Below are 144,179 nucleotides of genomic sequence, written 5' to 3' on the forward strand. Positions count from 1 at the left end.
AAAACCAACCCCTGATGGTGTTTATCGACCTGACTAAGGCTTTCGACACTGTAAATCATATTGCCCTGTGGACTGTGCTTCTGAAAATTGGCTGCCCAGATACCAAATTTGTAAACATAATTTGGCTCCTCCATGATACTATGACAGCAACAATCACAGGTAACAATGGCTCTCAAAGTGAAAACACTACAGTGGGCTAGATGGACAAACAGCAAGATATAGGGCATCTTCCAATGTTGCTAACACTCCAAACCAATGAACAAAAGGAAGCCAATCATCTTTGGCAACACAGAAATCCAAAGGCCATATCAGGGAGTCAAGTAACCTGAGGGAGATAATCAGGCAGGCATCTACCAACTGATTTGCAGTACAGAAGAATATGTGAGGGACGTGGGTGGGTGAGGGACACGGGTGGCACTGTGGTCTAAACCACTGAACCACTTGGGTTTGCCAATTGGAAGGTTGGTGGTTTGAATCCCTGCGATGGAGTGAGCTCCCGTTGCTCTATCCCAGCTCCTGCCAACCTAGCAGTTCCAAAGCATACCTGTTCAAGTAGATAAATAGGTAGTGCTGTGGTGGGAAGGTAAACGGTGTTTTCATGCGCTTTGGCTTACGTCATGCCGCCCACATGACCCAGAAAGCTGTCTGTGGACAAACGGCGGCACCCTCGGCCTGAAAGCGTGGTGAGTGCCGCAACCCCATAGTCGCCTTTGAATGCTACTTAGCCGTCCAGTGGTCCTTTAGATTTTTTTACTTGGAAGAAGCCCCTTTGCACTCAATGGGGCTTATTTCTTTGTAGGAGCAAGGGGTGCAGGGAGGGAGGAACACATTTACCTGGGATGAAATCCCTTTGCATTCATTGGGGATTACTTCTGAGTAATGGTATGGAGAGCTATGATGCAAAAAATGGATTTGGAAAATGTAGATTTGAGGGAGTAATGTTGAAGAGCCCCCCAGTTCCTCATCTCTCTAGTCTTAAGTTCAGTTCTTTACATTTCCACAGTTTGCGATTTGGGGATCCTCACAAAAATGCATCAAGGTTTCCCCACAAATTTCTCCCAGTAGACCCTATATGACCACTAAGGTTCTTTCCATGCCTCACATTAGATGAAGCATTCCTGTCCCACCCACCCACCCAGCATCACATATAACGTGAGCTCTAAGCTACTTACAATTGGAACACCTGACCTCCTCATTTCTATCACAGGGCAGACAATGTGGTGCCGACCATTTGTCGAGGACTGCAACGTCCATTGACCCCAACCAGCCTAGCCAATAGCCAGGGGGTGGTGGGACTTGTATTCCAAAACTTTTGGAGGGCACCATGTTGGCTATTCCTGTTGCATCATATCAATGAGGTGTTTTTGTTTTTTTAAACACACACACACACACACCCATAAGGGATTTAAATCGAGAAGTTTGCCGATACATCTTTTGATCTTTATTGCACTACCTGGGATGTGAAGAGGACTGATTTAATGGGGCTTAGCCAACACTGGCTAAACTCCTGAGATTTGGAGGCCACCTAGTAATGCTTGCCTTTGCTTGGATAAGGGATATGGTTTTCATCGTATCTGCAGGGGTGAAAATTTTAACTTTGATCATGGACTTTCAGTAAGTCTTTTGATGGTCCTATAAGCTTGATCACTGGGCTGGCATTCTTACCATCTCTGGAACACTGAGGGAATTGCATCATAGCTTTGTCTGGAGGATGCTGAATTGCTCATCTGTGCCTTTGTTATCTCACAGTTGGATTCCCAGAACTTTCTCTTCAGAGATCTCCTACTGGAGCTTTACACCAGCTCTTGGGAGTTGTTTTTTTTTTTAAGAAAAAGTTTCCACAAAGATCCTAATCCATATGAAAACATCCCCTCATGCAGAAGAAATGACAGTAGCTAATTCTCAATTCTCTGTGTTGGAAGGAATTATGAATCCAGCTTCCTTTAAAATGTTTTAATAGATGTATCACTTTATATCTAAGACATACACACAGGCTGTGTGTAGGTCTTACATAGGCTTTCCATTAGCTCCTGCCCCATCATCTGACAATTCATATTGCTTGGCTCACAAATTTGTCACCTAATTGTATGGTGAAAACCAGCTGCCATTCCCTCATAGAAACTGGCTATACAAATTGAATCCCCTGGCAGGCATTATTTATACATTGATGTCTCTAATCAAGAAGGGCTTCTCTCTCTCTCTCTCTCTCTCTCTCTCTCTCTCTCTCTCTCTCTCTCTCTCTCTCTGTGTGTGTGTGTGTGTGTGTAGGGAAAGAACAGTGCTTATGGGAAGCTGAAGTGGAAAGCCGTTTGACACACCTCATTTTCACTCTGATATCAGCCAGTTTCACACCATCCGAAAGCAAGTTCTCAGTCAAGGCAAAAAAGCTACCGCAGACTTCCGATGGGCACATTTTAAGTCGAATGTTGTTTTCCATTAGGATAACCTTCATGACAGTGGCATTATAACATGAGGCCCATTGCTATTAGGGCATCCTTGGGGAGAGAATCACGCAAAAACCATGCTTCAATCTGGTCCCCCAATAACATAGGAGCCAACCCCAGCAGGCTGTTGGAAAAGGGTGCCTCACTGGCTAAGGAGAAACCACCACTGCCAACCCACCGCAACCCACTATGTGCAGGTGTGTGTGGCATCACACAACCATATTGCGGCGGCGGGCACCCACAATCCTCAGGGCGAGTGGGTCCCCTGCCCAATAAGTACTGATAAACTTGCTAGATGTAATGGGGTCAACATGAACATACACATCTCACATGCACAGACACACACCACTCTTTAGTTCTCAAAAGCCCTCTGGTCGTTCCAGACAGGTAGACTGACTTCTTCTCACCAATTCAAGCACTATGTCAACCGAACAGAATTCCAGCTGCACAACATCCCATCTCTTGCTGTGTGCTTGTTGTACCCCTTTAATGTTGACTCCCTTTCAGGGAACAGCTCAATGAAAGCCAATGCAATTCTGGGCTGCATCAATAGGAGTATAGCATCTAGATAAAGGGAAGTAATAGTACCACTGTGTCCAGTTCTGGGCACCACAGTTCAAGAAGGATACAGACAAGCTGGAACGTGTCCAGAAGAGGGCAACCAAAATGGTCAAAGGCCTGGAAACGATGCCTTATGAGGAACGGCTTAGGGAGCTGGGTATGTTTAGCCTAGAGAAGAGAAGGTTAAGGGGTGATATGATAGCCATGTTCAAATATATAAAAGGATGTCATATAGAAAAGGGTGAAAGGTTGTTTTCTGCTGCTCCAGAGAAGCGGACACGGAGCAATGGATTCAAACTACAAGAAAGAAGATTCTACCTAAACATTAGGAAGAACTTCCTGGCAGTAAGAGCTGTTCGGCAGTGGAATTTGCTGCCAAGGAGTGTGGTGGAGTCTCCTTCTTTGGAGGTCTTTAAGCAGAGGCTTGACAGCCATCTGTCAGGAATGCTTTGATGGTGTTTCCTGCTTGGCAGGGGGTTGGACTGGATGGCCCTTGTGGTCTCTTCCAACTCTATGATTCTATGGTGTGATGTATAGTTTGTAGTGGAAAAGCAATGATGTCATCTGGTGGATTTTTATTTGCCAGGCTTTTAAGCTTTGATGACTTATCAGATATGTAGACCCTGGTCTCGCAGTGGGGTGCCTATGGGGGCAGTCAGTAATTTTTCAAAATTAAGAAATTATTATTTAAAATACATTTTCAACGGCCAGGGGGGTTGGAGGACAACAAAACACCTTTTAATGGGGATGAACTGCTACAGGAAACGTAGGAAAACATTTTTTAAAAAGAAATCCCAAATATTCCCAGCCATATGTCCAGACTGGATTTCAAAGGCGGAATTGTCGTCGGTGGGATTTCCGAAACGCGGCGCAAAAAATTGCTCAACTCAACAACTTTGGGGTTTGTCTAAAAAAGGTCAACAACTTTCAGGGTGTCCTGGTTTTTATATCTTTTGAAATATGGCAATTCATGCTGGCAAAAAAAAAAAACCTGCACTGAATTTCCGCTGGAGTAAAACTGAGTCGGCAGTCAGTTGGAAAATCCCTGCCATTTGCCCTAATGGGGCTGTTTGGAGGATAAAATTACATGGCCATACACAGAATTAGTTATGTAACTATTGGGTGCTGACTCTGCACCTCTATATTCTGGCCTCTGACAGCTGAGATGCATATTTCAGGACCCATCCTATTCTTGCGCAAGGAGTTTATTTTAAACTGTTGTTAATGCTGCATTTTAAATTATGAGCTGCCCCAGGACCTTGGGATGAATGGTGGACAGATGCAACTACTACTACTACTACCACCACCACCAAAAGCAAAGCCTGTCAGGGAAAAAGAAGTTGCAATGCCAGTGGCATTTGATGGGAGTTCTGGCCCAGTGGCCTTATTTGCACGTGGTAGCTCAGTGTCCAAACACAACAGTTCTATATACTACACTGTGCTAACATAACCACAATTACTGGGCTGCGATCATTGAGACCTTCCAACGTCAATCCGAGAATATGAAAAAGGCCAAGTTTGCTGTACTTTACTGTGCAAGTTATAATACAGAATTAAATGTGGATTTTATTTTAAATCTGACTTTGATCCGAATCCAGTTTGGGGCATACACAGCAAATGTGATTCAATATATAAGGGGTGGCAGGGAGAAGGGAACGTATATATCTGCTAATACTGTATACTGCAGATTATAAAATAAAATTTACCTCAAGTGGTTTAGGAGTTGCCTAGCTGCGGCTCTGAAATAGGAACTCCCTTCTGAAGTGACCGGAAATGATTTTGCTGCAGCCAAAGGGCAGAGGCCTTCAGCAGCCACCTAGTGGTGAATTCATACCACTGCATACACAAACAATTCCTTCCTATAGGTTTGTAGTAGCAGCATGTAGTAGCCCTTTGCTGTGTGTGGCCCAGACCTACAACTATTGGCTTATAGTTCTACAGCTGCAGGAAATAAGCACGTAAATCTCCTAAGAGCTGTGGATTAATTTTGTCAGCGACATTTTTTTTTTTGGGGGGGGGGGGTTATTTTAGACTTTGTTGAACCCACTTGACTTAATCCGAGTAAATGCATACAGATGAGGGGGCTGAGCACATCCTGTCGCATTTGTGCACTGAAGTGCTCTCACCGTGCCAATCACGGATGGCAGGTCTATTTTGTGTGCCAAAAGGGTTTCTACACACAGAATCTTATGACAGAACAGGTAGCAGCAATCCTGCCGCCGCATGGGTACATGGAGTGTTACTGATTTGCTGTTCAATGTTTTGAAATGTTGTATTATTGCTCTTCTCCTCTTTTTTGGTCGCAAGCCGCCTTGGACCAGCATTTGCCCAAAAATATGTGGCTGAAAAAATATTTTAAATACAGTGGTACCTCTACTTACGAGTAACTCTACTTACGAATGTTTCTACTTACGAACGGAGCTCTGTCCGCCATCTTGGATGCGGTTTAGATAGGATTTTTTCTACTTACGAATTTTTAGATAGGGTTGCTTCGACTTACGGATTTTTTCTCCCAATGCATTCCTATGGGATTCGACTTACAATGTTTTTCGACTTACGAATGTGCATTCGGAACGCATTAAATTCTTAAGTAGAGGTACCACTGTAAATAAATGGGGTCAAAATATTTTTCTGCCACATTGAAAGGTCAAAACTCATGGGTTGTTTCATCATTTATTTGCCAAGGGAAAATGGTTGTCATTGGAGTAAGCAACATTCAAGCTCAGGGTAGCAGTGGAGGAGGGAATGGAAATTCCTGTATCTGTATGTATTTGTGTCGTGGCTGCCACTGGTGAATTTATGTTGGTCCATTTGGAATGCTCCAAAATGATGAAACGTCGTGAAGGGCTACCCAGTCAGATGGGCAGGGTACAAATGTCCACAGAGGCCAGCTCCTCTGCCACCAGAAGCAAGCAAGCCCCCTCCCCACAGTGATTTAAATGGGTATCCACTTATCCTCCATGCATTAATTTCAGAAGCAATGGAAAGTGAACCAAATAGGTCGCCCATTTGATTTAAGCTTTCATTCATTCTGGAACGAAAATGCACCCCTTGAGGGATATGCAAATTGATTTAGAACTCAAGGCACTTCCAGCTGCTGCGATTTAGCCAGAGGGTGGTCTAGCCATCAACGAACCACTCAGAAAGCTTATACCGTTTTCCAGGTGTATTGGGAAGGCACACTGAAACTCAGGGCTGACCCATGACATTTTGTCACTTCAGGCAACACAGGAAATGCCGCCCTCCCGCCTCCATCTCCTATGTGTCCGTTCTCCTCCTCCACACCCAGCTGCCTCCTCTGCCGCTGCCTCTGCCTCCACAGACGGGTGCAGAGGCGGCAGCTGTGGCAGGCAGCAGCCAAAGGGGAGACTGGGTGCAGCGGAGGGAGGGCAACAGCAGAGGAGGTGGTGGTGAGCGGTGGCAGCAGAAGCCAGATCTGCTACCTAAGGCAACTACCCTACCTTACTTCATGGGAGGACCAGCCCTGCTGAAACTGTCATTCCTCTCCAAACAAAAGCAACTATTAAAAGTGTTTTCCTGTAGTGCCTTGAGCACTTACTCCATCATAGCTATGACATCATAACTATGCGACCCAGAAATAGTTCCCTCCTTCGCCTGCCACCTCTGTTTTAAAGCCCCAATTTCAACTACTTTCACACTTCCCTCCACTAACCCCAGTTTTGTTTTTTTTGTTTTGTTTTAACACTGTGCATTCACCCTGACTAGAAATCAAGTGTGTGACTCCAACAATTCCTTTGTTTGTTTTTAAAAATTCTGTGGGAATCGAACTCTTGCTGGATTTGGCTAGTGCTGGTGAAGAGCAGGCAGCCAACAGCATTTACCCACTGGGAAAGGGAGGGGCTTTTGTCTGGAAAGTCCCTCAGTGGTTTGTAGAAATTTGCAACTTTGAAGCTACTTGCCCATTTTGAATGTTGGCACAATACAGCACCTTGATTTGGAGGAAAGCTTTTTCAGAACATTAACTTGACAGCTGATGGATGGGAAATGACTATTGGGAAAGTGTTTACAATTATATTCCACCAAACTTTCTCTTAATTTGTGGTGTTTTAATTCTTCTTATAGGCTGGCGCCTGTGCACACAATCTGGCAGCGATCTCCTGTACTTAAGCTGTTAGCTTGGGAACTTTGTGGAAGACTGCACACATAAAAGCAGGCAACTTAATTGGGAGCTGATCTGTTACTATTTTAGAGTAATATCAGATGAAGCTTTTGGTAACAGGATGCTGACATTAAATTTGCCATATCAATAGAGAACGCTTTCAAATGTGCATGATATAAGCAACAGGGCAGACTCAGTTACAAATGCTTGCCGCCACATCACACACTGTCTTTGCACATGCACTGGGATAACCAGTACTCGGGTGGCGTAGCCTACAAAAATATGGATTTTCACATTAGAAGCACTACACTGCACTCAACAGAATGTGCCACAAAGCTTAGGGCTCAAGTGGCAAAGTGGATTGAATCTAATAAGAATGTCCTATGCTGCATCAGATGCTTTTGTCCAACCAGCATTCTGTTTCAGCCATGGCTAACCAAAGACCTCGGAGGAGTGCAAAGTGCAAGGGAGATCTCAGCCGTTGTTTATACCAAACCACCACTGAAAATATCTCTTAAAATAATCTTACTAGGGTCGTTCTCCAAAATCCAAAGCTGTTTTTGGACCAAGAAAAATGTCACAAAAGTGTAGCAAACTTTTGAGCTCTCCAGAACTCTTGGTAAGATGCATAAGATGTGCAGGGGGTGAGGAACACAAGGGTTGGGGAGATACAAAAGTTAGGATAATGTTGCTATGAGGTCAGCTTAACACATTCAGTTCCAAGATGGAGGTTGCAGGCTAAATAAGTCCCTCCCAGGTGCTAGAGATGATTGTGTTTCACTCCTAGGATTCTGGGGTAAAAGAGGAATGGCTAGTGATGTTAAATTCTTGAGAATAATCTTTTGGAGAATAGTTTCAGGTAGGTAGCCGTGTTGGTCTGGCATAGTCGAAACAAAATAATTTTTTTCCTCCAGTAGCAACTTAGAGACCTACTAGGTTTCATTGGTTGGATGAATATTAAAAGGGACAGTGAGGATATAGGTATACATATGAGTAAAGGAAGAGTAAAAAGGCGCAATACAGTATAAGATTGGAAAACACAATAGGGTGGGTGGTGGGGGTGGTTGATGGCGTCTTTTAATGTTGTGACTGCTGTCACCATCTGCAGTGATCATGGAACCCAAGAAAGTAAAATCTATCACTGCCTCCATTTCTTCCCCTTCTATTTGCCAGGAGGTGATGGGCATAGCTGCCAAGTTTTCCCTTTTCTCGCGAGGAAGCCTATTCAGCATAAGGGAAAATCCCTTTAAAAAAGGGATAACTTGGCAGCTATGGTGATGGGACCAGTGGCTATGATCTTAGTTTTTCGATGTTGAGCTTCAGACCATATTTTACATTATTTCCCATTATTCATTACTTACACTGGTACTATCACAGCTTGATTTATTATTTACTAGATTTTTAAAATGTGGGTTTTAAAACTGGTTCTTACATTAGAATTTACAGTTTGTGGAGAATGTTCTCCAAAGAATTTTATAGCAGAGAATATTCTCATTCTCGAGAATATTCTCCGGAGAATATTCTCACCTCACATTACTAGGAATGGCTGCTTGCTGGTTCTGAGAAATTAAAGGTAATCCTGTCTACTTTTAATGGGTGTTGCATTAGTTTACCTGGATGGAATGGGCATGGCAGGGCATTGCAACAGTTGTGTGGATACACTGGTGGGAGTGCTAAATAAGACACATGTCAGCAGTCTGGTTAGTCCTTGGCCTGACTCACTGTGTGGCCCAATCACAAATGTGTGACAGAATCCTGGTTATTATTTGGCCCTGGTGGGGGCATCAGGTATACTGTCTGTGAGGAAAACTTGCCAGGTTTCTGAAACTTGGTAAACTTAACTACCTCCACCATTTATAAAACCCAAGAGCTCTCTGCTTCCAATCCCAAGCACCCTGCAAGTGTGTCCATTCTATTTCCTGTGAAGAGGTCCCACTTAGAAAGGTAAGTCACTAGTCAGACGTGGTTCTCAAACGCATGCAGGGCATCCTGCATTTGTGTCAGATCTGAGAACCTTATTTGTTTATGATTGGCTAATTTTCCTGTCCTTTGTATAAGCCCTTTTACACACAGAGAAAAGAGGCAGGGATTCCTATCGATAGCGAGACCATTTTGAAATGGCTTATTTTAGATGTCTGGAAAATGTATCAGCCCAGACAAAACACCTTGCCTTTTCCCTACTTTTTACAATTTTGCCATTTTCTCTTACAGCTTAAAAAGTGAACTATTAGCACAGTAGGGAGAAAAAGAAGGAGGGAACAGTCCTTCCTGTCCAGTGTGCTGCTGTTTTCCAGGGAAGTGAACAGGGAAAGATTTTGAAGATGGAAATATGACACTTCCCCCCCCCCCCCAAAGCAGTCTGAGTGTTTTTGTGTTGATCCTGGAAGAACTCAGATAATTTCTGAATTAATCCAAGGTGAGCTTTGCAGAGCCTCCCTTTCTCTATTTCCCTACCCCCAATAAACATGATCTGGTTCAAATGAAAATGTTCTAACTGGGTTATTGATAAACTAAAAAAAAAAATTAATATGGTGAGGGGTTTTTTGTAACATTTTGGAACAACAAGTTCAATTATAATGTCCAACCTTACACTGTGCTCAATGTGCTGTGACGGTATTTCTTTATGCCCTTTATCTTTGGTTTATTTTGTTTACTAAAAAAATTATTTTAAAAACCTTGAAAGAGCTGGGGATTGATATGATTCAAAATAAATGGGAATGTAGAATTGTCCAAATAGCTCTTATACCCCCCCCCCCATCAGAGGGATGGTGTTGTGAAGTCCATTGCAATGTTGGTAACTCTCACATTTTAATTATAGGCCTTATCATGTCCGAAGTTCCAAAATGCCTGATTTTAATACGTATGATTCTCGAGTTCCTGTTAAAATAACAATAGGCATTTCTTTAGAAAATCTCGTGAAGCTGGTGCGGTGTAGCCCATGCTTTGTTGCAAAAATCCCCAAAGGTCGTTTCTAAAAAAAACCTGACTTTCTAACAGTACAGTATTATACTGAAAATTCTTGGCCAGCTGCATCACCTTTCGGAGCCCAAGCTCCTCGCTGGTGATGGCTGAAAACGTAGAGGAGCCTGCTGCACTTTGCTTTCAAGAATGCCTTTTATTCCAGAAGAACAGGGAAGCTTCCCGATGGGTGCAATTTCTCCTGGTGCGAAAAGCTTCCTCACCGAAGTCTATTTGAATATGCTAATTCATACAAATGTTTGTAAAATGCAAGCACTGAATTTTCTAGCAGCAGCAGCCACACATACACCGCCCCAGTGAAATCAATGGAATGTGGGCTGGGTGGCAACCCTATTAAAAGATGTGATTACCAGCAGAGCCCCATTAAAACTGAAAGAAATTCATTTCCAGAAGTAGCTCTATAAATAGAAATGAAGGTGGGTTTGTGTGATTGCAACTGCCATCAGCTGCCTCGCTAATGCCTCCTCTGCAGCTGAACTGCATTAAAAAGGAAGATTCCCTTTTTGTTGATGCTCATTGTTTTAATTTTAACCCTATTAAGATGCATCAACTTCTTTCTAAGTTTTGGCTTCAAAAGGAAGAGCAACATAACCCTGACTGCAAGCTGTTAAAACACACACACACACTTCTTGGCTGTCTGCTTTCATTCTCTCCCCACATTGAGAGCAAGAATCCTAGATATTATTCACTTGAGATTATAAAGCCCTTTAAATAAGAAACAGAAGACAGTTTAGGTCTCTTTAAAGCTGCCTTAAGCAAGATATTAACTGTGTGAAACACTGGATAACGGTGGTGGATATTCTCCCATGATCCGAGCAGCTTTCAGTGAGCTTTGTAAGCAATTGGTTTCCCACCCTCTGCTCTGCTGCTCTCCTTTCAAGACTCTTGCTCTGCCCGCAACCTCCAGCTCTTGCCATGGCTGCTGTGGCACCGTGGAGTTATGTCAAGTGGATTAGCCACAGTTCAGCTGTGAGTTAATCCCGGCAGCGATAGGCAGGCTGCCTCCAAAGCATCTCTAACCTCTTTCTGACAGCTCTAGTTGCAGGTAGGTAGACGTGTTGGTTTGCCATAGTCAAAACAAAATAAAAAAATTCCTTCCAGTAGCACCTTAGAGACCAACTAAGTTTGTTATTGGTATGAGCTTTCGTGTGCGTGGTATCTGAAGAAGTGTGCATGCACACGAAAGCTCATACCAATAACAAACTTAGTTGGTCTCTAAGGTGCTACTGGGAGGAATCTTTTATTCTCTTTCTGACAAGCTCTTAAGGGAATGTGCATCGCCTACAAATGGTGTTGTTCAGAAAGGCCTTTCAAATGTGGACTTTCTTTTAACCAACCAGTATCAATGAATATGTTTATGTTATTATTACCATTATAACTTTTGTATGTTGAAGAATTGATGCTTTTGAGTTATGGTGCTAGAGGAAACTCTTGATAGTCCCATGGACTGCAAGAAGATCAAACCTATCAATTCTTAAGGAAATCAGCCCTGAGTGTTCACTGGAAGGACAGATCCTGAAGCTGAGGCTCCAATACTTTGGCCATCTCATACCAAAATAAAAACTTAGTTGGTCTTTAAGGTGCTACTGAAGGAATGTTTTTATTTTGCTTCGACTCAGACCAACACTGCTACCTACCTGTAACTAAAAAAGGGAAGTTTATGTATTCAGGAACTCAACAGTTTATATGTCCCTGGACCCCAAAATAAACATTGGGATACCCCATATCATACACCTGAACAAGCACAACAATCATGGTTTTTCAAAGTTATCATGCTTCCAAAATACTCATGAATGCATGAGAACATAGTCCACCCCCCCCAATATAAAAGGTAAAGCTAAAGGGACCCCTGACCATTAGGTCCAGTCGTGACTACGTCCCGCCCCTGCCCCCAATATAATTAGTTATATTTATTGTTTTGGGCTTTTCTTTTCCCCTTCAGACTCCCCTAAAGGCAATATATAAATTCAAAGACTTTTGTGCTTAAAATACTGCCATTTTATGTGTTTCCTCTAATAACTTTTGTACTTAACCTGGAGAAAATGTTCAAGCAGGCATGCTGGTGTAGAACAGAATATTTCTATTCTCATCTAAGGGCTGTTAGAGGGTACGTGCCACTTTTTGAGAACCTTATATTGAGGAGATGTCAAGCATACAGGGGAAGTCCTAAAAGGTAGGGGAGAAAATACACGGAGGCCCATATTTTTGTTAGACTTCTACAAAGATTAATTCCTATTCTGGCTCCGATGGAAAGGAAAATGGTCCACACAGAGAGTGCTCCATTGTCTCTTTTGCAACACCTATCTGATTGTTTGCAGAAAACATTTGCATATATATATATATATATATATATATATATATATATATATATATGCATGCTCAGGGATTAAAATGCAGGGATGTTTGTTGAGTGCAAATGTAGCTTATTGGCAACACAGTTAACAAATTAAAAACATGTCATTTCTTAACTCTGCCTGCACTGGCAGGTGCAGAGGCAAAGAAGCAGGAACCAGAGACTTTGTGGAAGCACGGACAATCTGGCCAATTATCTATTCCAAGGATTGCAATCCAGTAACAGTGTTTTAATTGGGTAACATGACATTAAGATGACAGATGGTAACTTTAATTGAACAGATTCAAGCAGACAGATAACATTCTGCCACGATTCCTCTGCAAAATCTTGGAGATAAAGAGCTACCGATATGGGATTTGCATTCATATTGTTTCCTTCAAGGCTCCCCTAACCTACATGCAGCGCAATGGTGCCTCAAACCAAGCGATGTGGGAGAGCCCCTAGGATACATCCACCCTGGAACATTTGCTTCCGTGAAGGCTTTGCCTGCTTCATTTTCTGTAGGCGGTTTTCTAGGATTATTTATATAGCTAAAATATTCCTAGACTACCCCTTCATCCAGTTGGACTACAGGAAGGCAATGAATGGGCATGAATAAAACTACCTACTGATTACACTTAGAAGATCTGTGTACCCATACTTTGTGTGTAGGGACACGGGTGGCGCTGTGGTCTAAAGCACTGAGCATCTTTTGGCTTGCCTTGCCGATCGGAAGGTCGGCGGTTCGAATCCCCATGACAGGGTGAGCTCCCATTGCTCTGCCCCAGCTCCTGCCAACCTAGCAGTTCGAAAGCATGCCAGTGCAAGTAAATAAATAGGTACCGCTACGGCAGGAAGGTAAACGGCGTTTCCGTGTGCTCTGGTTTCTGTCTGGTGGACAAACGCCAGCTCCCTCAGCCTGAAAAGCAAGATGAATGCCGCAACCCCATAGTCACCTTTGACTGGACTTAACCAAGGGGTCCTTTACCTTTATTCCCCCCCCCCCTGTGTGTGTGTGTGTGTACAGAGGGAACAAGCTTCTTTTCTCCTGCTCTGGAGGGTAGGACTCAAACCAATGGCTTCAAGTTACAAGAAAGGAGATTCTGACTAAACATCAGTAAGAATTTTCTGATGTACTAGTTACAGGTACCGTCTTTCCCACATTTTAAGACACCGTCTTATCACTTTTTTTCCTCAAAAAAACACTGGGTGGCTTATTTTCAGGGAATGTCTTACCGGTATTTTTATTACATCAGGAGCAGTGTCCCTCTTTCTCCCTGTCTCCCTGCGGGGCAGGACTCTTGACTGAAAGAAAATGACGGGCAACAGCCACCACCAAGCTCCATGAGAGGGAGTCTGAGGGAAGGGAGGTGTGTGCATCGCTGGCCCAGCCCTCTCTCCCCGGCCCTGGGATGTTCGTGAGGGAGGGAAGGAGCTCCTCCGAAGGGCTGCTCTCTCTCTCTCCCCTCCCAGGTGGGGACTCACTTAATAGCAATCTGCTACACTGGAGCTTCTTAAATTTAAACCAGTACTGTATAATGGAATCTATCTGTGTGATGCAGTCGTAGCAGTAGCCTATACTAAAGCAAATAAGGATCTCTACCAGCCAGCCAACTGCCCAAGACTTAAGAGCGAAAGTTCCAACAATGTAGCACTTTGTAGCACTGATAGCAAAGAGGCTACCGGCTGAGATACTGTACAAAACAAAGAAGCCAGCTGAGCAGCAATTAAGATGGTAAATGGTAGCAATTAAGTAGCAATTGAGCCAGCAGAAAGCGGGGTGAGATAATCTGCTGGTCCTAACAACCCGTCCGTGTTTCTCTTACCCACAAAATGTTAACTTTTGTGTAGGGTGTAGGGCAGTGTTTAGCAGCTCCTAAACATCGAGAAGGGGAAAGTCCTTAATCCCCAAGGCAAGGACTGCGCCACCGGCAGCGATCCCGGTACCGGTACAAATCCTTAAAGGGGAAGCTCTACAGACAAGCAATGGAAAGAAAAAAGAATCCTCACTTTTTAAAAGGCTATTAAAAGGGGGAAAGGTGGGGGGAAGCGAGAGGTGGGCTGTGTGTGTGTGTGAGAGAGAGAGGGGGGGGGAGAGAGAGACGCGCACACAGAGTCTCTCCCTAAAGGGGAAGGCAGCGTCTTCAATCGCCCCTCTTTTTTCCCTCGTGCTTTCATCTTCTCCCCACCGCAAATGCCACTTTTCTCCTCTTCACCAAGCAAGCAGAGCTCACACAGCCTAGCTAAAAAAAAAATATTTTGGAATCCTTTTACAGGTATTTTAAAAAATGCTTACAGAAACAGGAGGGGGAATCACGAGGCTGCAGGAACGGCTCTACGGTGCATTTTTACAAGCTTTTAAAAGAAATACGTGTCTTTGGAGCGACAGTAAAATGGGGAGAGATTTTTATGGGGGAGAGTTGGCTGGCGGGAGGGGGGAAGGGTCTATCACTATGTCTTATTTTCGGGTTATGGCTTATATCGCGCAACTGCTTAGAAATCCTGCTATGTCTTATATTATGGCTACGTCTTAAAAAGGGGGAAACACGGTAGGTAGCCGTGTTGAAACAAACAAACAAAAAATTCCTTCCAGTAGCACCTTAGAGACCAACTAAGTTTGTCATTGGTATGAGCTTTTTGTGTGCATGCACACTTCTTCAGATACGAGAGCTCATACCAATGACAAACTTAGTTGGTCTCTAAGGTATCTGAAGAAGTGTGCATGCACACGAAAAGCTCATACCAATGACAAACTTAGTTGGTCTCTAAGGTGCTATGGAAGGAATTTTATTTAATTTTCTGATGGTAAGAGCTGTTCAACAGTGGAACAGACTCCTATGAGAGGTAGTGGCCTCTCCTTCCTTGGAGGTCTCTGAACAGAGGTTGGATGCTTTAGCTGAGATTCCTGCATTGCAGGGCATCCCTTTCAACTCTACAATTCTATGATTCTAAGGGTCACATCTGCTGCTCCACCCACTTTTTCTTCTAGCTCCCTCCCACCATTTTACACATGGACCAAACCACCAATGGCATGGAGCCTGCGGAAGGTTACCCGTGAGGTCATGCAGCTCTCGAACCAGAAAAGGCTTCCCCATCCTTGCTTTAGAGAACCATCTCCTTGTACCTGTATTCCCTACTACTTGGAAAAGCGCTAGTTTGCCGAGCTCTTCTCTTTAACCTGCCACAGTTTCCTGCACCAGAAGACAACAAAGACATCTCCCCTGGGGGGCCCAGCTCCCCTATGGTTGCATTCATATCTCTCTTGAAAAGAAGGAAGTCGTGTCTGATAGCATAAGGATGTCACTGTTGGGAATGAAGCGTGTGACAGAAGGTGGATGGTAAATATAGACGAATGCTCAGAGCAGCTCTCACATCCTCTTTTTGTGCTTCTTCCAGTGTAGCAGCTGGAGGCATGACTAATATGCCTCTCCCATAGGAAGATGCAGGAGACCAAGAGATATCTCACGTGGGGGGGAAGATGCGGACCCTGTGCCAAAAGCATGAAAGAGAATGTGGAACCAACTTGCATAGCGTGGGAAATGCCAGTCATGTTCATAACCCCATTCATTTTCTCAGGTGGGAGTAGGTTTGGGGGAGAAAATCAACCCAGGTCACATTTTTAAAGGCACATGTACCCAGTCCACACTTTCCTAAACTGAACTGAAACCCAGCTCTCTGCCTTCGAAAATCTCACTTATTAGAAATTTCCACTGCAGTTCTCCAGCCATGCAATGTGTACAAAAATGCATATACTGGGTTAAAGTCTGCATAGAAATGCATGTATTTGTGAAAAGGACATGCAAAAATTGACTTACAAAAGTGTGTATTTTAGGCAACCATTGCATCAAAGATATGTTTATGAGTAGAACTTCACACTAAAATGCTGATGAATTTTCATGAGGACATAAATTAATAATACACAAGCTGATTTAATGTGGAGAACTGAATTTAAGAATTTAAAAAAAAAAAAGAAACAGAGGAAAAATCAATATTGACATATTCGCCTTTCCCTTGATGGGACCCAACTTAAGTAGCACTCAGCTATGGATTTTGACAGACATTTTTAAAATTATTATTTTAAAAACAGAATTGCTTGACCTCATCACTGTGTCTGTCTTCAGTTTGTCTGTTCTTATTGTTTGTGGCTTTCAGGAAGTCTGGAGAGACCCAGCATCCTGGGAATTTCTTGTCCTTTCTTGCTAGCTGCTCTGATCAATGCAGCAACATTGGGAGGGCAGGGCATAAATATCCTAATAAATCAAACAATATCTAATCTAAGAATATTGGAACAAAATGTTTATACAGGTACAAAGACCCCGAGCAATTACATCATAAGAAATTAGAAACAAGTACTGTACTTTAAATGAAATAGTCATTCAAGACAGACCTATATGTCACCCTAACTTTTGGACATCAAATCTCATTCATTTCTATAAGGAATGAAAGTGTGTGCACCTTGGCACAAAATCATGATTGTTGCCTCACCTTATTTCAAAACGCCACAGAAACAAGATGGTCAGTCCTTGAACAAACATCCTCAGGCACATCAGCTACACAGTGTGGTAATCCTTAGGATGTGGTGCCATCCTGTGGCCATATTATAAATTTCACAGGATTTGGGATACTGTACAAGAATTTCCACCTAAAATAAAATCTAAAAGGCCAACAAATTATTTCATAACAAAAAAAATCCTTCCAGTATAGAAGATCTCAAAGTAGCTGTTTTATTGCAGAAAAATTTCAGAAACAGATTGGAAAGAGAAGTTGCTGAATTGCAGCTCATTACAAAGCTTAAAACCATGGAGACACCTGGTCTGAATAGGGACACTGGATTCTTATCTCATTATAAATGATAAAGCTTTCTTTAGCACCTCAGCCCTTGCTTTTCCCTGCAAGACCAATTATAGTCGTTAACAGTCATCAACAGGTTTACCACTCGTATCAGTCAATCACCCATTCCCACCACCCTTCTGAGTAATACCCCTTCCCACCCTCTGACTATACATAAGGGTCTGGTGACTTCTGTTTCAGTGTATCTGAAGAAGTGTGCATGCACACGAAAGCTCATACCTTTGACAAACTTAGTTGGTCTCCAAGGTGCTACTGGAAGGATTTTTTTATTTTGTTTTGACTGCGTCAGACCAACACGGCTACCTACCTGCAACTAAATTATTTCATGGACTAGCTCGGTCCATGAAAGAGTCGTGATATATATATATATATATATATATATATATATATATATATATATATATAATTTTTAAGTTTACCAGAGGACTCTTGTTTCTATTCCTCTGGAAAGTTATCTCCTAAATGCCAACAGATAGTATTTTCCATGATGGTTGACTCATTTAATAGGGCTTGATGCCCTCTAACTACCTGTGCCTCTAAGTTGAATACTTGAATCTTAAGCATATTTACTTGGAAGAAGGTCTTGATTTAGGCTTACTCCATGCAAAAAGCATTGGGTGGGATTATAAAACTGTTCCTGCCTTTCCAAAAGCAGAGGCAGAGTGAGACAGTTTAATGCTTCCCTAAGAAACCGCTTGCTGGCACATACAACTAGCCTATTAGAAAGACAACTAAAGTAGAAATAATTTCCTTCTAGGATGGCCAGGGAAAAGCAGGACAGGATTCCTGCACAGAAGAGGGGATTTCAGCAGGTGGGACTCCTGTACAGTGGTACCTCGGTTTAAGAACAGCCCTGCTTACGAACTATTTGGTATATGAATTCCGCAAAACTGGAAGTAGTGTTAGTGAAGATTACCTCAGTCTACGAACGGAAGCTGAACGGTGGAAGGGCACTGGCGGCAGGAGGCCTCATTAGGGAAAGCGCCTCTCGGTTTAAGAACGGCTTTGGTTTAAGAACGGACTTCCGGAACGGATTAAGTTCATAAACTGAGGTGCCACTGTAGTATGGAATCTGCTACCACAAAATGTGGGCATGGATAGCAGCCAAGGTGGCTTTAAAGGGGATTAAACAAATTTATGGAGAATGAAGCCAGAACATAGCACCAGCAACTCTCTTTGCTGCCTATGGAAGCCATTTTGTGCGGGTACCTATGGCACTTTTTATCATATATGAGTAGTACCTTATTTATAGCACTGAGGGTATAAATGGCTACTAGTCATCATGGATATATGCTTTCTCCATGATGAGACAAAATACCAGTTGCTGGGAACAAGACCAATAGCTTTCTTTTCAGACACTGATTATTTCATTTATTAATTTAACACACCAGTGTTAAAATAAAATGAAATCATCTAGGCACACACACACACACACACACACACACACACACACACACACACGAGTACTAAACAGTGCTGCATAAGAGCCAACTCCTAGGGGCTGAGGTCCCTTCCCCGCTCCCCAATAAAATATTTGAGGGGGCTGCCCTCCCCCAAGTTGATGGGCATTTCCATCCAAATGGGGTGTGTGTGTGTGTGTCTTGTGATTGACTATGTGGGACAGGGCTTACCTGCTTCCCCCCCCCCCCCAAATATTTTATTCAAGTTGGCAGGCCTGCAGCCCAGAGTGGCTGGGGAAACCAAGCCAGATGGGAGGGGTATAAATAATAAAATTATTACTACTACTACTACTACTACTACTACTACTACTACTACTACTGCTACTACATTTGCTTAGTGAAAGTAGATACAAAAATGCAATCCTCTTAGAGGAAATTACTTGCAAAAATGTGTATATTTGACAAATATATAACGAGGAGAACTCCACACTAAAATACAAATTTCCTTGGGGATTTTATAATCTGCAAATTGCTGCAGAAAAGAAGAAGTGAATTTAAGATTTGAAAAAAAAGAGAAGCAAAGAGAACTGAAATGGACAGATTCAACCATCCTTAACCTGAAGGAACACAAAGCCAGATGAGTTAAGTCTGATCAGTGGGTGGGTGCGGGTATGCACATGAGACATCTGGGTATAGGGTGGCATATAAATTCAATAAAAATAAATAATAATAGGTGTTTGTCACAGGGAATGAAGGAAGCTGCCTTCTCCCGAATCAGACCATTGGTCTGTCTAGCTCAGTATTGTTGACCCTGACTGATAGCAGCTCTGTTTCTCAGTCTTTCCCAGATTACCTGGAGATGCCAGGGATCAAATCTGGGGGTACCTACATGCAAATCAGATGCTCAACTACAGAGCTACAGTCTTTCTGCAATATCCTTTCCCTTATGCTTTAGGAAATCATGCCCCCCCCCCCAGCTAGGTTTCCCTTCTCGAATGTGAATTATAGCTGCATTTTCAGCCTGAGATAAGAGAAAACACGGAACGGAGAGCAGAGCGTTCTCTCTCTCCTCTCTCTCTCTTGGCTTCAGCCCTCCTCCTTATCTCACCTAATGACAGGGTGACTGCCAATGTTTATTTGGCCATTCTCGTTCACCAGCTGCTCCAGCACCATGTTGTTTTTCTTCCCAGATGGTTGCATGATGTTCCACGATAAAGCTGACACAGGAAAACAATGCAAAATTTGTCTGAGGTTCGGCAACCATGTGAAAAACATCTGATATATCTCAGAGCTAGCCAAGTTGCCGGATCTCAATGCCAGAGTAATTATGAGGTGGTTTGAACAGAGGGTAGGAAAGGGAGAGCTGCTGCCAAATTTATCAGGTATGATTCTAAAGGAGCACCATTTTTAAAATAAATAAATAAATGAATAAGTAAAACTAAAATAGAAAAGTAGCACTACGGTACTCACATCTTGGCTCAGTGACAAAAGAAGTTGCTACAACCTAGAAGGCACCATGTAATTCAGTGTTTTTCTTCTGTCTTGCAAACTACTGCATGTTGACTAATCCCTGTACAACCATAAAATTATAAAATAAATGGAGAGTTCTCAGCTGGGAGAGGTAAAATCCAGTGATACTTTGTCTAATTTTTCATAATGTGAACCGCCCTAAGATCTATGGATGAAGCATGATATACAAATTTAATGAATAACAAAATAATAACAAATTATTATTGTTTATTTGGCCCTATAACAAAGGGCTAAGCAGGGCGGCAAAAGCAACATTGACTTAAATTGACCATTGGGCCACCTTCCTTAGTATTGTAGTATAGTAGTGCTGGTGCTGACCTTTAAAGCCCTAAATGGCCTCGGCCCAGTATACCTGAAGGAACGTCTCCTCCCCCATCGTTCAGCCCTGACACTGAGGTCCAGCTCCAGGGGCCTTCTGGCAGTTCCCTCACTGCGGGAAGTGAGGTTTCAGGGAACCAGGCAGAGGGCCTTCTCGGTAGTGGCGCCCTCCCATCAGATGTCAAGGAAATAAACAACTAGCTGACTTTTAGATGACATCTGAAGGCAACCCTCTTTAGGGAAGTTTTAAATGTTTGATATGTTATTGTGCTTTTAATATTCTGTTGGGGAAAACCCAGCCAGACGGGTGGGGTATAAATAATAACTTTATCAATTATTATTATTATTAATCCACACTGACTGGTTTGAGGCAGGGGTTTCCTCCAGCCTTACCCGGAGATGCAGGGATTTAAATCTGGACCTTCTTCATGCAAAGCAGATGCTCTACCACTGAGCAGCAGCCTTTTCCTACGCAAACCTTCCGAGAGAGATGCCGCCTTGATTCAGACATAACAGCAATCCCTGATTGTTATGTTGTGATGATAAACAGGCAAGTGTTTAGCTCCCAAGCTCCTCACACCTGCGAAACTTCTGATTGGAGATCTACTTGACATAAAGGCAGATACAGGAACAATTGTATTTATCAAGGGGAGGGGGGACTTCTGTGTTACAGAAAACAGCTCTTCCACAGTCTTAGAATAGGGTGGATTATCAGACCATTTAAAAAAAAACCTGCTATAATATAAGTCAACAGACCTGTATGGCATATATTCCAATGCCTTAAATGTGTGCAGAGGTGCTTGGGTGGCTGAGGAGAGTCACAGAAATTTTGGGCATGAAAACAATCAAGCTGGAGAAAGTGACTGATCATACCAGAGGCATCTGAGAGGCCCCAAAGATGAGAGACCCTGGTATTTACCTGTGTTGACACATAGGTCAGGATACTAATTATAAGGTGATTCCTAATAACTTTTATTTTGTAGAAACTTTGGAAACTGCTATCTTTATATGTCATTTTATTTTCTCTTCTCTTAAATGTATTGCGACTTTAGATCAGGGGATTGGGAGCCTCAGTTTCAGAAGTGAAAGGCAGCCCTCCAAGCCCGTGGGACTCTGGCCAGGCCAGGCCCCTTCTCAAGGCACACGGGGCACAGCTTCCTTGAGTGCTTCTGCCTGCCTGGCACCTGTCCTTGTAGTGTGACGTGCCTCTGGCTTGCCTAGAAAGAGCACAGAGAGGCGTCCCTCCCTCTGTGTGTGCATAAACCTCTGGTCCCTATGTAATCTATGGTAGAGAGGGAAGAGTTACACCCACTGCTCTGGCTTCTGACTCCGGTGTAACCTACGGTACAGAGGCAAAAGTTACATACACACAGAACTGAGCAGAGGAACACAGCTTCCCCCGTGCCATTTACACCCATTGCTCTGCATACCCCACCCACCACTGGTAGGCAGTCCTTGGGAGGTTGCCAATGGAGGAATGCTGCCCTCATGCTGAAAATAAAGCCCTTGCTTTATTTTATTTAAATAATTTCCTATACCACTTAGTACCATCATTCAAGGCACCCCATTTGCCAAATAACTTCCTAGTCTTGGGAGTCAGGTGACACCAGAGATCCAATGTGATGCCACCGTCTGATATAAAGGCTCCAGATCTGTGCCCCTCACTCAGAGAGCCAGTGTGGTGTAGTGGTTAAGAGCGGTAGACTCGTAATCTGTGGAACTGGGTTCGCGTCTCCGCTCCTCCACATGCAGCTGCTGGGTGACCTTGGGCTAGTCACACTTCTCTGAAGTCTCTCAGCCCCACCCACCTCACAGGGTGTCTGTTGTGGGGGGGGGGAAGGGAAAGGAGATTGTTAGCCGCTTTGAGACTCCTTCGGGTAGTGATAAAGCGGGATATCAAATCCAAATTCTTCTTCTTCTTCAGTGGGGTCAATGCTGCTGAGGGAGTCCATACGGATTGCCCACCTACCTGTCTGCCTGTTTACCTAGGCAAGCTAACCACTTCCTCAAGATCCATTTCGGTTCTTTGTTAACTGCATAAAGATAGTTAACATGGGAGAATAAGGGTCTAAAGGAGATATTCTCTGTACTGGAGGAAGTGAGGGGTTTTTTTGGGGGGGAGGATGAAGTACCACATTGTATTCTTTTCGATAAATTGAAATTTTTGCTTCAATACAAAAGTCAACACAGAAGTCTTAACATTCGGCTTAGCAAGTAAAAAAAAAATGATCTGAATGTATGTAAAAAATGTACAGGTTTCTTAAGACCAAGTTGATTAAAAGTCTGTTTGCATTATTCAGGTTATATGCAGCAAGACTGACTTGCTGTGATGGCAGAAGTCCAATAAAACAACACAAAGACCCTCCTTAAAAAAAAGTTGTAGTTGTAGTTCTGGCATTGTGTCAATAGAGGGCACCTGAAGCTTTCCAAATAGATTAGAGTTAACTACTCCCCACTGCCCCCCCCCCAAGTTTCCAGCCAAGCTTCAGAAATGTTGTATCTACCAGTATAGTGATATGGAACCTGTCCCTAGACAATGGGCTTTGCAGACAAACAAGTGAATACAGTATATACTTGGGAAAATTACATTTCGAAATGACAGTCTCCTAAAGGAAAATGCCTTACAGAACGTATCGAGTTTCAGAACACCATGGGGAGAGCTAGCTTTGAAAAGATATGGACCATTTGCCATGATAGCATTTCCCTTCTCGATGGATAAATTTTCACTTGGATCTCATGGCAATAGGCTGCTCTACCCAGATATTAGGCCTGATTGGGTTTGCCAACTTCACACCTGCCCTCTTTACAGCAGCTTGATCTGCAGCAATTAGAAGGTGATGGTGCTGATTTCTATACCACAAAGACTTCACTTGTTGATCTTTGGCTGCTGTTAAAGCTTCAAGCACATTCTCCAACTTCCTCTGCCCAGAAGACAAGCCAGGGCTAGATTTTGGTTCCAAACGCTTGAAATGGAGGCACAGTGTGTAAACAGAAATTTTGGCAACATGTTTCTACTCTAGGGATAACCTGGCTTGATGCAGTAATGCAATCGCTCGGATACTTAGAGACTTTGCACACATTCAACCTCTATGCAAAAGGGATGAGTGACTGGATGACAGAAGGCAAGACTACTAAAATGAGACTATGGGGGTAAGTGGAGTTGGTGGGAAGGGAAGTACCCATCAAACTATATCATTATTGTTGTTGTTTAGTCGTTTAGTCGTGTCTGACTCTTCGTGACCCCATGGACCATAGCACGCCAGGCACTCCTGTCTTCCACTGCCTCCCGCAGTTTGGTCAAACTCATGTTCGTAGCTTTGAGAACACTGTCCAACCATCTCGTCCTCTGTCATCCCCTTCTCCTAGTGCCCTCAATCTTTCCCAACATCAGGGTCTTTTCCAGGGAGTCTTCTCTTCTCATGAGGTGGCCAAAGTATATCATTATAGAAGTAGGAAAATCCCAAAAAGTTATCAAAAAGTTAATTAAAAAGTGCACAGAGTTTATTTTCAGTAGTGCTGCCACCTCCTCGTCACAAAGGGTGCCTTGCTTGATTCTTTTAAGAGTTCTTTTAAAAGTTCTATGACAGACAAGTTTGTGACAGACAGCTGTAAATGTGGCTTGGTGTTGTTGTTTAACTAGTTTTGATGGGGGTGGGAAATAAAGGGGACTACTGGCGCACAGGAACTGGCAGCCTTACTTCTGATGCAGTTTACTTCTGATACGTTTCATAATATCTGTATAGCCTGAGTACATTAAGCCCCCACAAATCCTCCTGATATTTGTTTCAGAGCCTGAAAATTAAGACTCTGAAAGTTAAGAATCCAGCAATATTCTAAAGTAACATGCTGTTTGCCTTGATAATTCAAGTGCTGAATAGTTTGGATGGTGCAGAGGTTTTCAAAATGTTAATGATGCATTCCTCCCTCCTCCCTTCTCCCTGCACGGAAAGAAAGGAGGGAGGAAAGCCCCGTGAGTCCCTTCTCCCTGCACGGCTGCCGTTTACATGGGCTGCGGAGGCGGCAAGGCCCGTCAGGTCCTCCTGCACGCCCGGAGCGCCATAGAGCAGCTGTAACTCGTAGTACTCGGCGTATAAGACGACTCCCGACTTTTGAAACAATTCTCAGGGGTTAAAAAGTCGTCTTATACGCTGGTATATACGGTAGGACATATGGGCACCCTAACCCAAAGTGAGGCCACTGCCAAACCTTGGAGTTCCCTCGGCCTGCTCCTCCTCTTCCTTGTTGTTAGTTGCTTCTTCACCTGCTTATTCTGAGCAGCCGAGTCATGAGAGAAGTTAGCAGATAGAACAGACAACGTGGAACTTCTTTTGTCCGGGCGAAAATTGCTAAAATGTCTGGGAAATTGTGATTTCCCTTAAAAATAGCTCAAAACCTTCATTTCCTTTTTTTTTTTTTGCGATTTTGCCAAGAAAGCTCAACAACTTTGCCAGAAAAAGCTCAACAACTTTTGTGTCCAGATTTCAACTTTTTGAAATATGGCAACCTTAACCAATGGGACTTTAATATGTGCTCCTCTGGTTGGATGGATTTTGCCGGTGGTAAGGTTATTTTGGGGTTTGTTGTCAAGGCCGGTCCTGCCTTTAGGCAGAGTGAGGTAACTGCCGCAGGCAGCTGATTCTGAGTGTCATGAAACAGCAGCAATTCTTTATTTTTCAAAGTTTTACTCCCACAGAAAGTCATATGTGGGATTTTCTGTCTCAGGCCAAATAACTTGGCCAGCTGTGGGTACTATGCCCTCTTGACTTGGAGGACACTGTTTGCCATTCTGCCTCAGGCAGCAAACTGTGTTGGTGCAGTCCTACCTCTAGTATATTTAAGAAGAGAAGCTGTGGTCCACCATCTCAAGCTATTAGATCAACTTAGTCCCATGTTCTCCTTTGGTAGACAAAAATAAGTTTCCAGTTAACACAAGTATCTCTCACCATTAAAACTCAGACACTGGGATGTTTTGGGGTGCAATCCCCATGGAAACCTCCCCCCCCCCGTGGAAGCTCGCGGAAATGAATGGAAACTGCACATATCAGAGCATGGCAGTGCTTTTGTATAGCTTACAGTTCATCATGGTGGCGCTTTCGCAGAACCTCCTCCTGGATCCTGCTTCTGGCAGCTAAATTCTATTATAGACATTGCACATAACTAAAAAAGTTCTGAAACTTTATGCAACACTTATAATCCTCACCCCCCAAGTTCATTAGGAAGTCTGCATTCTGCAATGTTCAATAGTTATTAGGGTTTTTGCTAGGAATGTTGATTCCCCCTTCCCCATAAAAGAAAATATCCTTTTAAAAAAACCCCACCTCACAAAGTAAGATCTCGTTGCTGCAAGAGACCCTCAAGTTTAATATAAGAGACGAAGTTTGGTGACAGCCCCTTGAAGCATTAATGCGATTTCATTTTGTGACAGATGTAAATGGATCCCTCTAATCCTATCCTTTCAGGTCTTTGTCTGCCGGTGAGTGTTAATAATTAGTGGTTGTGTCCCCCTTTCCCTCGTTATAAAACTATATTCTTCACACATACCCATACTCCCTGCTCCCCCCCTTTTTTGTTTTCTCAGAGTACCAGCCTCCCTGACAGCCAGCCTTTGTTCTCATGTTTATAAATAATTTATAACACAGAAATACATCTTCTTAGTCCTAAAAAATAAACTAATGGGTGAACATAAAATACTGCCAGGAGCAGATCTATCTTGAAGCATTCAGGAAAAGAACTTCAGACTTAGCAAACCAAGAAGGGAGGAATGAAAGCCAGCTTGGAAAAACCAGGTAGGAAAGCGAGGAGGGCTTTTGGGGGGTGAGGGCAAGATTAAGGATTGCCTTAGTGGTGGGAAGCCTGTGGTCCTCCAGATGTTGCTGGACTCCAGCTCCCATCATTCTTGACCATTGGTCACACTGGCTGCTGCTGAGGGGAGTTAAGAGTCTATTGACATCTTGAGGAATACAGATTCTCCATCCTGATTAGACACAGGATTCAAGATTCAACTGAAGAGGCCCAGATTCAACTAAAAACTATTGTATGGCATACCATTATGGATTGGCGCAGTTGGTCACTTATTGGAATGCACACAATCAAAATTTATTTATAAAATCTTGGTTTTGCCAAACTGTATCCCGTATGCGTTTTGAATTATGGTGCTGGAGGAGACTCTTGAGAGTCCCATGGACTGCAAGAAGATCAAACCTATCCATTCTGAAGGAAATCAGCCCTGAGTGCTCACTGGAAGGACAGATCGTGAAGCTGAGGCTCCAATACTTTGGCCACCTCATGAGAAGAGAAGAATCCTTGGAAAAGACCCTGATGTTGGGAAAGATTGAGGGCACTAGGAGACGGCAGAGGACGAGATGGTTGGACAGTGTTCTCGAAGCTACGAACATGAGTTTGACCGAACTGTGGGAGGCAGTGCAAGACAGGAGTGCCTGGCGTGCTATGGTCCATGGGGTCATGAAGAGTCGGACACGACTAAACGACTAAACAACAACAACATCCCGTATGCGGCTGGAAACTGGACAAGGGCTTATGGAAACCAGTCTCCTTAGCACTACATTGAATTCCTCCCTAAGTAAAAGAGTGGGGATTTTGCAACAGCATAAACTAATAATCCCAAGGCTTCTCAAGTTGAAGATTGAGCCCATCTCTTGCCACAGGAAGGGAGTTTAGGACATGTACTCTGCCCTTCGCATATCGAAACTCACCGGAAAAGACCAAGGCCACAAAGGCTTACGTGGCCTATCTAGGAGTAAACCTAGAGGTGGCATTGTTAGGACTCATAATTATTTCACCATCTTATGTGGTCTCTCCTGGGAGCGAGTGAATGAGTGGGCAGGGTAACCCTGTGACTTCAGTATTAAATTTTATTTAGGTGAAGCTACCCTTGAACCGTATTTTTAAAATCCAGAATCAGCAGTCCAGATTTTATTTCCCCATAGGTCAGTGCATGCCAGGAAAAAGTTGGCTTGAATATCCTCATTTAAAGTCTTGGAAATATATTCAGGCCTTAGATAAATAACCCTTCTAACAATGTTAATGCTGCCTGGCATGTAATTTAGATAGCAATCTTGGCACTTCCTTACTTAGGCTGTTAGGATTTTGCACTGGAGCAGAAATAACCTCTTATCTCCCAGGTGGAAATGGGACAACGCAGGGTGACATGAGTTATTTACTGACTTAACACAAAACAGGTATGTGATAATGCCAGTGAAAATCAACATACAGGCAAGCATTCTTCATCAGGCCTTCTTTGTACCTTGCGATAAGTGAGTACATTTTGTAGAGCCTTTATTTTGTAATGCCACTTTTATTTATATGAAGAACGCATGCATCTTTAAGCTCTTCACAAAGTATACTGAATAAACACATGCAAATGATCAATCCAATGCTACAGCATGAATTTCATCACCACTGAATAATAATAATATACTCCCGACAAAAAAGACATAGGAATACAATTCATGACAAATATATCAATTAATAGGCCACACCCACAATAATTGCAGAGATGCCTGGGGGGGGGGACCTTTCCACACACAATGCTAGGATAAAAAATCAAAACTGTTCCCAAAGCCTCGGATTTAAATTTTTTATTTCAAAGAAGAAATCATGAAATTCCCGTTAGCCCAAACAGGTGATATCTCTTCTTTAAATAAAAAATAAATAATTGTTAATCTTTTGCTTTGAACAGTCATGGAATAGTTATTTGGGGAAGAAAACCTTTGTAAGAGCTTGTATATGTCAAGATTTTACTTCCAGCATGTTATGTACTGCTGATTGGTCCGCAGGAGCCACCCAATCCAGCTCCAGGTGGATGTGAATCAGCAACCTGATTGGCCTGCAGGAGCCACCCAATCCAGCTCCAGGTGGAAGTGAATCAGCAACCTGATTGGCCTGCAGGAGCAGCCAATCATGCTGCTGGCAGAAGACAATCCACAACCTGATTGGCCCACAGGTGCAGCCCTGAAGTAGCCAATCATGCAAAGCCCATTGTGTAAATAATGTATATAAGCACACGTTTTGGTGAAAGAGCCATTCTCCTCTTCTTCTTCTATTGCTACTACAAGCCGAATAAAGAGCATGAAATTCACTCTCGACTCTGAGTATATTTCACAGTGTTTTCAACATTATTTTATCAGCCCACTTGTTCTGTGGTGCCAATATGGATACAAGTGGTGGCTTGCGGAGGGTATATTCATGGCTGTCGCTGGGGAAGGTCGTTCAGTTCAGGCAAAGGCCTCCCGAATGATTGAGTGATTATTGGTTCAGACTGGTGCTAGGCACTTCACAGGGGTCCTGGGATGGACTTGGTATATGAACAGCAGCTGAGAGGTACATGCGTGGATTCTCCCAGGATCTGGTTGAACGTTGGCAGCTTGGCTGCACAATCTCTCCCCTGCCTCCACCCTGCAGAGGTTACAACTGAGATATACTGACTTTAGAATATGATTAAACACTATTAACATTTTAATTTCTCTGCTAGAGGAGTATGCCAAATATTAACAGCAGGGGCACAGAGTGTTGAGTCTACTGGCTGGGTTTTCCCAGCCACTCTGGGCAGCTAGCCACTCCGGACGGTGTGATAAGAGCTGAGTGAGCCCATTTCTTTGTGACAATGTGCAAAACCAAACACCAACATTTAAAATTCTCCTTGGGAAAAGCCCCTTCATACTATTCACATCACCCTGAGCTTCCATCTCAGTGGAAGTTGCCATCCTTTAGCGCTCTTGTCGTGTTGTCAAACCTCATTGTCCATGTAGGACAGGCATCCCCAAACTGCGCCCTCCAGATGTTTTGGCCTACAACTCCCATGATCCCTAGCTAACAGGACCAAAGGAGGGCCGAAGTTTGGGGGTGCCTGATGTAGGACCATGATGCCATTCCATTCACGATACGATTCTTCATTGGCTTGGATCCCTCATGTGACTGATCCAGGCAGGAGAAGGAACTGACAGCTGAGGCAGTGGTACCCTGATGCAGAAGTCATAATGAAGGAAACAATGACAACAGATGAAAATCCTCACAATCAAAATTTCCAGGAAACATTTCCATCCTGGAGAAAATATTGTGTTCAGCATGAAAAATCAAGAATATTCAGTGCAGTTCTAACTGGAGCTAAAATGCAAATGTTGTGGTCCGAGGCCATTTTGAATGGTAAACAATAGTAGATGCTGACAGTTAGTTTACTGACACGCAGGAGCTATCAATTAGTTTCTTGGTGAAGAAATTTGTACTTTGTCAAATCACAAAGTTTCCCAGGGAATGAATAACTTGCGCCATGTCTGAAGTGGCAAAGCATTGTGATGCCCAGTCACCTCAGCAACAAGATCACCCCAAGGTAGCTTTGTTATTTCAGTTGTCATGCCAAAGTGGTTGCCTCAAGTTATCCAAAGATAACTTTCGCACATGCCGAATTGCTATCATCATCTCAAAAGAGACGGTATATGTATTGCTTTAACCTTAAAACGAGCCTACATGAGAATGCAATAGCAGGAAATGTCAGACGGAGGCAAAAACACGTGGATTGGCTTTTACTTTGTGGCACGTCATAAGAAAATGAGGGGCGATGTGATCACAGTAGTTACAGTGTGTGCAGAATTTGTATAATTCTGCATGGCAGCTTCCATCATACATTTCAAACCGAAACAAAAAAAGATTCTGAGTAAATGATGGGTGAATACAGAATAAATTGTGGATTATGACAAAAGACACTTTCCCTGTGTTTAACATATAAATCAGGAGCACTTATGATTTGGTATTAATTAAAATAATGTATTTGCTTTCTTTCGACAGCTATGTCAGCCTCGTTAAAAACTAAGTGCTAAATCTTCATTAGAGATTTTTCCTGTATTAAAATGTTTCTGTGAAATATGAATTGAAATTCTACTTGTTGCTGGTCGTGTTAAGAGAGGGAAGTGCTTGTCTTATTGTCAATGTAGGAGCTGCTTTTCCAAATCTTGGTTTCCTCAAGGTTGTACTTTCTGGATAAGTATGCTGACAACTGAGATGCTGAAGGCAGCCAGAGCAACAAAGGGAAATAATCCCTGACCTATCAAAACCAAGAAAGCAGGACTTTTTTTCAGCCGGAACTCACCGGGACTCAGTTCTGGCACCTGTCGGGTGGTTACCCCTGCCATTTTAAGAGAACAAGGGAGGTGTTCATGGTGAGTTTTGGCACCTCTTTTTCTAGAAAAATAGCACTAGAAAAATACATAAATCCAGGATAATAATAATAATAATAATAATAATAATAATAATAATAATAATAAACCATTTATTACCCACCCCTCACCCTAAGGTCCCAGAGTGTGGCTGGATCTAGACATATCAAAGAAGTGGTTGAGTTATACGTGTTGTAAACTCATACAGGGAAATCCGGTACAGAAAGACAGGACTCCACAGCGCCATCTGGTGTCACAGTGTCATATCACATATACAACGCATATAAAACGCTTTTTCTTTACCAAGATAGCTGAGTCCACAGTTACAACAATTCAAAACACAACATAAAAAGCAGTTTAAACACTTATAATTACCACCACCACCCCCCAAAAAATGCAACCACAAAAAATAGGTTGGGTCCTGAAAGTATACATCTTAGGTGTCAAAGAGGTGTATTTTCGGCTGTATAATAAAATTATAAAGCACCCCTCTCTGGGAAGAATGCCACAGATAATGCCTTCTCCTGGGTCAAACTACCAAGAGAACCCCCTCTGCTGACCTTAACACCTTCAAGTGTTTGGATCCCTTACGGTTTCTTTTGTAAAAGGCACTGCCTGTAAGGATCCTGTCTCTAAATAGTGTCCAAATTTAAAGTGGTATGGACACAGTTTAAGGCGACTTAAGCACTTTCAGTTAAGGACATCTTTCTCCAGGTTTTCTTTTCTGTTTTGATAAAATAGGAGGTGCCAGTACTCTTCTTACCTCGACAGGAGGACCAGTACCATAGGCAGCAATAAGAAGAGGTGACAGTACTTCGTCCTGGTGAGTACCTTCACAAAAAACACTGCCTCTCTCCCACTGAAATAAATGAATCAAAAGAAACTCAGCTTGGTTAGGTTGTGCTCCATTTTGTTAAAACAGTTGTAATTATTTGGGAAGACCAACGTGCATCTTTTGATATTACAGGCATCGTAACATTTTTGTGTGTGAACAAAATGCATTTATCTTGATATGTTCACAACCGCAACCATATCAGGAGCTGAAAAAGAGAGGAAATGTCAATGTCACGGGTGGGCAAACGAAGGCCCAGGGGCCAAATCCAGCCCAATCGCCTTCTCAATCTGGCCCGTGGATGATCCGGGAATCAGCGTATTTCTACATGAGTAGAATATGTGCTTTTATTTAAAATGCATCTCTGGGTTATTTGTGGGACATAGGAATTTGTCCATTTTTTCTCCTTCAAAATATAGTCCGCCGCCCGCCCCCAGGGTCTGAGGGATAGTGGACCGGCCCCCTGCTGGAAAAGTTTGCTGACCCCTGGTCTATGTGGCTCTTGGATAGTAATTTGCCAAGTGAGATCACAGGTGTGCAATGCGAGCTGTACACAGGCTTTTGAGGCCTAACACCTGTTGAATAGCAACTGGATAGCAGCACGCTATACTGTCACAATGCCTGCAATATATATGAACCAGAATCCATTATTGGTGGACCAACTAGCTGCACCATGCTTGATTTACAAATGCACACAACTGCTTTGCAAAAGTAGCAGCTGGGATTTTTGAACTGCTCCAGGACTTGAGAGAAGGGCCCGTCCAGCAAGAACTCAACAAGATAGTGGATAAAAGCAAAATATTTCCCTTGACATAGTCAATTAAAGCCCCTTATTTTTATGCTGGGACCCAGGTGGCACTCTGGGTTAAACCACAGAGTCTAGGGCTTGCTGATCAGAAGGTCGGCGGTTCGAATCCCTGCAACAGGGTGAGCTCCCGTTGCTCGGTCCCAGCTCCTGCCCACCTACCGGTAGCAGTTCGAAAGCACATCAAAGTTCAAGTAGATAAATAGGGACCGCTCCTGCAGGAAGGTAAATGGTGTTTCCGTGCGCTGTTCTGGTTCGCCAGAAGCAGCTTTGTCATGCTGGCCACATGACCTGGAAGCTGTCTGCGGACAAACACCGGCTCCCTCGGCCTATAGAGTAAGATGAGCGCCGCAACCCCAGAGTCGGACACGACTGGACCTGATGGTCAGGGGCCCCTTTACCTTTATGCTAGCTACTTACTGTACCCAGTTTTTTTGGGGGGGGAGAGGATGTACAGTAACTAGAATGGTCTGAGCTGGTATATGCAGTCAAGTTGAGATTACAATATACGTGTGTGTGTGTGTGTGTGTGTGTGTGTGTGTGTGTGTGTACCCAGCAATTGTCTTTCAGACAGTTGCCAGGGCTGAGCCAGATCATAAATTTGTCTGCATATGAAAAAGCAATCAGATCTTATAATTATGTTTTACGGGGGATTGTTCTCTCCTTTGGCAAAGGCAATAGGAGAACCGAGGGGTCTTCTTCTGTGTGCATCTGCATTCAAAGGCCACAGGGTGGTGGTGTGGTGTCATTATTATTCCCTTGCACGGTAGCAACAGCACCAACAGTAACAACAACAGAAAAAGGGGTTTTGTTTAATGAGCTTGAACTCACAAGCCTGCTCATCTAGTGAACTGTGACTTTTCAAATACCAACCTATTAATGTCAAAGGCAATACTGAAGGGAACAGTTCTGTTTGATTTAAAAAATACAGACAATGTGAAGTCCTCTATGCTCTAATATCTATCACCTATGGGGCTCCATTCATGTCTAATGCTTTATTCAAGCTAAGACCTAGTTTTTATATATCAGATTAATACATATCTACGGCTTTGCACCTTTCTATTTTGATTTTTTTATTATCGGGGCTCACCGGGGCCATTTCCATTCCCTTACTATAGCATCTGCAAGCAGGTGGATTAGAGATAACTCTCATTGTGCTTTGTTTTCTCCTGACACTGTCATTAATCATTCCTTAAGCCACACTTCAACTTATAGTAATCAGGACTGGCTGTTCCTGAGCTGCACAAGAATTGCCTTTCACAATGTAATGTGAAATTGGAAGCGAATGGCTGAAGCCAGACGCTTCTTCTGCATTCCCCATCTATCTCATCATTTAGGTATTTATCCATCTCTGGCTTGTACAGGGAGCATCTCTCTGCTTCCCATGAGGACGCAGATTGCAACAGAGGATCAGATTTGTTACCCAGGCTTTGGGCTTTGATTGTCCTCTTATAAGTTCGGGATTAAAGTGAAATTTCCCACAGGGCTATGCAGGATTTGCTAGCATTTAACTGTTTAACCTGGCTGTTTGTGAATGAGAATCCTGTGGTCAACTATTCCATAGAGAATATTATGGTAAGCCAGCTCTGAATGGCAGACATTTTGGTAAATTCCTGTAAAGACTGCTACAGTTGATTCCAATTAAGTTCATGCTTGGTATCCATTGTTTTCTTGTACATGGTGGGTGGTAATCTTTTAATAAAAGAATTGTTCCCTCTCCCATTATCTTGTGAAATATAGACATCAGCTTTAGCATACAGTAAATGCAGACATCCAAAAAGTTATACGGTTATTTTTCTTCATCTTGACATTGCTGTTACATGAATTGGTCCTAAATTGGATCACACCTTCGAATCATATTCTCTAAGATGTCAGCCACGTTTTTAGCTAATGGTTGGATTCAGAGGGTGCGGCTAGAAATTTTAAATTAACTGTGCTTGATGTATTAATAAAGATAACTACAAAGTGCAAAAAATCAGGCAATAGAGATTCTTCCCCCACCCCACCCCACCCCATGTTTCAATAAGATTAATAAAGAAAATGCTATTAATACTCTGTTTCCTAGGGTCAGTGGGTGGGTGGCAGAAATCTCTACCTGCATTGTCCTTTAGTTTTAGATTCAGAATCATTTAAAAAACAGATTTCGGGTGGTGGGGAGTAGAAATCATTTTGCTATCTAGCATAAAGGGATTGCCATTGAATATGCCTATATATCTATGAGATCTATGGATACATATATATAGTAATGTGGAAGTGTTTTTCAAATACCTAGGAGGATAGTGCTTATTCTGCCTGCTTCTTCAGGAGAGAAGAATAGCACCAAAGCAACAGAAGTACATAATTTAACAAAACATTTTAGTTCACAGTGAAATCCAACTCCCTTGGAAGGAACCGGCTGAATCATTTAAACTCAGTTCTAATCTCACCCTTCTCATGAAACTGACGATTGTACTTGAAAGTTAGTCTTGCTTTTTTAAATTCTCAAATGAGCCAAAAGCGATGGTCAGATGCTAAAAATGAGCACGAGAAGTGAACGCAAAATGAAATATCTTTGCCAAAAGACAAGTGGGAATTTTAGTGAAAAAAGAAAAATGTATATATAATGTAGAAAAAAATGTATGTAAATGTAAAATACCTATTTTGCCTCCTTTCAAAATTAAGATTCTGTAGCTTTTGCAGATTTTCTTTTTACTGCTTACAAGTGGAAATTTTGTAATTTACTTACAAAAAGGAAATTGTATGAACTGAGGGAAAACATCATTGGTTGTGTGTGTATTATTCACATACTTTATTGCACCCCAAAGTGAATTTAAGAAAGCCCAGTTCCTAATCCTCCCCTTTTATTTACGTGGAAACAGCCACAGCATTCACAGGAGTAAATTTTCAGCTGCTGCAAGTAAATGCCCCTGAAACAACCTCTTCATTCCCATTGTTTCAGTGTGAAATCATTTCCTCGGGAGATAATTAGAGTTGCTTCATTTATTACATTAAATGATTAGCGTGCACTTGAAATGATTCAGTATATTTTCCTTTATTGGTGATGACTCTTAAATAGGGGCCTACTACATCCTTAACAGATAAATTAAGGTTGCTTTGGATCACTCGCTGCCTTTCTGCAGCAAAACAAGAGACGGTTTTTCTTTGTCAATATGAGCCAGGTGTGCTGTGGAGGGACTGTTTTTGCCCAAGGAGCTCCTATGCATCTCAACATCCCACCTGGTACAACAAAGGAGGGCAGCAGCAGTGGAAGATTGTAAAACAAACCCTTCGAGTGACAGCACTTTCTCTGATGGGCTCCATCTTGAGGGTGTGTGCACCTGCATGCAATAGAAGACTGCTTGAGTTAAGCAGCCCTCTGAGTGGTGACTGAAGATGTGGAGCAGGGTCCCCAAACTAAGGCCCAATCACCTTCTCAATCCGGCCAATGGACGGTCCAGGAATCAGCGTGTTTTTACATGAGTAGAATGTGTCGTTTTCTTTAAAATGCATCTCTGGGTTATTTGTGGGGCCTGCCCACAACGAATGAATGAATTCCTATGTCCCACAAATAACCCAGAGATGCATTTTAAATAAAAGCACACATATAGTCCGGCCCCAAACAAGGTCTGAGGGACAGTGGACTGGCCCCCTGCTGAAAAAGTTTGCTGACCCCTGATTTTGTGGCATATCAAACCGAATCGAGTAGAACTACTCCAGAATAGAGGGTCGATGACAATACTAGGTTTACAAGCCCAACAAGAGGATCTCTAGGGTTCTATGATCATTCAGATTTTGGGACAACGGCAAATTAGGCATTGGAACATTAAAACGTTCTTGCTATTGGTATTCTGTTGATTTGTGCACATGCAACTATAAAAAGGCCTTGCCAGACAGGACTAAATTTAGCTACCCGAGATCATGTTTGAAATGATCTGGGGTAGCTAAATTGCCATTGTGACACCAAAGCAGAGATGTATGGCTCTGGTTTCATGAACCTGCTGCAGTTCCAGTTGTTTGCCGAGGATGTACATTAGGAACCCAGGCTGCACAAGGGACCCAACTGTTGGTTTAGTTAGGTTGTGGAGGGCTCTTCCCAGGGAACATTCCAATTTAAATTTAGGACTTCAGACTTGATTCTTAGCCCCGAAGGAAGAAACACATCTGTTGATGACCGAGGAGCTAAATATCATCCTTTTGACATATGCTCATTAAGGACATGAAGCTTCAGCAAATCATTATTAATCTTCATAAAAAGGCTAAAGGTGTTAGTGCTTCAGGAATTGTGTTGGACATCTTGTTAAATTTGAATGAGAAATGTTCCATTCGTTTTTGGATTAAGTACACATCATTGTACCTGTACCTCCTGCAGCTTGTGCTGCGATCCTACACCCTCTCACCCTTTTACCTGGGAGTAAGCCCTATCAAACACTGTGGAACTTACTTATTTGTAAATATGAGATTGCACTGTTCACTATATTTCCATTTACTAATAAAATGTAATTTATCATTGAAAAAGATAATAACTGGCATTCTCTCTGTATGTAGTACATAGTACAAACACACATTTATGCACACACACACATGTGTGTGTGTCTATATATACTGTATATATATTTCTTGAAGATGAGGGGAAATATAGAAATGGAAGAAATCAGAAAAAGGGAGGAAATTACATGAATAAGTAAGCCAAATGGTGACCATGTTATACCGACTGTAATGTATGAAAGGACTCTTAGATACAAAATATTTTTACTATTAGGTGTTGACAGTCTTTCAGCATTTCGCTTTCAAAACCAACAATTAAAATAGTAAAAGTACAGTTTTCACTGAATACGATTTACAGAATATTTTTTAAAAAGTTTTTAAAGTATGTCAATTGACTATATTGGTGTTGGTGCATAATTAAACGCCAACTTCAAACCTATGTTTTGATAGGGGTTATTTCGGTGATTCTCAGATGTTCTATCTCCAAACTGCTATGCATAATTCTCACTAATGGCAACTGCCATATGGATTGACAGGTCATTGGGTCCTCAGAAGTCTATCACATCAGTTAATATGCCGATTCCTAGTGTTTTATGAATTTCTTGGAGAACAACTTAGTAATATTCCAGGTGACTGAACTTGATGATGCCAAAATCCATTGCGGTAACTCTTCGGTTGTAACTTGGAAGTCTAGTTTCTATTTTTTATCAAATGCCAGTTTGGGGATGTGCAGCATGATCCTTAGCAGTAAGCCATACTTAGATTAATATGGTTTAAACCTGAGTAAATGGCTTGGGATTGCTGTTTCAGCCTATTTTAACACTGAATCTGAATTTATATTTGCAATATACATTCTGTAAACTAGTGACAGTGTTTCATTATCTGTTGGATGAGTGGCATGGTCCAAATTTCTTTCTTATTTGTTTAAAGAATGTACACTTGGAATACAGATTCCTTAATTTTTGTCATAGGAAAACTGAGCCTGTATTGGGCCTTCAGACTGGGAAATGTAATTGGTTTCAGTGGGGCATAAATGAGGGCTGAATTGCTCCCATTGTTACAATGTTAAAGATTGAAGACAATGTTGAAAAGAGTCTCCATGGTTTCTGAAAGATTTGATTGAGAAATAAATAACTAAGGTGACATTCAAAGCAACCAAGCACATCTTTAAGCTTCAATAATATACACGGCTCTGCGGATTGAACACAAGTGGACAGGCTTCCAAGGCCATAATTCTTAACCCACTTGCTCTGGAGCAATCCTATCTTGAGCAATTTCAGGCCTATAGTGTAAGTGCTTCATACAGGTGTAAGTGCTTTGCACAGGCCTGCTCCTTATCATGCTAAATGTCAGTACTCCGGTTGACTTTTTATGCAAAAGATCAGGCCCAGGAGTACAGGGATCAAACCCTTCCTCCTTTAGTCACAGCAGGGGACCCCATTTGGTAGCCATCTTGTATTCACTATCCATGCCATAAATGCATTACCCCCCCTTTTTTAATAATAAAAAAACAACTTCTGGGAGCAACTTAAAAAGCAGTGCACGTCATTAAAATAACCGAGCTACTATAGGCATATTATACTAAAAGAGTGCCATAATGTTGTTTGTGTGTGACAGGCATTTTCTGCATCACAATGCAGAAATTCTACACTGATGTCATGGCTTAAGTGACATGCTGGCAGAAGATGGGGGGTACTAATGCATAAGGGTTTAAAGCTCCACTTCTCTCCGAGTCTCAGCATATTTTTTAATAAATTCATACCATCTTCTTTTAGAGGAAAAGTTATAACAATACCAATAGTGGTGGTTTGAAAGGTTACAATGGCTGAACACCATCTCTCTCAAACATTTAAGTAAAAATATCTGGTAGAGAGCATTTCTATTATTCACAAGAAATCATGCAATATAATGGCTTTTAGCACTCCTTTTGTAATAGCTTATTTAAATACTTGGGGCTGCAATTGAGATTCCTATTTTGTTCAGACTTCACAGAAATACTTTTGTGTTGTTGTTGCAATTGATCACACTTACATTCCTCATTGTATTCTAAATAGCCCTTTCGATTCATCAGCTAACAATTAATTTTTCTCCCATCGTGAAAAGTTTTGTGCTTTAAAGACCCATAACAGCATGGACACAAGTTCCGAAGTTTAGCATTGAGGAACCAAGCCTGCGAATTAAAGTATAGCACTTGTGCATTTTGTATAATTTTATTTAGATAAAATCTTTACAAATTACTTCCCTCTAATACCCTTTAAACAATGTAACAGCCTGATTTGCAATCCTTATAGAAACTGGTGCCTGTTTTTTTTAAGGATTCTCCATGCAAAATACATGAAATGGTTTGGGAAGAAAGAAAGTTAGAGGATCAAAACACCTCTAACATGTCACAAGGGCTGTTCATCCACACTGCTGTTCCTTATACCATCACAACCCCTCTCCACACATTTCTATGTCCCTTAACAGGTTTATTATGTGGTTGTATAGAGGCGGTCCTCAACTTCTCCCACTGGTGCAATGTCCTGGAGCATCCTGGAGCATTTTGTGATGACGAAACGATAGTATGTGTTCTGAATTTGCACTGTTGCAGTCATCACTCCGCCCCACCTCAACAGCTGCAGATGTCCATAGGGTTAGGTCTTAGCTGCCATTGCAGTCTGAACAACCTTACCACCCCACAAACAATCCAAGCCACTTTGCTCACTGTGGGCTCCACCAGTATCCACTGGCCAAAGATGGAGAGGCTATTCCAGGGGCGGCCTCTCTGCATGGCCTCAGGGTCTCTCCCTGGCCCATGGTCTGGTCCTTCATGGGACCAGCTCCACACCCTCCTTGCGTCCTGGCTAGAATGTGTCCTTGAACTGCGATGATGTCTCTCGCTTGGGTGGAGAGAGAGGTGTCTGTGGAAACACCACTTTGCGTGGCTAGAATGTTGTTTACTGTACAAAGGTAAGAGTCACAGCCATTGGTCCACCCACTTTTGTCTCTGGCTGTCCCCACTAGTAGCATGCAACCCCCCCCCCAAAAAAAAGATAGAAAAGGTTGCTACCAAGGAGTGTGGTGGAGTCTCCTTCTTTGGAGGTCTTTAAGCGGAGGCTTGACAGGCATATGTCAGGAATGGATGGCCCTTGTGGTTTCTTCGAACTCTATGATTCTAGGGAGTGCAGCCCTCAGGCTGGAAAGAAAAACATTTTCCCACTCCTGCTTTATCTAATCTGTGTTGACACAATAGGACCTGCCATGCCATGGCTTGTTGTTGTTTAGTCGTTTAGTCGTGTCCGACTCTTCGTGACCCCATGGACCAGAGCACACCAGGCACTCCTGTCTTGCACTGCCTCCCGCAGTTTGGTCAAACTCATGTTCGTAGCTTCGAGAACACTGTCCAACCATCTCGTCCTCTGTTGTCCCCTTCTCCTAGTGCCCTCAATCTTTCCCAACATCAGGGTCTTTTCCAGGGAGTCTTCTCTTCTCATGAGGTGGCCAGAGTATTGGAGCCTCAGCTTCAGGATCTGTCCTTCCAGTGAGCACTCAGGGCTGATTTCCTTCAGAATGGATAGGTTTGATCTTCTTACAGTCCATGGGGCTCTCAAGAGTCTCCTCCGGCTAGAACCCTTGAATTTGTGTGCTGCTGCCCCTTGTGATGAATCAGCAGAGCTAAAATCAGAGCATTTCCTGGACTATTAGGTGAAGTTGTCCTGCAGCTGTTTCACTCATGCACTTGGCCATTATCTCCCCCTGCACTGAAAGGTCCATAAACACCTCTCGTTCAGGCTGATATTTTTCTAGCTGACAACAAAATTGACCATGGACTCAGCTTTACAGCTGCAAATATAACATTTTAAGTGCGTTTTAAGTGCATTATACAAATGTAACACTAGATGGCAATGGTGAGCTTATGGCAAATTCAACATATTTTTCAAAATGCATTTTCACAGCGTTTTTAAAATATGTATCTAGATTCCACCTATGACTGACTCCTGACCTCTGGTATCACACCCACAGTGCACCTTTAAAGCACATGGCTTCCCGCAAAGAATCATGGGAGCTGTACTTTACTCCTCACAGAGTTACAATTCCCTTAACCTTTAACAAATGAATTCCCAGGATTCTTTGGGGGAAGTCATGTGCTTTACATGTATGCTGCGAATGTGACCTTACTCTCAATTTCTCTGTCCTTACTTCTGATCCCTAGTTCTGGGCTCCTGGATCTCACTCAGTGACTCCCTAAAGCCCCCCCCCCTTCTGGGGGGTTCCATACCAGTGTTGGGCAGGGCTAAGGACAAAAGTGGGTGGAGCAAGAAAACGTGAACCTTCCCTTTGTACAGGGTGGCTGCATTCTAGCCATGCCAAAGTCAGCTATGATAAATAGCAGCACACACCGCTCCATCTTCCACCAAAGGAAGCAACAGGCATCGCCAGGATTGTGTGTTATGGCTCTTGAACCCAGATGCCTAGGGAAGAGAAAGAACAGATGCTGCCCTGCTTCACTTGGAGAGGGTGGGGTCCTCTGAACCCTTGTTTGGTGCTTCCTCAATCTGAGGTTGCGGCCCTGCTGCCTTCCTTCTGACTGGAGGATGTGGCCCCACCACTGTCCATGGGCTCAACAGCCAAGTCCGCAGCAACACCTCTATCATCCTGCCCTCACAGAAGCCAGTAGATACAGAATCAGGCACTGGCCCTTTTAAAAAGCGCAGGCTTCCTCCAGGAAGGTGTGGGTCTAATTCAAGATGGGGCTCGAGATATCTGCTGGGGCAACACCCCACCATTGCCTATTATGGGGCAGCTGGTACAAGCTCACTGAGGTATTTCCATTGGCCAGATATGGAATGCCTGAACCTGAGCACATTGTGCTACAGTTTCCTGGATAGAACCTGACCTGGCCTTCATGTGACTTTACCTGGTGTGACACTGCTTGCCGTGACTTCACCTGTCATGATGTTGAATATTGTACCGATACTTGACCTAAATCGACTTTCTGTGAGTCTCTTACTGCTGTTCCTCCTCCCTGACGTGTGAGCCTTGGATCTCTGCAGAACAGAACACCTTGCAGAAGAGAATGTCACAAGAGTTCTGCATTTTGAGCCGGATCAAGAACAGCACTTTAATCTGTGCATCATGGCCATTACGGCCTGAGGGTGACCATTTTAAGCAGCTGCCACATTTGCTTGGTGAAATTATTTTTGGGGGCTGAATATTTAGCTTCCTAAAAGTCATTTCCTCTCTGTTCTGTTAATGTTTTCTAGTGGACACCAGCAGTCTTTTACACACTGCTGCTCAGCAAAAAAAATCAGTGCTGTTTGAAAGGTTAAGTATACCATCTAGAATCAAAATGGTGTTCAATTGCATCCCAACATAAACCTGCTTTTTGGATCTTAGGAACCAATCATGCAAAATTTGGTTCTGATATCTTAAGAAATGTCCAAATGCATAAAAAGCAGACAGACAAACCAGTCTACCATACAGTGGTATAACAACAACAACAACAACAACAACAACTGATTTGAAACTTGTAAAAATGCACACATCCTTCCCACTAAGTTGTGATGGGTTTGGATTGAACAGAGGTGTCCCTGTACCTAGGGTAGCCCCTATTGGCCTCCAACTGTGAGGTCATGTCAGCATAATTCTGCCAGTGTGGAGCAGAACGGGTGAGCTGTGTGAAGAAGTGACTCCAAGCATGGATTCAGAGGGGCTGCCTGCCCTCCCCACATTCTGCCCCAACCAACATGCTTGCCAGGGCTAGGGATGCATCGGAGGCTCCACTGCTCTGTGAAGCCCTGCCAGACAATGGCCAAATGTTGAATTGCACCCCTAGATATTGTTCACTTCTGACAGAGGTTTTCAAGCTTTTTGGGTCCACAGCTTCTTTGACCAACTACATTCTTTCTGCGGCACCCCTGTGGGGGGTTCAGGAGCCCAGTTATGTCACCCCTTGCCTGCAGAGCTAGCAGCCTCTCACCCTTTTTCGAATCCTCACGATGGGGTGAGCGCCTGTCGCTCTGTCCCAGCTTCTGCCGACCTGGCAGCTTGGAAGCACGTGCAGCATGTGAACAGGAGTCGCAGGTTTCCAAACTTGCAGTAGAAAAGAGCGAGGAAGTCATGACAAATTGTGATTCTCTTGTGGATGTCTATTGTACTCTCCAGATCATTTGGACCCTTTGCACAGAACAGATTTGCACTACCATTAACTGTGGAACAGCCCCCAGTGCCGCCATTTAAATACAAGCAACCTGGATTAGTGGTGTTTGAATAAAGGCACCATGTATGATTTTCCTCTAGATGTCACGGAGCTTTGTGAATTCGAATGAGGGTAAAAGACAGAGCCATTTATGTGTCATATTTCAAGGGCAGAAGGGGATATTATCCACTTATTTCAAGTGTGTGTGTGTGTGTGTGTGTGTGTGTGTGTGTGTGTGTGTGTATACACACACACACACACCTTTTAAATATACATCCTTTAGATATATATATATCCTTTTAAATGGACATAAACTATATGTATTGTTTCTTTATCAAGCATACAAAAAGAGATTACATATCATTTTTGAGATCAAGGACTCAACCTTATGTGCAAAAAAGGTGGCACTTTTGAGCCAGAATCTTATGGAAGTCTTTATGGCTCTCTCTATTGTAAGTGCATCAGCAGCTTTGCACTTAACTGGATTATTTACAGTCAGTCCCTTGTACGATCACACCTTGTGCTGTTAGCTGAGATGGGGAGGAGGCAGCTATTGAGCACGGAATAAGAATGTGATATTTATTGTTACATTTATTTTGTTATAACCATATATCAGACATGCTCAATTCAAGCACATAAAATAATACAATCATATCAAGATTGAAAAGGTAATTCTAAGCCAGGACTTTCGTTCCTTCTTTTCCAAACTGCTGCTGTGTGGTTCATGACTTAAAACAAACGTATTTCCCACTAATGATTTTGTGTTCGTGTTCTTCCTCCCATCCTGGCTGCTGCTTTACCATTGTCGCTTGTCAGAGATAAAAACTTTGGAGCTTAAAACAACAACAGAAAATAGTTGGTAAGCAAAACTCTTTTGTGATCCCAAGACTCCAGCCCTAAACACACTTACTTCAAAGTATTCTCAGTGAAAATGAATGAGGCTTTTGTCCAAGAGATTTGTCTTTAGGATTGGGGCATTAGCCTATTATTGAGGAACATTAACAGGTTTCTTGTGAATTTTGGTCAAAGGGAAGTGAGGTGAATTTGGGGCTAAGGCTGATTTTGGGAGGAAATATGCAATCTTGTATTTTGATGACAGGTGAAGTTAAGTTTAGTTCTTACCTGCTTGTGTTCTCCCCAGTAGCTATGCTAAAAATGTAGCTGGAATGTAATGTGCATTTAGAGAGCTTTCCTTACTGTTTTTTTTTTGTTTTTTTTTTAAAGCTTTCCTTTTCAGAAGTGTCACAATGGATGGGGAAGGAGGGGTGGAGAGGGGAAAAGGTTGAAAAAGTCAATGAACCCATAACTTTATTTTAGCGAAGAAGAGAGCAGTGTGTGTGAAAGGTGGAGCAAAAGGGCCGAAGATTACACCGTATTTGCTTTCGGTTAGCCCAAGAATGCTGCCTCTGTTTGCAGTCTGCTTTCTTATATACAGATGAGGAAAACAAGTGCTTTCTCCTGTTAGATTTCCTCCTAGTCGGACATACTTAACAAGCCCTTCTGTAGATCTCATTTGTGCTTGTCAATATCAGGAAGCACATCCCAAGGGGCTGATTTATTTATTTTTAAAGATATTGGGCCAAGCCTGTGCCAATTTTAATTCTGATGACATAAGCGATTGAATCTGGAAATGTCTCGTGACATTGTCCAGGCTAGAATTAACTGCTAAATATTTAAGAAATAAAATCTCATTTTTTATAAGCCTGGTTTTGTTACTCTTTCCTATCCTCAAAGTTTTCGGACGGTTATGTTCCAGGCGGCCTTTAATTAAAGGCAAATAAAGGATTCTAAAATGACAGATTGTATCAATCTGAAGGCAGTAACCAATTTCTACTTTCCTCACTTATAATGGTGAGAACCTGGCATAACTCTATCCACTTCAAAAGAGTTCTCCTGAGTGTCACTGTTTTAACTGAGGGGAGATATGGCCCCCAGAGTAAAGTCTTCAAAACCAGATCTGAAACTCCACTGTTCTTCCCAGTGACACACCTTGAATTAATTTCTAACAATGTATTTAATTTTGAACATTTTAAGAAAATTGACAACTGAGGAATGGGGGAATAATTATATATGTAGTGTTATGAATGGTCCCACGACAGTAGAAAAGAAACAATTAATTGCCTGATATGTTCCAGCAAGGGAAATAGTAGTTACTTGCTAACAGCCTGCAGAAAGTGAAATATGATTTTTATATACATTTTAGAGATTCCACCCCCCCCACAGTTACATTTGTAAAGAATACTCTCATGATCCTTAAAAGTGATATTCTTTATTAAATTGATGGAAGCCTGAGTGGTGGGTGTATTGTTATGACATATCAACTATTTGTAAATAATGTTCATAGCTCTCTTAGCATATTTTAGCAAAGTAACATTTCAGGAAAGTATGATTTACACCCCTAGGTACACACACACAAGCGTAAATCTGTATTATTACATTATGTATATATGCTGCGTGTAGCATAAATAAGAAAGGTCCGTTAGCAGCCTGGTCCTGTAATCCGCTATCAGAGCTGGTCCAAGCACCTTGCTGCCTGAGGCAAAAATGGCATGCCTTCCTGATTCCATGTGCAAATGCCAGACAAGGTAGCTGACGGCATCTATGACCATAGCTGCCAAGTTTTCCCTTTTCTCGCGAGGAAGCCTATTCAGCATAAGGGAAAATCCCTTTAAAAAAGGGATAACTTGGCAGCTATGTCTATGACCACATCTGCAAGTTATCCTAGAGGGTGTAGGAACAGTTGTGCAAGACACACATACAGCGCTGTTCTCCAGATTTGCTGTCTGTGGCAGCTGCCTCACTCTGCCGAATGCCACAGCCGGCCATTCCCAGTATACAGTGGTACGTTGGTTCTCAAACTTAATCCGTTCCGGAAGTCCGTTGGAAAACCAAAGTGGTCCAAAACCAAGGTGCACTTTCCCGTAGAAAGTAATGCAGAACGGATTAATCCATGCCAGATTTTTAAAAACAACCCCTAAAAACAACAGCAATTCAACAATAATTTTTCTAAAGAGAACATTGATCCATAAAATGAAAGCAATAATCAATGTACTGTACAGTAGTACCTCGGGTTATGAACACGATCCGTTCCGGGTCGCAGTTCGTAACCCGAAAAGGTCGCAAACCGAGCGCCATTTTTGCGCATGCGCAAACCGCGTGCGCCGCTTCTGCGCATGCGCGGAACGCACGCGCGACGAAAACACTTCCGGGTTTGTGGAGTTCGTAACCCGAGCGGTTCGTATCCCGAGGTACGACTTTACTATAAAATAAATACGGTAAGACAGTATTGTAGATGGTAAAAATTAAAATTATTATTATTTTCTTACTTGCACTGATGATAGTCATTGCTTTGGGGGGGGGGGCTTTTATCCATTTCCACAGGCACACAATCAATCAATCAGCTGAACTGGGTTCCACACAGTCACAAAAACAAATTAACCAAAAAAGCCTCAAAAACAAAAATGCAAAATAAATAGCAAAAACAAAAGCTCCAAATACAGTGGTACCTTGGTTCTCTTAACTTAATCCGTTCCGGGAGTCCGTTTGACTTCTGAAAAACGTTAAAAAACCGGAACACTTACTTCTGGGTTTTTGGCGTTTGGAAACCAAGGCGTTTGAGCACCAAGGCGTTTGAGAACCGAGGTACCACTGCACTCAAGATACTTACAGGCAATAGTTCTTGCAAAAGAAAATCACTGTGCTCCTGTACTGACACCATGATCCTCTGCATGCACACGAAAGCTCATACCAATGACAAACTTAGTTGGTCTCTAAGGTGCTACTGGAAGGAACTTCCCCAGCGCAGTAATGCTTGCAACCTGTCCCCGGTGTAGTTTAGAATGTGCAGCAGCTGTCCACTGCAAGTGGAGAAACCACAGTGAAAATCAACTGATGTGAAATGTGCCAGGTGGTGGTCTGCAGGCAACTACAATTTTCTAAGCGCTGGAAAAAGAGGTGCGTGGTTGTACAACACTGTTGCGTTCCTTCTTTCTGCCATGCTCACGTGGCTCCTATTGAAGACAGACCAATCTCTAAGTGGGGCTAAGGATGTCTTTGCACAGTTTTTGAAGTGCTCATTCAACACAGTCAGTTCCAGAAGCCACCCGTCCCCTTTGCAGTGTAGAAATAATCCGCGGGAACAGTAGATAGTGTTGTGCATTCTGTGCAGGGTAACTGCTACACAAAATCGCATACCATGTGATGCCTTTTATAAGCCTGCATTTGTAGGGTCTCATTTTTATAACTGAGACTTAAGAGGACTTCACTTTGACTAAACATATCCTTGATTTTTAGGCTATGGAAGAGCAGTAACCATTCAGCTGCTATTTGGTTGAATTTGTAGTCTTTTTTCAGATGGTTCTGGAGCCAAAGTAGGTGATTACGGTATATAGGCCAGGGCTGATGTTAAAGAATTTAGCTGAATGACGATCTGTGTTCATTTCCATCCAAAACGAACAGAGATATCAACCTTCATTGCTCTGACATTTGTTGGCAGCAAAATAGTTCGCAAATATTTTAGCCTTTGTTAGCATTAATGAATATTAACATTCCTAGATATGTCTAATCCCACCGAGTTCAACGGGGCTTACTCCTGGATAAGTGGGTATAGGATTGCAGCCTTAACTGTGAGTTCAGTTGAGAATCTCACATTGCCGAAATGTCAAACACACTTTAGAGTCAAAAAGTCATGGCCATTTCACATACTACATGGCAGCAAACGTGGGTTTCCCTTCAAGTGTACTCAACAGGGAGCCAATTTCAGCTCAGTACCAAATGCATCTGTTTGATACATAGGCTTGCGTGCATTTGATTGATTAAATAATTAAGCAAAGATTTATTAGCCACCTTTCACCAGCAGGTTGCTGGTGGTGTACAAACATGCAAATTAAAACTATTCATACTAAATCAAATGCAAAAGCCAGCAAATAAACATAACGTAAACAATGGTAGGCAGACTGAAAAGATGAAACAAAAATCAAAGTAGAACAGTTAAAACTAAATGTATGTTAAAATGCCTGGGCAAAATATAAAAACACAAAGTGCAACTTGAATCCAAAAGATTTGCCATGTCTTTGCATTTGTTGCATTCACACTGCACATGTATATCTAAAAGGGAGGGGGAATGTAAATTTCTATGTTACAGCAGGTGCTATTTTATTTTGGAGCACTAAATCGAGAGTGACCCAACCAATTGGTGTTCATAATATTTAAATAGTCAGTCTACGGAAGCACAAATAAATTGACACACCTTTAAAAGTGGACAAACTACTGAAAATTATTTCAGCAGATTTGGATTTCTTGGAATTTATTTTATTTTAAAACTCATTCTGCTTTAGTTCACTAAGATTATACACAGATGAATATCACTTGTGTATATACAAAGATATATATACAGTATAAACAAAAAAATACGTTCCCCATTTTTCTCTCTTAAGGGATATATATATACATACATACATACATACATACATACATACATATATATATATATATATATATATATATATATATATATATATGTTTATTTTGAAGTTGTCTGAGCTCATTACCCAATTGTAAATGTGAATTTGGGGGAAGGGGTGAAAATTTTTATCAGGGACCACAGGTTTAGCATACTGGAAAGTATTTAGCAAGGGAAACAGAGCAATGTTTTAAAATAATCAATCATCTATTGCAATAATCTGTTTTATGATTGTTAAACATAAAAAAGCAAAAAATCTGTTACTTTCGTAACTGAAACTAAATGACATCCTTAATATTTACTTCATATTGTGCTTCTACTGTCTGTGTCAATACAAAATGAACACAAAGATTTTTCAGATAGTGTTCTTTTTTTGCTTTTAAATAAAATTCACTGGGAGAATTACTGAGAAAGTAAATGCAGGGATTTAGAAGTAAATAAATAAATGGAAAAAGGGAGAGATCGAGAGAAAGAGATTGAGAGAGAGAGGGTGTGCTGTCTTAATTTTCATCCCAAACTTACAGACATCCTGCCTGGCAACAGTATGAAAAGAGAAAGGAGGGTTACATTTTCCTATTCAATAATAAGCTATGGAAGTAGCATGGGGTAGAGTCTCTAGGAAATCTACTCTTTCTTTGAAAAAATGTCATTGGTGAGATAGGAGATTGGCACCACAATGAGCAAAATATAGTGAGGGCTGATACGCATTGTCAGCTAGAATTTGGGTTAAGACACTGACTTTTGTCTGCACGGTATCCACCTTCCAAAGACGGTGGAAGACGCAAAATCGCAAGCCCCCCACCCCACCCCCTCTCCTTCTCTTTGGTTAATGTGGTCTATACAAGTGAATAATGTATAAGAAGATGTTCCCTTGATAATGTCACAATTATTCACTGTAGGGCCATAAACTCAAATATTCACATTAACAGTTAAGGTATTATTTTTCTTCTCTGAAATTAAGTGAGTGGCATCAGTGGTCATAAATGAGAGCATTCATCAAAGGCGCAGGCCATGGCCGAGGATTAAGCGAATGCTGATGAAGTGTCCAGATTCCCATAACTTGGAATGGGGCTGCATTCAGCATTCCTTTATTATCCATCTGCCACATAACAAAAAGGCTCATATATTTAATGCAGGTTTGCCCTAGGCCACGTAATAGGATTAGGAATAATTTCTACAAATTTACAAAAACAAATCACATGGGAAGGCTTAGAATTTGCTAATAATTTCTCCATAGCTGGGAGATCAAAGGGATGTAGGAGTCCAGAGCCAGGCGGTAGTTTGACCCTGGCCAAGGTTTCTTAATGAAAGGGTTAATCTTCTCAGAGGTGACCATAGAGGAGCAAATAGTGTGACCAAAGGCAGATTCAGGCCTCTAAAAGTCTGGCAAGTATGACAGCAAGAAAACATTTACAGAATAAGAGTACATTTTCTGGCTGGGGAAATCAGATAAATTAAACTTGCAAAACTTTCATTGAAATGTGTTTTAAGCAAAAGGGAGAGGGAATGCGTGATCTAACAGAGGATCAAAGTGTTAACTAATTCTTTCGGAATATGCGGTGGATCTGAAATGTTCGGCTGTTTCTCAGGGAAAGATGCTTTTTTTCAGATGAATGCACAGCGAGTATACTTATTTAATTCATTATTTAAAGAGAGAGAGAATGAAGAGCTGCCTTCTAAAAGCACCCAGTTGTACAGGTGAGTTTATCCAGGCAAGTCCTTAAAACAGCTTTTGAAGCGATGGTTGCTCCCCACCCCACACTTACTGCAAGTTAAGAGTGAAACACTTTCATTTTCGTACATGTCTTGTCATTTCCCATTACATATCAAACTGGCCACATAAACAACAGCTAAAAAGATTTTTTTAAATGGTAATATCGGGTTTTTTTTTGCTCTGATATTTTTGCTACCTCCTTTTAAACTATTCTGAATCTATCTTTTTTCTAAATTGCAGGGGTGGCAAGCTTTACCACGATGAGATGGCTGAAACATCCCTTTTAATTTTAGTTTCATTTGTGGGCTTCAGGTCATCTGTAGGGGAGGAAGTACAGTACTACCTTTTTTTCTTTGAATAGCAAGCATGTGATCATGGCACCTCCTGGACTATGACCTGCTCAAACAAGTCTAAACATCTAAACACAATCCTTCATAGCTGTGATCCCCCCCTCTTTTTTTAACCTATTAGGCTACTCATCAAATAGAGGATTAAATATAGAAGCCTTCTAATGAAGGTAGTGAATAATTTAGTGCAGCTGCACAAAAGCATTTGCCAGACATTTGAGCATGGGTGAAGATCCTATTTCCAGGCCGCCTGTCTTTTCGGGAAGGATTTCCGATCAAAAGTCTAGATCAAACTTGAGATACGCTAGGTATGCCTGAACCTTTCTCCTTTTGTCTCAGTGTACACTTTGATGGCAAGAAAAATCACTGGCGGGAATGCCTAAAGGAAGCATTTTCCCCTAACTTACAGTGGACTCAAAAACATTTATAGCACACAACAATTCTTTCTATCTAGCCTCGGGTCCTATGCTATCACTTCATCCATTATGTGCAGTCATGGTTAGGGACTGGATGCTGTGGACCAGACAAGTTTAAAAATAAATGCAGGGGTGGAATGGAAAATAGCAATGATTGAGCATCCTTCACCCCTCTCCTCCCAGCCTAGTACCCCATCACTTGGAAAGAATGAAGCCCTGCTAAGACCAAGCAAATTTTACAATGCCTGCTAGCTACTTTGGGTTTACTATCAAAGAAACAAAGGTCTCCTGATAGCATTCGAAGGTTTTCTTTACGTTGGCTAGGGATGGAGGAGAATTTAATGCAGCCTGCATTTGTAAATAAGCAGATCTAATTTCAACTTACAGATTCATAGAATTATAGAATTGTAGTGTTGTAAAGGACCCCCCAAGGGTCATCTAGTTCAGCCCCCTGCAGGAATCTCAGCTAAAGCATCTATGACAGATGGCCATCCAACCTCTGCTTAAAAACCTCCAAGGAAGGAGAGTCCACAACCTCGCAAGGGAGAGCATTCCACTGTCAAACAGCTTTTACTGTTAGAAAGTTTTTCCTGATGTTTAGTCAAAATCTCCTTTCTTGTAACTTGAAGCCATTGGTTCGAGTCCTACCCTCCAGTGCAGGAGAAAACAAGCTTGTTCCCTTTTCCATGTGACAGCCTTTAAGATATTTCAAGATGACTATCATATCTCCTCTTTCAAGTGCTCTTCGTAAGGCTTGGTTTCCAGACCTTTGATCATCTTTGTTGCCCTCCTCTGCACACGTTCCAGCTTGTCAACATCAATCTTAAATTGTGCCCAGAATTGGACACAAGATTCCAGGTGTGCTCTGACTGAGACAGAATAGACTGGTACTATTACTTCCCTCGATCTGGACACTATACTTTTGTTGATTCATATACAGATCAGAACATAATTACCCTGCAAATTCCACACTTCTCCGAATTCTGCAGTAGACGCTTCAGCTCAAAAACACCCCCAAAATACATTAAACAATTAGATTTTGGCGAGTTTCCTTAAAAGCAGCTCCGTTGGAAAAATGAAGAAGAGCTCAACAATTTTGCCCAAAAGAAAAAGGGGAAAAAAGCTCAACAACTCTTGTGACTGGAATTTCACCTTTTGAAATATGGCAACCTTATCTCAGCACCCTTAAGTAACATCAGTTCCCACGATTCTTTGGGTGAAGCCGTGACTGTTCAAGTGGTGCAAGATGAATGGTGTGGATGTGGCCTTGCCTAATAGTAGGGTAGGCACAGAGTCTTTTCTGGCCGGAACTTGCCGGAACTCAGTTCTGGAACTTCTCAGGTGGGCGTCATTGCCATGATAAGAAGGGAGGCACTCATGACCAGTGTATTCTTCCTGCTTTGCAGAAACAGCACTTTTGATTTTGTTATTGCTTCGCATCCTAGCCAGTACTGGAGGCTTAATGGTAGAGCTCTCTTGCTTCTTAAAGGCCCCCAGGATGTCCCATGGGCACCCCAGACTTTGAACCCACCCACATTTTCAACACTCCTGACATTTAATCTGTTTTGCTTTGGCTGTTCCTGCCCCTTCCCTCCTGTTCTGGGAGAGTGAGTGTGAGTTGATGCCATGCTCCTCACCAAGAAGTGTGCAACCAAGGAGGTCCAGTGTGTGTGTGTGTGTGTGGAGGGGGGAGTTAAAGGGAAGGACTGCTCTGAACTCTCCTGCTGCTAAAAGCCCAGCCTGCTGTAACTCAATATTTCCTTCTCACTCGTGTCCCTTGTAAAAGCCTAGCAAGATGTCTGTCACTAACACTAAAATAAACATCACCATCTGTTGGTAAAATGACATTATTACTTCACTCAGGGATGTGACAAGGGGCAAGGAGAGTGAAATAATGGGAAACAAAATCAATTAGACTGACGGACTTCAGAAAGGAGACTGATGGGAACAACAGCAGGGAAACATATTGGGAGCTGTTTACAATTGAAATGTGAGGTTTAACACTTGGGAGCTCTATGCAGGCAGCCAACTTCTATAACCACAAATGCACAAAAGAGAAGCAGTTTTACTTAAACACTTTATTACCCCTGACTCACAAGGCGATTGTCAGCACTTCGGCATGGAAGGGCTCCATCCATATAGACAATACTTTGCAGGAAACAGGGAAGCAGCTGGCTTGGATATTTATTTATTTATTTAAGTCCTAAGTGTGGGGTGCAGGGGGAGAGCTTGGGGTATGCCTGTATGTCTTACTTTAAGAGTTAAGGGATTGTGTGCTAATAGGGTCACTGAACTCTCCCTTTCCGGATGGCTGGTCTTGCCACTTTCTCCCTGCCCTGACTCTGATATTGGAAGTGAATTGGGAATGGAGAGGCAGGTGACTGGAGCTATGCCTGGAGGTGATACAAAGAAGGGAATGAGAATCCAGAAGCTTTTGGGGGATAATGTTTTAGTGGGCGAGAGAAGTTCTGGTATGTATTTGGACAGGATAGATTTGAGCAAAGAGAGCCAGTGAAGGGTGGTGGTTAAAGTCCTGGATTAGGGCTGGGGAATACAGGTTCAAATCTTCACTCAGCCACAAAGCTCACAGGTTGACCCTGAGTCAGTCACTCTCTCTCTCTCTCTCAGCCAAGTCTTCCTCTCAGGGTTGCTGTAAGGATCAGATAGAGGAGGATGGCAAGGGTCAGAAGATACACTGCCTTGAACACCATGGAGGAATGGTGGCATATAAATGTGGTAAATAATCAAATGAAAGAAAGCTGTAAGCACCATTGTCACATTGGATTGGACCACAGTGGCGCTGTGGTCTAAACCACAGAGCCTAGGGCTTGCTGATCAGAAGGTCGGCAGTTCGAAATCCCGTGACGGGGTGAGCTCCCGTTGTTTGGTCCCTGCTCCTGCCAACCTAGCAGTTTGAAAGCACGTTTGAAAGTGCAAGTAGATAAATAGGTACCACTCTGGCGGGAAAGTAAACGGCGTTTCCGTGCGCTGCTCTGGTTCGCCAGAAGCGGATTAGTCATGCTGGCCACATGACCCGGAAGCTGTCTGCGGACAAATGCCGGCTCCCTTGGCCTATAGAGCGAGATGAGTGCTGCAACCCCAGAGTCGTCCGCGACTGGACCTATCCACCTGTCAAAATCCCTTGTGCAGGATGCTGGATGGGGGAAGATGCTTAGAGCAACTTGCAAATTGTAGTGCCACACAATGAAATCTGATGCAGATCCAGAAAGTCATAATACTGCCGCGTTCCAGAATCTTTCTGACTTCCTGTGCATGTGAGCACCTTTAGGCTATGGCTGGGTTGGAGTTCCAAAAAAATACTCCAGACTTCTTTCAGTGCTCTCTGATGCTCACCAGAAATTACAAGGAAGCTCAGTTCTCCCATGAGCACAATAACATTTCAGTGTGGTATTTCCAGCAGATTCCTAGGGTTAAAAAGAAACAACACACATACCGGTATATATGTACCCTCTATTATGTACAAAAGGCTTCATCCCATTGAAAGCCTGTTTGGAATGACTAGATTTTGAAAGCTAGATAAATAATCTGAAACTGGCAGAGCCTGGAATGAGTATTTAGTCCTTTTTCTTTTTCTTCAGAAAAGATGAAAGTTACAAAGCAATGTTTGGCTACAAAGATGATATCAAGGAATGCACTTATTGCATTTAAAATTTTTTTTTTATTTGCCTAGTTCACAAGCTCATTCCCTCATTCAGATGATGAGTTTTGGAGGATCCTTGAACCTGTGGACATATGCCTCCTCGCTCGAACAAGAGGCTTTATTAACCTACTCACCTGTTAATCCATTGTGTGTTTTCACTTGATTTATGGATCTGGTTTTATAAACAATGCCCTGTGCAAAGGGTAACCTCTTAGAAAAACATGGCTTGGACGTAGCAAACCATTTCATTATATCTTTCTGATCCGGAACTTACACCAGGTGCTCCGCGTGCGAGAGAAACAAAAACTCTGGCAAGGGGGGGAAACTAGTCCTACACAAATATTACAATCTCATTTAAATTAGATTTTTTAAAAAATTAACTGACATTCGGCGCACTTGTTTAAAAGGGTCAGAAATGTGTTTGCGCTGTACATGATTAACCTTTGCTCGTTTGGAAAAATGCAGACTTCAACCGCAGTCCGCTTGCAGTGGTTGCACTTGCTAAAAGTTTAAAACAGTAATTTTTTCCCTGGAAAGGTCATCTTGAGCTAAAATGTCAAATAAATTATTTAGATTACTGAATTAGAAAAGTGAGGATCTGACAGCCTGAATTTTTTATGCACATTAGCCACAGCCAGGGTCTTGATATGCTCTTTTTATTAGGTAAAGTGCCCCCCTCCTCTCCTATTAAAAATCTTTCCATTTAGGCCAATATGTATCAGTCGTTGGACTACAATTGGATGTGCATCTAAATACTGGAGCTGATTTGTCTGTGAGGATATGTGCAAAATGGAGATGCTGGAGAAATCACACCACAGAAAAACTGGTGCAAATGAGAAAGAGAAATCTTAACTGCCATAAGCAATGGAAATGGTGTCCCGGTTCAAATGCTTAGGGAGAGAGCATTCCAACTTGAAAGGTGGAGGGGTGGCATACCTGTGTACCACATAAATAGTATAAAATGTGAGGTGGGCACTCTGTGGGATGATGGCCTAAGTGATTTGCATAACCTTCATTTGCATTACATTGGAAAGTGTGAAGTTTTTTTTTTTTAACTGGAATTTAGGGATGCCAAACATGCAATAATCAATGCAGATTAAGATTGATACAAGCCTTCGAACTGCAGTAATTTGTGGCAGTTTGTGTGTGTGTGTGTGTGTGTGTGTGTGTGTGTGTGTAGAAAAACATGAACTTTTATAGAACAAAGATGCATCATTCTGGTTAAAGGAACCAAAATTTGATGCCTATGATACAAGCACTAAGTTCCCCTTTGCAGCCATATCTCCTCCTACATTTTCACAAACGCCATGTTAGGCTGAGACTCAGAGTATTTTCTTTTAGTTTATCAAGGGTGGCAAAACAACAACAACTTTGCACTTTGCTGAGAGTTGTGAAACTGCATGTGAGTTTTTTTGTTTTGTTTTTTGTTTGTAGTCCAGAAAAACGTATGCCATTATTAACATGTTAGTTTTTAAGATACCACGATATTTTTTTGTGCTACCTTATTTCATGTGGGGCTTTGAGGGGCCCCAGCCACCTTAATCAGGCCTTGTGCTAAGCCATGTATGACTAAGAGGACAATGGCTAGAGAGAAGCCTCTTTCTTTCTCTCTCTCTTTCTTTCTTTCTTTCTTTCTTTCTTTCTTTCTTTCTTTCTTTCTTTCTTTCTTTCTTTTTTTCTTTCTTTCATAGTACTAGAAATCCATGCCAGTCTTTGAAACTGAAGGGCCATAGACCTGGGAAGGAGACATAGTGAACTTCTTCACAAAACGTGTAGTTAATTTTAAAAGTTCACAGGATGTGGAGATGGCCTCCTTTAAAATGGAATTAGACAATTCCTGATTCATGGCTATTAGTCATGGCTCTGAGGTATTCTTGACAGGCAGGGACAGTATGTCCCTGGGTAACATTTGCTGGGGAACCACAGTGGGAGACGGTTGTTGCTTTCAAGCATCGAAGGGCTCTCCAGAGGAATCTAGTCGCTACCATGGCAAACTGGATACTGAATTGGATGGACCTTTGGTCTGATCCAGCAAAGCTCTTTTTATGCTTTAAGGGCATTATTGACTTATTTTAGTTTCTAGGAGTAACTTCTAGCCACAGGTCATATTGGACTGTCTCCAAACGTACTCGGTAGTGGCGCCCACCCTGTGGAATGCCCTCCCACCAGAGGTCAAAGAGAATAACAATTACCAGACCTTTAGAAGGCATCTTAAGGCAGCCCTGTTTAGGGAAGCTTTTAATGTTTGATGGATTTCTGTATTTTAATGTTTTGTTGGAAGCCGCCCAGAGTGGCTGGGGGAACCCAGCCAGATGGGCGGGGTATAAATAAATAAATAAATAAATAAATAAATAAATAAATAAATAATAATTATTATTATTTTACTATCTGCTGTTGAAATCATTGATTTCTTAACAAGTTCTTAACTTTGGCAGAGTCATATCCATAATTTGTAGCCCAATTTCCTTCATTCGGATGTGAGTGTGTGAGGTTTTGAAACTTTAAACACAGTCTAATGTTGGAGTTGAAGAAAAGAAAAAGCTTCTTGTAGGTATTCTGTTATTTTCTTTCACACCAGTGATTCTGTCCCCTTCAGAATACGGAAGGCAGGATTTCTACCTGCGCTAGAGGATGGGATGTGACACATTTTTTAACTTGCAGAGGCACCAGAAGTACTTAGTCATTTGTGCATCACTGAGAAGAGGGATTTAGTGAACAGAAAGACCATAGACCTTACTCTGTGCTGATTCCTTACTTGACATACTAAATCCCACAGAAAAACAGCATTAATAGACCATGACGATTTGAAAAATAGAGCTCTACATGTTGACTTCTCTCGGTTGTCAAGTGCAGTGCTACAGCATTATAAAGAAAAGGAATATTGAAAAATAAAAGCAAGTTACTTGGCTTTACATTTCTTAAAGCCGTATTCATATCATGGCTGATACAACATTGCTTTCGTTTAAAGTTCACTCGGCAATGTCCCACAGGATATTATGTGAAGTCAGGTGAGTGGGTGGGAGCTGAGGGCTCCTTGTCCTCTTTTTCCAGAGGATTACAATGTTCATTGTATTGAAAAGCTATGTTTTTCAGGAATGCCTGTTTGGATATCTACTCATATAGCTATCTCTGCCAATTTGTTTACACCCACACCCACCCACCAACCCGCCATGGCTTACATGAAGAAGGACAATGACTAAGTTTATTGACAGACAGATCCTAGTATCTTTGTGCAGTGGTTACTCATATAATCAGATGAAAATCCAGGTCACTACGTTTTGTTGTCTGAGGCATAGGATAATGTCGCAGTTCTACCCTCAGAATCCAACTTGGCTAGAAGTTGTTGTTACAGAATAATAGAATTGACAGGGATCCTGTAGAGTTGACAGGGATCCTGAGGGTCATCTGGTCCAACCTTCTGGAATGCAGGGATCTCAACTACAGTGGTACCTCGGTTTACAAACACAATTGGTTCCGGAAGTCTGTATTTAACCTGAAGCGAACTTTCCCACTGAAAGTAATGGAAAGTGGATTAATCTGTTCCAGACGGGTCTGCGGAGTACTTAAACTGAAAATACACAAACCGAGGCATTCTTAAACCGAGGTATGACTGTAAAGCATCCATGAAATATGGCCATCCAATCTCTGCTTAAAAACTTGTAGTGAAGGAGAGCCCACCACCTTCTGAGGGAGTTTGTTCCACTGTTGAACAGCTGTTACTGACAGAAAATTCTTCTTGATGTTTAGTCAAAATCTCCTTTCTTGTAACTTGAAGCCATTGGTTTGGGTCCTACCCGCCAGAGGAGGAGAAAACAAACTTGCTTCATCTTCCATGTGACAGCCCTTCTTAGATCTGAAAATGACTACCATGTCTCCTCTCATTTTAACTAGGCCTGTGGTGGTCTGACCAGGCCTGGGCCTGGAGGCCGCTGAGGGGAGGAGGAAGAGGAGGAGGAGGAGGAGGAGGAGGAGGAGGAGAAGGGAGGCCTGATGTGGCTCTGAACTTAGTGTGGGAGAGAAGCGGGTCCTGCTCAGTCGGCCAGCCAGCCACCCACCAGACTGATGGATGGACTGCTTGCCCTCTCCCTCAGCAGGCAAAAAAGAAAAAAGCCGGACATTTTTCAAAATTTTAAAAACCCACCCGGATGGTGATTTCACCTCTGGAATCCTGGGCATGTCTGGGGAAATCTGGACGTATGGCAATCCTACCTCATTCAGCCCTCATTTTACCAGCTTCTCTGCAGGAATATAATGAGGGTCTTTGTAAAAAATAAAAATAAATGAAAATTGCTGAAATAAAGATATACTATGTCTATAGCATTCCCCCGATCCACCCAGTTTTAGCTCTATCAAAAAAAGAAATGAGATTTGTCTGGCATGACTTGTTTTGGAGAAACCCATGCTGGGTTGTAGTAATCATAGCATACTTTTTTGAATGGTCACATTTAATTATCTGCTCTAGGACCTTTCCTAGTATCAGCGTCAAGCTCACCGGTCGGTAGTTACCTGGGTCTTCTCCCCCCACCTTTGGAAAATGGGGACAACATTTGCCCACTTCTAGTCCACAGGGACCTCACCTGTTATCCAAGAATTCTCAAAGATTCTAGACGGAGGATGTGAGATTACATATGTTAGCTCCTTTTGTACCCTGAGGTGCAGCTCATCAGGTCCTGGAGATTTGAATTCATTTAAAGTAGCTAGGCCTTTGCTTACCACCTCTGTTCCAATGTTGTACTGCAGCTCCCTCTTTGCATCATTTAGTCTGTTATCATCGGGTTAGGCACTACTTTCCTTTTGGGTGAAGGCAGAGGCAAAGTAGGTGTTGAGCAGTGAAGACCTCTTTCTTTATGCATTGCTGCAGTGTTTTGTCATTAATTCCTGATTGCTTGTTTAGGAAAGTACATGGTTAATCTGTTAAACACAGTGTTATAAGGCAATTCCTAAAGATACAGGTTTTGTTTCGAATAGGTCAACTAAACATGTCCCCCTCCCTAGTTATTATTTTTCTCTTAAGGAAAAAAAAAACTGGTTCAAAGCTCAAAAGTGTATGTTCCTTTAAAGCTTGTGAAGACATCTGCTGTGTTCACTTTCATAACTGAAATCTAGATAAATCACATACTTACACATTCACATTGGAAGGGGTCCCCAAGGGTGATCTAAAGGGATGGAGGAGAATTTAATGCAGCCTGCATTTGTAAATAAACAGATCTAATTTCCACTTACAGATTCATAGAATTATAGAATTGTAGTGTTGTAAAGGACCCCCCCTCAAGGGCCATCTAGTTCAGCCCCCTGCAATGCAGGAATCTCAGCTAAAGCATCCATGGCATATGACCACCCAACCTCTGCTTAAAAACCTTCAAGGAAGGAGAGTCCACCTCCTCTCATGGGAGTCTGAACAACTCTGTCAGAAAGTTTTTCCGAATGTTTAATCTGAATCATATCACATAGCACATACGGTACAAGATTGTCACTAACTAGGTTCACATGGGGGTGGGGGTGGGGAGAAGTGGAACATGCAACAAGAGGTTGCAGTGTATCCTCATCATCCCATATCTTTAGCACTCCTCTTCAGGATTCCAGTCCAGTCCAGCAGCCAAGCCTCCCTATGAGATAGAAGTGGCTCATGAAGGCCAATTCACTTCTCTCTACCCCTTGATGATGATGATGATGATGATGATGGTTTTGCAACTGCACTCAAGATTCCATGGCTTCCACAGGCCACTGAGCATGCTCAGTTCTTACTGAGCTGTTTCCCACCCCACTCTTTTTCAAGGTATATATCTTAGTACCCAGTGGCCCTGTTTGGGTGGTAATCCTGTTGGCCCTCAGCCTCCTGAGTTTGCTCTTAAAGGAATTGAGGACGATGATAATTGGATGATAATGAGTATAAACAAATATAAGGTTCTCTGGCTTGGTTGCTCACACCTAATGCCTGGATATTGTGTGTGTGTGTGTGTGTGTGTGTGTGTGTGTGTGTGTGTGTGTGTTGAGGTTCATGGAAACCTTGTGACCATAACCCTGTTGGATCTTTCTATATGTGGATCCCCATAACATTGACAACACACGAAGGGGACTGGAGGAACATTTTTAATGTAGACAATTCAATGCTTCCTGTCCCTTTCAGCCTTATTGACTCACACACTCCTTTTTAAAATCTAATTTTGCAAAGCCGGAATTTGCAATTAGGATAACCAATGCAAATTACATAAAATCCTACGTAGTTTTTATGATTGGGATGTTTCTTTCCCCCCCCTTTCCTTTCTTTCCTTTTTTTCTTCTTCCGTTCAGTCTTGAGTGTAACTACCCTGACAAAATGTCTTGCAAATGTCTCTTAGGAGAATCCCCTGCAGAGACTAGGACAGCTATAACACAGAATACCCAAAACCAAATGTCATCCATTCTGTGTTGCTTTCTCTTGTGAACTCTCAGTTGATTTCTGCATTTCGGCTGGCGTTGTTCTTGGTAAAGGGGTGACATTAAACAACAGGCAGTAAAGCCCTGTTTGAAGAGATGTATGATTCATGACTATATAACAATTAGAAAAATGATTTACAAGTACAGGCTACTTTCCCATTAACTTAGGCATTATTTGAAAGATGCTTTCTTATTCAGTGTTTTGCAGTTAGCATCTGAGGGATTAAAGTAAGACAAAATCTAATTTGAAATCTGTGAATGTCACGTTCCTTTTTCCTTGTTAAAGGTTCAATTGCTTTTTGCCCTCAGAAGTACAATTTACTGTAAATAGCACCATCAGGGGCAACTATCAGTGTTTGAGTGTGTGATTTTTAACAGGAGAGTGGTACAGGGAGGAATGCATTAAATTCCTTTTACCACTGTGTCACAGTCTTCATCCATATTGGGACTCTGTGCAGAGCTGGTTTTCGTCTTGAAAAATGAAGCGGTCACTGTTAAGTACACTTTTTTTTCTTAAGCACACTTAATTTAATGCATGGTTTGACCCAGAATCTTTTGCCATGTAATGTGTGGTGGGAATCTTTATAAGATTTCACTATACTTTTATATGTCAGAGATCTTTATTCAGGGTCTCAGGGGGTGGGGCAGAGAAAGTCACAGCAAAGTACTTATGTTGAGGTAAATAGCATAACACTCCCAGATATCAAATGATAATAGTCTTCTATCTTAATGATATGCAGGGCTTTTTTTTGAAAAAATGTTTAGGGGTACTCTCATTTTCCTACTCATGTTGAAATACTGCCCCTCAATGAGATTCACAAAATGTTATGGGTATGCGTACCCCTGCATCCCCCCAGAAAAAAGCACTGATGATATGTATATAAATATATAAGGATTTTACATAAATGACACAATTTACATAAATGACAGAAAATAATAAAGCGGAGCCTTGTCCTCCCAAAGTTCAGCCTTCTGTTACCACATGATTTCTCCATTTTGGTCAGTATCAGCCCAAGCTTGGGCTGTGTACACACCATAATTTAAAAGCATATTCCCACTTCCCCCAAAGAATTCTGTAAACTATTATTATTATTATTATTATTATTATTATTATTATTATTATTATTATTTCTATACCGCCCTATACCCGAAGGTATAGTTTACTCTCCACAAAGCTACAATTCCTAGCACCCATAACAGACTATAGGTCAGGCATCCCCAAACTGCGGCCCTCCAGATGTTTTGGCCTACTACTCCCATGATCCCTAGCTAATAGGACCAGTGGTCGGGGAAGATGGGAATTGTAGTCCAAAATATCTGGAGGGCTGAAGTTTGGGGATGCCTGCTATAGGTCATAGGATCCTTTTGCGGTGGATGAGGGATGTGCTTTCAATATGCTGCTGGCCACAGAGGGGAAATTGCCTTGTTCATTCGCCTAAGTTCCATAGCGGTCTTTTCAAAATGGTTGCCAGCACCAATAACTCAGGAAAATGAAATTTATAGGCCCTTTATAACATAAAAGAACCCAGACAAAGAAGGAACTTAAGTCTTAGGCAACTTCATAACTCCCTTTAATTTTTCTTTTAACAGAAGCCTCTCTACTAACTTGTTCCTAAGGGCTGAGTATATTAAAGAGGCAGGAGATACCGTAGTTGGGTATCATCCTAACATGAGGTAAATAATCTCATTTTTAGTTACAGCCCATAATGGTGGCCCTTCCCTGCTTCAGCTCATGAAGTACTATCTCTCTCCAGAATTCTTAAAGGAGGATGTGCCCGAGGTTACATGCGTACATACGAAGGCCACAATTCACTGGATTTTCCAGTTCACACTTTGCATATACGCTGATATTTTTCATTAGATGTTTTTCAACAACAAAACCACATTGCTAAGGCAGACACTTTAAATATTTGAAAAGGCTTGTTTGTTTCCCTCAAGCAATAGAAGTTGTTTGCACCAGTTTATAGCAGCAGAACAAAGTCTATGCTAGTCTGCAAAGACATTGCTGATCATGTAAATTGGTTATGCCTGTGCCATGGAGTGATGTGGACTGATTCACGCAGATACTGAAATGCGTGTAAAGATGTATTTGCAAGAAGTAAGTCTGCACAAACTATGCTCTGGACAGGCTACTCTGGAAGACAATCTAAACTAACTTGGCAAATATCAGTTGACAAGAAGAGAAGACGAGCTGGGAATTTAAAAAAGAAAATAAACATAAAGGTATCCATTTCCCTTTGAAAAAAATTATTGAGTCTCCAATTTAATAATTAGAAAAATCTTCATTGTCTATCCCCGCAATATTGATACAAATTATAAGATCTTGAAACTGAAGAAACTTTAGATTTCCTTTAAATTATTTTCATTATTATTTTTCCACAGCAACCTTGACTTGAGAAGAGGAACATTTCAGAGCTTTCCCAGTTCTATGGAAATTTTTCACCGGCTGGACTGGTATTTCTGCCCCTCTGCCCCCACCCCTTTTAGACTTCCTCGTAAAAACCTGCCTTTATGAGAGACCCATGTTATTAAATAGCCGGCTGCACCGATTATTTCTTCTGCTTTGAGTGGCATTTCTCACCCCACCAATCATTACCCAAACACACTTTGCTGCTAATTTCCTGGAATATTCGAATGTTCTTCTTTCAAGGTCATCTCAAAGGATCGTTTAAAGAGCTTCTCCACCCCCCGCCCTGTAAAATATGTATATTTACAAGAGCACGCATAAACGGTCACCAGGGAAGATAAGCTATCAGAGAGTAAAGAGATGTCTTTCCTTATACAGTTCACACACCAGTGAAGCAGATAAAATTGGTTTTGTACCTAGCCTATGAATACACTGTTAGGGACTCTGTCCTGAAAATTGATCTATACTACTGAGATAAAATTGAATGCATCTCTTTTCATAAATATCTAACTGTGGCATCAAAATGTGATGGTGCTTGCCTAAATACCCATCAGCTGCAATTCTAGCAGGTAGCGCAGTGACTCATTAGCTTGCTGCAATCATGTGCAGAAAGGACCATTGGGACTTGTTCTGGGCAAACATTTTTAGGGTTAATTCAAACGTCATACAACCCATGTGGAAGTAGCTTGCAAACTTTTCTTCATGGTGGCTTTTCCCACAGGGGCATTCTCGGAGAGACCTACCAATGCCTTTGAATAGAGACGGTGAAAGACTACAGGGCTGGATCTAGACACATCAAAAAAAAAATCGTTTCAGGAAAACGTGTTCTAAACTTCATAAAGGGAAATCACGCTGGCAAAAGACAGGACTCCACAGTGCCATCTGGTGTCACAGAGTTATAACGCATATAAAGTGCTTTTTCCATACCAATGTAGCTGAGTCTCAGGTGTGGTAGGGGCGGGAATTGCACCTGGCCAATTCCAGCTCCAGGCCTTTGTGAGTTGGATGTAACCTAGGAATGACAAACATGTGCACTGAGTCTGACACGTATATGTCCAATAACCTGCATAGTCCTTGCCCCGAAAAACTGGGAGCAGGTCATGATGGCAGGTTATTAGGCTTGTGCAGTTTGAGCTCTGTGCACAGATACGTTATTTACATGTTGTGTCCAGTGTTTGGAGGCGAGCTGGCCTGGCAGTGGGGCAGGAGGACAGCACACCCTGTGGTGACTCTAAACTGTTGATTGACATGCTGAATACACCCTTAGATTGACTGTAGATACAAGTCTAACAGCTTCATCTCGCAACTATGCCTCTGCAGAAGGGAGCAACAAAAGGCCTGCAAAAAACACAGGGAAGTCAACTCTGTGGCTCTGATTATTAGATTACGTGATTATTAGAGAAAGCTGCATGAATATTCATGAAATCTTAAATTAAATATGTGCTTAATTTTAATAGCAAAGGCATCCAGTATTCAGTAACTCATCTCCCATTGAGCAGCAGTGCACATTTTTACATTCCCACTCTTTCTTTCCTGGTCTCTGGAGTATGTCACTGGCATGGTCTATTGTGCACAAGAAAACAGGCAGGACAGCAACATTGCTGGATATTTCCCTTTGTTCTGTCTTACTGCACTAGCTCACTCTGCAAACCTGATCCACCTGTACAAACTTAACTTGAATGGCCTATGAAATTTTTATAAATGTGTCAAGAAGTGTATAAGATTCAGGATGCGTAGTTGGGGGCATTCAGAACCCCCACCACGAACAGTTCAGACAAAACCAGCTGCTGACTTGAGCAAGCACATGAAGTTTGTTCACAGCTGGAATCTGTTTGGGACTTTATTGACCAAGACTAAGACAAAACAGTAGTTGTAATGGGCTGTTGAGGAAATTTGAGAAATGCCTCGCTGTCATGAGAAGTGGGATGCTCCTTGAAAGACACCCCTTTTCTCTCTTTTACAGTTACACATCACTTCTCTCTGTGGCAGACTTTACATGCAATAGAACCATTTCATATCTTTTACAAAAACAAATACAGAGAGGCAGGGTATAACACAGTTCAAGCATGGGGTACTTCTGGCCCTACAGATGTTGTTGGACAGCTGCCAACAGCCCCAGCCAGTGGGCCAATAGTGAAAGATGATGGGAGTTCTCTAGTCACATCTGGAGGGCCACAGCTTCCTCATCCCTGACCTAGTTTCTAGTTCCTCCCCTGGTCACAAACACTGGTGACACATCTCTTGACATTCCTCAATCCTTTCCTGTTTTGGTAAAAAGGTAAAGGTACCTGACCAAAAGGTCCAGTCGTGACCGACTCTGGGGTTGCGGCGCTCATCTTGCATTATTGGCTGAGGGAGCCGGCGTAAAGCTTCCAGGTCATGTGGCCAGCATGACAAAGCCGCTTCTGGCGAACCAGAGCAGCACACGGAAACGCCATTTACCTTCCTGCTGTAGCGGTACCTATTTATCTACTTGCACTTTGATGTGCTTTCGAACTGCTAGGTGGGCAGGAGCTGGGACCGAGCAACGGGAGCTCACCCCGTCACAGGGATTCGAACCGCCGACCTTCTGATCGGCAAGCTCTAGGCTCTGTGGTTTAACCCACAGCGCCACCTGCGTCCCTGTTTTGGTAGACGTGCATTAACATGTGAACTGGGCCAAATTTCTCCCATAACATGGAATTTGCCATTGTTGCACACTTGTTGCTGCATAGCGGCTCAACATTTTCACCATGAACCCAATATCTCTTTCCTTGTCAATCAGCAGCAGCTCAGATCCCATCAGTGTATATATGGTTAGCAATTACTTTTTCTTTTCTGGATTCTTTATAATGTACAGTATATAGGTTTTTAAAATTCCTAACATTAATGATAATGGGTTTTGTTTCGCTTTTTAAAAATTTATTATGATAGCAAGGAAACACCTGTTATGGCCATCATTTACCTAAGCATTCTAGATTTTCAAATACTGTTCCTTTAGAGCATTATTTGTGTACAGTATATTGTTTCTGCTTCTAAGTTACTATCCTTGGTGGGGGAAAAGAAATTCAGAAGACATTAGTAACTGAAAGAGTTGTGCTATTTTTTCCTTGATGGCTTAAAATATCCACTTGGAAAACAAGCTATTTTCACTATGAATAATAAATATTAGTTTCAATTCTCTGGTTTGTGGGGGTGCGGAGAAACAATCTCTCTTCTTTATTTATATTTCTATATATTATCTTGTATTTTATAATATGCAGTGTAAAGTAATTTGAACCTTTGTTTCTGTGTTGATTAACCTCACTGTGGAAAATTACATGAAACTCAACCTCAGGCATGCCTACTCAGAAGTAAGTCCCTCTGAATTCAATACTTCTAGGCAACTGTGTACCTGAATTGAAGTTGCTGCTTGAATTAAGCAACAAGGATGCTGGCTGGAGGAAGGAGACTAAAATAACTCACCTTCCGTCGATTTCTACTAACTCTTTTATCTAGATCCACTTACTGAAATCTAAGGCCTATGGTCTTGTTTAATATCAGCCAGTAATAAAGAGCTCTCCAGCTAAATACAGCTATATTCTAATATTAACTGCTGCTCTCGAAGCATTCATTGTGCAAAGGGGAGTCTAAACCCTTCAATGTCAAGGCATTTAGAGGCACTCTAGCATCAATCAAGTTCTGCGTCCAGTAAGTGCCTGCTTGCATTTACATGAAATATTCATACTGCATTCCGTTTTGCTTTTCTCTCTCCTAATCATCACTTTTAGGAAGAAGCTACAATCATCTCAGTTAGGGGAGGGCGTTATGGGATGTGTGGTACCTTTCAATGTCAGGCTTCCTGCAGATAGCTAGTTCTGTAATGAGGCAGCCCACACTGTATAGACTACCAAAGGTCTTCCTCACACAGCCTTGCCTTATTATCATGTACAATTCATCTTCGAGTATACAACTTAGACCAAATGAAAGTAATTAATTAGCCATAACAACCCTGTCAAATAGCTATTTTGAATGTTGACAGAAAGAAGTAACATTTCTTTAAAATGAACAAGATTTCTCTCTCGTCTCCCCCACCCCACCCCACCCCCAAAACACCCTACCCCCAAATATAGCAGATGGAAGGTCTCCTTTTCTATTTGTGTTAATTGTGTAAACTGCCTTTTAATCCCCCTTCTCTTTAACCATAGCTGATGTTTTATCTTTCCAACAGAAAACCATTCTTTTGCACATAAATCTCACGAGGTTGTAAGTTTGTACAGTGATTTGAAAACATAAAGCACAATGTTTTCTCTTATTGTACTAAACCATCACTAACTAAACCACAGAAACTTTATCGGGGAAGGGCCCACACAGGCTGCGCTGGATTTAGAACACAACTAAAGTACTTTAACTTTATTTGTGTTTTCAAACAAATGGTTGAAATAACAATGAAGTGTTATGTAGGGCTTCTGGAAAACCAGAAACACAGAACAATATTTCTGAATGAAGAGTTTAAAAGTCTTCTGTGTCCCCCTCAGTAATAAGTAGAATAAAATCCTTCATCTCAGAGCAATTAGTAACAACAAAACAAACAAACAAACAACAACAACAACCAACAAATATTTTTTATACAGTAGTGCAATGTCATGCATCTCCATTCAGATGTCTGTCCCAGTAAAGTCCGTGAGACTTACTCCCAGGCAAGTGTCCATAGAAGTTCAGCCTTACTTGAAAATGACTTACAGGAAATGATGCTCAGAACCAAGTGGCTGTTGCATGCATTTATGTGCTCCCTGCTGTCTCCCTCCACCCCCACATTTGCATTACTTTGGCAAATGCGTATGGGGGCATGGTTTTGCCATGTGATATGGAGTTCCACCTTAAATATTGGTGTTTGTAAGATAAAGCAGGGTGGAAAGGTGAAAGCTACCTGGAATACAGGACATGCTTAGCATATATTTTTTTTGGAATGCATCTTAATTGGAATATGGTTTTGGAAAAAATCTGTGAATTTATAGCAGATGTTTGAACAGAGCACAATTATTGGTGCTATTTCTTTTTTCCTTTTGCTACCCACTGTTTCTCCCTACCCCAGCAATTCTTGCAGAGCAAAATAACAGAGATTATTTTTTACCCTCCAACATTTATCTGATTAAAATCAGGATGAATAATAATAATAATAATAATATCCCACCCATCTGACCAGGCTGCCCCACTGCTCAGCCCCTCTGGGCAGCTTCCAACATACATAAAAACATAATAAAACACTAAATATAAAAAACCATTCATAAACAGGGCTGCCTTCAGATGTCTTCTAAAGGTTGTATAGCTACCGGTACTTATCTCCTTGGCTCGGGGGGGGGGGGGGGGTCACATAACTCCATACCCTCCAACATTTCTCCAATGAAAATAGGAACATTCTAAGGAAAAGCAGGACATTCCAGGATCAAATCAGAAATCAGGACAGCTGCTGTAAATCTGGGACTGTCCCTGGAGAATAGGGACACTTGGAGTGTCTGAGTCACAGTCAGGTATTAATAACTTTGCTTTTTGATATTTCTCCAAAAATCACAAATTCTGTGATGTGACAGTGTTTAAAACGATATCTGACAGCTACAAATTAAGTATAAATGGCAAAACATTAAAATCCAATCAAATTTCATATTCTTAGCCCTTTTTTGTTTATCGGAAAACATTTTAACTTTTCCCCTCCATTTATTTATTAAATTTGTTTACCACCCTCCATCTGATTATCACAGGGCAGTTGACAACATAAAAATACAAAACGAGAACACGAAATAGCACAATAAAACAAAAACAAACCAGTTACCCCCCTTCCCACAAGGACATTTAAAAGGCCTGGCTATAGAGAAACGTTTCTGCCTGGTGCCTAAAGATATAGGATGGAGGTGCCAAGCGAGCCTTCCTTACTTATAAAGCTACTTAAAATGAGAGGCAACATAAAACTTTTTAAAAATATACTTTATAAAATGCCTAATACTGTTGCCTCAGAAGACATATAATATAAACTAATTTGTGTTAGCAATATTCAGTTACCTTTTTTATTAAAAGAAAAAGAAAAAGAAACACCAGGCTTAGAAATAAATGGCATGTAATTGGCTTTCACTGAATACAGGAGCAAACTGAAATTGGAAAATTTCAACAACATATTCAGATTCCCACCCTCACTTAAGAAGAAAAAGGGCTCGTTAGCTGTTTTTTTTTAAAGACTAATTAATTCAGCTTATTTAGTCAAAATAGCTGGGCTTAGAGTTCATTTCCAATGTTGTTTTTTTTAAAAAGGAATGGTCTAGCCTGGTGTATTTCAAGATGAATTGCTGAAAGTAATGCTCAAAGGTATTTTATTTTCAGAGAGAATTTAAGGAAGCAAGGAGAGATCATTTTGTGTATGAAATAGGTTGGCAGCACTTTGCCTGAGGAGGTTTCACTGTTTTGAAAGAAATAATTCATTGAAAAGGGAAGCAAGGGATTTCCCCACATTTAAAAAGAACCCGTTCTGTTTCTGAAGGTCTGAGGATTCTGCTAGGTCATAGAACCTTATGAGAAGCACCAAGGAGAACACTCCAAACTCATTTCACATCTTATGGTGGGATAAACCAAAACTTTGGTGGAAAGTTCTTTTCTTTGTGGTCTGCACTGTAGTATAGAAGGGTAGGCCCAACGGAATAGAGCAAGCCTTGAGGTCACCCAAGGAAGCCTCACATTATCAACACTGATATTTCCCCCACATGATCTTCGAAATCCTACAATGAAGGAAGTATTATAACTTTTTGTAAGTCCTGAATGTGGATCCAGTTCAGACGTAGATAAACCAGCCTCTCCTAGCCTGGGGCTCTCCAAACAGCAAAACATCTGGAGAGTATCAGGTGGAGGAAGACTGGTTTAGTGGTGTTTCTGAATAAGGCCACTGACTCGTTCATCTGAAGTAGGGAAGCCTTCAGTCCTCAGTATAATGTTGAATAAGGCTCTAGAAATATTAACCTGTTAATCATTCTTGCGATGCATTTTGTAAACTGAAGATAAAGCATTTTGAACACAGTTTTCCACAAGCATTAGAATCATTCAAGGATGCCTCATGGGAAGCCATTTGTAAATGACATAGTTACCTCTCCCAGAAGCCCCTGTACCATGGCCTGTCATGCAGAATTGGACATGACCAGCTTGGAAGTTGTGCTAAAGTAAAAGCTGCTGTACACCTAAATAGCTGCGTTCAACTGTGAGCATCACAACATTGGCACTTTTCTTTCTCCTAGCTTTTGCATGTGGAGACCTTTTAACCACCCCCAGAAATAAATTCAGACCAGAGTCAAATTTTTGGTTTGGTTTTTGGCAGAATTTAGGCCACAACTTTATTGATTACAATCAAGTGAGTGGTTGCATAGGCTCTGGTTTGACTAGCTCCCTGCACCCTTGCAGGCAGCGCTGACCCTGGGCACCAACCATAAGTCAGCCATGGGTGAACACCTGGGAGAGTGACAAGCAGGACCCTGAACTCAGGCTCAGGGCACAAACGCTCACAGGCAAGACCAACCGTGGGTTCCTTCTTAAAGGAATACTCAACGCATAGGGATAGCTAGGCATCCTGCCACCCCTATCCACCTGAACCAGAGCCTATCCGCAACCTTACAAGTTGTGATGATTTGCTACAAACAAAACCCAAGTGGCACCAGCCAATCAGCCAAGTGGGGAAAATTCCTGCCGTGCCCCTGTCCCAACGACAGGCGACACACGACGGCATAGCAAGGTCAAGCGCGCAAGCCCTAAATATAGGAAGAGGTGGGCGGGTGTTCCGATGCACTGAGCCCAAAAGAGGAAGCTCAGGGACACGTGAATCAGCTTAAATAGTGGTCCCTTGATCGCTTTGATTGGCGTTCCGCTTGCCCAATTCACCCAAGATTGAGGGACTACCAATAGGGTGTTGTGGCTGCTCCAAGGTTCCCACCCACAACACAGGGTCTGGTTGCCAGGTCGCACCGCAACACGTGCCCTCTTGTTAGGGAGAACCCGATTCACCCCATATCTGCAATATGGGAAATAATACTGGCCTACTTCAAAGGGCAGTTGTAAGAATTACGGTGATAATATATATGAAGCAATTTGTCAGGTGCTATATAAATGCTGAGTTTTATTAATGTGAATTGTCAAAAGTAGCGGCCCTATTTTTTTAATTCAAATGCTAGCTGTCACATTTATCTCTGTAAAAAATACAATTTGGTTCTGTCTCCCGAAGTTCTTTGAGGTGACTATAGAAAACAGCATGCAATCAATTGTGGTTTGGGTTTGATTTCTAGTAGTCTAAAGAATTTAGCTTGCTGTAACCCATCATACCTGCAGCATGTCTTCAATCCCACAAGTTGTGGGGACGTACATTGATCACACTGCAATGATTTCTAACACAAATTGCAAAAGCAATGCTAGTCAGACAGGGAGGAAAATGGACTCTTGTTCTGCTTCCTGAAGTGAAGCACCATTTTATAGCACATAATTTAACACCAGCACAATATGAGCATAGTTTTTCAATGTATGCTTTATTTTAATCCCCATAACATTCACTCTATTTAAATCAGGTGCATCTGCTATGTTTGCATGTGGCAATGCCACCTGTACATGACGCTTCCTTTCCTTGTTATGACACAACTACATGAGCAGTGTAAATATGGAAAATGAATTGTTGAGAGCTCCATATTTCCCCCATCTTTGATTTGAAGTGTAAATGATGCTTGGCTGTTATGCCTTCGGGGAAAGCCCATAGCTCAGTGGCAGAGCATATGTTTGCCTTACTGAAGGCTCCAAAATTCAGTCCCTGGCATCTCCAATTAAATGGTTTGTGTAGCAGGTGATGGGAAAGACCTCGGCCTGACTCACCAGAGAGCTGCTACCTGTCAGACCATACATTACTGAGCTAGATGAACCAGCAGACTAACCTGGCATTAGCAAACTACCCATGCTTTACTACTACTACTACTACTATTATTATTATTATTATTATTATTATTATTATTATTTTGCAGGCCCCTCATACCTATGGGACTGCCTTTCCTGGCATGCCCCACGGAGGACCTTACGGTCTGCAAATAATAACATATTGGAGATCCCAGGACTCAGGGAGGCTGGCCACGGCCAGGGCCAAGGCCTTTTCAACCATACCTGCCAAGTCCTGGACGGGAAAATCCAGGATCGGCAGCCGTGCAACACCGGACGTTGCATAGACGCAACTTCCAACGGCGCTTTGCCCTTCTATGGGCACCAGAAAATGGTGGCGCCAGCACCGGAAGTCGCTTCTACACATGACCGGAAACGTGTAAAAGCGACTTCCGGCGCTGGCACCGCCATTTTCTAGTGCCTATAGAAGGGCAAAGTCCCACCGGAAGTTGCATCTACGTGTTTCCGGACACGCGTAGAAGCGACTTCCGGCGTCGGCATTTTCTGGTGCCCATAGAAGGGCAAAGTGGCACCAGAAAAATGGCCACCGGCAGAAGCGGATTTAAGGGAGAATAACGGGATAATAACCTATACGGGAGACCGTCTGGAAACGGTAGGAAAAAAGGGGGTTTCCCAGCGAAAACGGGATACTTGGCAGCTATGCTTTTCAACCATGGCCCCAGTTTGGTGGAATACTCTGCCACAAGAGATCAGGGCCCTGCGGGATTTGACATCTTTCCGCAGGGCCTGCAAGACGGAGTTGTTTCCGCCAGGCCTTTGGTCAGGGCTCAGCCTCACTCCTCTTCTCTTTTTGTATAAGAACTAGTATAAGGCCTCCCAGCATTCTCACAGGTCCATATAAGAACAACGTAAACAGTTGGGCCTGATGAGCATTTCCTGTTCCCAACCCTAATCCTGCAGAAAGCCATCTAATTAGATTTCAATTTGATTCTGATTTATTTTTAGGAGATAATTTAATTATTGCTTGATTTTATACAAATGTTACATATTTGATATTAGCTGTCCTGAGCCTGGTTTCGGCTGGGGAGGGCAGGATACAAATAAAAGCTTTTGTTTATTATTATGGCAACGGTTGAATTGCTATTTCTGATTAATATTTAAAGGGTCTCCCCTTTCCTGGAATCACATGCGTTTCCAAAGGCTCTCGCTACCCGTGTCTTGGCATATTGCTCTCTCCCAGCTGCCATCCTCTTATCTGCAATATGAGAGATAATACTGGCCTACTTTACAGGGTAGTTGTAATAGCTACCGAGACAATACAGTATATATATGAGAAGCACTTTGTCAGACACCCTAAAGCACCCTAAATGCAAAATATGATTAAAGTGATTTGTTGAAAGTATCAGTCCTAATTTTTATCCAAAGGAATCCACATCTCACCATTTTAATGACGGATTTTAAATGATGGAGAGGTTCCACGCTAAATTATTTGTAATTCATGTAAAGCCATTGTGTATTTTTCTTTGAAGTGGCCTGCATACCATGTTTTACTCAGGCACTACATCACCTTGCACAGCTAGAACCATGTTTTAACCCTATTTTTGACATTTATATATATTTTTGTCTTTTCCTTCAATCACCCTCTCCTACCACTTTAGAACTTTAGAATTTCTTTCATTCCCACCCCCAGCATATCTTGCGCTCATTATCCTGAAGTTATTCTGTTCCCTGTGTTAAATTACTTTATGCTGCAGCTTAAACGAACATGTCTTGCTTTCATCTAGCATTTCAAACAGGGCAAAGACTGCTGTACAATTTCCAAACACAACTGTGCTAACAGAGATGAATTACTAGAGTTTATATAATTTATATTAGGAATTCATAGACCTAGCAAAAGGGATTAGTACATTTTATTTCAGGGTAGGAGATGATCCTGTCATTAATGGTCGATACTTTCATCATCTTTTAAACCTGAGGAATTTTCAGGGTGACAAGGCTGTAAGGACATATCAGAGATCCACAGCTGTGAGTTTTATCTGGCCATGTACTGCTTTACTCTCAGAATGTGGACTACATTCCATCAAAACTGGATTAGTCTGTCAATCATGTCTTCCGGTGTATATTGTATTATGATTTTTTGAAAATGTCACCGAGATCAGAGTAATTTCTTGGCTAATTGCATCTTGTCTCTTCTTAATACTGTGCATTTAATGGTTTCATTACCTTACATGACAATCAAAGTGCCTAGTCCAGTATTAAGGGTAGTCTTACTTTTAAGGGGGGAGGGGAGAAATTCTAAAGAATCCTTGGCCTTTTTTATTTTTAATAAAAGGGGAAACCACTTCTATATTTCATGCAATGTAATAAAATATGTTTGTGGTATTCATATTGTTCCCAATAGTCTCAAATATACATAACGGCAGAGATTGTTTTTCTAATCCCAAAAGCACACCTTGTGCTTAGCACAGTATTCTCTCCTTTTTTCCTGTTATGGAAATAGATTAAAGAAAATATTAACCTTTAAGAAACTGTCACTCATTACTCACACAGCTTCCATTTTATGTCTGCATGTCCCCAGAGAATCCTTACCAAACACAAAAATATTTGTGCTTCAATATTTCCCATTTAGGTATGAGAGAGATTCATTTAGATGAATGTTGCCGTGGATTTGCAAAGCTTTCATTAAACTATACATTGCTGACTGCATGCATTCCTGCTGATATGTCACACGTAGGGAAAATGGACAAAAGAAATTACAGAATGACTACGGCCACAAATTTGCACTGCATAAACCAATGCTGTTTAAGAACTATCCAGTTGCCACCACTTTATAAATCACCAGTGTCTAGCTGAAAAAGATTCCAGCTCTAAAATTCCTAAATTCTCTCATACATTATATCATCAGTATTTTCCCTTGGATTGTTATTTACCTAACAGAAAAAATAAACCCTCTGTTTAAAGGAGCAGCAACATCTGATTCTTCCCACACTAAGTGCTGTCAACAATATGGTGATCTTTGAATAATTGATTCACTTTGGGGGTTTTGCTACAACAGACACCTTACTATCCCGTGCAAGTCCAATCCATTGTGCAACACTTTTTGTCCATTTTCACAACCTATATACTACAGATATTAGGCTTTGTTTATATTGTCACAACAGGATTAAAAGAAACCTTTTATTATTACTATTATTTACATTTGTTCATTGCTTTCTACAAGAAGATGCATCGAGGTGACTTTTACAAATCTGTAACATAAAACAACTTGATAAACCATTAAAAACCAAATAGAAATATTATTCAGTAAACTGACAGGTTTTTTGAAGACTAGAATGGGTTATTGTGAACCCACTGCCCGAATGCTTCAACAACATAATCATATACAATTACACAATTCCAGCCCCATATGTGTGCTCCATTCAAAATCTGGGCCACCATGTAGCTTAAAAACAATTTCTAAAGCAGTCTTTCTAACTGCTTTCTAAAGCAGTTAGAAAGCCACCTTTCTAATACAATAAAATTTTACAATAGAATTTTAATACAGCTGCCAAAGGTCTAGAGGCTTCATGGTACCCATATGATTCTTCTATGAATGTGGATCTGTAAAAAGAATTCCTAGATATTCAGATTCCCTGGCCAATTAGTTGCTCATCTATTGACCACTGGACTGATCTTTCTTTCTTTCTCTTTGAAGAATGAATTTTTCCATTTTACAATATGATACAAAAATCTATACCTCCAAGATATTCTGAAGCAATACAGATTCACACATCTGAGCTGCCAACTTTAGAGAACCCATTCTGTGGATATGATTAACAAAGACAGTCTATAGGTGAAGGTCTCACTATCAATCTCTATTTTTGAGACCAGGAGTGAACCAAACATTGAGCTATAATATTGGGAGGCTGGAGCTTATCGCTCAGGAAAAGAAAAGAAAAACCCTATCTAATTGTTGCATATTTTTTTGTAAAAACAAAACAAAAACCAATAGTAAATCCAATGCAGGCTTAAGTTGAACCATCATGGTCTTAGCTTGGGAGGTGAGTAGTTTTTCACAAGGGGATTGCCCCTTAAGCCATTCCTTCCCGTCAGAGAAAGACAAACAACAGCATTCACACATTCTGTCAGTTTTGCTTTTCTGCTATATCAACTAATTGCAGGCTACGGTGTAGTGGAGGCAGTTGGGGGGGGGAGGGGCGCCTACTGACTGATACTCTTGGTAGGAGATCTCTGCATGAAGGACACACTTGGTTTTGGATTTGACAGCCCTTGCAGAATCCAGTTCAAATTCACTGTGGCAGGTAGAAAGAGTGCGAGCACTAGAATATCCAAGGTGTCTGTAAATACTTCAGCTTTCTAACCATTCAAATCCAGTTTTAAGTCGATTGCTTCTCTCCCAAGCATAAATGTAAGATGACATTTCTTTTTTTAAAAAAAAAAAACTGTACCCACTGATGAGTTTGGCTTCTAAACAGTTTTATTTAAACACACCAGCAGATTTCATTTCATTGATATTCTTATAAAACAGAGTGATGATTAAACACTGCATCTGACTACTGTATATTTCATGGTAGAAAATTGACGGTGATTTCCTCAGCGGATGCGTGCATGCCTTCATGAATCACCTAACTCTAGAGAGCTTTCAAAATTAACAAATAGGCTTGTCTCACACAAAGGAATCACTCAGTTCCAACGCAGCCTTCAAAGCTCTTTTGCTAAACATTTTTTCTCCTGTAGCTCATGCATGTTGGAAAACATACTAAAACTCTTGCAAAATCCTTCCACCATGGAGAATGGACAAGAGCTGCGAACCTTGTTTTTCAATACTAATCCCATAGAATTGTGACAATGACTGAGGGTAGGCTAGTCCACCCACCTGCCTAAAGTTATTTCATTCAAACACCAGCCCCCACCCCAAATCAACTAGCATAAACCACACGCTGTTCCTTAAATTATCCGTTGTTGCTGTTTTACACAAGTTGCTACACAAATATGGAGTCTTACAGTCACAATATACTCAAAGTAAGGGATCTGTTCCTATATACAGAGCTGTTTCATCGTATCCAGTATGATGAAAATGGTAGATCATCCTCAAAAAGCAGAATAATACAAATAACGAGCACCTAGAAAATGGAATTTAACCACCCCAAGATCAGCACAAAAATGGAAAAGAGGGGTGATGTGGGGGTGGGGGTGGGGAAAGAGAGAGTATACTAATTTGTAGTAACCTGAAAATTAATACATAAATAAAAGTAGAATAGTATTTAATGAAGATAGGATACATCTGTTTGATAGATACATACATCTGTGTCTATTTTACAAAGAGCATCCTGGTTCATTTTTTAAAAGTCATATTGACTTAATCCTAACCTGATTTCTGCCCACCTTAACCTGGTGAGTCATTCTTCCCATCCTGTATTACTAATACACAGTATCCTATACAGCTCCTCGAGAGCAACAGCTTTCTTTCCCCAACAAAGCAGCACATTTTTAATGTCAGAACCATCAGATGCAAGCCTGACATATAGAACTGGCAAATCTCATAGGAAGCTGCCTAATACTAAATCAGTCTGGCAGGAGCTCTCCAAGGTTCCATGCAGAGGTCATTTTAAGCACTGCTACTTGGATACCAGGCCTTGAGCTTGGGATCTTCTGCCTGTGAAGTATGTGCACTGTGGGCCTTTCCTTGCTGGGCCCATTCTGAAATGATCTCTTGTGGTTTGGGAGCCTCTTGGAAATCTGTCCTCAGACTTTTGACTTTACTGAGTGGTGCAGAAGGAGCCATACTGCAGCAACTCCACAGCACTAAAGAAATGCTGGAGAGAGCACGGTTTCAGAGCATTGATGCCATCATAAGGCTTTGTGAGATGGGCCACTTTATTTTCGTTTGCTTTCTTCAAAGGATGATTAGGGGAGAAGGACATCAGGTTCATAATCTGGGTCCATCCACTTGAGAAGGGCATGGTAAGAAGTGCTGTGCTGGTACAATTCCAAGCATCTTTGGGTTCCTTCAGATTTTATTCATTAAAGCCATGGTAGGTCTTGATATTGCTACCTGCACCTATGGCAGTAACATGTGTGTTTATTTTGCATTTTCCATCAAATATCAGCTGTAGCCATTAGAGATTGTGGAATGATGGGGCGCCATGTTCATCCGCCATGTTCATCAGCCATGGTCACAGCATCAGGCTTGATAAGCTTGAATTTTGAGAGTTTGTTGGTTTTATTTCAGCAGGAGATGAGTTGCAAAGAGAATACAGGCAGTAGTCTAGTTGCATTGAGGGGGCAGAACTATTCCTGAATAGTCAGCTGTATTAATTAAGGCCCCTTCATGGATCAATGCCTTGTTGTGGCGAAGGGGCTTGAATAACTCAGAGAAACTATGAGCTATGCCATGCAGGGCCACCCAAGATGGACAGGTCATAGTGGAGAGTTTTGACTAAACGTGATCCACCTGGAGAAGGAACTGGCAAGCCACTCCAGTATCCCTGCCAAGAAAACTCCATGGACAAAGACAGATCGTGAAGCTGAGGCCCCAATACTTTGGCCACCTCATGAGAAGAGAAGACTCCCTGGAAAAGACCCTGATGTTGGGAAAGATTGAGGGCACAAGGAGAAGGGGATGACAGAGGACGAGATTGGGTGGACAGTGTTCTCGAAGCTACGAACATGAGTTTGACCAAACTGCGGGAGGCAGTGCAAGACAGGAGTGCCTGGCGTGCTATGGTCCATGGGGTCACGAAGAGTCGGACACGACTAAATGACTAAACAACAACAACAACATTAATTAAGGCTGCAGCTAATATCCAAAATGCCACATTACCTACAGTGGAACTACTCTAGACTAGCACTTAGTGTCTTAACTAGAAATATTATCACATAAATCAAGACCAGAATAAGCAAATGATATCCTTCTTTTGCCTAAAACTGGTAGGAATCTCTCTTTTTAAAAAAGTAAAATAAATAATCAACCCTGCTCAATTTCCCAATTTTACTGGAAAAATATAAAGCTGTATCTAACTTTGGAATTTAAAGGGATGAACTTTGTGTCATTTTTTTTTACACATGCAGTGAATAGACACAATTCTTGTTAATATGTATTATAGAATGGTTATTTTTGTATTTCTTGTGTTAAAAGGTGCCATTCGTTCAGATAGGAAGCTAAAGTAGAAACATATGTGATTGATGAATATTCACATCTCAAGAACATTAATTAGTAAACAGGAAAAGACAACAATTAGTGAATATTTTCACTGACTCAAATGTTTGTCCCCTTGTCTCTATTCTCCCATTGAGACGTGCAGAAGGAGAGCTTCTTGACCGAATGTTGCAAAGTGAATTGGTATTGGAGTTACAAAGTTCAACTTAGGAGACAGAAGCCCACTTCAGACACTGTAAAACATGCCATGTGGAGTATAATTGTGGGCAAAGAAACAAGGAGCAAGTCATGACTGACCAGCATGGCCAAGTTGACAAATTTCATATCTGAGTTTATTCACGTGGTGATGCGGGGGAGCTTTCCAGCGTTTTGCTGGCAGCTGTCAATGGAATGATGCTGGTTCAAACGTTACTTCCTCCAAGCTATCACATTCATGGGGGCATTCAGCACAGAGCAGGATGTTAAAGCATATAAGGGAAGGATTCTAGAAGTTCTCTGCTGCACTGATACATTCTTCTCTCAGCAATTCTCTCAGCAATTCAGCAGCTACACAGACCCTGGAAGACAGATGCTGTGCAACTAGGCTGCTGCTTTCTGTACCGCTAATGTCTTCTAGGGAGCAATTCTAACTCTAAGCCAGGGAACAATGGAGTGGAATGGAGTGGCAGTTCCGCTGCTGCATCTGATGTCTTTCTACCTATACTTGGCTCTACCTATACTTGGCTGCACCTGTTCCAGGTTAGTATAGCAGAGAGGAAGAGTCAGGACTGCTCTGTGGCTACTGAGTTGGTTTAAGATCCAACAGATCTCTACTGCTCCAGTTCTGCCACCTTCCTGCCTGCATTCCACCCTGGTTTAGGGCCTTTTCAGTGGTAGTAGCCTGTTAACAGCCCATGCTGTTGGTGAATACACCAGAGCCCTCAGCGGTGAGGGAGCCTCAAGTCCACCACATCCTTATTGTCCTCCCTCTGAGCAGTGTGGACCGGGGCTTAGAATTGCTTTTTTTAGATTGTTTCTATAGTACAGTCGTACCTTGGGTTATGAACTGCTCGGGTTGCGAACAGTTCAGGTTATGAACTCCGCAAACCCGGAAGTGTTTTCGTCGCGCGCGCATCCTGCGAAAAACGTGCTTTGCGCATGCACAGAAATGGCGCTCGGTTTGCGACCTTGTCGGGTTACAAACTGCGACCCGGAACGGATCGTGTTCGTAACCCGAGGTACTACTGTACTGGTATTATTTCGACACTCAAACTCAGGACGAAAGGGAGAGACATGCTAAGAGGAAGGCTAAGAGGAAGGCACGCTTGGCCTTGATCAACCAATGTCCCCACTGTGGAAGGACGTGTGGATCCAGAATTGGCCTCCACAGTCACTTATGCACTCACTGGTAAAACCATGTTCATGGAAGACAATCCTACTCGGTTATGAGTGATCACAGAAGAAGAAGAAGAAGAAGAAGAAGAAGAAGAAGAAGAAGAAGAAGAAGAAGAAGAAGAAGAAGAAGAAGAAGAAGAAGAAGAAGAAGAAGAAGAAAGCATTATTGACAATTATTCTTTTGGCTATTGCATATTGTTTTTATTTGACCATAATTCCTTCTAACTATTTTGTAGAAATCTTCAGAAATATAAATTTTCAAACCAACCACAAACAGGATGGGCAACTTTACTGATGCATTCCTCACCTGGGTTAAAGGTTTTTGTGACTTGAAGCCAAGCATCCTGTGGGTGGGTCTGTGCCTGTGGCTCATAGGAGAAGGCTCCAGAGGGCCCCCTGCCTGCCTTTTTGGTGACAGAAGTACCTTCTGAGAGTGGAAACAGTCCTCTGTGCATGTGTAGAATGTTGCACACAGTGCTTTTGATCCTCAAAAAAGTGTGTGTTGGACTACCATTTTCATTCATTTCATCTCCTTAAACCACAGTCTAAGCATTCTAAAGCTAAGTATCAATTAGAAAACCCTCAGCATTCAAAGACTTTCATTGCTCTCTGAGGCAGCCTTCAGGGCCATTTCACACATCATACAGAGACAAATCTAAGTTTTCCACCAAATCTGTCGCCGACCCCCCCCCCCCAGTTCATCATGTGTGATATCGTATGTGAATATAATACCTGTGTTTGCAGTCAAGGTTTTGCTGCAAATACTTTACGTGTGCACCTAGAATTCCATGTGTGGATCCGTATCATAGGTGGCAGGTTCTGGCTGTTTGAGTTTTGGAGCAAAAAGGCAGCCAGACCACAAATATGTTTAGACTGGCATTTCTATTGATGCTTGTTTCTGCTGTACATCTCACATTGTTATGAGATTGTTTTAAAAGAGTTGAGCATGGTTATGTGCAAGCTACTTGAAAACAAGCCTCTTTGGAAGAGAAAACAAGCTTGGGGCAAGACATTCTCCTCACAGCTGTGATTGTGTGGCACTGCCCCATGGCAGTGCTGTGGTGTCACAACAATTGACCATGCTTCCAAAAGCAGGGTTGCATCAATGTGACTTGTGTAAGTGCTTTGATGACTTTGTTTCCCAGAGAGGCTGCAGGCCCCCTGCATTTAAGGGGCTGCAGCAGGGCCCATCTTTCCAGTCCTGTCTTCATGTTCTTTGCACACACAAAAAGGTTAGAAACAGGATATTGAAAAACGAGAATAGCCTGCCTAGAACACATACCAGACAAACATGTCCCTACATTTCAAGCTAATTTGAATTCACCTCCAAGGAACCTGTTTGGAGGGACCTTGCACTTTTATTTGGCAGCCAGATTCTGACCCTGCAAATTGGATTTTTGGCAGGGAAAGGATGAAACAAGGCAAAGACCATTGCCAGGGGTGTGGGGAGGTGGAGTTGAAAGTGAGGGGAAGCTTCCTTCCGAGGAAAGGAAAAGCTGAAAGGTTCCCCACTACATTTCTATACTGTAGGAGGCTGTCCCTTTATTGAAACAAGCCATTTCTGATTCGATTAGCATGGTAATTTTTATTTTGAGTACTTATAAATTTCCAATTTCTGGTTTGTTCCACTGTGCCCCCTGTTGGTCAGTTGTAACAGGGTGGTGGTAGTGGTGATCATGTGAATGGAATCATTATGTAAAATAATTTCAAATAAGAAAGGCCAGTTTCTAGTCAACATTATATTTTGTTAATAACATTTGGGGCTTCAGAAGAATCTTAGGAGCTCAAAATATTTAACTAAATTTAACTAAGAGACAATGATGGAATCTGCAGGCTGGTAAATATTAAATATCTATGCACCAAAATGCCTATCCAATGAAAGAAACAGAGAAAGATGGGATTTTGCTCAAACTGTTGCCTTGTTTCCACAGGCATCCATCATCTTCTACAAACCAGAGTGCGACAAGGATTATGTAGTTGGATACAGATTACATATTTTCACTAAACCATAGCAAGATGTCCTCTACTAATTATTCACCTTGGCATGGGGTGTGGGGGGGGGACTACCATCCTGTTAAAAAGGTGCTAAACTCAGATCTAATTATAATGTCATCTTCCATAGTGTAAGCTGATTCCAATTGTGTCTCTCAACTAATGGAAGAGACGTTTATAACCAGTGGAGACTCCTGTGACTCGATTTATTTATCATCATCATCATCATCATCATCATCATATTTGTATGCCACCCATCTAACTGGGTTGGCCCAGCTACTCTGGGCGGCTCCCAACAGAATTGTAAAAACACAACAAAACATCAAACATTAAAAGGGGAAGGGAAGTGAGAGGCCATTTTTGCCAATTCTCCTCACCACTGGAAACTCCCAGGCATCTCCAGAGGGTAAGGGGATCCTTTGAAAGAACACAAGAGGTGGTGTTTGGGGATCGGAGGAGATCTCTCTATCCCTTTGTATTCATTCTGCAGAAACTATCCTAGTGGTTTCCTCAAGGCAAGGCTTGTAAGAACAGTTAAGAGCAGTGGTGCTCTTAGGTAACAGGATAAGGAGGAAGATCCCGAATGTAGCAGGGTATTTCCCATCTGTTTTAATTTGTATTATTCTTATTATTCTTATTCTTATTATGCTTTCTGGAGGGTTTGCCTTAAGTGGCTTCCACTTAGAGTTGGAAGGGACCACGAGGGTCATCTAGCCCAACCTCTTGCAATGCAGGAATCTTTTGTCCAATATGGGGGCTTGAATCCATGACCTTGAGATTAAGAGTCTCATGCTCTACCAACTGAGCTACAGAGACCAGAGAAAGAACTGTGAATGGAGGGGTGTCCTATTTCCCATTCTTTGGGTCTTCTGGGAATCTCACCGAACCAGCCTGGAAATGAATGTGTGCAGTACAGCTGACTGACTGCTGAATGGGACTCACCTGTGGGCTGCCTAAGGCTGCTGAACCTACCATGGTGCCTGTCCATAAAAGCAAGTTTAGAATGAGAAACGGGGATGGTGTCAGCGGGTTCCGGGATCCTTCTAATTTATGGGAATTTTGGGGTGGTCTGTGATATTGTTTGGGCCCTGGTTGAAGCTCTACCAACCTTATTGTAGGCTTGTGAAACATGGACTACTTATAAACGCCATCTCCAACTCCTCAAAAGATTCCATCAACGGTGTCTCCGAAAATTTTTACACCTCACTTGGGAAGACAGGCGAACTAATGCCAGTGTACTGGAAGAAACAAAGATCACCGGTGTCGAAGAAATGATTCTTCAACATCAACTTTGTTGGACTGGTCATGTTGTGCAGATGCTTCATTATCATCTTCCAAAGCAACTACTCTATTCTGAACTTTAAAATGGAAAGCATAATGTTGGTGGTCAACAAAAGACGTTTAAAGACTCTCTCAAAGCAAATCTTAAAAAAATGTAGTATAAACACTGACAACTGGGAAGCACTGGCCTGCGAGCGCTCCAGTTGGAGAACAACCTTTACCAAAGGTGTCATGGGTTTTGAAGACACTTGAACTCAGGATGAAGGGGAGAAACGTGCTAAGAGGAAGGCACACTTGGCAAACACTCACCATTATCAACTCCTGCCCAGAAACCCACTGTGGAAGGACGTGTGGATCCAGAATTGGCCTCCAAAGTCACTTACGGACTCACTGCTAAAACCCTGTTTTGGAAGACAATCTTACTCAGCTACAAGTGATCGCCAAAGAAGAAGAAGAAGAAGAAGCTATGGTGGGTGGTGTAGCCTTTGATGAGAGGTGTTGAATGGGAACATGTTTCCAAAGGAAACAGTCATCAACAGGTTTACCACTCCTAACAGCCAATCACCCATTCCCACCACCCTTCTGAGTAATACCCCTCCCCACCCTCTGACTATACATAAGGGTCTGGTGACTTCTGTTTCAGTGTATCTGAAGAAGCGTGCATGCACATGAAAGCTCATACCTATGACAAACTTAGTTGGTCTCTAAGGTGCTACTGGAAGGAATTTTTTTTTTTATTTTCCAAAGGAGAAGTTATTGCTATTTTGTTTGTTTGTTTGTTTATTAAATTTGTATCTGATTCTACCTCCCAATGGCACTCCAGGCAGCAATTAACATACCAATATATATTTATTAGTAATGGTTTTATTGTGTATTTTTGTAACATTATTATTATTATTATTATTATTATTGTCATTATCCTTATTATTTAAATTTGTATGCCGCCCTTCATCCAAAGATCACAGGGTGGTTCACAACATAAAAATACAAAATGAGAACACAAAATACATAATAAAAACAAGAACAAGAGCAAAACAATAACCCCCCTCTCACAAACACATTTAAAAGGACGTAGAATGTTAATCAGCTAAAGGCCTGGTTGAAAAGGAACATTTTCACCAGGCACCTAATTCTAGTTTTCTGTACACTGTTTAGAGGTATTTTTATGTATAAATAGTGGTATAGAAATTGTCTAAATAAATAAATAATACATACTGGTGCCGTATGTATTATTTACAGAGTTTATACAGTGATATTATATAGTGAGATTATAAAGTTGTTTTTTTTTTTAAATGATTTGTTTGGTATTTGTAGGTACCACAGAGTAGACTTCCATTTTGCATGCAGTACATCTGATGGGCATTTTCTTCCTTTCTTTGTGATTTTGTTTGCAGCAGTTACAGCAATGGGCGGCGCAAATGTTTCCTATTCAGCAAAACTCTTATCGGGGTTAAAATTCAAGCTCATATGAGAGATCATGAGTTTCGGGTCAAAAGTGCTGTTCTTAAATGAACAGCGGAAAGCAGTGCCCCCTCCCCTCCCCTCCTTCCTGACCTTCCTGAGGGTCTAAAACTGTGCTGAAGCCTTTTCTACATGATTAAGTGAGCAGAATCTTAGATTAGCTAAAAGCAGCTCTGAAACATAATGAGTTCACTTATTTTCGAGCATTTAATAACAGTTATAGACAGTTATGTGATCAGGTGGAGTTATGACTTATTCATTCTTTCGTTGCTATTAAAATTACTGCATTTGAGGTTTTTTAAAGTCATTGGAATAAAGGGGGGGGGGAAATCTGATTTATGTTAGGAGAATTTAGTTTGCCCTTTGGTCTCTCAGTTTTTAAATGATATAATTAGACTTTTTAAATACCATTCTAAAAGCATTATTAGCATTTTCTATAGCAGAAAGCAAATGCGTGTTTTGTGGATAGTTTAATTTAAAAGGGGTGATAGTAATACTTGATTCAGGCAACGGTTGTAATACATTATTACAGAAAGGTTTTAATAATCTTTTAAAAGATGCCTGTATATGTCTACACACACACACACACACACACACTCTTTGAATTCAGTTATAAATGATATTACAAAGAACTAGAGACAGAGCACAGTCATATTCCCACTACCCATTTGGGAAAGGAAGAGAAAAAGTTCCATAGAATGCATTAACTCGTGACCTTTAACATATTATCTCACGAATTACAAAGCCATCTATCAGTCTTGTGGGGAGCAGGGGAAGGGAATAGAAAATGCTTTGATCAAAACAAAGGGATTTGCAGGTGGTTTGAATTAGCAGTAAACAATGGCCCTTAATAAGTTGTAGGAATAATTCTGAAGTGATAGAGATGATAAACATTTAAATAAAAAACCCTTCTTTTTAATATATCTGTAACATGCTATATATATTATTTTTATTTACACTCCACCCTAACCTAAATGGTAAAAAAAAACCCCACACTGTTATATTCTCCAAAGACTCATTTTCATGTTTGAGAATAAATCTATTCAAAATGCTATTTAAGCATGTAAGTTTCCAATCACTGAACTCCCCCACCCCAACGTCTCTTGGAATTAACCTTCAGTGAGGTCAAGCAACCTTTGGGGTTCATAGGCTAGTACATGAAATATGATACCCTGATTTACAAAACAGGCTTAAGACAAGTACCTTTAGTGACAACTTTTTTTTATGACAGGCTCATAGATGCCCAGTAAATAAATCTCTTTTTTTCTGACTATGCATTGCCACACACTTTTCTATCTCAAATATATAATTAAAACCCCAGAAAAAATGAGACCCTTTAATAGTTGTCATATGTGAGTGATGGATGTGAATACATGAATTATCAGACTAATGTGTGATTAAAATAGGATTAATGTGATAATAAATTATGGTGTGTGTATGTGTGTTTTTAAAAAAGTACCTCCCTTTTAGGTAAACTTCTTAATTGACATTTCAATTACTAGGTTCTCTAAAAATTCTACCTTCTGTGTGAATAACAGCTCAAATAAATTATCCTTCGGCCTGGACAGGATATTAAAAACTATCAGTTGCAATTATTAAAAATCTCTCCCAAGGTTAGTTAATTAGTGTGTGTGTGTGTGTGTGTGTGTGTTTGGGGGGGAGGATTATGTCATTGTTTTGGGTTTTTTTCCTTTTTGGAAAGGAAAAAAATGATAGATGGTTGACAAGAGGCTTAAATCAGTCCTAGTTAAGAGCGACTGGTATGTTAATGCAGCCTAAGGCCCTCTGGTCACAACTTATACACAGTTGTCTAAACTCCAGTCTATTCCTGCTGCTAGTTAGAGAAAGGACCCAGGTCGCCTATATTCTCTTTATGTGTCAGTACCACCCGTATGGGAAATTACACACAAAAATCTTGTAATACAGATTCCTGCCCACTAGAGACTGATCTCAGCCCAATAAAGCCATGTTACTCCAGACCCTCACAGTTTAGACTTGAACTCTGGTCACAAAGGTGAGAGGCCAACGCTTCATCCACTAAGCCATTTATCCTTTTTCTTTGTAAGGAAGATTGATTTTAAAAAAGCTATTAACCTCCTGCGATTTATCTCATCAGATCATCTTCATTTTGTTCTAGCTGTATAAACACGCATTCCATTTATTTATTTTTCATTTGTTCTTCTGTTAATTCTGCGGGGCTAAATGGCGAAGAAAGGAGGAGGGAAAAGACACGATAAACACAGAGGAAGGAAATGGGAAGAAAGGGTCAGGGGAAGGAAAAACACCCAAGGAAAACAAATACATTAAGAAAACGCCATTGCCTTGGTTGCACACCAGAAGCTGTCATACACTGGGCCAGACCACTGATCCATCTAACTTAGCATTGTCTACACCGATTGGCAGAAGGGGACATTGTGGGCAGGCCAGAACCACCCCTCTAAACATTATTTCAACACATGGTGGGGGAATAGTGCCTAAAGCGAACTACTGAGTTGAGAGCTGGGCTTAACAGGCACAGAACCCTGTGTAAAGTCCCATTGAAATGGATGGAAGGTCTTTCATCTCCTGTTTGCACTGAGGAACTGTAGCTTCCAGAATATTGTACCAACCTACCTAATACACTGATGAAACAAAAATGACAGGCCGCTTTTCATTTCCTGACAAACACAATCTGGAGAAAATGTATTAATTAATTCCCAGCAAGTATAAATAGAGAGGTTAAAAAGGGGGAAATAACATCTAAGATACTGAAATGTGTACTCTGAAATTGTACCTTTCACTCATTTCCACTAAGTTGGACAGACATTATTTAATTGTTTTAATGAAGTTCAAATTTTTCATAGTTAGTTATTATTAGTTTCCAGGACTAAAAGCACATCTGTAGATTTACTGCTACTACTACTACTACTACTATTACTATTATGGGCTTCCTTTGAGGTGGCCTTTGATTCATCTGAACCCTCCTCATGGTGACCCTGGGAGCAGGATACATGAGGCAAAATAGAAAGTGTGTAGAGTCCCAGCACAGAAAACGCAACTAACACTGGCCTTGTGTTTGCTGTGTCAAGCTCTCCATTGAAAAGGATTGGGATGTCAGAAATTTAAGATCCGCAATCTGTCAACAGAAGTACTGATCCAGTAACTCGCAGTGAAATCCTGTGCTGCTTGATCAAAACAAAAGTTTATTGCAAGGGTCGGGAGCCTGTGGACTCTCCCATCAACCCCAGTCAACATGATCAATAGTCAGGGATGATGGTAGTTGTGGAGGGCCCCTGACTTATATGATTCACGACCCCATTGCCCCAATGGCCAGTCATGTGCTTCCAGGAAGCCTACAAGAAAGACATGGAGGCAATGAGCCTCCCCATTGTTTGTTTTCCAGCAGTTAGTATTAGAAACATACTGGCCTTGAGCTGGAAGGCCCCCATGATTAGCTATCATAGCTAATAGTTGTTGGTAGACCATGACCAATCAGCCATGCATTTGTCTGGTCCCCCTTTTAATATCATCAAAGCTTTTGGCAGCGAATTCTATATATTCATTATGCACTGGATAAAGAAATAGATTCTTTTGTCTCACCCAGATCTACTACCATTTGGTAATTCCAAGTTTTAGTGTGAAGTGAGAAAGGAAAGTATTTCTCTCTATCCATTTTGTACCTTCCTACCATTGTGTCCTTTGCCTCAAGGCTGCAAAGTATCTTGGGCCAGCCTTGTGGTGCCCCTCCTTTTCAGTATCCCTTTGGAGACTGGGCAACTGCTAGGATCTTGTTACAGTAGCCGTGTTGGTCTGCCGTAGTCGAAACAAAATAAAAAAATTCCTTCCAGTAGCACCTTAGAGACCAACTACCAGTAAGCGCCATTGGTATGAGCTTTTGTGTGCATGCCCACTTCTTCAGATACCAAGTGTGCATGCACACGAAAGCTCACACCAATGACAAACTTAGTTGGTCTCTAAGCTACTGGAAGGAATTTTTTTTTATTTTGCTAAGATCTTGTGAAGAAATCTACTACCAGGAAAACCAATTTAAAGTAGCCTTCCTGTGCAGGTCATGATGTGGTATAAAATCCCCGAAAACCCATGTTCCAAAAATATTTTGTTTTACTGGTGTCTGAGCAGGTAAAGGGAACTTGAAAATCCTACATTTTGACAAAATGAGCTCAAAAGATTTTTAAAAAGTGAACTTTTGGCTAACTGCTATTTCCTTTATAAACGATGAATGGAACATAGATAGATGGATGGGAAACTTTAGAAGCAATGCTGAAAAGAAAGCTCCTGTTGTAAAATGTTTCAGTATTTTTTGTTTTATTTTTTATTGCAAATGAAGCTGATGATAAAGTAACTCTTCAGAAACTGGTTATAAATCCACTTCATACATATTTAACAGTTTACAGTGAATAGGATTAGTAATATCTTTTGTCTAATTTGTCAATCCAGTTCTTAGTTCCCCACAGTGCTGTAGTCAAACACAAAGACACTCCCAGTTACTTTGCCATAGATTAAGTAGCTCTTGAATTGAGATTTGCTGTATGGTTTTAGACCTTTGCTGGTAAATACTGTGATAGAAGCTAAAGGCCAAAAATAGTAGTGCCGTGGAATGAAAGGTATAGGCCTCTAGTTGACTCAAAGGGAAAATCCTCTCACCTTTTGAGCTGCCACAGCATGCGTGGTAATTATCCAGCTGGGAAAAGGTACCTGAAGGCATTCATGGCATTGCCTCTGTTTTGGTTGTATCTTTGTTTTTATTCTTCCTTTTCATTTTATTGCTGTCCAATTTGTTTATTTATAAAACAATATTTATACACTGCTCTCTCGCAGGGTGGTGTACAGCAATATAAAAACCTTTAAAAAGCAACACGGAGGAATCGTTAAAATGACTGGCTATTTTGAAGATTTGTAATTTTGAATATGTAGTATTGTTATTATTAAATAATATATTTTTATCCTGCCTCCCTCCCAAATTGGGATTCAAGGTAGCTTGCAACATTTTTTAAAACATCATTATAAAATGCAACTTAATAAAAACAAAATAGTTAAAAACAATAGTTAAGATGCATTAAAACAGATTTTAAATCAGAAATAACATACCCTCCAGCATTCTGCCTATTAAAATCGGGACATGTGTCTTTCTGTGTGGCGCTCCCGTGCGAGCCAGCTGGGGCTTCTGAACCATAGCGCCCTGTCTCCGCATCAGGTCCCTCAGCAAGCACCGCACCAGCTCCTCCTCCTCCTCCTCCTCCTCCTCCTCCTCCTCCTCCTCCTCCTCCTCCTCCTCCTCCTCCTCTTTCCCGTCATTGTCCTTCTTCTCTAGTGGGGGCGGGGACAGCAACTCTCCCCCCTCCTGCCCTAGAGGCTCCATCTCGGGCACCTTACTTCTCATGAAGGACGCACGCCTTTTGGTGCTGAGCTCTCACGGATGCCAGCTGACTCGTGGGAGAACTCGGCACCAAAAATTGGACCTCCAGTCAGAAGCTGGGCTGGCTTCTGTAATTCTGGGAGGTCCTAATCAAATCGGGACTGTGGACGGGTATGCAATAAGCAGAGTTTGCCCTGACAGCAGCCCAGTGGTCAGTAATAATTTCTCTCACATAAACCTACCTGGGTATTAAGAATGTTCTCCCATCATTGCAAGTAATGCTGGTAGTGACTAGGACTGGCCCCCGTGAGAACAGGATGCTAGACTAGATGGGTTATTGGTCTGATACAGCAGTTTTTTCATATTTTCTTATTGTTGTGGTGCCCATCTTTGGAGCTCCTTGAGGAGAAGAAGCTTACTTGGCACAATCTCTGTTGCCGTGTCAGTGCTCAGTGAAGACCTTTTAAATTGGCTGAGGCTTTCAGGCTTATTATCTGCCTAACTGCACCCGCTGTTCAACGCTACCATATTTTATCTTTATTTTACAATATTATATAAGCCACTTGCAGCTGAGAAACAAGGAACAAATTCTCCAAATAAAGATAGTTTTGCATTTGCTGTTTTCAAACAGCATGTGGTATTTTCCTTGTTATCTATCAGCAAACAGGGTCATGCTAAGAAGTCCACTGTCTATTAACATAATTGAGGTTTTACTCTCTATTCTACTAAATGCAAGGAATTCTCCGTGCCTAAGACAGATGTGTTTGGACAAGACATTTGTGTGCAGATGTTATAAAGCTTTTGTAGTCAGGTTCCGTTAACACTGTCACCCATCTTTCAGATAAGACAGCTTTGTGATTGCTGAGCACACATAGAAGCATGCCATTTCTGAAAAGATTTTTAATCAACTGTATGATTTGAATGGTTTGAAGATCAACCTTGATGCCTGGTCAATGAAAACAACGGATGCTCTTGTCAAATATTCTAGCCACTTGGAAATTATGAGCAGATGAATCTATTTCTCCTCACTAGAATAGTAAGTAGACACCAGGCTTCTCTTTAGATCTTCAGAGTAGGCCAAGAGAAGCATTTAGCAAATAAACTCATTTAAAGAAACTTTGCTTTGTAAACGTTCTGCATCATCATAACTGAGATTTGGTGGTTTTGCCATTGTAATAGCAAACATTATAACATTTATGTCCTTTAGATGAGTCACTGCTCTTGTTGGAACTCTGGAACTCTTACACTAAATAATTGCAGATTGGATTATTGCAATGCACTCTGGTCCAAAATGCAAGAGATAGTTTACCAGCCAGTTCATTTCTGGATGTAATTTAAGGTTTTTCACGCTAGTATTTGAAGCCCTACACGATGTAGGCTCAATATTTATAAGACTGCCTCCTTCCCTACAGACCCTCCTGGATATTAAGGTCAGCAGAGATAGGCCCTCTTGGTAGTTCTACATCCCACAGAAGTTCAGGTAGAGATGACCTGGGAGGAGATATTCTCTGGGGCAGCCCCTAAGTTCTGGAATTCCCTTCCCACAGAGGTGCATCTGGCTTCTTCCCTATACAGTTTGGGATAAATGCTAAAGATACTCTTTACGTTGGCCTTTGACACCTGAGATGTGTGTTTTCAGGGCCCACTCTATTCTTGTATCAATTTTGAAATTGTTGTACCATGCCCTAGTACCTGTTGGTGAAGGACAGATAACAACAAGAACAACAACTTCTACTGTGGCTGTAGGTAGGAGCCTTAGAGCAGACCCGTTGAAAGCAATGGGGTGTGATTTTCATTGGTCTATTCTGATGTGGACTGTGTAGACGCAAGTCAATATTTTCAGGTTTGGGAGGGGAAGATAAAGAGAGAACTTTGCCTAGTCAAAATTTTCTTCAGCTTCTTCTTTCCATTATTTGCAGCTTTAGTTACTGAGTGTATTATAAACACCTTTTTTATTTCTTTCCCTCCACTCTCTTGTAATTATGGACCAAATATGCTTGGACCAATAATATTTCAGAGCTCTGTTACAAATGTGCAAACATCTTCATGCTCACCATTTTCACAAGACAGGCCAAGTAGCTGCTTAGCGTTTGTTCAATGCAGGGCTCAATTGTTTTTCAGTTATGTTTAGCATGAATAGAGTTGTTGGTTTTTTTTAAAGGACCAGTAGATCTAGAAGTCTTCATTTAAAGTGACCCAAATTAGTGAAAGCTGAGATAGATATTGTTCCATTAAGGAAAAAGAGTGAAAGTCAAACCCGAGGTGCCTTCATAAGCATGCTAGACACTTTCGCAGGAACCATTTTCACACCTCTAGAGTTCAGATAGTGTAATATTTTCATTTCATTTAATTTTATCTTATACACTTGTACCTTGGTTCCCAAACGTCTTAGTTGTCAAAAAAAAATGGCTCCCGAATGCCATAAACCTGGAAGTGAGTGTACCAGTTTGCAAACGTTTTTCAGAAGCTGAACATCCAGTGTGACTTCCACGGTTTCCAATTGAGTGCAGGAAGCTCCTGCAGACAATCAGAAGCCACACCTTGGTTTTCGAACTGTTTCAGGAGTCGAACGGACTCCCTGAACGGATTAAGTTTGAGACCCAAGGTACCACTGTATTTATTATTGAAGTTTTTATTGTGTTAAACCTAAAACAACAACCTGAGATTAATAATTCCAAACTGTGGAACTGTAAGTAACATGTATCTTATCAACTTTCCCTTTCAACTCAAGGTATTACGGTATGTTTTCAGTTGTAAAAATAACCTCTTGCATGTGGTCCAAGCCATTTCATTTTATATCCTTTTGAGACAGAGCATGTTGGTAAGTTATTCAGGTTGCCACAGTAAGTTGCAGTATGGTGTCTCTACTCTTCTACAAATATTGTTTTCTTGAACATCAGGCATAGCACATCTACAACAGCAACAAATGTGTATAAGCTTTTAATTTCTATTAAAACCACTTGGCAACACCCTTCAAAGTGAAGTCTTTGCCTGCCCCCCACAAGATGTCACACTTTATGTAAGGGGTGGGGCAGGTGGGCGTAGTTTGGGAGAAACAGGGCCTCTGTTGGCAGGGCCGTCTCAAGCATGTTGGGCGCCCGGGCGCCGTGGTGGGGAGATCGCTCCGGCACCCCCGCCCTGGTGGGTGGGCGCAGGGCGCAGCACGCAGCACGGCTTCCGCGCGGCCGCGCCCTGGTGCCCCGCGCCACCCAGCCTACCCCTAGAGCCGGCCCTGTCTGTTGGGTCCAATGTGGCCCAAGAAACAGCAATTCCCCAGCCCTGTACTATGACACTGAAAACGTCATATAAGTATCATGCCTATATATTTTGCATTGCTACTATATAAGAAGAAAAGTTAATTGAGCAATGCAAAGAAATAGAGGAAAACAATAGAATGGGGAAAACCAGAGATCTGTTCAAGAAAATTGGAGATATGAAAGGAACATTTCGTACAAAGATTACCATAATCAAGGACAAAAGTGGTAAGGACCTAACAGAAGCAGAAGACATCAAGAAGAGGTGGCAAGAATACACAGAGGAATTATACCAGAAAGATATGGAGGTCTCGTACACCCCAGGTAGTGTGGTTGCTGACCTTGAGCCAGACATCTTGGAGAGTGAAGTCAAATGGGCCTTAGAAAGCACTGCTAATAACAAGGCCAGTGGAAGTGATGATATTCCAGCTGAACTATTTAAAATTTTAAAAGATGATGCTGTTAAGGTGCTACACCCAATATGCCAGCAAGTTTGGAAAACTCAGCAATGGCCAGAGGATTGGAGAAGATCAGTCTACATCCCAATTCCAAAGAAGGGCAGTGCCAAAGAATGCTCCAACTACCGCACAATTGCGCTCATTTCACACGCTAGCAAGGTTATGCTTAAAATTCTACAAGGCAGGCTTAGGCAGTATGTGGACCGAGAACTTCCAGAAGTGCAAGCTGGATTTCGAAAGGGCAGAGGAACCAGAGACCAAATAGCAAACATGCGCTGGATTATGGAGAAAGCTAGAGAGTTCCAGAAAAACGTCTACTTCTGCTTCATTGACTATGCAAAAGCCTTTGACTGTGTCGACCACAGCAAACTATGGCAAGTTCTTAAAGAAATGGGAGTGCCTGATCACCTCATCTGTCTCCTGAGAAATCTCTATGTGGGACAAGAAGCTACAGTTAGAACTGGATATGGAACAACGGATTGGTTCAAAATTGGGAAAGGAGTACGACAAGGTTGTATATTGTCTCCCTGCTTATTTAACTTATATGCAGAATTCATCATGCGAAAGGCTGGACTAGATGAATCCCAAGCAGGAATTAAGATTGCCGGAAGAAATATCAACAACCTCAGATATGCAGATGACACAACCTTGATGGCAGAAAGTGAGGAGGAATTAAAGAACCTTTTAATGAGGGTGAAAGAGGAGAGCGCAAAATATGGTCTGAAGCTCAACATCAAAAAAACCAAGATCATGGCCACTGGTCCCATCACCTCCTGGCAAATAGAAGGGGAAGAAATGGAGGCAGTGAGAGATTTTACTTTCTTGGGCTCCTTGATCACTGCAGATGGTGACAGCAGTCACGAAATTAAAAGACGCCTGCTTCTTGGGAGAAAAGCAATGACAAACCTAGACAGCATCTTAAAAAGCAGAGACATCACCTTGCCGACAAAGGTCCGTATAGTTAAAGCTATGGTTTTCCCAGTAGTGATGTATGGAAGTGAGAGCTGGACCATAAAGAAGGCTGATCGCCGAAGAATTGATGCTTTTGAATTATGGTGCTGGAGGAGACTCTTGAGAGTCCCATGGACTGCAAGAAGATCAAACCTATCCATTCTTAAGGAAATCAGCCCTGAGTGCTCCCTGGAAGGACAGATCCTGAAGCTGAGGCTCCAATACTTTGGCCACCTCATGAGAAGAGAAGACTCCCTGGACAAGACCCTGATGTTGGGAAAGATTGAGGGCACTAGGAGAAGGGGACGACAGAGGACAAGATGGTTGGACAGTGTTCTCGAAGCTACGAACATGAGTTTGACCAAACTACGGGAGGCAGTGCAAGACAGGAGTGCCTGGCGTGCTATGGTCCATGGGGTCACGAAGAGTCGGACACGACTAAACGACTAAACAACAACAACAACAACAAGAAGAAAAGTTAGGATAATAGCCGAAGACTCCGTTCCTAAGCACACTTTCTAGGCAATGATGAGTGCAATGGGAGTTAATTCTGAGGAGTATACTTAGGATCACACTGTCTCATTAAAAAATGAAGCAGGAATGCTCAAATATGACTAAGTATTCTTTGTTGTGTTCTTATTTTACCACCGAGTATAGCCTTTCCTCTTGGCTCAGCCTGAAGGAAAGCAGCAGAATCAGTGGTGGCCTCTGTTTCGTTTTGTATTTTTGTCCTTTTAACTTCCATTCCTTGCTCTCTCTGAAAAATTCAGCAGGGGCTGATCTTTGCAATATTCTTTGCTTCTCACCACAGCACTGTGCGAATTAATTGATTTCACGCAATGTTTGAAGAATAAAAAATAATGGTTACAATTTCTTATTCAGAAACATTATTATTGTATACATATACATTTTGGGACATTTAAAAAAATACCACACAGCGTTTCATTGTCACCTCCAGGTATGTAACTTTTGCTGCAGCAATACTCTGTTATTTACTGTAAATGTTCGCCCTTAAACATGAACTGCATAACGTAATAATAACAATAACTTGCAGCCCATTTTCCATATGTTGCTGTTCTGCTAAATCCTGAAGACAGGTTAAAAGGTAAATTTGATTTTGGGTGTATTTTGTCGGTGGACTTTTGGAAAGGCTGCAGGCCCACAATTATAGGTCAGCAGTGTGACAGAAAAGAAAAAGAATGGCAGATATGAAGAGGTTCAGGTGTGATTTATCCTATCCACAAGAACTGGATCAGGATAGAGGGTGGCCATTTACACATTGTCAAAAAGAGGATAAATGAAGATACACACAGGAAGGTAATGGAGAGGAAGGTGAAGGTTCCTGTGTGAGAGGCTGGGTAGAGGGGATCCCTCAGGCTGCGAGGCTCAGGGAAGAGGCAGAAGCTCCCAGGTGAGAGCTGGGAGGGTTCACATTTCTGTGTGTGGAATAAGGGTCAAGGTATAGGTAAGGTAAAGGACCCTTGGGTGGTTAAGTTCAGTTAAAGGCGACTCTGGGATTGTGGCACACATCTCGCTTCAGGCTGAGGGAGCCAGCGTATGTCCACAGACAGCTTTCCGGATCATTACTAAACCGTTTCTGGCACAATGGAACACCATGACAGAAGCCAGAGCGCATGGAAATGCCATTTACCTTCCCACCACAGCGGTACCTATTTATCTACTTGCACTGGTGTGCTTTTGAACTGCTAGGTTGGCAGGAGCTGGGACAGAGCAATGGAAGTTCACCCTGTCGTGGGGAATCGAACCACCAACCTTTCTGATCGGCAAGCCCAAGAGGTTCAGTGGTTTAGACCACAGCGCCACCCGCTTCCCTGGTTAAGGTATAATTGTGATAAAGAGCTTGGTATTATTAATTTCTTATTTTGCTTCCTGTTTCCCTTTCCTTTTCTCTTTTTTTCTCTTCTGTTTTGAATTCTTCACTATCTTTCTTAGATTAGTTTGGCTTTTATTGTATTATATGTTTGAACAGGAGGAAGGGTAGGTCCACAAGCAGAAAGCTCACCCTGCCTGTAGATCTGTATTGCAGGATCTACAGAAGATCAGAATCACTAGGAGTATTTTAATGAAACCATATGTGCCCCTAAGTTGTGCCGAAACTTCAGAGTTGATTCCCAATGACTGAAACAGTCAGACCTGCAGATGTACCTACCTTAGGCGGACTGAGGCAATGATGTTTCATGCCATAGCGTTAGTTAAAACCAGTTCAGCTACAAGGAATCTCTCTGTCAATTGATATTATGCTGCTAAATAGAAGAAGAGCTGTTTTCTTCATGATCACCATGCCTTCATAATCTGCCTATGGGCTTCCCAGAAATACCTGGCTTGTGGAAAGGTATTATGCCCTGAAACAATTATGTAAAATCTGTGGCCCTCTAGATGTTGTTGATCTTCAATTCTGAGCCACATTGAAAGCTCACCTAAGGTACAGGTAAAAGTAAAGGACCTCTGGACGCGCAAGTCCAGTCAAACATGACTATGGGATTGCGGCGCTCATCTCACTTTCAGGCCGAGGAAGCTGGCGTTTGTCCACAGACAGCTTTCCGGGTCACGTGGCCAGCATGACTAAACCACTTCTGGTAACGGAACACCGTGATGGAAACCAGAGAACAAGGAAACGCCATTTACCTTCCTGCCGCAGCGGTACCTATTTATCTACTTGCATTGGTGTGCTTTCAAACTGCTAGGTTGGCAGGAGCAATGGAACACAGCAACGGAAGCTCACCCCGTCATGGGGATTCAAACCGTCAACCTGATCAGCAAGCCCAAGAGGCTCAGTGGTTTAAGACCACAGTGCCACCTGCGTCCCTGCTGAAATCTCACTTATACTGAGCCAGACCATTGGTCCATCTAGCTCAGTCTGTACTACTGACAGCAGTTCTATAGGATCGCAAGGAGGAGACTTTCCAAGCCCTATCTAGAAAGACCAGGGATTGAACCTGGGACCTTCTGCATGCAAAGCAGATGCTCCTTTCCTGTGCTATGGCCTCAAGTTTTGCTCATCATGGCCAGTTATCACGGATAATCAGAGTTGTAGTCCAACAACACAGAGAGAGCCACAGTTTCTCCATCCCTGTTCTTAAGCAATGGATACATTTTACTGAAATCTGCAAATCCTTAGCACTGACAATTATTGCTGGCTGTTTTAACATGCACACCACTTAGATTCACTTGCATTCAAATTAAATTTTATTCGTGAAAAAGATTGCATGAGTTGGATAAAAGGTATGTAAATATTGTCAATAATAGGGACAAAATAATCCAATTTTTAAAATGTCTGTAGTTTAGCCTTGCCTTTCATGTTCCTGCTAATAGTTACTGCTGACTTGTTCAATGAATGTATGTCACAGAGGCCCCTTTTAATTATTACACAGGGCTTTTTAAGTACATAATGTACACAGTCAGTTTAATCATGTTTAAATGATATTTTCAGTTCCCAATAATTAAGATGCCAAAACTGCATTAGTATGGACAACAGTGCAAAATTCTATATTTCTGAAGTCATATTATGTGAGAATTTACAATGAGCTCCAGGAATCTGTGATGTAATTCTGCTGGCTCTGGTGGGACATTTTTATTTTAGATACCTTTAAAATGCCATGCATTTGACAAATGGAGAAAATAGAAATAGAAAAACTAGTGATGGCGATAATCTGTGAATTTTGAAATGGAAAAGTTAATGGCATTTCCCTATATTCCATATTAAACCTTCATATGGATTGATGCTTTTGAATTATGGTGTTGGAGGAGACTCTTGAGAGTCCCTTAGACTGCAAGAAGATCAAACCTATCCATTCTGAAGGAAATCAGCCCTGAGTGCTCACTGGAAGGACAGATCCTGAAGCTGAGGCTCCAATACTCTGGCCACCTCATGAGAAGAGAAGAATCCTTGGGAAAGACCCTGATGTTGGGAAAGATTGAGGGCACTAGGAGAAGAGGATGACAGAGGACGAGATGGTTGGACAGTGTTCTCGAAGCTACCGACGTGAGTCTGACCAAACTGCGGGAGGCAGTGGAAGGCAGGAGTGCCTGGCATGCTCTGGTTCATGGGGTCATGAAGAGTCGGACACGACTAAATGACTAAACAACAACAACATTAATCATAATTTCCAACTCCTCTTTTTGCAATTTAATAATTACAGCTCTTTCAATAACGCCAAGTTATGAATTCTAGAAGAGAAACAATGTAGAATGGAATCTTACACAGAAAAAGATCACCACTTGTGATATGTTCTCTTCTTTAGTCACTCAACCCCCTATGTGTATATTTAATAAGCCCATTATATTAACCCTACATCTCTGAACTCAGAGCATCTTGGTTTGTTTGTTTGTTTGTTTGTTACGGCATTTGTACCTCACTCTTTTGTCAAAAAGGCTCTCAGAACGGCTTACATATAATCAGTTAAAACAAGAGAGCCCCTACATGCAGGCTTACACGAAATTAAAATCAAATCCAAAACTCAGCCACTAATGACTAGCTGGCACAGTTCATGGGCAAGAGGTGCAGCTGGGCCTCCAGTGAAGCTGATGGAATGATCGCTGCTTCAGGGGCAGATCTTGGTAACATGCCACCCTGTGCAAGGCCAACATTTGATGCCCTCCACCCAGGCCTCAAGGGAGGAGGTGCAAGGCTCTGGCAGGGTCCTAGAGCCCTTGCACCGCCTTCCTAAATGCAGGAAAGGCTTTGAGAAGGCCCCTCCTTGGCTGTACACTCAGTGTGACCTCAGGGCTCACACAGCCCTAAATCTGCCTCTACCCTGTCTCTCCCACTGAAGCAGTCTGATGGAATGGCTACCTGCAGAAGATAGCTGATGGCAAGGAGTTCGGGTGGAGCTGCCCCATTCAGTAGCCTACACTTGTTGGCAGTACTGAATAATAGCTGTTTGGAGGCGAGAATATTTAAAGAGAGGTCTCACTGCTCAAGGCAGAGCTCCCTTTTTATCCCTTGTGAGGCAAGTCAGGCTGGCAGAGGGTGACAATGTGACATGCCTATGGTCACCCAGTGAGATTCGTGGGAGATTGGGAATTTATTAAGTGATTAACATGAATCAACCAGCAAAGGAGGAGAATACTCATCTGAGATGGGCAGCTATTCAGATTGGGGAGGAGGTATGACTTCTAAATGCCACCCACTCCTGCCACCTATTTCAGTAGATTCATACTCATGAGATCAGTCCCTGCCCACCTGTTGAATAAATAAAATACAAAGGAAAGGTACTTTTTCCTTGAGGGGATGATTCCCCTCCAGGTTTTCCTAGTCCTTGCAACCAGTGATTACAAAACTCAAGTGATTTTTGAGGTGAATAACTGTCCATTTATAACATTTTCTAAATGAGCTTTGTATTATTACTTCAAAGGCTGCCTGTCCATTTTTCTTGTTTTTATTCAGAAACCTTAACTGTTTGGTAATTAAGGATGATTTTTCAAACTTCTGAGACCCTTCCATTGTGATATGACAAGTCCTGTATGCTAATGAGATGGAAATATTCATGTTTAAGAAAAACTGACTCCTTGGCTTGCAAATGGCTGTCAGCTACCATATTCTTCTGAATGTATAATCTCACTGGAAATGAAATATTCTAATTGGGTTCCAAATTTACACCAGGATGTATTTATCTTTTGATAAACAGCTGTAAATTTGAAGTCATATTTTTCAATTTTAATTTCCACTCCCCACCCTCAATCTCTAATACTGGTTACGATTTTTCTCCCAGCATTTACATGATAAAATATACATTTGAACAAGCAATCAGTGAGCAATGTTCTCTTTTGGTGTTGTTGCTGAACAGTTGGGGAAGAGCAGCTAACTCATAATTAAAGAAGTGTGACACTATTTAAAGGGCAAGCCCTCTATCAAAGGTTAAGGATACAGCTGCCTCATCTACAAAAACATACATGTAAATGATGGACTGTTTATTGCAAACAATATTTTATTTGGCTACATCTTGTGCCAACCAATTCTATGAATCCTGTTGTGTTTCCTTCCTTGCATGCCACCTGCTTGATTATTTTGAACCAGATAACATGCCTTCACTATCACCTAGTATTATTTACTTGATTTCTTTCCCCACACTACCTATAATTGGTCCAAATTAGTCTTAGGTAGAGTGTAAAGCCAATGGGCAAAGCCCAGTTTTCTGAACTGCTTGGCACCTCTCATTGTTTTAATGATTCAGCAACTCCTCAAAAGGGCTCACTGTCATTTGCTTTAAAAGAAATAGCCACATTAGCTTGGGTGCTGAATCATTTCCTGCAGATCTCTAAACACAGCTGAAGGTTAGCTGGATTTAGCCTTGCTACTTTAGGTGTTTTGGAGACTTCCTGAGCCTGGGTGTCATAGTTCCATTTTTTCTTTATTTAGTTGAGTTTGGGGCCGGAAACACACAAAAAAAGCCTTAGCAAAACAGACCAACTGTTAAGGACAGATAAAGAGGTGAAAAGGAAGTCCAGGGAGGGATCTAGAGACCCCCTTACTCAGGCTCCTTTGTGCTCCTAATTCCAAGGCTTCACAGAACCCAAAGAAGAGAAGTATCCAAGAAGAGAGAGGGATTGCATGAGGCCGCTTCACATTGCACTGTGCAAAGCTGTCACACCAAAAGAAATATTGCATATTAATTGAATTTATGTACTTTAGTTTGGCAGCTGCATATTATTATTCTGACCACACTAAAAAGAATAAACGAGGATCTTTGAAAGCTTATTTATCTATCCATTTTCCTTTAGGAATTCAGGCTCGATGTAAAAAAAAAAAGTGATGATAAAGTTTTCCTACAAAGAACTATTTGTGATATTCTTGTCTGTCAGAAGATGTTTAATCTTTTTTATTAAATATTTATTTCAATGTGTATAAAGTGTACATTAAAAACTAAAGTATGTTATAGCGATGGACACATTTCTCATTTTCTGAAAGGAAATCTGGCTATACTCAGTGATTCTTCTTTATTAACATTCCAAATCTATTTTATGTTCTTTTGCAAATGCATTCTCTTTCTTACACTGTTTTCTGTATTGCTGTCATTTTTATAGTTCTTCTGCATATTTTTGAACCCTAATATTTGTCTATATTTGACGCATTTTCTAAATATTCTCATATTAACATTTTTATATAGAGCAAGCCAAAACAAGCTATGCAGTGAACGTGATGTAAACATGCTGTTTCCTCCTGGGCCTTTATAGCTGTAGAACTGATATGGGGCTTCAGAGAAAAGATGTCCACATCCACACGATTAGGATACACAGTTACAGTAATCAAGACCAGACCACAGTTATATGTACAAAGCCATTCTGAGTCAATTCAAACAGGTTTGGGCTGGTTTGCACCCTATGTCTGCTAAATTATGGTGTGTGTACATATTTGATTGTCAAGCAAGAGCAACTGTATCTAAGAAAGATGTTGGATCAGTAAATAAGCATTACTGCTTAGAACTCTTCATTGGCAATATGATTTTTGAGAAAATCATGATAGAGAACTGTTTAGGATTGGGGTGTAAAAAGACTCTGCCTTTATTCTTGTTCTTATCCTTTTACATCCCCGTAAAGTGACCTGTATCTAATAGTGCCTTGTGTGCTCATGCTGGGGGACCAGAGACAGAGAGAGGACACAAATTCTTTCCCTGCTATTGAAGTGTATGGGGTGATCTCCTTTTATAGAGAGCTCCATTCAGATCAGAGCATCCTGTAGAAGCATCAGTAGAGAGGAGTCACTGCAAACCTGTCAGGAGCCGGAGTCAGGGGTAGGTCAGCAATTAAAAAACAACAACACTGGTGTCAGTGAACTCTTATTCAAGAGTAAAGAAACTAAACAACGCAGGCCAGCAGTCATAGCAACTCTTCCCAGAAGGTCCTGCACCAATGAGGCAGAGGTGAGGGCTGAAGACCTTCCCACTGCTCTCTAAGGACCCGCCCCTGGTGGTCTTATCTCTTGTTGCTCTGCCCTTTTCCTTTCTCGGCGTGTTCTGGGAGACCAATGGGGAAGGGTGCTGGTCGTAACAGCAGCAGGAGGAGATTCGCTGGCATCTTCAGCAGCTTGCTTCTACTCAGCATCTTGACTCCCCTCTGCTGCCACCTCTGATTCTGGACCGCTCTCTGCCATAGTCTCTTCCTGCTCACTAAACCCTGTTGCCTCTTCAGCTTCCGACACCTCCTCCTCCCAGTCTGCCCCCTCTTCTCCCTCTGACCACGCATTGTCATCCCACCACCAATCCTGTGTCTCTGAGCCTTCTTCCCCTGGGGGTTCTTTTGGGGGTTTCCCAGTTGGTGCCTTCCATCACTCCTCTGCATCTAGGTAATGACAACAGAAGCTGAATGCTACAATTACAGTAGTGTTCCTACTGGTGGAAGGCAAACTAAATACCCCCTCCCCCAATTCAGGTAATTACTTAGGTAGCTAAGTAGAGTGTGGTGCAACATATTTTATTTACATCTCTCTTGTTGTTTTTGTTGTTTGACCGCAACCAGTCAAATTTGTTTAGTTTTAGACTTTGAACAGATTTTGCTTTTAAATCTAAAACGAAAAGCAAGTTGTTTTTGACAGCTTGTTTCTTTGCCAAATGTGCAGTGCACCCCAAAGGTCCTGTCCCTCTCTATCAGAGAGCTGGAAATGCCAAATGGGATTTTGAGCTGGTCTGTGTGTTTTAAACGAGGAAGAATAAAAGAGAGAAGTGCAAAATAGAGCCTGACATTGTTAAATTCCTTCGCATGAAGTTCTGGTAGGTGGCAAAAAGATTTAATCAATTTTAAACTCCTCATCTCCTTCTCTGGTATGTGTACCTTGTGGAGGGAGTAAAGAGTATAACGAAGAGAAATAACTTTTTAAAAGCTTTATTTATAAGTTCATTATTGGAAGGAAAATGACTTCAATCATCTGTAAAATTCATTTCATTGTGCTCTAACATTAAAGAAATTGCAGACAGAAACAGTACCTGGTTGTAAGCATAAGACAGAAGCTTAGAGAAAATAAAACAAAATAAACCACTTTTTACAAGCAAAAGGAGTTTGGCACCAAAATGCTAACTTTCCATCCACTACACAATGGGTTGCTAACATTTAGGTTCGGGGGGGGGGGGGAGGAATGGGTAAGATGAAGGGCCAGCTACAAAACAAATCTTATTTTTTCCGATCTGGATAGAAAATGTGTGGAAGCCAACAGAACTGCATATACTTCTGACAGTTCAAATGATACATAAGTGTATGGGCTGACAAGGGCTGGCTTGTCATTGTAGTTCACTTCTATCAACTCTGCATGGTTCTGTAGGACAATGAAATTCAATGCACTTATAATTTCCCAAAAAGTGAGCTCAGATTCTTTTAAAAGCATTTCTAGGTGAAAACGGATCATTTACATGCCAAAAGCACTTTTAATGTGACATATTTAGCACATGTATTATTTAGAACGAAAGCTGCTTGAACTTAGTGAATTTTAAAGTCTATAAAATGGCACCCCGCTGAGGAGAAAGGTAGCTGTTCAGTGAATTTCCCAGTTATGTGATTATTTTGAATAATAGACTTGTACATAACTTTTTACAAAATTAAAGGTATGACATGTGCTTTGGTTTAGCCCTGTAAATTGCACTTCAGAACACAAAGAATGGGCTGGTGTAGGAATTTGTTGTTCCTCCAAGCAATTTAACTGATTTTTAAAGAACAGTTTTATGTTCCATCTACTGCGTAATACGTCAGACTGTTATCTTAGTTGATTTATAGGTCACCCTGCAAATGCTGGCAAAACTGGCACAAATAAGTCCATTGCCTCAGCTCAAGGCAGCTAAGATCAAAATTGTTCAAGGACCCAGATATAAGGGGAAAGTGTTATCACAGAATTGTACAGCTGAAATATAGTATCATCTAGTTCCCCCGCAGATCAACCCATATCCACACTATAGGTTTGTACCTAATTATGTTATTCCATTAATGGACTTTGACCCAGGTGACATTTCTGTCAGTGGAATGGCAACGGACCTGATTTTTCCCAATTCTCCCCTTCCTCCCAGATGTGCTCCAGGTGATTGCAGAGCCCTTTTGGAATACTGTGGGCCTGCAGCAGGTGGGAAATGGGTCAGAATTGCCACCCTTCTCCACCAATGTAGGAACATCACTAGATATGTCTCAATCCACATAATTCAAAGTACAGTATGACCATTCAACACTAGAAGGAAATAGGATAAGACATTGGCAGAGGAATCCAAAAGCAATGTATCTGCAGCATCGCTAACAGATGATAATCTAGTGCCAATTCTAAGGGCTCTTCCTCTTTATTTATGAGTCCTTAATGCATTACTCCTCTATCCCTTCTCAGACTCTTATCCCCAGACCTTCACTTCTGCCTCTGGACCTTCTGGTCTATTAACCTCATGAGAAGAGAAGAATCCTTGGAAAAGACCCTGATGTTGGGAAAGATGGAGGGCACTAGGAGAAGGGGACGACAGAGGATGAGATGGTTGGACAGTGTTCTCGAAGCTACGAACATGAGTTTGACCAAACTGCGGGAGGCAGTGCAAGACAGGAGTGCCTGGCATGCTCTGGTCCATGGGGTCACGAAGAGTCGGACACGACTAAACGACTAAACAACAACAACAACAATGCATTACTCCTCTATCCCTTCTCAGACTCTTATCCCCAGACCTTCACTTCTGCCTCTGAACCTTCTGGTCCCCTATTCACAGTAGTACTCAAGGTTAGGGGAAGTGGTACCATTCATATGAACTACCAGGCAGGCCAGCTGATTGTCACACCATCCACCTTAGGACAGCGATTAGCGGTGGCACAGCCGCATCACTGGGTGAATCAGGCCATGCTCCAAGAAGTGAAGAACTTCAAAAAGTAAGGATTTGTAACTTCAAGCTAATATGGATTGTGAGTGCAACCGTTAAGGAGTGGCTCCTCCAATCATGATGGGAAAGGAAGATGAAGTTCTTAGTAGTGCATTGCAAGCTTGTATTTTGCAAACAAAAAACAAAAAAAAACCACAACCTCCAGGCTCAGCAGTTTGGAACATACCAATTCCATTTCATCTGACAGTTCAAAGTTAAGTTTGCTTTGCTTAGACAAAATTTTTGAAATAATACATTCCCAGCAATGCCATTCAGTATTGTAATTAAGAAATATAAAAAGATTAATATCTGCGAAGTAGCAACTGCATCCCTATATATTGTTCGAATATACATTTATACTACCATTGTGGCAGTCGGCTGTATATATTAATATAAAAGTGAAAAGGAATATAACCTCGTGAAGCAGCAATTAATGATCCCTTTACTGAAATATACAGACGAATTGCATTTTCCAAGACATAGCGCCACTCTGAGCCCTCTGTGCTATAATTCAATGCAGGGGGTGGTGGAAGGTTTTATTTGAACAATGTTATTAATGAGTGAAAAGGCAGGTTAAAGAGGAAGTGAAGAAATGTGTTGGGGGAGAAATAACAAAAATACAAAGCATAATTAGAATGTAATAGAAAGTCATGGGATTGCAAATTAAATCTGACTTTTCAACCTGGTATCTCACTAACTTCTCAGGTGGCTTAGTCTACAGTCAAACACCAGTCTGTTGCCTAACTACAGGTGCTGGATAAACTAAAATAGTGTGCTTTAGCAAGCAAAGCTGTTGCAAATCTGATGGATTTGGACGTCCAAATCAAGAAAAGAAGGTGCAGTGCTTAGAGCAGTCACCCCCAAACTGTGGCCCTCCAGATGTTTTGGACTACAATTCCCATCTTCCCTGACCACTGTTCCTGTTAGCTAGGGATCATGGTAGTTGTAGGCCAAAACATCTGGGGATGCCTGGCTTAGAGTGTCAGATTAGGTCTGGGGTGATTCAGGTTGAAATCTCTAATCAGCCAAAAACAAACACCCCTCAATGGGCAACCTTGGGCCAATTTCCATCTCTTGATCTAACCTACCTCACAGGGTTGTTGTATGTGACAAGAAAAACTGCTCTTGGGTGTCTTGGAGGACAGGTGGAAGTTATAAATAACTAGCTCCTATCTATACAGGTATAATGCTTTTTTTGGGCCATTATCTACCCAAATCCCTTTTATTGCAATAGAACAGAAGTAAGCATGTTAACTCTTCCATTGAACCCAGTGGGACTTAGACATTTTTTCACTTTAGTTGGACTGTGCCCTTAAATCTGGGGGTTGTTGATCTTTTTGCATGCTATAGTATTGATCAATATTCTCAGTCTTTTTTCCATTGTGTTTTTCAGATACTGTACTGGGATAGGGCTGAAGACTGTTCCACTAGGGAGTGGGTCTCTGATGGCTTGAATGGTTTGTCAGGCGTAGGGTGCTCCTGCAGCGAGAGGGCTATAAGTCAGTGCAGACCTTCTTTCTTAGTCCGTGTGCATGAGATATATAGCCCACAGTGCAATTGTCACACTACAGATAATGAACCATAGGGCTACCCAGAGTAACTATAAGAAACCCAGGCAAGGCATGAAATCCTTTACTATATAAGCTCCCCCATCTGTAGCAGCAAAATTGGACGCCTTCATCTGCCCCACCTGCAATAAAACATGTCTCTCCTGTATCAGCCTCTACAGACACAGCAGGCACTGTAACTCTCCAATAGTTTGACTTTGCCCCCAATGGAACACTCTTCCTTTGTCCCCCGAGACAGATGAATGCCAACAGAACAGCAACACTTAGATGAAGGTGAGTTGAGGCAAAGTACCAACAGTAAAAGAAGGCTATGTGAATGCAAAAAGGAGTATTTACCCAAGGAAATAAAACATTATAAAACATTCAAACGGGATCAATGATTTTATGAGCATCCTGGCTTATCTATCTATCATCTACCTACTTACTATATCTATCTATCTATCTATCTATCTATCTATCTATCTATCTATCTATCATCTATCTATCTATGCAACTACCAAACAAATCAGAGGAGTTTTCCATTAATATGGAACAATTAGGGCAGAATACATACATCAGGTAAATAAAAACCCTAACACCTATTGCTGAACATTAACAAAAAGAGAACTCGGTTCTGCTTTATTGCTCCTGAATCCAACATTGATTTTGAAGTGTTCATTTCAAATTCCTTTGGTGTTACCTATAATATAGAAACAGAACAGAACACCCCCCTCCCCCCTCCGTTTCCATATTCTGGAGTAATCCAACTGTTACTAATATTGGCATATGTGTATTGGTGGGAAATAAAAGGTTGCTTTTAGCAGACATAAGCCAAGATTTTAATTTGTAGCTGATAATTTGCTACTGGAAGCTTATCCTGATTAGTCTTCTTACAGCACCAACAGTTTTTCAGGTAGTGTGAATTACCTGCTGTGTATGTTTTTACCACCCATTCAAGGATGAAAATGAGTTACAACCTAGGCCTCAATTAAAGCCTGAAATAAGAAAACCTAAAATTCTTTTATGCCTTCACTTCTAAAGAATAGAATTATTTGCATTATATATTCTTGGAATTCTAATTCACACTCCTGGAAATCCAGCAATGGATCTTTCAGCCTTTCTCAAATGAAGCTCATTTCAGCTGCTATCCAATTATGCTGCCTTTGCTCCAAGTCAAATCATCATACAGCAGCTGAGAATTGAAACAGACTCCATTTGTGAAAATGAACGGTGTGCATATCTGGTGGTGTCGAATGCTTTTAAAGGCTACCTACTCCTGTCCTGCAGGAATTAATATGTTATTCCTTATTTTATTAATTCTAAAACTCCAATTTGTAGGTTCAGTTCCATGATTGCACTTTAGATCTTTTTTTTTTTCTGATGGCGTTTTTATTTTTATTTTTGCAAATTGTGACGTCCGTGTTACAATGACAATGGTGGCATCCATGTCCCAACTGGCATACTTAAGATTAAAGAGTGTTTCCTTTGTAGAGAAAGTGTTGCTGAGAACATTACATAGGTTGATGGTAGTGGTGCCCCAAGCTTATTATTTAACAACCATAACTAATGAAATATTGTTGCATTTACAGGATAGTTATAAAATTGTGGATGATACAACATTTTTGATAGGCTACCACAAGATACTAGCCATTTTGGGGCACACAGCTGAGCTACAAATACAATGTTGCTTACAGGAGCCACAGTGTACTGAATATGATACAGTAGGGGTAGCCTGGGATGGGTAGTACCTCTGGTCAGGGAAATGTTGTGCTCCTTCTATGGTAGTTTGTCCTCACCCTGCACTCAGCTCTCACCTGTGGCTGCTACAAGCTGTCATCAAGCGGGTGGCGCTGTGGTTTAAACCACAGAGCTTTTTGGGCTTGCCGATCGGAAGATCGGCAGTTCAGATCCCCATGACGGGGTGAGCTCCCATTGCTCTGTCCCAGCTCCTGCCAACCTAGCAGTTCAAAAGCACTCCAGTGCAAGTAGATAAATAGGTACTGCTGTGGCAGGAAGGTAAACGGCATTTCAGTGCACTCTGGTTTCTGTCATGGTGTTCTGTTCTCATGCTGGCCACATGACCCGGAAAGCTGTCTGTGGACAAACACAGGTTCCGTTGGCCTGAAAGTGAGATGGGCGCTGCAACCCCATAGTCACCTTTGACTGGATGTAACCGTCCAGGGGTCCTTTTCCTTTTACCTTTATGAAATATATAAATAAATGAATAAATCCTCTGCCTGTTTCCTCAGAAATATGTCTCACAGAGTTCAGTGGAATTACTCCCTAGTTAGTGGGTTTAGGGTTGCAGAGTTAGGGCACAGCAGTACGAACACCCCACTCCAACACTTGGTAGATTTGCAATTATCATTTGAATAAAGTGAAGGCATTTATACTTCTCAGCTTCACCAATATACCAAAGAGTGCAATTCTATACATTAAACTGATAGTATGCTCTGGAAGTGCAGGGACCCAGGTGGCGCTGTGGGTGAAACCACTGAGCCTAGGGCTTGCTGATCAGAATGTTGGCGGTTCGAATCCCTGTGATGGGGTGAGCTCCCGTTGCTCAGTCCCAGCTCCTGCCAACCTAGCAGTTCGAAAGCTTGTCAAATTGCAAGTAGATAAATAGGAACCGCTACAGCGGGAAGGTAAACGGCGTTTCCATGTGCTGCTCTGGTTTTCCAGAAGCGGCTTTGTCATGCTGGCCACATGACCTGGGAGCTGTATGCCAGCTCCCTCGGCCAATAATGTGAGATGAGCGCGCAACCCCAGAGTCAGTCACGACTGGACCTTATGGTCAGGGGTCCCTTTACCTTTTATGCTCTGGAAGTATTAAAATGAGATTAAACACAAACAAATTCAGGGTGTGTGTGATCAAAGCATTATGTCTCTAGTGAATGGTTAGTATAATACACACTATGTATTACAGTGTGTATTAGCCAGATGTTTTGGATTTCAACTTCCATCTATCCCTGCTAGCATTATATATATATATGTGTGTGTGTGTGTGCATGTCTAATACATAAAAACAAACAATGTTATATCTTACATTTAGTAAAAAGAGCAATGATGTGTGTGTATGTATGTATGTATGTGTGTGTGTGTGTATATATATACTGATTTTTTTTCCCTGGGTCTCTATTTGTTTATATATTATTTATTTGCAAAGTCATTGTCAAATTTAGACAATCTCTTATGATGCACACAATTGCTTTAGATAATTGCTTGAAGTATCAAATGAAAGCACAGAACACAAAGATTTAGATCAAACTAGTCATTTTGTCAATTAACACCCCACCAGATACACTTGATAAAAGGAAAACAAACAAAAATCTGCAGTAAACGGAGGCTACAGTCTTTACAGTTTCTGTCGCTATTGGTTCCGGTTGTTTGAAATGAGCCACATAGAAGCCACTAAGTTGTTATGGAAATGCCATAAATATTCCAATAATTCAAAAGTTGGTTGGTTTGGTTTTTTTAAAAATAAACCCAAAACAACGACCACCAAATGTCAGCACAGAAAGCCAAGGGGCAGATGGTGGAGCTATGTGCTGCTGGTGGAAAGTGTTTTGCCAGTTGTTGGACTGTTTATGTGATTGCTGTGGATTTGTGAGAGTAGCAAGTGAATGATGTGTTTTCCTAGTGTGTATATGATTATTTGGTATGAACAGTGTTCACAGGAGGTATATGTGAGAATGGGCAAAAGCATCTCTCTCTCTCTCTCTCTCTCTCTCTCTCTCTCTCTCTCTCTCTCACACACACACACACACACACACACACAAACCACTCTCACATACATAGCCCTATGAATTTATGTGTCTCTCCACTTGTCCGTTTCTAGAAGAACATTACTAGGTTTCAGTATAGAACACAGAATGTCAATTGAGATGGACCGAACCTTTCGCAGAACTAGGATGAAGGTAATTCAAATGCCATCCTTCTGTTGATCTGTTCTTAGCAAGACACTTTTGAAAAAGGGCTGACAATTTAGGGAAATTATATTTGATGACCGTGCAATAGATTACTGCCTGCAAGGGCTGAAAACAGTAAACTCATTGCATATGCACATATAGATTATGTGCTAAACTTAGTTGTAAATTAAGGGATCTAGGTGGTCATAAAACTCTCTTAGAGCAAGACTCTTAACAGTTTCGCTTGCTGGAGGGAAGTGCCATTTTTGTATCTAATTTTGTTTTATTTCTAAACACTGAATTCCTTGTGAATATTTCAATATCGTTTGCAGATGATCTCTTGAAAGCCTAAGCTATGAAACTGAATTGTGATGAACGGATTGTAAAATTAGTAGGGAGTTTTCGTTTTTCATAGCCTGCTAGATATTTTAATGAAGGATTTTTACTTACTTCCAAAATGTGGTTTGTCTTTTTCCAAGTGTCAAAGAAAAATCTAAATAATGCAACTGACCGGCTGTTTCTGAAGGGCTAAGGTCAACCTGTCCAGCATTTAAGGTTTTGGGGGTGTTTTTTCCAGTGTGAATGATTTTGGATTTACATTCAAATGACCTGAGTTATTTTGGCATTTATTCCATTCTCAACGCAGAAGAACTAATGCATAAAATAAACTCTTCAAGTTTCAGGTATGCAAGCTTTTTTTTCTTCTTCTTCTAAGAGTGAATATAAAGTTCAAATGAAACTTAATCGCAGCAGACTGGAATCTAATCCTCATCAGCGTTCTAGCCTGACTCTGGCAAACTTTAAAGATGCAATTTTAATGCATGTCACATTGTGTAGTTTCTGTCTAATTTGGGGAATAAAATCCATGTGTCAAAAGATGCGGCATGGCTATTTTAATCATGACAATGTGAATGATTTGCACGCAGGCTAATATGGATATGTGTGTGTGTGTGATAAATTGAAGCACACTGTGAATTTAAATTATACCTTTACCCTTCTATAGATGAACATATTTCTTAGGATCAGACACTTTGTGGGGAAATTCCCATACAATTTTTTAAAAAACAACAACAGACAAGTGAGCTAAATGAGAAATGGCTAAAGAGCTAAATGGGGGGAAATGAGCTTTTCTCTGTGATATTATTTATTAGGGGCAGAGCAGTAAGTGTTCTTCCATTGTAGTGCAAAATACTTGCACAGATCAAGAGGAACCGTTGAAGCTCCCATCCCCACAAACAGTTTGAGAAGCCTCCAAGATGCTTCATAATCCCTCCCCGCCCAAAAAATGATAAGGAAGTGTGCATTTGGCCATATTCCCATCATGGAGTTTAAATCATTGAAATAAAATGGAAAGCAAACTGGCCATCTCTGAACAGGGGAACAGATTTGCCCTGGCCAAAACAATGTTTTAACTCAATTAATACGTAGAGTGAGGATCACATTGCACCCGTCCATCTGAGGTGCACACCCTACAATGCTTTAAGTGTAACTTCTAGTGATGTATGAAGGGCACATCCTCAGTCTAATGCCAGAGACAGAACTTTTATAGCAACCTTTCATCAGAGACAGTGTGGTGTAGTGGTTAAGAGCGGTAGGCTCGTAATCTGGGGAACCAGGTTTGTGTCTCCGCTCCTCCACATGCAGCTGCTGGGTGACCTTGGGCTAGTCACACTTCTCTGAAGTCTCTCAGCCTCACTCATCTCACAGAGTGTTTGTTGTGGGGGAGGAAGGGAAAGGAGAATGTTAGCCGCTTTGAGACTCCTTCGGGTAGTGATAAAGTGAGATATTAAATCCAAACTCTTTTTCTTCTTCTTCTTCTTCACTTAAGCAAACTGTTTCCACACCCCCTACAATGGATTCAATTAATTTAGCTTTTCGTAAAAGTGTAGAGAAATCAAATAACATCCGAGGAAGTGTGAAGCAGCCTTGCAATTAATATGTTTCTGGATTAACCTGGTACAAATGGTGGTGCTTCCAACTGGTAGGTTTGCCACAGTGGGGAAAAGATTCATTTGCTGAATTTCTGCCTTGCCGTGTAGGTGTTAAAGCCACAAAGCTCCATCAAGAAAGTTGACGAACTGAACCAATGGCAGTCTCCCCAAATCCATTTCAACCACCATCTTCTGCATTTGCCCAGTGTGTTTAGAATAAATTTCTTTGAGAACGGCTAGAGCTTTGGATTCAAGCGAAGCATCCATTTGAACATACTTTCTTTCCACACCCACGCCTAATGCTCCAGTTTGTGCAACATGTTCATTGTCCTTCTTATATGTACTTTTAAAAAAAAATTCTGAATAATAAACATTTTTCTAAGACGTATCCATTCCCCACAGCACTTATACAAATTCTGCCAAACTAGAAAATGAGATTCTTTTTCGCATCGATCTGCTCAGCTGGTAAAACGTGAACAACAAAATGAGGGCTTATACACGTTACTTGTGTTTTGATCTTTTGTATGCGTAATAGAGAGGTTATAACTTTCATTCCAGTTGACAGGAGTTTGAGAGGTTATAGATAGGTTTCCCAACACCAGCCATTATTTACTGTTTGACTGTAACATCAGTCTCTCTCTGTTTTTTCAATACTGTTTGCACTTTTTCTTTGTGAAAAAGCATCTTGATTGAGCCATACTAGGGGAGATATTACTATCTTTCTATGGGATCAATGAAGATGTGTTTACAAGTCTAGGACACAGTGCACACACTGCAATAATGGGTTTTAGTCTGTTTGTTGACTGAAAGCTCCTTTCCTTTGTAACTTGTCAATCTTGTATCTATTACTTGATTGCAACATAAAAGGCTATTTGGACAAGCGCTGAAACAACAACTGTATCAATCTAGTTGGAGTGCTTTCCTGCTCTAAATATGTAGCCTTTAGCAAGATAAATTGCTTAACATTTGAAAAGCATGCTGGAGCTTCATTGGTTGCTCTCTCTCGAGTGCTTCGAGGGTGCGGTATTCCTTTAATTGTTCTTTCATTGAAATGCTGGGGATCAATACGTGTTTTTAATTAAAAGATGACGATGACAATGCCAGGTGTTTGAGCTTCGTGGGGTATATTTGCATAGTAGCTGCTCATGTCATCCATTTTACACTATAGAGAACAACTTGAAACACGGAAAATATCCCCTGAACTGGAGGCACCTTCCCCCTCGGATTTTTACAGGTAGAGCCATCTAATTCTAGTTTTGCCCCCTGCCTCCTGCATTCCGCCCAGAGTGATTTAAACAACCAGTCCCTCGTCCCAGGAAACTCTTCAAACTGTAGCTTTGTGGGGGGGTAATAGGGGTTTCTAACTACGTTCAGCACCCGTTACACACTGATGTTCCCAGGCTTCTTTAAGGGAAGTGTTCTAAGTAGTATGACACAGTGTTACCTTGGTTCTCAAACTTAATCCATTCTGGAAGTCCCTTCCAAAACCAAAGCGTTCAAAAACCAAGGTGCACTTTCCCATAGAAAGTAATGCAAAACGGATTAATCTGTTCCAGACTTTTAAAAACAACCCCCCAAACAGCAATTTAACATGAATTATACTATCTAACGAGACCATTGGTCCATAAAATGAAAGCAATAATCAATGTACTGTACTATAAAACAAATAAGACAGTATTGTAGATGATAAAAATAAAAATTATTATTCTTTTCTTACCTGCACTGATGATAGTCATTGTTTGGATGGGGGGCTTTTATCCTTTTCCGCAGTCACACAGTCAGTAGCTGAACTGGGTTCCACAAAGTCACAAAAACAAATTAACCGAAAAAGCCTCAAAAATAAAAACGCAAAACAAACAGCAAAAACAAAAGTGCCAAACTTAGTCCATTCCGGAAGTCCGTTTGACTTCCGAAATGTTCAAAACCCAAGGCACGGCTTCTGATTGGTGCAGACGCCCTGGAAATAATTGCCAACAGCCACATCAGACATTCGGCTTCCGAAAAATGACCGAAAACCGGAACACTTACTTCCGGGTTTTCAACATTTGGGAACCAAGGCGTTTGAGAACCAAGGTACCACTGTATTGCTTTATGCATGGTAGTGCAAATAGAGACAATACAGAGGTGACAGGCTGACCCCAAGATTGGAGGTGGTGGGGAATGTCAGTGTTCATTGCATGCACAATGCTGGAGACTGAGCGCTCTGGAAGAGCCAGCCACTGGAAAGAAGACTCAAAATGGCTTTGCTATGCAGAGGATTTGGGGAAGGGTCAGGTGAGCCATCAGGCCAATCAAGTTGGGGAAGAAGCCAGGCTTTAGAAACTGGCTCCACCTCAAACAGTCCATCATTTTCTCACCACCAGTGTGGTGTAGTGGTTAAGAGCAGTAGACTCTTAACCACTACTGGGTTCACGTCGCCGCTCCTCCACATGCAGCTGCTGGGTGACCTTGGGCTAGTCACACTTCTTTGAAGTCTCTCAGCCCCACTCACATCACAGAGTGTTTGTTGTGGGGGAGGAAGGGAAAGGAGAATGTTAGCTGCTTTGAGACTCCTTCGGGTAGTGATAAAGCGGGATATCAAATCCAAACTACTCCTCCTCCTCCTCCTCCTCCTCTTCTTCCTCTTCTTCCTCTTCTTCTTCTTCGTGCCCTTCTTCCCTCCCTCTGCAGTACAGGGTCAGCTAGGTTCCTGTTTTGGGCACTGAGTAGCAATTTTTAGGATAGTCCCTGATTGGCCTTGGGACTCCAATTTTTGCCTGCCCATACTGCAGGGAGTCCTGTTCTTGGAGTGGTGTTTTTGCATGGTTTAATTGGCTTTCAGTCCAGGCAGGAAAGAGAAGTTAAGATCTGGTGTGGTCAATGCCCGGGGCATTATTGAGTTAAGGGCACTCTTTGTCACCCATCACTCGCTTGGTGCTGAGTCCTTTGGGGTGCCATTCAGGCTTGGCAAGCACACTGGGCTGAACACCAACTTGGCAGAGATACAGTGCTCTTGTCATGTTCATATATCCAAGGTTCTCTCAGCAAGGAGGACTAATTCCTCTCAATCCTCCAAGCAACATGTGGAGCCTCTAAACATGCTAAGAAGGCAGAAGGGACCTGATCTCACCAACCTTAGGGAACTTCCATGCCCAGACTACATATTTGAGTCAGCTAATTGTGATTTTGGTGCTGTTTTTTGGGGGTAGATTTTGTTATATTTGAATGAATATTATATTTTCCAGTTATTGTTTATTGGATCTTCATTAAAGGCACGCTGGCAAAGATTTTAGTGATTTATTTAATTTGGCTTCTTGAACTCATTGCATGGAATTGCATGAGGTATCCATGTGCTGAATAACTCTGATGTTTGTTCTGATTGCGTGAAACCTTAGCAAAACCAAACAGGTACTGTACCTGAAATGCAGTATAGCACTTTGGGGCATATATGTTGATAGGAAAAGTCTGCCCAAGACAGGTTTAGAGGTAACAGAGTTGAGTAGGAAAGGTTGCAAGGCCAAGTACAGTAATAGCAGCAGCAGTAAAGACAGAGACCGAGACTGAGTTCAGCAATAGCTGTAATCAGTACTGAATCTTCTTGCTTTTCTTTCTTTACATCCCATGAACAAAAGCCTGCCGTGGGAACATGTTATCCTCTTGCACAACAACTAACCTGTAATTCTAACAGTCTGCAGGTGCCACATCATCAACTATGCCGGTCTATCGCAAAGAGCAAAGCACTGTATCCATTAACTTTACCATTAACTTACTGAATTGGCTTCGCAACAATTTCATAGTAATCTAAAGCTAACTGGTGTTTGAATTGCCCATCATTTCGGCTCAAAACAGTTGCAAAAGAAGTGATGTTATTTTGGTGCCTGTTGGAGGAAGAGAAAATGGGTTTTGCAGCCCAATCCTATGCATGCTTCCTTGCAAGTCAGACTCACTGAATTCAATAGGGTTTACTCTTGTGGTGGGCTTACAGTTTAGAGTTCGTGCAAATGTGTATGTGTGGCAGGATGCTGGCAAAAGAACCCAGAGTGCAACAAACTGCAAATACAACTGGAAGAGAGAGTAGCTATAGGAACCCCTCTGAACCTCAGCAAGTGTTAGGAGCCCTGCTTGCAGTGGTCAGGTAATGCGTTTGACTGAACTAATGTACACTGGTATGTCACATGAAGCGCATACTGAGAGCTGGAAAACAGCAAGAACATCAGATGCAAGCTCTCTACAAATGACTGGAATCACATTGAACATGTGGGGAGGAATTCAGCATTGCACTAAGGAGGTTGCTCCAACAGCACAAGCTTGCAAGAGTGAACAATCCCATATCCTTTCCCTCTCCTCCCCCTTTCCCGTGGGTTATTTTGACGTGGCCCCCAAGCAGGGGTGACAAAATATTGGGGGGAGGTAAGCCCCACTCCCATAATAGATCACAAGATGTGGTAAATGAACACCATTGGAATGCTCTTCCCAGGGAGGTTCGACTCGTGACGTCATTATACACCTTTAGGCGCCAGGCAAAAATTTTCATCTTTAATCAGGCCTTTGGCTGATACACATCCAATGCCCTTTTAAAATGTGTTGTGGAAGAGGGGATTATTGGGTTGTAGGGTGGTACACAATTTTTTAATAATACCGTGTTTCTCATATTATAAGACATGTCTTATATTTATTTTTCTCTCAAAAATACACACTATGGCTTATTTTCAAGGGATGTCTTATTTTTTTCCTCCTCCTCCTGCCGCGGCCAGCATTGCTGCTGCGCCTATCACTATGTCTTATTTTCGGGGTATGGCTTATATTCCTTGAATGCTTAAAAATCCTGCTATGGCTTATTTTATGGGTATGTCTTAAAATATGAGAAACAGGGTAATAGTAATAATAATCATAATCATAATAATGGCAGTGCACATCAACTTTGGGCTCCCTCACAAATCACAAAATTCATTGCAGTGTCCTGTATCATGCAAAGAGAATATTTGAGTGTACATAAAGATGACCCAGGTGGCGCTGTGGTTAAACCACTGAGCCTAGGGCTTGCTGATCAGAAGGTCGGCGGTTCGAATCCCTGTAACGGAGTGAGCTGCCGTTGCTTGGTCCCAGCTCTTGCCAACCTAGCAGTTCGAAAGCACGTCAAAATGCAAGTAGATAAATAGGAACCGCTACAGCGGGAAGGTAAACGGCGTTTCCATGTGCTGCTCTGGTTTGCCAGAAGCGGCTTTGTCATGCTGGCCACATGACCTGGAAGCTATACGCCGGCTCCCTTGGCCAATAATGCGAGATGAGCGCGCAACCCCAGAGTCGGTCACGACTGGACCTAATGGTCAGGGGTCCCTTTACCTTTACCTTTAAAGATGATCTACTTATGGCAGGAGGGTAAACGGGATCTGGCCAAAGAGATAGATCAGTTTTCAGCAAACTTTTTCCGCAGGTCCCTCAGACCTTGTGGATTGCCAGACTATATTTTGAAAAATAATAATAATGAACGAATTCCTATGCCCCACAAATAACCCAGAGATGCATTTTAAATAAAAGGACACATTCTACTCATGTAAAAACATGCTGGTTCCCGGACTGTCCACAGGCCGGATTTAGAAGGCGACTGGGCCGCATCCGGCCCCCGGGCCTTAATTTGGGAACCCCTGGGATAGATACTTATCTTCCCTACTCCTTGCAGATCAGGTTTGACAGGTGGGCAAGGCTCTCACAATGATATCAGGTTAAAAAAAAACCACACCTTTTGCCTGTGTAGTTTGAAATCCCTGATGACCAGCTCATAAGCCTTGTGGAGATGATGGCCTCCATCCATTCAGTATATTCTGCTTGTAAGGATCTGCCCAGGATGTGATTCTACACACACACACACACACACACACACACACACACACACACTGTATGACTTCATCCACATGTACTCACAACCAGTTATTCATGTGATAATTCATGGTAAGTTTTTAAAAATTCTTTTTTAAAAAGATGCTGGAAAAGTGAAGTTTGAGAAACAGGGTTTGCAACCAAGCTGTGCAATCAGCAGAACCACACAGTGCGGCTCTTGCCGGACTCTACCGTTCCAAATTCAAATTGCAGGTGAAGGATCACATGTTTAAATGCTTCTCCACATGAAAAAGGTTGGTGAAAGGCACAGCAAAAGACCAAGAAATGCACATCACTTATACAAATGCTATGTTGCCCATGGCTGGCTGGAAATATATAGTCCCTCTCATTGCAGATGTATTCTTTATTACCAGCAGTAGTGGAGAGGAAAAAGCCTCGTGGCTCTTTCATTAGAGGCTGGAAGCACCATCCATAAGTTGAACATTCCTAATATTTGCCCATTCTCTTTTGTTTGAAGCTGATATTTCCCCCCTTGACAGCTTCATGTCATCCTAGTGCCACTTCCTCTGTCTGTCAATCTCCGTCAGTTTTTCTCAGCTGCAGAGAGATGAAAATTTGAAAGAAAAATCATCCCGAAGTGTCACCTTAAAGCCTGGAACTAAGCAGCTATTTTTTGCAGGCCATTCATATTTTCAGCTTCACTTCTTTTTCTTCAGGATACCTTCCTGTGCCACTTTATATACTCGTATCGTAGCCAGTAGCCTTTTAAGATAATGCCCATCTAAACCATTTTACCGGATCACTATTAACAATACTTGCAGCCAGGTCAACATATCATTGATTCCCAGTGATTTAGTGGCGAAGTTTGAAATGCAGGGGCTTGTCATGACAGCCCACCCTAGCCATGCCACTAAAAAAGCACATCCCAAGAATCAGACCAAAGCTGCTGGAGTAAACATGTTTGTCAGGGACTTAATTCCGAGTAAAGATAGTTCATTCTGAACTGCAAATATAGGAGTTACAATGGTAGAATTCTACCTTGTATGTGTTGTGTGTGTGTGCGTGTGTAGTCTGTGGCTATTTGTTCCTATCGTTTTGCAGCACTATCACACCGCTTCAGTTTGAAGTGCGCAGATTGTTTGATGGGTGGCTTGCCGTCCTTTTAGGGAAGGAACGAGTCAGTTCAGTTGTTCTTTGCGTACTCGGAACAATTGAATTACGGTATTATAAACTGGACCTGATGCAAATGACTGCAAACAAGTACCATTCTGACAGATGATGCCATTGCTCTGATTCTGAAAAATGTCTGGAGACATACTTCTCCCCCTCCATGCTCCCCTTTGACTTACACCACTGTTGATTTCAGTTGGGAGTAATTTAAGGAGGTGCGCACCTCTTGCATCAAATCCAATGTGACTTCTAATACAAATAGATAAATCTGTCTACAAATCATGTGATTCAAGCATTTTGCTGTAGGAAATCAGCAGCTGCGGGAATGGCGGCATGTTGATAAAGAGTAAGCAGCAAAACAGGGCCCTCAGAATAAAAACAATTCAATATTATACAGATAAAATGGATAAATAAAATAGCAAGAGAACAACAAATGGGCTACCAATAGCTACCATAGCCTGAAAATGTCTTCTTAGGCTGTAAAATTCAAACGAAATACGGTAGGTTTCCAGGTAAACCTGCACATGGAAAACAGTGATGCCACATTTCCTATGAATAACTCAAGATCTCAACGCTGGAAAAAGTCACCCATATGCACGGAAACTGCATGAGCAAAGGAAAAATGGAGACCGTGGTGAGTGTTTTTACTGGTGGACCTGTGGCAAAGCAGAAAGCAATATTATCCACCTTAAATTCAATAGGGCTAGACCCAAGGTTCTCAAGACATGGAGCAAGTCTCCCTGTGGAGGAACAAGAAATTGGCAGGGAAGGCACGACCCCCATAATCATATGGATCTGTCCTATTTATGCCATGTCACAGTCAGTGTAACACTGCCCCCTGATTCCTCACTTAAATTGATTCATAGGGCTCTGAGGCCAAAGAACTAAGCAATTTTTCTGCATTTTGTAGAACTGCTTCTGGGCCAGGGCTGTAGCTCAGTGGTAGAGCATCTGCTTTGCATTCGGAAGGTGCCTGGTTCAATCCCCCAGCAGAGTTGGATTTAGGGTGATGTGGGCAGTTCCCCCCCCCCGGGTGCTGAGCCAAAGGAGTGCAAAATATGCCACAACTATGATGTGGTGCACTATAGAGCACATGCAGAAGGGAAGGCAAGAGGGAGGATGACATGCAAACATATATTTAGGCGGGGTGCCAAATTTTGTCCTCATTCAAGGCACCATATTACCAAAGTTCGCCCCTGCCCCCAAGCACCTCCAGGTTGCACTGAGAATGTTCCCTGTTTGAAACCATGAGAGCTGCTGCCAGTCTGTGTAGACAACACTGAGTGAATGGACCACTGGCCCGACTCTGCATAAGAAGCTTCCTATGGCCCCTCTGATCTGGAACTTAACTTATGCCATAGGTTGTTAACCATTGCACAGAGTGCACCCTGAGGAGACTTGAGGAACATTCAGGGGACCCTGGGGGGCTGTCATTTCATTAACCTGCAGCCTATATCTTTCTGCATGTTCTTTCTCTCTAAGGAACATTCAGGGGAGCCAGCAGTTTTAACTTGCAGCCCATTATCTTCCTGCTTCTCTCTCTCCCTGGCGGCCACCCTTCCTTGGGTCCTCCTCCTCCTTGCTGCCTCCCAGTCACATCCCAGATTCCTAGTCTCTCCTCCCCTTCTCCATTTCTGGTGCACTTAGAACGGGAATCCCCACTTGCGTGCGTCCTGTAACGAAACCCCAGGGTAAGTGGGGAGCCGCAAAAAGAATGTACCCCAGGGTAAGTGGGGAGCCGTGGACTCAAAAAGGTTGAAAACCACTGCCATAGGCGACGTGATGGGAGCCATGGCTCCGGGGGTGGAGGCATCCCCCCGCACGCGACTGCAGTGGCAGCCAAGGGATCCTGCTGCCGTCCAGTGCACTCGCTCCATAAGACGCACAGACATTTCCCCTTACTTTTTAGAAGGAAAAAAGTGCGTCTTATGGGGCAAAAAATACAGTAACTGACAATCACTCTCTAATGTATGACAAAAGAAACCATTCATGACTCAAATTAACCTTAATAATTGTCCTAGGTTTTGATTGTTGTTAAGATGCTAAGTGCAAAAAAGAGAGGGAAGCTCATGTTTTTGCCATGTTTCTTTATAAACAGCACCTTAACAATGGCCTCAATCAAAAATTGGCTAGCAACCAATATTGTACAGCACAAAATTACTGTCATTTGATTGCATGAAGAGCTTAATGAGAATTACATAATTTTATTTATTCATTCATTCAGTCTGTCAGTCATCAATACATATTTGAGTAATTGTTATGCAAGGTGTGAGCAAACATGTTCAGTTGTGAGGTGTTGCTTCCTGCTCCCAAAAAAGAGAAAGAGAAAGAGAAAGAGAAAGGAAGGAAGGAAGGAAGGGGAAGGAAGGAAGGAAGGAAGGCACACTTTTTTTCTCTCTCTCTCTCTCTGCAATGTCTAAAATGATAGTAAACAATTAAAGAGATCCATTTTGAGGAACTAGGTAAGTTCTTTTAGGTGAAAGTCCCTCAAAGGTCATTAAATTACGCATTGCATACTTGGATGAATAAGTAAATAAGTGCTGGTTGTTTTGTCAATCTGTTTTCCCCACAGAAAAGAGAAGTCCTTGTGTTTTCTCCTCCATGACAAAAGCGCTGGAGAGATATCACCCAAGCATTCCTTGCCAGGCAAAGTTAGGTTCCTTATTAATTTCAACAGATTTTTTAGCTCCCAGTGTATTCAGCATACCCTTAGCTGTATCCTGTCAGGATGTGACATAACATTTTATAATGCGATGGTACATGTTATATAATGCTTTAAATTAAAAAGAAAAGAAGAAATCAAGACATTTCTTTCAAAGAAGCACTAAGTAGCTAATGTGAATATTTGGGGTAATTGGCTCTCCAAAGAGAGAGGGATCATTATTTCAGGTTCCCTAGTGAGTGTTAATTAGTCTTATTGCCTCCTTGTTTAACAAAAGAGGATGTTGCTAGTACCGCTATATCTATAACGACACATATGGCTTTTGCAACCTAGGTATTTTAAAGTAACATGACTGACAGCCAGGTAATTCTTTTCACAACAGAGCATGCTTACAAGAGTCAGTTGCCTTTGTAAGGGTAGCTTCACACATGACAACATTCCAACACTCAAGTCACTTCTGCGTAGGAATCTGCATCATTCACCAATGCAGATCATCGTTTTTGATGCTGATCCTTCATGCATGTAAATTTGCTGCAGTGAAGCACCCACTGGAAAGATGCAGCAAATCATATGGTCCTGACTCACTTATGTGCAGAAAAGTTCAAGGGCACATTTATTTGTGTGTGTGTGTGTTTGTGTGTACTGCTGTTTCAGTCATATGTCCAGAGCAGTTTGAAAAAGAATAAAATGTAAATAGAAAAAGGAAACACACACCAAAGTAACAGGTCCAGTAGTACAGTTAGGTGATTTTAGACTCTGGAGTTAATGGTCTTACAGGGAGGGCCTCTTTAGAGGGTAACATGGATTTCTTCATTTTGTAGTGAGCTATCACTGTTGCGTTCCAGGGTTCTATTGCACATTCTGCCGAGTCTGCTTGCAAGTCCTGTCCTAGGCTCCTCATAGAGCTACAATTCCCAGAGATTGATTGTTAAACCATTCTGAAAACTGTAGCTCTGCAAGGAAAATAAGGGTCTCCTAACCAGTCTCAGCACTCTTAAGAAGCTATGTTTCCCAGGATGCTATGGGGAGCAGGGAGCCATTGCCACTTGAAGTCTATTCATGCTTAATGTATGGTATGTGGCTTCAGCCTGTAACAGACCGTAGAGGAATTTTGCAGTGAGTCACAGGCTGTGTAGTGGCGGACCCATGCAGAAGAAGAAGAAGAGTTTGGATTTGATATCCCGCTTTATCACTACCCGAAGGAGTCTCAAAGCGGCTAACATTCTCCTTTCCCTTCCTCTCCCACAACAAACACTCTGTGAGGTGAGTGAGGCTGAGAGACTTCAGAGAAGTGTGACTAGCCCAAGGTCACCCAGCAGCTGCATGTGGAGGAGCGGGGAAGCGAACCCAGTCCCCCAGATTACGAGTCTACCACTCTTAACCACTACACCACACTGGCTTTTGTGGGACTTCAAATTTAGACACGGGGGAGGCACTTTATATGTCTAGCAACTTATTATTATGTGGATCAGATCAAAATTTGACACTTAGCTTAGGGTTGCAAATTTAAACAAATAAGGGATGTGATTTGGTAAAAGACTTAAAAAAAAACTGGTATAGATTTTGGTTATATTACAAGTTAAAGATGTTCATAAACATTAAGTTAAAAATACTTGTTCTGATGGCACAAGGTTAGACCGTGATGCAAATGTCCTTTCAGAGGAGCCAACTATGTAAACAAACCACTACTACTGACTGGTTGCTGAATCATCAAGTGCATGTTGTAAAGCAGAGAACTGTTACGTGTTGGCTTGCGGCCTCAAACATTGGAAGTGGCCCAGCTTGCTCAGTCCTCTGCAATGGCCCATGCAGTCTCTTGGTTGATCCGTACTATACAACACGATTTGCACAATCTGAGACACGCTGTATTCCTTCTATCTCTAGTAGCACTCAGAATGTTAATTTGTTTGCTTTAAAATGCAAGTCCCCTTTGGCGTCGCACAGTTTCTTCACAACTACATATGCACAACATATGGTGCTGCACAGATATACAGCGTGTAGATTATTCATATTGAATTGTACAGAACCACGTGTTGATAATGAGCCTGTTCTAAGTCATGGGGCTCTTGGTGAATGCATGCGGAAATGCGCCTCTCTCTCTCTCTCTCTCTCTCTCTCTCTGTACATTATTTTCTCCCCACATTATTTCCCCCCTTCTGACAATACTGATCCGTTGCCTCAGGCACTGTGAAAATCATACCATAATATTAACTGACAATTGCATGTGTATTTATACTGATATCCTGATATTAGCATGTTGTTAAAAACAGAAAAACCTGGCAATACAATATGCAGCTAAATACATTTCTTCCTGATAGGAACAAATAAAATAGGCAGCAAGAGATGTCACCCGCGCACGATGCAGCAACAGACTTCGTGAATAGCTGAGCGGCTTCAGAAAGCACGGAAAGGAATAGTGTGGACATGGCTTAATTTGAGCTTCTCAGGACGTCTCAGTTCTGGACTCTTTGAGATTATTTAGGGGTCCATTTTCAATGTCTGCGACATATAATGAAATGATAATGTGTCTCTGAGCACATAAAGAGTGCATTTCCTCCCCAGCTCAATATATTTAATCAGCCCCTACACTTATGGGAGCCGAGCTTTCAGGTTGAGGAGTAAGATTTCTATGCAGGCTTGAGGCCTAGTACCTTTTGTGGGTGCATCAAAGAAAGACAGAAAGACCCCCATACACACACACATCAAAATCCCAGAGTCTGTAGAGGACAAGATGATCTACACAGTGAAGGAGTCCATGCATTGAATACCTTGGTCGGGGACTCTTAAAACTCAGAACATGGACTGATAGTATGGTTGTTATATTAAGAGATTTATTTTAGAGTACTTCTTTTGCTCACAGTTACACGCAGACTGCTGTTTTTCCTTCTGGAATTCTTTGTACGTCTTGGGGTGGGATAGTCTATGCTTAGGCCAGAGAATTCTGGAATCCTGGCCTGTGCTGAGAAATAGATATGTCATAGACATTACAACCACAGACAGCTCACAGAAGAGATGGCATTGGTGTACCTTTCCAATACCTATACCTCTGTTCCCAAGACTCTATGCATTGAAAGAATTCAACAAAATACAGGATTCCTTTTTCCAAAAGAATCTTTGCCTATGTTGTAACTGCTAGTATATAACAAGGCTTTATCCTTTCATATTTTCCAGATTACCTGTCAGGCCATACTTCTCAGATTACCCAGACATTTCACATTTAAAGGTAAAGGGACCCCTGACCATTAGGTCCAGTCGTGACCGACTCTGGGGTTGCGCGCTCATCTCGCATTATTGGCCGAGGGAGCCGGCGTATAGCTTCCAGGTCATGTGGCAAGCATGACAAAGCCTCTTCTGGCAAACCAGAGCAGCACATGGAAACACCGTTTACCTTCCTGCTATAGCGGTTCCTATTTATCTACTTGCATTTTGATGTGCTTTCGAACTGCTAGGTTGGCAGGAGCTGGGACCGAGCAACGGGAGCTCACCCCGTCGCAGGGATTTGAACCGCCGACCTTCTGATCAGCAAGCCCTAGGCTCAGTGGTTTAGCCCACAGCACCACCTGGGTCCCTATTTCACATTTAGAAAGGTCTAAAACCCGAAGAACTCTCTTTGGTCACCACGCCCACTTGCCACATTTTAAAGCGGCATTCTCCCAACGTCTTTCCAAAAGGCAAAACTGGAAGCTCACCCTCCATGTGTCTCCTCAACATGTGAAGGTGAGAGCAGAGGCATCCCCGCTCCTGATATCTGTGGCCCATTCCCTGAAATGCCCACACATTGAGAGCATCGACAAACAGGACCTGCGCATATGCAGCTATATGAAGGCAGGGCAATGCAATGTCATTCTCATTGTAAAAAGAGTAATATAAACATCCTGTTCCTCACCCTCCTTTCTTTAGCACCTCTTCAAAATTAAGAGATTTCCCCCTAACATCAGGAGAAAAATAAAAATACAAAAAAAATAGTTTAGCCATACTTAACTGAGATAACTATTACCATGCAATTAACACTGGGAAGAGGGGAAGGTTTGTTTGCCTTTGTATAAATAATGGTTTCATGTAACAGTTTGTGAATCTAAAAATGGTGCCTATCAATAAATTAGTGCTTTGTAGTACCAGCAACACAGACCTCTTGTCCTGTTTATTCTCTCATATTGCACATATTAAACATCACTGGGGGCAAAGGTTTTGTAATTTTTACATTTCCTTGCCTTTTCCCAACCTCAATGGAGATTTTTGACCTTGACATGCAATTAATGAAAAATAGCTAAATATAAATAGGGGGGAAGTCTTTCAAGGACTGAATTTTCACAGCTGCTAAAAGCTTGTGCCGTATTTGGATTTAAACGTATCTTCACCCTAATCTGAAATATCTTTACCCAGAAATGTGTCTTCTTGTGTTCAGCTGGAGTTACTTTCCTATTAAGGCTGAAATCCTATCCACTTTCTTGGGAATAAGCTCAATATAACTCAACATGGCTTACGTCTGGGTAGGCATGCATAGAATTTCAGTGTTGGTGTCCTAAGGATTGTAGCTTTTCTCCCTTAAAGAGGTATTTGCATCATTTCCTGCTCAGCCATCAACACCAGTGCTTGCCTTATATATTCTCCCCCTTTTTGTTGATCTTCACATTACAAATTAAAAGGTGCTAGTAAATCTGAAGTCCTACCATGCCTTTCTTGTCAAGCAGTTGCTCAGTAGCTTTAAACCTCTCGTGCCTGCATTATTTATGGTGTTTAATACAATCCCTTGGCTGTGCTTAAGGAACATGTCTTCGTTTTGCGTTTGTGCTGGGTTTTCATGTGAGTACTGCCCTGGGTGTTTGAAAAAGATATTGTATCTCTGCAACAGACTGACATTTACTACTGTTAGTAGGACTCTAAAATACACTATTTTGCTTTAACGGTATCAGCTGGCCCTCTTCATAAAACCTGATTTCTGCGTTAGCTTTAAATTGATTAGCAATCTTCTAAATTAGCAGGGCACACTCAGCTGACACTATTTTGGCTTATTGAGAGACTTCAGTGCAAGCTTTTTGTCCAGTTTTTCTTCAAGTACTCTGATATTACTACCTGGAATTTTCAAGGAAAAGTTCATCAACTTTAAAGTTTCTTGTTATGGAATTTAAGCTGATATTTTTCTGTATGATCCCAATTCCTAAGCCTTCCTTGCTTTTTTTTTTTTGCCATGGTGCAGTCCAAATAGGTGCTTTTCGTTTTTTATTAAGCACACAGCAAGAGTGAGCCAGCCACATTAGCTGGAACTGCCCTTCCCACCCCACCCCTCTCTGCAGCTGTTTTAAGCACTGAAGAGGCAGACCGCCATGGAGTCTTTGAAATGGCTTGCTTCTTCAGCAGTAATTGCTGCAGCAAAAATAGCAAGCAATGTTATGCCTGCTCGAGAAGTTCCCTCCTATGTGCTCATTTTACTTCTTCTCACTGCGGCCTTTAAATACAGTTTTACTTCAATCAATAACTTTTAGCTGACAAAAACAATTTTCTAAATGCTGTTGTACTATGTAGAATTTGTTATACAGCTGTAATTCAACTTGTCATGTTGTCCAGCGAAAGATATTCCCAGAAGGCAATCCACCAGTTTCAGTCACTGTCACTGGAGCTTAAGCAACAACATGGCATTTGAGAAAGTGGGACTTGCTATCATCTCCTCATCAGCTGGGGGTGATTTTTTCCCCCTCCACATGTCACCTTAGGTGGTAGAGTCAATGTAAACCTTTGTAACTATTTCTAAATGAGAGGCATGGGAAATGGAAGATGGGGCAACATTAAATTCTCCATGAGCAGAAGATATTGCCCTTGCTATTATTATCCCCGCTGGTTAAAACAAAACAAAACATAAACTTTTAATAAAACAGACCCTTCTGTATATAGACAAAAGGCCAGCAGACCAAAAGGCCAGCAAGACCAATCCTGGACAGCAATAGCTTTGCCACTGTGATTCATGCACCCGTCACCTTAAGACTGGACATTCTATGTCTAATGCATTCTGTGTGAGGCTGCCCTTGAGGCTGGTCCAGAAGTTGCAGCTACAGCCAAACCTCGGTTGTCAAACGTAATCCATTCCAGAAGACCATTCGACTTCTGAAACGTTCAACAACCGAAAACTGAAAGCAGAAGCCTCAATACAATAGGGAAACTCAAAACGGAAGCCGCGTAGCACATTTGGCTTCCAAAAATTGTTTGAAAACCAGAGCAGATACTTCCAGGTCTTTGGCATTTGGGAGCTGAAATGTTCCAAAACGGAGGCATTCGAGAACCGAGGTTTGACTGTATTGTAGAACTTAGCAGCAAATTGGCTGAGTTGGACATCATACCATGCCCACGTTCTTAAAAACACTGCACTGGCTGTGCAGGTTTTCCTTCTTACTTATAAAGCCCCAAATGTCTTGGGGCTAAGCAAATACCTGCTTCCATATTGAGCTACCTGTTCACTGACATCGTCCGCCGAAGCTGTTCGAGCCATGCCACATCCTATAGGCAGGGAGTTTACTGATCAAGAGGCTTCCCACAGCCATCTGGTTGGTCACTATGTTGAGAAATGGATGCTGGACTAAATGGGCCATTGGTCTGATCTAGCAGGCTAATATTAGATTCTTATGTTCTTAGGTAAAAGTCAGAAGCAAGCATTTCTGAACATTGATGGCCATATCTATTTATTTACTCATATTTATACAGGGAATTATATGTGCCATTGCCTCATCATTCCATAAGCTGGAAATACTATAGCGATATTGGTGGAATCAACACACATATAAAAACCATACTGAAAATCCTTTTTTTTAAAAGCGTTTTTAAAAATGCATTGAATTTTCCATAAGGCTCACCATCGCCATATTGTGTCACATCGTATATTGCAATTAAAACACAATTAAGACCTTTGTAGCTGTATAGCGGAGTCCATTGTATCAGTTCTGTGCCAGACCTTTACCTATTTATAAAGATATTGAGCACTAACTAGTAGCATGAGAGACCAATCTTTTTAATCAATTCTAAGATGAGTGATCTTGAGAGCAGTATACCTCTGTCACTTATTGAGCCTGCCTCCTAGGTTTCGGAGGTGGCTCTCCTATCCAAATCAGATTTGTCTTTGCTAGTCTTCCTTCTCTATTTTAATTTTAAACCGGTTTAGCAGTTTATAATAAACCTCATTGTTAGGCTCTAGACCAAATTTTATTGAGTTTCACGCTATAACACTGCAAATTGCATTTCACTGTTGTAACCGTCACAACAGGTTGCAGTGAGGTAGAGCTGAGAGTGTGAATTCTGATTACCTAAATCCCACTCAAACATCCTGGGATTTCCCTCCCACCCAAGATTAAGCCAGTCTCAGAGCAGGGAAGTTTTCACCCTACCCTTGAAATGTCACAATCCTCCGAAAATGGTGAGTAGTATGAAGTCAGTTGTATAAAGCAGACTCTCCAAGTGTCCCTATTTTCCAGGGACAGTCCCAGATTTACAGAAGCCGTCCCAGTTTCTGATTTGATCTCAGAATATCCTGCTTCTCCTTAGGACGCCCCTATTTTCATCGGAGATATGTTGGAAGGTATACAAATGCAGTAGGGCCTAATGAGCAGAGGAGAGCCCTTCCACCTGCTCCACCCTCACCAAGTGAGTTCAAGGGCCTTATTGAGTTCTTTTTATGCTACATTCACTGATAACTTTGCCCACAAGGAAAGCTAAACTAAAAAAATGCAATGGTAAAATATTTCTGCATCTGTTTGTAATGCACTGTGTGCTAATGATATCCTTACGGGACTTTTGAATAACCAACCTTTATAAGTTGATGATAATTTCCCTTTTTTCCCAAATGAAAGTTTTAAGGCTATGTTTGGCTTCCTAGCATTCACTAAACACTATAAAATGAAAGACCAGCCAACCTGTTTAGACTCATTAAAGAATGTGATTGCTGATTTTTCTTTCTTTCTTTTTTCCTTTTTCAAAACTTTGGCAGATTCATCAAAATCACCAATTGCATAAACATAGCTATCTGACTCTCCATAGGAGATGAAACATGAAATTAAGTTCCACCTTTGCAAATGGAGCATGCCTCTCCGTTGAAATTAACATGGCAACTCCATGTGCGCATCTGATCTCCCTGCATCTTTTAAAGGGATTTTCTGAGTTAAAGTAGCTTTACATTTCAGCTTCATTTTTAAACATGAAAAACATTATGATCCATCATCTTTAAATCTGCGCATTTTCCACCTTACAAAGAGTCAAATCCTTTTACTCATTTATATCAATGCCAAATCTCCCATTCAGTCTATCCTCTTGCCCAGTTCTATCAGAAGGCTAAGTCCTAGATGTGAAATGAGAATATTCAGGCTTGTCCTTTCGTCACTTTCCAGAGAGGTAATGTTTATTTAATATATTGAGACCCTGCTTTTGAGAGAGAGAGAGAGAGAGAGAGAGAGAGAGAGAGAGAGAGAGAGAGAGAGAGAGAGAGAGAACCTTTATTTATAGAACTTGTTGATTTTGCTGTCTAAGGTTTCCAGTACATTGTCTTCTGTACTGGTAAGTGGAGGGCACAATCTATCTATGCTTGGCACCACATTCAGGATTTCTAAACACATTTCCCAGGACCTTTTAAAGAAAATTGTTGCTTTTCAGTTATCAGACATGGTTCACTGCCATAAATCATGGTTGCTCTACTTAATTCAGTAGCATCATCAGTGTCTACAAGACTTATTGAAGTGAATGGAGTGTTCACTGCACCGCGACTTGGTATCTTGGATCTGGTTTGAACCTATTTACAGGCAATACTTGAATCAGTTGTATCTGACAAGTCAGAATCAATGAATTAAAAATATTCAGCTCTTATGGGAAATGAGAAAATAGAATTATCAAGTACATTTATGTTTTTCCCCAGTTCAGTAATGGATTGAGGATAAATGCTTACAATTTGTATTCATAAAGTTCTCTTTACCACTTTAGTAGGCTATCTTCCCTAGGTCTATCATTTGTTTGATAAATTTCAGATGCCACTGCTGTTTTAATTACATCAACATAAAGATTCTTAATTGAACTTGTGGGAAGCTAGCAATTTGCATGACCCATAATTTCTTGAGCTGCCAAGCATTTGGCACGTCAATCAATAGGATATGATTATTTGAAGCTGATCATAAATTACTTAAGTATTGATTGTGTTGCCAAGTCCTCAACAGAGCACTGCATTACAGCTGACGTCACTTAGCTGGCAAGGAAAGGGAAGATATACGTGCTTCTTTATGGGGCTATCTACATATGATGAATTGAATAATAACACATGATAATAAAAATAAAAACATAATTTATCTCCATATATTTTGTGGTCACTGCCATTTTACATGCTTGCATGGCATTCGACAAAATGATTACTTTTTCAATAGCCATAAGTAAAGCCGTAAGTAAGTCCAGTCAATAGCCTTGCAGAAATGTGCTTGATGTTTGGCTAAGGGCACGGACTCCACAAACATTTTATGGTACAACGGGAGTATGCAACTGACGCTGTCTCTGTTCACAGTATTAGCAATGCTGCCTATTCCTAAAAGGATCTTTGTATGAATCAGGTCCATCTACACCAGGGATCAGCTATTTTTTTTAGCAGGGGGCCAGTCCACCGTCTCTCAGACCTTGTGGGGGACCGGACTGTATATATATATATTTGGGGCGGGGAAATATGATCGAATTCCTATGCCCCACAAATAACCCAGTGATTCATTTTAAATAAAAGCACACATTCTACTCATGTACTCATGTAAAAACACCAGCCAGGCCCCACAAATAACCCAGAGATGCATTTTAAGTAAAAGGACACATTCTACTCATGCTGATTCCCGGACTATCCGCAGGCCGAATTTAGAAGGCGATTGGGCCGGATCCGGCCCCCAGGCCTTAGTTTGCCTACCATGGTTAAGACAATCTTACTCGGCTACGAGTGATCACCCAACTCATACAGAGATCCTTATACTAATTCACTATAAGGCAGTTTCCTATATTCATGGCTGCTGGAGACGCAAGGGAGATTCTGTGGCTCCATATGGAAGCAATCCCTTACCCAGGATATTTTAGGAATAGGCAGCATTGCAAATCCTGTGAACAGAGACAGCGTCAGTTGCATACTCTACACTGACCAACAGCTGCTCTCCAGGGTTTTCATATGCTTGTATGTGGAGATGCTGGGGAATGAACCTGGGACCTTCTACTGTACATGCAAACAGGATGCTCTGCCTATGGCCCATCCCTTCTGGAGTGCTAACTTGAATCCTCAGAATAAGTAGGGCATGGAGAGAGGCTCATGCCTTCCCTTGGAACACATTCTGCTCCCTTTATAATATATTGCTGCTGGGACAAGGAAGCCAGCTGTTGTATGAGTTGATTATGAGAGGCATATTGGGTTCATTCTTTGGCAAAATAATGTACAAGCACTGTGGGCATCTTCACCTACAGTATCTCAGGTAGACACTCTGAAGGTACGCTTAAAACACAGTGAGGTCCTTTACCTCACAATGCATTTCAAGCTGCATTTGTGTCACGTTCTTCACACCCAATGGGTTGGGAATGTTTTCAGCTGATGCACATGACTATTTTTTAGCTTTCCTGCCCCTGCGACTCTTATTCGTGAATCTGTTATCTTGTGTATGCACACTCACCTGTGCTTTCACAATGACTGCCTCAAATGTTCACTTTACTGCAGGCATCCCCAAACTTCGGCCCTCCAGATGTTTTGGGACTACAATTCCCATCATCCCTGACCACTGGTCCTGTTAGCCAGGGATCATGGGAGTTGTAGGCCAAAACATCTGGAGGGCCGCAGTTTGGGGATGCCTGCTTTACTGCTTAATCCACATTCAGCTTTCTAGTTGGAGTGAAGCTGGTTTGAGGGGGGGGGGGGAATGCATCAAACAACAGTATTTTAATAGCAAAAATAGTGACCACATGGCCATCTCATAAAGATTTTAAGAGAGGAGCAAGAAAATTTATTCAAATTTCTCATCCTGACCTCCTTTTTTGCAGGCAATTTCTTTTTGCATGCTGGAAATAATGGCATGGGACTAGTAAACAGAGAGCATAATAAGGAAATAAAAGCTAAAGTGGGAATACTATATTTTTCCTGTGTCAACTCCCTGATCGAGTTGCTGAAAGTTGATATCACTTAACCCTCACATATGAGAGGCAGAAAGTGCACTATTCCAAATTGGTCAGTTTCACACAGAAGCGCACAGAACATGCCACCCAGAGCTTTTTAAGTGTGTTTCGAATGTACCCCCTACTGCATGTTTTCTATTTTGGTAGAAAATAATCAAAAGGTTATAATTGTCATTTGGTTTGCAACAAAAAATTGTTGCTTGCTTGGCATTGGTCTTCCCCGGCCTGGGGCTCTCCAGGCACTTTGGGGTACAGTTCCTATCACCCCCAGTTCCCATCAACCCCATGGTGACTGTGACCAATGAGAGTTCTAGTCCAGAGCATCTAGAGGGCACCAAGTTGATGTTTTATATATTTTGAAATCTGATTTAAAAGGAGAGTGGATTAAGCACATGTTTGTTTGGTTGTTGTTTTTTATAAAAAAAGAGTCCTCTTTTAAAAAAGCTAATACTCCTTCAGAATGATAAGCTAACATTAAATTGAAGAAGAAAATCATAAATAATGCCATTTCAAATTTACTGGCTTTTTTGCATATCATCAACAGTTACCACCCCCTATTTACTGCAGAGCAGAGCATTTCATAGCTGTTCTCTCATAGCCGGTTTTTTTGGGGGGGGGGGAATAAAAGTAACTCCAGCCACTTGGAACACAGAAGTTGTATTTTCAAAAGTTTTCTCTCCGTAGCCAAATTTATTGTATTTTTAAATATGCGTGTGTGTGCTACAGATATAATAAGAATTTAGTGTATTTTTAATAGGGTTAGTACGTTTTGTTCAATTGTGAAACATATTTCCTGATAATTACTATAGACAGTGAAATATTTTAGTATATTTTTATAGGGTCAGTGCTTTTTATAGTATGATAAACCATATTTCCTGATAATTACCGGAGAGGGAGAGAGAGAAATAATTTATATTTTTATAAGGTTAGTACATTTTTTATCACTGAACTTCATTTATTTTTGGCAGAGCAAATATTTTAATTCCTTTTCTTCTCCCCACCCACATTCTTTTATTTATTTATTTAGCTTGCTTTTCATAGTGGTCTCATTTACCCCCCAGTGAGTACCCTTTTGTTATTTACAAATCTGAAAGATGCCATCTTTCTGCACTTCTTTTCCAAATTTTGCATTGGTTAGCTTTTGCATAACTGTATCTGTTGCTAATTTTGAAAGACACACAAAACCTCTGTGAGACACTGTAGAAGTTAATGACACTGTTAAAATGATGATAGACTGGTATAACGGGAGAGATACATTTCGTTATGCCTTTTCCAATGGAATGTAACATTTTATGCTCCTTCGCCAATGCATGTACAGTACAATATCTGATAGGCATTGCTAGGTAATGTATGTTCATGTGGTGTATGTTCTTCCAGACAACCCATTAAATAGTGTTTGTTAACCTTTAATTCAGATGTCAGCAATAAGATAATATGATGTAAAACACAAGTCAATGGAGGGTCATAAAGCTCTTTCTACTACCGTTTTTATTAGCCTGTTATTCAATGCTGAATGCAGCTACACCCCGGAGCAAGTCTTGAATAAAGTATGGTGTCAATATATTATGATACAAACTCAACCTGTAAAATCAATGACAAGGATTATGTCAGTTGCTATCACCTACTAAAATATAGATACTCTCTTGGAATGGATTCAAAACATGCTGAAACTCATCACTGGGTCTTTAATTTAGCCCATTAGTCATGAAGGACACTTGTGTGAGTTCCGGACATGGACCTTACATTCACGGGAGCATTAAACAAAGAGGAAAGCATAATTGCTGCAAGATAATTAAATACGATACCCTCCTGAAAATGTAATCGGACCTGGAAAGTACCCCCATTCACTGTCTCATTGATCCGACTTTAATCTATGGCTTTTGGGAGAGAGAAAATTACAGCAGTGCTAAAGATGTTTGAAATGTTTCTAAATCATAGCAATAACATCCCATAAAGAGCTACAATACTGGGTGGGAGCTGTACAAGCCTTTATGTAGATCAGATGTGGCAATTTCATAATCAGGGACACGGCTACTGTCCACAAGCTATCGTATCCTTCTACAGTGAAAGAGAACACTTGTTTTAAACCTCCTATTTGAATAATGCAGTGGAAGTATAGGGCATGATTCATTCAAAAGTAAACATTGTAAAGCCACATTGATTTCGGTGGAAGTCTTAAGTACGTACTTGCATCTCCTTCAGTGCAATCAACCCACTTGAATTTAAAATGGTGTAACTTGAGCTGGATTATGTCAGTAGGCTTTCAGATCCAGAGCTTTTATTTGCCAAGAGTCCATCCTGATGCTTCATGGAGACCATAAATGTACAGTGCTCATTTACTTATCACGTTTGCCCACCATGCTACCTGTTCCTCTTAGTCCATAAGCCAACATATGGCCAAATATTTATTATTACATTTATATCCCAACTTTCCTCCAAGAAGATCAAGATGGCGTACGTCGTACATGGTTCCTCCATCCATTTTAACCTCACAAGAACTCTGCGAAGCTGAGAGGCAGTAACAACCCCCAGATCAAACTAGCCTTTGGCTGATTAACATTCTATGGCCTTTGAAATGTGTTTTTGGGATAAGGGGTTATTGGTGTGTTTGTGTTTTTGGTTTATTGTGTATTTTGTGTTCTCCTTTTGTATTTTTATGTCGTGAACTGCCCTGTGATCTTCTGATGAAAGACGGTATAGAAATTTAATAAATAAATGAATAAATACAATTAATTAAATAAATAGCCCATGTTTTGGGGGACTGATAGGAGTTCGACAACATCCGGCGCAGTGCTGTGGGTTGGCCACTCCTGCTCTGGTGCATGATGCTGGAGTACAAAGCCTTGAAGGCAGTTCCTGGGTCAGTAAAACAGCCGAGCATTTATTGGGCCATTTAAATACATCTGTCTGTTGAGTGCGAATTACAATTAGATTATTGTAACGAGCTAAGAAATGTTCACTAAGTAGACAGAATGTTGACCTGTCTGCTGTACTTAACACAAAATCTGAATAACTCAGACATGCAGAAGATAAATAATATTTGGGGCCTTCAGCTGAAAGAGTGAAGCCTCCACTTCTTTTGATGTTGGTTCGTCACTGATAATTAGGAATGTGAGATTATGTACCATCACTTATTCTGGTAAATAATGTCATCTCCTCCAATTAAGATCAACTGCACACACCTCTTCAATTGCATTATTAGAATTGTTGTCAAGTTCTGAAGAAGCTATAATTAACTAGTCATCGTAATTACCACTAGTTTCCAAAATGAGCACATTAAATAATTTATGCAAGGATTTTTTTTTTAAAGTTTTAACTCCCACAAGACTATATTAAATAAAACTTTGGCGCAGAAGTAGCAACACAGAAACAGTGGAGGTCATCTGCAAAAGTACGTCAAGTGCAATCCTAGGCATGTTTGCTCAGAAATCCCATTGTATTAAGCAGTCTGAGACTTCCATACTTTGCACACATTGAAAGCGGTATAAGATGGATTACTGTAATGTGTTCTATGCAGGGCTTCCCTTGGGTCTGGTTCAGAAGCTTCAGCTGGTGCAGAATATGGCAACCAGATGGCTGATGGGAGCTTCGAGTTGAGAACATATAACACCATTGCTGAAACATCTGCACTGGCTACCCATCTACTGCTCAGCCAGCTTCAAGGTCCTTGTATTAATTTATAGAGCCCAGGACAACTTAGGTCCAGTATACCTTAGGGACTGTCTGAATCCTTATATCCCAGTTTGATCGCCAAGATCATCTGCAGGACCATCATTGGTCATTTCCTGAGTTGGTGAGGCTCATTTGACAGCTAGAAACTAAGCCTTCCTTTAGTGATATTGGCCCACTGTTGTGGAAAACTCTGCTACCACTGTATGCTCTTATTATTATTTATTACATTTGTTCACAGGGTCCCCCCCAAAAAAAAAACACCTCAAAGTGACTAACAAAATATTAAAATACAAAAAGTTATCAAATGTTTGAAATCCAAAATACAGAATCAAATGCGTAAGAATAATAAATGTGTATGTCCCACTGCACTAAAATATGAACAATAAAACCAGAATCGTATCATATTGTGATCAAATGAAGGGCGACTCCCGATGATCTGTTTATTGAGCATTCGTCCTGTTTCTTACTGGCACAAAGCTTATGCAGAGCTTATACTATATCTGGGCTTTACGGAGCATTTGCTCTTCTTCGTTTGCGGGGAAGTTACGCAGCAGTGAGCATTTTTCCTACATTCATCCTGATTTCCTTGTGGGTGTTTGTACATATTTCCATTATTCATTCATTCTATGATGTTCAGTGTACTTCCCCAACGCTTTCCTAATTGCAAACAATCAGTTCCATGGGTGTACCCAGCAAGGGGCAGGGGGGGGCAGCTGCCCCCCCAGAAGCAAAAAACAAAACAAAAAACTAAATGGTTATAAAGTGATGAAACAAAACAAAATTAGGTAGGGCGATGGTGAATAATCAGTTGTTTACCACACTGAAATGGTGTAAAAACCGAGAAGTATCTAGAGCCACCTAGCGACTAGTAGAGGAATCTATGTCAGCCAGCCATTGGGATTCAAGGGAGGGAGAGGTCTCTAGCGGGCTCCAGCAGAGAGAAGAGGGAATCTTCTAGAGGGGTCTAGTAAGTTCCGCGTCACTAAACTGAGCCGCCCGCTATTAGTTTACCTTCTTATTTACATTTAGAAGACATCGAGGCCGCCTAAATGGATACAAGAAACTGGTTCCAAAAAGGTAAGTTAAGTAATTTCTGTAGAAAATTAAATTTTAAAGGGTAAAGACCTGGCTCAGAAGTACAATAGGAGAGGATAGACTGACTGGGTTGTGTTTGATGAGTGTCCATTGGAAATTCTTCAAGGAAAATCAGGACTGGATTGAAACGAAAGTTTTGCCTGTATGTGCTTGAATCCCTTCCACAAAATATTTACATCGTGGGTGTGCCCTAAAATAGAGGAAAAAATATTGTCCAATAGGGTAAAGCTTTTTAAAATTGTTATCTTTACTAAGAATGATTTATCTGTATTTTGCAGTCAGCTCCCAATTCAATGAAGTACGTACTCCTGTGTTTATCTTTACATGTTTGAATAATGCCCTTTACACCAGTGGAATTACATATAGTGTCTTAGACTTCTGAGGCCACATTCGCTTCCTTCCCTGCTATTTTTGTTGCTAAAGATTATTTCTATGAAACCTTAAGCTTCTTCCGTACAGACCTGTCATTCCCGTTACCCTTAATTAATGTAATATGTGCTCTTTGAAAGAAGAATAGACCCTGTAGCTATAAATTGCGACTTTTGAAAGAAAAAGTCACATCCTTTCTGAGTTTCTGGCTCAGCTAGCTGCAACCTAATTTCTGTTAGCGATTGTGGCAGATAGAAATCAAAACCAAGAGCAGCAAATACTGAAAAATGTAAGGAGGCTTTGGCTGAAATTATACCTTTAGATAAACCATCATTTAATGTTCCTATTAAAATGGCATCCTTTATCCAATTGTATGGCTCCAATATGAGCTACTCGAGTTCTTTAGGTTGTCACTTGAATCCAGTTGTTTTTATACAAGCACATGACCTCCACAGCACAAAAGGAACTCCCCTGTCCACAAAGGCGTCCTTGTTTATTTCCATGGCCTATGAGAAAATCTGCTGTTTCCATACAAATGAGTATGCTGGCAGGAGTGCTTAGCGTGTACACTAGATAATATGGAGATCTTTAACTGTACGATTTTGCTTGTATGGCAAGTGGCTTGGGGTCAGAGGATCACTGGTTTCCCTTATTCTCAACTGTTGCACCTCCTGAGAAGTAGTTGGAAGGCTCTTTGGACTGGAATGGGAGGTGGTAGAGGGCACAAGGAGAAGGGGGCGACAGAGGACGAGATGGTTGGACAGTGTTCTCAAAGCTACCAACATGAGTCTGACCAAACTGCAGGAGGCAGTGGAAGACAGGAGTGCCTGGCGTGCTCTGGTCCATGGGGTCATGAAGAGTCGGACACGACTAAACAACTAAACAACAACAGAGTGATGTAGTCAGGGCTTCTTGCTAGTCTGTCTTATATCTAATTTAACATTCAGCCTAATGCAGGGATGGCTAAACTCTGAGCTATATATATTGTATTTGACTACTACTGTGCAATCTCCTCTGTGAAGCCATGATGCTGAACAGTTTTTTGTGCCCCCTGAATTGTTTTACTAAGTGCTCCCAAAGGTCCCTCACACCATGATACCAAAAGGATTTTATCTGCCCTCTAGGTTAGATTGCTGCAACAATGAGTTGCAGGACTATTGCAATGCGCTCTACGTGGGGCTACCTTTGAAGGTGACCCGGAAACTGCAATTAATCCAGAATGCGGCAGCTAGACTGGTGACTGGGAGTGGCCGCCGAGACCACATAACACCGGTCCTAAGAGACCTACATTGGCTCCCAGTACGTTTCCGAGCACAATTCAAAGTGTTGGTGCTGACCTTTAAAGTTCTAAACGGCCTTGGTCCTGTATACCTGAAGGAGCATCTCCACCCCCATCGTTCTGCCCGGACACTGAGATCCAGCGCCGAGTGCCTTCCGGCGGTTCCCTCACTGCGAGAAGCAAAGCTACAGGGAACCAGGCAGAGGGCCTTTTCGGTAGTGGCACCCGCCTTATGGAACGCTCTCCCATCAGAGGTCAGAGAGATAAACAACTATCTGACATTTAGAAAACACCTAAAGGCAGTTTAGGGAAGTTTTTAATCTGTGATATTTTAATGTATTTTGGTATTTGCTGGAAGCCGCCCAGAGTGGTGGGGGAAACCCAGCCAGATGGGCGGGGTATAAATAAATTAATAACAACAACAACAACAACAACATGTTATATGTGGGGCCACCTCCGAAGACGTAGCCGGGTTTCTCACCAGGGCAAGACAGTTGGAGCCTATAACCCCAATCCTGGCCCAACTGCACTGTTTTACAATTAGTTTCCAGGCCCAGTTCAGAGTGCCATAAATCATACCCCTCAACCATCCCAATTGAAGCAGGACATCCCAATTTTACCGGGCCTAGTTTGTTGTATTTGTGCTCTTGGTCACATATTATATTTGTCCTTTTTGGATTTCATGTTATTGCTACCAGCTGTACCCTACTCTGTTTTTTTAAGATCACGTTGGCTTCTTAATGTACCTTCTAAAATATTTGCAGTCCCTCCCCAGTTTTTGTCACCTGCAATTTATGTTAGAAGGAAGGATATTAACTGTACATTCTGTATTTCCATGCTAAACAGCTTAATCAGCAAACAAATATGAGCAAAGGGGCAATAATTCAGTGTAGCTGAAAAGATAAATGCTTTATTTCACCTATCAATGACTTGCAGGACCACTTCTCAAAATGTAATATACAGAAGTTAAACGAAGAAGAAGCTGGGAATTTTTGCTAGTAAAGCTTTTACATTTCTGAGAATGCTCATAAATGTCAATATTAAAGTAGAAATTGGCATGGACAATGCATTTTTGCAATGAATCTTTCCCTGGAATTGTGAAACAAAAATACATGGGACGAATTCTGGATCTGAGCACTACTTAAAGCTACTGCAGGGACTGAGCCCAGTCAACACCTGCACCGCCCCCCCCCACGCCCCCCACCTGAGCAACCCGGTTTGGAGAGAAATGCTGCACTCTTCTTTGGAAGTATTTGGGCAGGGTCATTTGTGTCCATGGACCAGAGAGCCACCTGTCCAAATTTCAGGGGTCATCATCTTAAAGAGTGGGGGGTTTAGCTGGCTATCACCCTGTAAATTTAACAATTTTAGACATTTTCACAAATATGTTTTCATTCACTTTCCTGGATTCTCCCTCCCTCCCCTACTCTAACATGAGTGGGGAAGTCATCTGTAGAGTCATATGAAACTCTGAAGCAAGGAAATGTGTTAGGGTTAATTCACAAGTTTATATCATCATGGCTGCGATGCCAAATGATCTGCTTTGTGGCTAAATGTTGCTGAGCTTTAAAAATTAGTGAACTCTAAGTACAAAAAATGCCACCAACAAGAACAGATTTTGCATGATAACAAATCTGCTCACCTGATTTATAATTTGTCTCATATGACCAGTGCTTTTTTCCTTTAAAAAAGATATTGAAATACTGCCCCTCAATGAGGCCAAACTTAGATTCACAAAATGTTTAGGGGTATGCATACCCCCAGAAAAAAAAGCACTCCATACAGTCAAGTGATTGTGAGATAGCTGTAGCTATCTGATTTAAAACTAGGTTGTGCAAACAGTATTTTGTTCTATACAAATCTTGGTAAATGTCCAGTATGCATTCTGTGTCAGGAATAAGACTTACCTTCACTCACAAATGAAATTCATTCACATGAATGCAGATGAACAGAAAGATATTAACTATTAATAAAAATGTATTTTACTATGTTCAAGCTTAAGCCAGCCCTTTGTTACAAAGGACACTAAATGTTTGATGTATTTCTTGAAAGAGTCTCCCACAGACTAGAAGATCACTATGAATTTAGACTACAAATTTGAGTGTCTTTTTCACCACAGATGCACACAATGTGGTCTTTTCAGACTTTTTCATTTTTGCATTTTTGCTCTGTTTTAAAAATGCATGTTTAACATTCAAGACAATGGACAAAATAAGCCCATTTCCCCACCCAAATGAGATGAAATATGGAGGAGACATGAACCACGGTCTTCAATTCGCCAAAAGAATGGGTTCCACATGTAAGAATCTGAAATAAAGCAATCTGGAGGTATACAAGTCCTGAATTATTCTTGTAATCCTAAAGTACAGTATTGTGAAATTTTCACTTTGTTCCACACCAGGTGCATTCATTTGTGAAATCAGGTTCCAGGTTCAATTCTTGGCAACTCCAGGTAGGGCTAGGAAAAAACCATGCCGGCGCTTGGTGGGAGTGGTGCACGCTCCCTTAATCGCTCGGTGCAGGTCCTCTCGCTCGGTGTGCTGCCTGCCATGGCCCTGCGGCACAAAGCAGCCAGCCGAGCCAGGAGATGCCGTGTCCAGCCTCCACCACTTCCCCGCCGGAGGAGCCGCCCTCCAGCCACTGCCTACCTCCTCCAGCCCTAAGAAAAAGGTTGACAACTCTGTGAAAGGGGGGCGCCGTAGGGATCTTTGCACCATGGCGCCGGTGGATGGGAGGGAAATGGACGAAGTACGCATGCATATTCAGCAGCCTGGTGACATCTCCGCATCACCCAGAGATAAGAAAAGAGTCGTTCTGTTGTCAGGAAGAGTCACTTCCTGGTTCACATGGAGAAGATGTTTTCAATGGAGCCCAGCAACAGAAGCGCACAGCTTTATTGAGGCAGCACCAGGTGTTGAACTTTTGTGTCCCGAACAATTTTGCATTCAGGGCAACTGTCCCTGTGTCCCTCCCCAGGCCAAGACACTGATCCACACTGTACAAGCATTCTTCTGAATAAACAATGGTGTGATTGCATGAGCTTTACTGATTTGAATGCAGTTACATTGGCGCTGTGGGTTAAACCACTGAGCCTAGGGCTTGCTGATCAGAAGGTCAGCGGTTCGAATCCCTGCGACGGGGTAAGCTCCCGTTGCTCGGTCCCAGCTCCTGCCAACCTAGCAGTTCGAAAGCACGTCAAAATGC

Source organism: Zootoca vivipara, chromosome 1, assembly GCF_965207765.1.
Source record: "Zootoca vivipara chromosome 1, rZooViv2.hap1.1, whole genome shotgun sequence".
NCBI lineage: Eukaryota > Metazoa > Chordata > Lepidosauria > Squamata > Lacertidae > Zootoca > Zootoca vivipara.